This window comes from Schistocerca piceifrons, chromosome 1 (assembly GCF_021461385.2).
Source record: "Schistocerca piceifrons isolate TAMUIC-IGC-003096 chromosome 1, iqSchPice1.1, whole genome shotgun sequence".
Taxonomy (NCBI): Eukaryota; Metazoa; Arthropoda; class Insecta; order Orthoptera; family Acrididae; genus Schistocerca; species Schistocerca piceifrons.
Window position 1 is genome coordinate 1,169,058,210 of NC_060138.1, and position 144,179 is coordinate 1,169,202,388.

The window sequence follows — 144,179 nt, forward strand, 5'->3', positions numbered from 1 at the left end:
GAAACGTGCCAGAACTGCGAGCTCGCATCAACGATGCTTTCGAACTCGTTGATGGCGACATGCTGCGCCGAGTGTGGGAGGAACTTGACTATCGGCTTGATGTCTGCCGAATCACTAAAGGGGCACATATCGAACATTTGTGAATGCCTAAAAAAACTTTGAGTTTTTGTATGTGTGTGCAAAGTATTGTGAAAATATCTCAAATAATAAAGTTATTGTAGAGCTCTGAAATCGCTTCAATCATTTGTAATAACCCTGTATTATCGATACTACGTATAAAACGACTGTATCCTGTAAAAATGACGATAATTATTTCATTACTTCTGATATAATTTAATTTCTGTGCGAATTAAAACTATTGTCAGAGAACTACATTCATGGACAATTATAATCTTTTTTTGTTATCCGTGATAATTGTGGTTCAGTTGTTCTTCCTGTGCTAATCGATGAACTGTTCGGACGTGAGATGTGTGAGGTCTGTAAAGAGAAAGCCTGTAACTGCATAGTTAATTATTATTTGAAAAACAGAGTCGCTATTGTCTAGACGTGGATTTGTGTTTATTTCAATTGTAATCCAATCTAATTAATGTTTTAAGTGTTAAGTTTCGGCTTCGCAATTACGAGCGTAGCCATTACCGGTAGTAGCTTACAGCGGAGTTTACTAATAGCTGCTATAAAAAATATGTCGGTATTTATCATTGAAATGATTTTAAATACTAAAGAATGGAGATAAAAGGCTTAAAGAGTTTCATCTAAATATATTACCTTGATAACATAAATCGAGAATAACAATAGACAAATTGACTATCGTCTGTCTGCAGCCGTCTTAGCAAAAAAATAACTCCACGGCAGTTTTGAATCAAGAATTGTAGCAAACATTAATGTTGTTAGAAACAAATGAATGGAAATAAATGTGCATCGGTGGTCCCGAATCCACTTTAAAAGACAGAATTCAACTTAGATTGAATCTTTAAAAATAGTGTTCACAGCACGTTACTTAGTATCAATTTGTTATTTGCTGATCTATGAAGCCTAATTATTTCTGACGATTTATATGAAATATTGTAATAGGGACATACGTCAGTGTTGTGCGCTGGTAGTACTTTGTGACTAAATGTCCCTTTTGCTAGAGAAAAGTGCTTCCATGTTAAGTAACAGTTGTGTAAAATCTGATAAATGATATGCAATTTAGTGTCACTTACACGATTTCACAGACAACATTTCTACACAACGTCAAGTGGAGATTTCCTTAGCAGAGTGACAAATATTAGCCGGGATAATCATTTTTTTAGATCAAACGAATTGTTACGCTGACAATAGGTAACGGGTTTTATATTTTTTTGATCTACCCGAAATATATTTTACAAGTAATTAAAGTCACGAAATACTATAAACCGGTTCCACCACAGGTGCTACAGAAGAATACCACTCCGCAGAATCGTCGAGGAAAGAAACATATGGAAAACACTGACAAGAAGAAGGGACAGGAAGATCGGACAAGTGTTAAGACATCAGAGAGTTATTTCCGTGGCACTACAGGGAGTTGCAGAGAGTGAAAACTATAGAGGAAGACGGAGGTTGGAATATATACGACAAATAGTTTAGGATGCAGTTTGCGTGTATTACTCTGAGATGAAGAAATCGCCAAAAGGAGAGGGTGGCGGGCAGCATCCAACCAGTCAAAGGCCGAAGGCTAAAAAAAAAGAAGAGAAAAAAATTATACACGCTATGCAGAATATATGTCGCTAGCTTTGTATTGCTGAATAGACTACGATATTTCAAACTCTTGATCGTTAATCAGTCGTGTGAATAACAAAAAGTAATGTTTATATTCTACATTTCACGCCTCAATAGTTGGTTGGTTTGGGGAAGGAGACCAGACAACGTGGTCATCGGTCTCATCGGAATAGGGAAGGATGGGGAAGGAAGTCGGCCGTGCCCTTTCAGAGGAACCATCCCGGCATTTGCCTGGAGTGATTTAGGGAAATTACGGAAAACCTAAATCAGGATGGCCGGACGCGGGATTGAACCGTCGTCCTTCCGAATGCGAGTCCAGTGTCTAACCAGTGAGCCACCTCGCTCGGTGCCTCAATAGTCGTTTGACAGCTTTCAGATGGAAGTGTGATTATAGTTGCAGTGTTTCTCCCCGTCCTTGTGCTTCATTAAAGAGATACGCCACATTTCTGAAGTTATGGTTCACTGTTTTTGCATTGCCCGCGAGTGTCAACGAGCTTCGTTCGATTCCCCGCCTGGGACAATTTATATGTGCTAGGTACTTTCATTTTATATCTTGTGCTTCATTAGGTGCCAGGCTGCATGTAATGTTTTTACAAATGACTGTTTCTTTTTCATTGAAAACCCACATTTTTCGCTCTTCTGTCGGTGTTTTAGGAAATTACTTCGGAGACTAATCACGGAAAATATACATATCAGGTGAGATTCATGTCACGGAGGTTAGTGAAGAACAAGGAATTAATGCAATGGTTTCAGCCGAATTAATTTTTCCACTCTCTCTCTGAGAGTTCCTGGTAGACGCTAAACAATGTCTGTTGTAAGTGTTGCTTCCTGCTTGTCTGGACGGTTTCCGCGTATCCTCGGCTTGTGTTTACTGCCCCTAATGTATTTCTGTAGAGACTTTGTTCCGCCTTAACGACAGAGCTAGCAGCAGAAATTTACACCAGGATATTGTGGACTGATTTTCTGAGAGATACTTCGACACTAGAGTCTGGCTAACTTCAGTGACGTTACAACTCGCTTGAGCCGCGCAATTAAGGGCGAGATCGCTATCTTCTCTGTTTCGCTCTATCTGGGACAATATTTTCTGTTTAAACATGACCCAACTACTTGACTGTAAATTCTCCGCAAGTGCTAGCAGAGCTTCACAGAATATTGACTAAGTAATGTTCTAACTTTTCCCTTTGTAAATTTTGAACGCTGAAACATTACTTCATCCGTCGCAAAAAGCCTATAACAGTGTGAAATAATGCGGTACTACGAAGTCATCACTAAAATACACTAATGATTTATTTCGAAAAATTCATTACTTCATTCCGTATATGGATTATTCTATAGAAAACCTCTTCCATCATATTTGACGGAGAAGTTGGTTCAAATGGCTCTAAGCACTGTGGGACTTAACACCTGAGGTTATCAGTCCCCTACAATTACAACTACTTAAACCTAACCTAACCTAAGGGCATCACATAAAGCCATGCCCGAGGCAGGATTCGAACCTGCGACCGTAGCAGCAGCGCGGTTCCGGACTGAAGCGCCTAGAACTGCTCGGTCACAGCGGCCGGCAACGGAGGAGTACTCTGATATCTTTATTACTCGCAAAATGCGTAATAAACTACATTAACTGAACTCTATGTCTGTGCTCCGTGTGGCATGATGAAAATTACAGATAATGAACACTTTATTTATGTTTTTCAACGATTTTTGTTATTCTTTGAACGGTTTTTGGTTCTTAAGGCATTATGAAGTGACTACTGAATGTCATGACAGTAGCCAGCGATAACAAGGCATTTCATATCGGAGGAAATTAAAGACACGGTTACCTTCATTGTTGAAATTATCTAGTTCTGTCATACGCGTGAAAATTATAACTTGACAAAGGCGTAAGGGAAGTTTTGTTGTTCACTTAACACGAAGCTAGGATTTTTTCGTAAGGTTCATGGTATTACCTTTACTTATCTTTCGTGACTGTATGAAGAAGAACAGCCCATTGTAAATCATATGGATAGCTTTCCATTAGAACATTTCCAGCAAAGTTTGGAATGGTCTTTTTCAATCTCCAGCTTCTCTCATTTTCACAGAACTAATTGCCACAACTCTACCAACTTGATCGACTTAAAATTTTGGCCAGTTGCATTTACGCAACTTTGCGCATTATCCTGATTGTCTCTTTGTTATTAAAGAATGTCGTAGGTATTTACTGAAATAATAAGCAACCAGTTGCATAAAAGAAATTTTATTTTCTTGACCAGTTTCAAGCACCTAGTGCCCTTCTTCAGAAGGTTATAACTATCACATCACTTGCGAGTATCAAAAGTAAGATGCATGCAGTATTTTTCTGTGGTCCTAAAACAATACAAGAACAATGTGTAATACAATAATGAAACCATTAATACAAAAAGAGTTCGTAAATGCTTAAATTGGTTCATAGTGTGTCTAGGGCCACCTGTCGGGTAGACGGGTTGCCTAGTGCAAGTCTTTTTAGTTGATGCCACTTCGACGACTTGCGTGTCGACGAGGATGAAATGACGAAATAGACAACACGTCACCCACTCCCCGAGCGTAGAAGATGTCAGACGCAGTCGGGAACCGAATTCGGGCCCCTCACATGGTATTCTGCCGAGCTGACCGCTCAGTTATGGAGGCTGACGTCGTTGACAGTACCTGTCAAATGGCTCTGAGCACTATGGGACTTAACATCTGTGGTCATCAGTCCCCTAGAACTTAGAACTACTTAAACGTAACTAACCTAAGGACATCACACACATCCATGCCCGAGGCAGGTTTCGAACCTGCGACCGTAGCAGTCGCGCGGTTCCGGACTGAGCGCCTTAACCGCGAGACCACCGCGGCCGGCAGTACCTGTCCGAAAATGGTATAAGGGAGCCACACAACAAGAGCTGACTTGTTGTTTGGCATCCTTATATCATTTTTGTACAGGCTGTATGAACCACGGCTAAGCATTTACGAGCTATTTTTGTATTAATGGATTCATTATTGTGTTACATATTGTTCTTGAATTATTTTAGGACCACAACAATAAGCTGCATGCATCTTATTTTTGACACTCGCAAAAAAAAAAAAAAAAAAAAAAAAAATGGTTCAAATGGCTCTGAGCACTATGGGACTTAACATCTATGGTCATCAGTCCCCTAGAACTTAGAACTACTTAAACCTAACTAACCTAAGGACATCACACAACACCCAGCCATCACGAGGCAGAGAAAATCCCTGACCCCGCCGGGAATCGAACCCGGGAACCCGGGCGTGGGAAGCGAGAACGCTACCGTACGACCACGAGCTGCGGGCTGACACTCGCAAATAATGCGATGGTTATAACCTTTTGTAGAAGGACATTAGGTGCTTGAAACTATTCTAAAAAAAATAAAAGTTCTTTTTTGAATCTGGTTGCTGATTATTTCAATAAATACAAATACAGATACCGAAGATCCATAAAATACTATTCCTAGGTTTCATTGTTGTGCTCTGCGTATCCAAGACTAGTTTGATGCAGCTGTCCACTTTTTTCTATCCTGGACAAGCCTCTCCATCTCTGCAGAAGTATGGGATCTGCATTCACTTGAGCCTGCTTGCTGTCTAACCTTGGTCTCCCTCTACAATTTTAACCCCCTCCCCAGTCCCCTCCATTAGGAAACTGATTGTTTGTTTCCTTCCATATCCATTACAGTTCCGATAACAGTCATTTCTTTGTGGCGACTAGTTTCGGACCATCAAGCCCATTTTCAAACCGTGCCTTAGACGTAAGTGTAATCAAACAGTTCCCATCATAAATGCGTTGGAACGTCACCATCTGATGCTTCCTTGATGCCTCAGAAATTCTGCGAATTTACGGTATACCTATCTGACATTTGCGAAATTACATGTGACGTGACGGGTGCAGAATAGTAACATCAGTTTTTTGCCATTCGTAAGTGTTCACTCGGTTGAGTGACGGTAAGAAACACTCATTCTTCATGGCGCAATAATAAACAAATACAAACCTAAACTGCTAACTACTAAAACTGTAACACGAGAAAAGATAGCAAATAACGAAATATTACTAACTGTTGTAACGTGACTCATCAATGACCCATTCTCAATGACTTGTCCTCAGACTTGACGTTAGTCATTACTTTGAAATGAGCTGTATCGGAGGGCATATCTTCAAATGAAAATATGAGGTTTTACTGAGGTGATTATCTTGATCAGGCTTCGTTGTGTTCAGTGTGGCATGATAACGCTCGCAGGTTTCTAGTACGTAGAAAGTTAACTGATGAAACGACTGTGAAAATCGAATAGTTCTCGAAATACTAAACGAAGTAAAGTATTTGAAATTTCAAACTTTATATTCTGCAACATTTCTCATATTATGACAGGACAGAAACAGGAGATACATCTTCTTTCTGCAGCCTCACAAAACGGCTCGAATTTCATTTACAGCCACTTCCTGCCACCATGTCTCTACACAATGAACAACAGAAATGCTATACAAAGCCAAAATTTACATCTTTGTCAGAGACAATCGCTGGTACTTATTTAGCAGAATTAATAGAAATGAATTTACAAAAGCTTGTTATAACTTCAACATCATTTACAACCATGGACTACAAATATTTAGGCGTGAAGTAATTAATTTTTATGGGCACAGTTTTTTATAAAACATTTTCTTTAGGTGAACGAAGATTTAGATGTCAGCTGGTGAAGTAGGATTCCTACTGTATTGTTGACTGCCGCTCGGGATTAGCCGAGCGGTCTCAGGCGCTGCAGTCTTGGACTGTGCGGCTGGTCCCGACGGAGCTTCGAGTGGTCCCTCGGGCATGGGTGTGTGTGTTTGTCCTTAGATTAATTTAGGTTAAGTAATGTGTAAGCTTAGGGACTGATGACCTTAGAAGTTAAGTCCCATAAGATTTCACACACATTTGAACATTTTTGTATCGTTGACTTGGTTACGCTGAAGTGTGCCACTAGTGACATAAAGTATGGGAAGAATAGCCCGTCCGATTAGCCGTGTGGTCTAACGCACTACTTTCCGTGGGGGAACGCGTGCCGGTCCCCGGTGCGAATCTGCCAGGCGGATTAGTGTCGAGGTCCGGTGTGCCGGTCAGCCTGTGGATGGTTTTTAAGGCGGTTTTCCATCTGCCTCGGCAAATGCGGTCTGGTTCCCTTTATTCCGCTTCAGTTACACTATGTCGGCACTTGCTGCGTAAACACTATCTCCACGTTCGCGTACACCATAATTACTCTACCACGCAAACATTGGGGTTACCCTCGTCTGGTGTGAGACGTTCCCGGAGGGGTCCACTGGGGGCCGAACCATACAATAACCCTGGGTTCGGTGTGGGGCGGCGGTGGTGTGAGTGGACTGCCGTAGCCTATTGTGGGGTTGTGAACCGCTGAGGGCTGCGGCGGGGACGAAGCCTCTCCGTCTTTTCTAGGTCCCCAGTTCCATACAATACAATACAATACAATGGGAAGAATACGTGATAAAATTTATAGGTGATTTCGAGGTGTACAAGGAGCAATATTCAAGACATATGGCTGCCACCTCCGATAGCAACGACGGTTCTAAACCGAATGGGCATCCAGTAGAACTGAGTTTGGGTGACAGATGTGAGTACGCCATTCAATGTTGCTTGAACTCTGTGTGATACGCATCAGTCGTAGTACCTGGGAAGGGTGGCAGTCAATCTCTCGGAAAACCGTGAAGACATGTTTTCAGTTGGTGAGAGAGCCGAAGTACGTACTAGCCAACTCAACAGCCGAGCACCCACTGCGTCAAGGTAGCTCAGGTCGTCACAGGCAATACGCAGACTCGTGTTGTCCTGCTGAAAGATATCTCGAAGACCTCGATGGCAGTGCACAGCCGCCTGCCTCAACACAAGCTCTCCTTATTACAAGCTATGGGTAGTGGTGGTGATCGTGTTGTGTGCGCAGTAGTAACCAATACTGTCATTCCGTGTGCTTTGTCCACATGACGCTGACGTCTGCAATCTAGTAACGTTCATTCACCTCGGAGCTTTCACACGAGTATATGTCCAACGGCACTCATCTGAAAACGTGACGTGGTGCACCAGGTCTGTGAGCGGTGTTGTCGCTGGTCGGAACACTGCCTGCGTGCCGCGACGAGCGAAGCGATGGTCGTCGAGGTGGCAGGCAGTGGTGCTCCAGGCGTCGTCGCACTGTTAGTATGGAGGATATGTGTCTAGCTGACTTTCTCGGCGAATCTCGATGACTAAGTCTTCTCGGGTTCTCAGCCGTGTCAAGGCGTCTTTCTGCGGCAACTTTTCAACAAGTTTCCTTCTTGTCATCTTCAGGCAAAGTGAACAAAGATACGGGTAAAAGGCTGTACCCCAGAGCAGCGATTCCACCACGACTGGACGGACTTCCACAGATACACAAGAAAGGAGTTCCACAAAGTCCAATAGTGGACACAATAAATTCAGCAACATCTGGCGCAGCAGTTGAAGACTCTCGGGAGTCACTGCCCTCACTAAGTCAAAATTCGACAGAGTTTGTAAAGATAAGTCGAGGGACACGTCGGGAGAAAGATGACATCCGGATCAGCTTTGATGTCACGTCCCTCTTCACGTGAGGACACCTTGACATTACTAGGGGTTCACTTCGACGGAGACACAATGGAAATGTTACGCTATGCACTCACTACCACATGCTTCCAGTGTGGTGTATCTACCAACAGATAGACGGAGTGGCCATGGGTTCCCCCCTGGCGCCATGTATCGCAAACTATACATGGAGCACTTCGAAGAAACGGCTCTCGAAACGGTGCGCCTCAATCCGAAGGTGTTCCACCGCTACGTGGATGACACGATCACAATTTGGCCGCAAGGCGAAGTAAATCTACAAGAATTTCTCAACCACCTCAACGGCATACGTGACAATATTAGCTGCTAACAAACGAAAAATTCGGAGTAGGTATTAAAATCCATGGAGGAGAAATAAAAACTTTAAGGTTCGCCGATGACATTGTAATTCTGTCAGAGACAGCGAAGGACTTGGAAGAGCAGCTGAACGGCATGGACAGTGTCTTGAAAGGAGGATATAAGATGAACATCAACAAAAGCAAAACGAGGATAATGGAATGTAGTCGAATTAAGTCAGGTGATGCTGAGGGAATTAGATTAGGAAATGAGACACTTAAAGTAGTAAAGGAGTTTTGCTATTTGGGGAGCAAAATAACTGATGATGGTAGAAGTAGAGAGGATATAAAATGTAGACTGGCAATGGCAAGGGAAGTGTTTCTGAAGAAGAGAAATTTGTTAACATCGAGTATAGATTTAAGTGTCAGGAAGTCATTTCTGAAAGTATACGTATGGAGTGTAGCCATGTATGGAAGTGAAACAAGGACGATAATAAGTTTGGACAAGAAGAGAATAGAAGCTTTCGAAATGTGGTGCTACAGAAGATTGCTGAAGATTAGATGGGTAGATCACGTAACTAATGAGGAGGTACTGAATAGGATTGGGGAGAAGAGGAGTTTGTGGCACAACTTGACTAGAAGAAGGGATCGGTTGGAAGGACAAGTTCTGAGGCATCAAGGGATCACCAATTTAGTATTGGAGGGCAGCGTGGAGGGTAAAAATCGTAGAGGGAGACCAAGATACGAATACACTAAGCAGATTCAGAGGTATGTAGGCTGCAGTTCGTACTTGGAGATGAAGAAGCTTGCACAGGATAGAGTAGCGTGGAGAGCTGCATCAAACCAATCTCAGGACTAAAGACCACAACAACAACAACATGGAGATGGAAGAAACCGGATGTCTGCGTTGCCTCGACATCATGATAAAGAAGAAGACTGACGCGCGTTAGATCATTCTGTTTACAGAAAGAGGACACACACCAACCTGTACCTTAAAGCCAATAGGTAGCACCATCCAGTGCGAAGTAAATCCGTGCTCACCACCTCGGTGCGTAGAGCACAAGACACATGCAACAAGGAGAGCCTACCTTTCGAACCGCAGCACTTGAGGGGAAACCTTTCGCGAGGACGACCATTATGAGATGCATATAAGACGTGCTTTCAACTTTGCAAGAAGAAGAGGGAAGACGTGACTTCGCCTGAAGATGACAAGTAGAAAACTTGTTGAAACGCTGCCGCTCAACGACGCCTTGACTCAGCTGATAACTCGTGAAGACTTCATCAATCCCATTTTCTGACTCGGTACGTTAGGTGGCTGTAGTATCTTGTACGGCGGAGCCAACAATATGTCCATTTTCTCGGATGCTAATCCTACTGGGCCTATGAGGTCATGCACAGCGGTGAATATGGTCTTCTAAACCCATCGATTTCATACTGTTCCTTTTCTAGCTGGTGATGAATGGTGACTTGCCCTAAATGTAGAAAAATATAAGTTACTGCAGATAAGTAGCAACACAATCTTGCGGTGTTCAAATACAATATTAGTGGTTTTGCTGCTTGATATAGATACAGTGCAGAATATTACAGCCAATTCACTACTTGAGTCAGGAAAAGAGAATAGAAGCTTTTGAAATCAGGTGCAACCGAGGACTGTTCTGAAACTGCAAGTGTTAACCGTAAGGCGATATTCAGTCATCAGTACATTTTAAATTCACGCTTATATTCCACAAAGTACAATATGGTGGTGTACGGGAGACAATTCCACTCATCATGCAGGGGAAATTGAACAATTCAGTTCGTTGCTGAGATATATAGTTGTAAATGATCAGATTAGGAACTGATACGTCCTGCATATGTGACGTTCGTGTTGTTAATGGTTTTTATGTATCTTTTATTACTGTCATTAATAACATAGAAATAAAGCAGATGTGCTGTATAAAATAGTGGCGGACCATCTCACACTATTCGGATCACATAACTAATGAGGAGGTACTGAATTGAACTGGGGAGAAAAGAAATTTCTGGCACGACCTGACTAGAAGAATGGATCGGTTTGTGGGACACATTCTGAGACATCAAGGACTCAACAAATTTAGTTATAGAGGTCAGCGTGGACGGCAAAAATCGTAGAGGAAGATCAAGAGACGAATACGGAAAGTAGATTCAGAAGAATGTTGGTTGCAATATTTACTCGGAGATGAAGAGGCTTGCACAGGATAGAGTAGCGTAGAGATATGCATCAAACTTTTCTTGGGACTGACGACCTCAACAACAGTCACCTCGATTAAATATCTAGGAGTAACTTTGCAAAGCAATGCACTAGTAAAATGGAATGAGAACGTAAGGATGTTAACAGGGAAGGGGATGGTAACTTCTGTTTATTGAAAAAATTTTAGAAGCATGTGGCTAATCTATAAACGAGAAGGCGTATAGAAATCTAATCCGGGATCCCCATCAGATCGGATTAAAGAAAGGCATCGAAGCAATTCAGAGCGGGCTGCCAGATTTGCTACCGGGAAGTTCGCTCAACACGCAAGTATTACAGAGAGGTTTTGTGAACTCAAGTGGGAATCTCTGGAAAGAAGATGACTTACTTTTCTAGAAATACTAATGAGAAAATTCAGAGAACAGGCATCTGAAGCTGACTGCGAAACGGTTCTACCGCCACAAAGGTGCATTTCGCGTAAGGATCACTAAGATAAGATAAGAGAAATTAGGTCTTGCAAGGAGGCATACAGACAGTTGTTTTTCCTCTGTTTACGAATGGAACAAGGAAGGAAATGACTACTAGATAGACAGATTACAAGTATAGCCGTTGTGACACGTTTATTAGTGCTCCTTGCCGTGCCACCCTCTACTATGGTGCGCCATATTCTCAGACGTCATTCTATGGTTATTTTGAAAGGGTAATACTACGTGTGCGAATATGTAAGATAAGTTAGCGCCGAATTTCCTCTCGGAATCATGACTAGCGTAGCAACAAAAGGTATAAAACTACAAATAGATCTTATTTCAAATGATTAATGTTTTGAAAACGATATCTGTGAGTGGCTTTGTACAGCACAGATAGAACTTTCACATGTTTACCTTTACATGAATATGTGAATTTATTACTTTACCCAAGGTTTCGTAATTTCCTTACGCGCTATCACGTATACCTTACACCTTCGTTTAGACTTACGAAAACACGGCGGAGAAAGATCCAGTTTGCTTCACTCTGGTCGCGGTGTTGCCTCTCTGTGGTATACTATATCACTGCGAGTAGTGGTACAAGGTATTCTTCGCCATGCACAATACGGTGACTTAGAGAGTATGTCTGCAGATGCAGATGTAGATGTAGGCGTGAATATTCGCATGATAGTCCTGGGACCCCAGCCAATAGGAGCAGCAATATCGCAGAACGATAAACAGCGGTTTCAGTGTGCGACTGTCCAACTACTCTCCAATATCGATACGTGCTCGTAAACGTTTCTTCTTCTTACCATAGCATAACACGATCTTCTCAGAAAAAACAAACTCTGAAGTACAGGGTGGAGCCCGGTAAATTGCTTTTTTAAAATTCACGTTTTGGCGGCACTGTTGGTCGAAGAGAGGGAAGAGTGGGCGTGGTTTATAGTGACCGACGGGAGGTTTATATTCAATTGTTGTTCAGTTGCGATAATGAAGTGGACACGTGAAGAGCGCTCATTTCGTGCTGAAGCGTATTTCTCGAATTCCCACTGGATCATTGCAGTGGAGCGTGCTTTTCCGTTTGCGATTTGCAGTACCCCCACGCGGACATGTTCCTGGACGGAAATCCATTTTAAATTGCGTAAATGCACTTAGAACAACAGGGTATGTGTCATCTGAGGACCTGAGAGAAGAGTTAAAACACTACAAAATGTCGGACGAGATAGAGCAGCAGTACTGCAATCTCCGAAACGCTCGGCTCAGGAATATGCACTTGCTCTTGGCATTTTTCTCTCCAACGGATTCTTCTTAATGAACTGAATTTTCACCCGTATAAAATGTGCGTGGTCCAGCAATTGTCAGTACGGGATTATGTAACACGAAGAACATCTTGTCAACATATGCTTGCAACCATACCCCATGACGCAAATGTATTCTTTTCTGGTGAGGCACATTTTCACCTCAGTCGGTTATGCGGTAAAGGAGCGACCCCAGGCAAATTCACCAGACCCCCCTGCACTCAGACCGCGTCACCGTGTGGTCCGCCATATCACGAGTAGGCATCATTGGCCCTTACTTTTTCCAGGAAAATAGTCGTGCTGTAACTGTGAATTCGGATCGTTACTTAACTAGCCGGCTTGCGAGGCAATGCAATTGCAGGATACCTGGTTTCGACAAGACGGTGCCACTGGACACACAACGGTCATTACCATCAATTTTTTGTGGCAAACGTTTCCTGGAACGCTTAATTCTCGGATGGTGGACCTCAATTGGCCCGCACGATCACAGGACTTAGCCCATGTGATTTTTTTCTTTGGGGTTACCTGAAGTCAAAGGTATATTGCGAGCGTCCCAACAACTTGGAAGATCTACAGAATAGACTTGGCCACTGTTTCTATGTTTCGATACAGTGTATTGATACGTGGAACTGTTTCAGTGTTTCGGAACGGCTGTGGTTCACTGTTTCGAAACAGTGGTGTTTCATTCCGTTCCTGTCTCGGATAACCGGACCAGATTCGATCTCGAGCCAGCCACAGAAACTGTATCGTTGTTTCAAAATAAGGCTGTTTCAGTCCACCTGTGCTTGGAACGGACTAATTGTATCGAAACAGTGATGTTTCATTCCGCTCTGTGTCGGACGAGATTCGGGCTCGGCACAGGTACTGAAACACAACATACCACTTCATGAAACACTTTCAAGAACGTCGAAATTTTTTTGACAAGCAATAGCATGAACCTGAAGTTATCCGAAAATAAAGCTTCGTCTCTAGCTGACTGTCCAATTTCGAAATGGCGTAACACCTGCTTTATAAACACTAACCAAACAATAAAACAACGCATACTATTCACATTCAAAATAATAAATATGTGAAAATCATTCAGTTAAATTACCCTTTTTTTATAACACACGCTTCTCTGTTCATGTACAGTAATCATATTAATAACGCAAGTAAGCCTACAACATTTTGAATAAAAAAAGGCGTAGAATGACAGTTATTAGACATATACATAAATTTGATGTAGGTATAATTGCAAGCAATCTGTTTGACATATCACTGATAGTGTAATGGTGAACGGGAAGGGCTGGGAAGCATGATGAATTTATAGTAACGGTTCGAAACACCTTGAAAGACAAAATTTTTTCTGTTATATCTTGTTATTTATTCGAATTATTTGGCGTTATTTGTGAGTCTATAGTCACTGAGCCTATTATCCACAATGATTCCATTTGTGTGAATGGAAATTAGCATGATGGGTATATTGCTCCATTTGATTTATTTAAAGACAAATTGTTCAGTTGGTTAGCTGCAAATCCATACTACTCACTTCAGGAATTTTACGACTGTAAAATGTCATAGTGGTACCGACTTGGAGAGTGCAGCATAATTCTTTAACTGAATCAGTTTTGATGCAATGCTTTCATATTATTTCATTTTAAATATTGTATTTTATGTAAAACCTATGTCGCATATTGATCTTTAACCCATGTATATATGCTGTATAACTTGTATATATGTAACTTGACTTTGTCAATTGCTGTAATAGCTAAACGACAATAAAATTTCATTTCATTCATTCATTCATTCATTCATTCATTCATTCACCCATACAAACGGAATGTGGGAATCCCAGTAGCATATCCGTTGTTTCTGCAGTTTGCTCCCACCTCCAGTTCTGTTCGTGGTGGTTCATCTGTCTTCAGCTATGGCTGTCCTCAGCCAATTGAAAAGTATGAAAGTCACACGACACGAAAGCAACGCATTTGCTGCAGGAAATACGAAACTGCCAAGACTCCTAAGTGATAAGTTTCATACTTTCTGCGAAATGATTATCGCTCTCGCACCTCATTTTTGTTTATATGGACATACTTATACAGTAGACATTCAAGATGATAAAATGTGTAAGTTTATTAGATTGCAAAACACAAACTGTTTCACTGTTTCGAAACAGCGTATCGAAACATTACATTGTACTGTTTCATTTGTTTCGAAACAGTTACGTGTTTCAGTTTGCCCATCTCTACTACAGAACAATATTGAGGCTGAAATTGCAAGAATACCAGAAGACATGGTTGAAAGAGTGCATGAGAATTTCAGAAGACGACTGCAACAGTGTGTGGATTGTGAAGATAGACATTTTCCAATTTTACTGTTTAAACCATGTAATTAGAAACTTCCATTATTATCCAAAATGAGAAAAATAAAAATGTAAGTCTTCATTATTTTTTTTATTTCATCCTCAAATCAGCAGTTTACCGTGCTCCACCCTTTACGATCAACCGATCCCTTGCTTTAGTCAAGTTATACCGTTAATTTATTTTCTCCCCTGTTTGATATAGAGTCTCTTCTTAAGTCTCTTCTTACTTAACTGGTCTAACCAACAACATTTTTCTGCAGCAACATATTTCAAAAACCTATTCTCTTTTTGGCTTTACTCTTCACTTCAGACAAATGCTTTCAGAAAAAATTGCCAGTGATTTAAATTTACGAGTATATTATGTTAAAATATTTCTCTTTTTCCAGACTGCCTTGACATGTTATCGTTATTGTAAACTGCATGTCTGTTTTTCTAAGTTTTAATTTTTCTTGTAAAAGTCTTAAATTCTGCAAAAATAGTTTTTTCAGTGGATTTTCTATTGCTTTAGTGGTTTTGTGCTACCTTCATCTCTGCATACCGACTACAACCATAGTCCTCTGTAGTCCATAATTGTTTATGCACCCCATGGATGTTTATAACGAGCGTTGTGGCGAGAGTATTAAGGCACGACAGTCACGCTTTGGAGGACGACGTTTGAGATCCTCGTCTGGTCATCCTGATTTCAGTTTTTTTGTGGTTTCCCAAATCGGAGGCATATTCGAGATGGTACGTTTGAAACGGTTTGGCTGCGTTTCTTTCCTGTCAATGTTCCATCCGAACATCTCTAGCAACCACGCTGCTGACGAGCTCAGCGTTAATCTTCATTCCTGCGAGTTTCTCATTTTTTACTGCTTACATGTTAGAGCACTTTCAGTGTGCGCGGTATCACCGACATAGGCACATATTACGCACACTTTCTACTCATTCTCTTGCTCTTTATCCACAGATTTCTTCCATGCATTTTTGAGTATCTGCTGCATGCAATCCTCATTTGCTACAGCACTCTTATGTTTCATAACGCCCATACTTCACTTTAGTACAGTGTTGTCCTCGGAATGTGAGGTACAAAGAAACAGGTCTGTAAAAAAAATAACACTTTGATATATTTAGACCTAATTTTAAGAGAAGCAGATTTCTTTTCATGGATACTTTCGCTATGGACGATAATTTGCCTTTTGTGCTTGCCTTGCAAGGCCATTTTAGTAGTTAACAGAATCCTTCTTCACAGATTCTGATTATCAGTAAGTTCTTAGTAGCTATGAAACTCCCGATACCGAACACATATCTTTGTATTCGTTCATGACCACAACAGTTGCGTTCCTCTAACTGTCACACACGCTCTTTCAGGTGGCCAGTATCATTTGGAAACACCAAAAATATTTTTCGCTCTCAGTCGTTTCTGACTTGTCTGCTTTGTTTGACCCCTGGTGCAACTAAAAAGGGCAGTGGACCAATCAAACAAAGTAAAACTGTCAGTTGGCTATATTCTAATGCTATAACTTACTTCAAAGCATTTCTTGATTGATCTCCTTGTTTACTCTCAGTTGGTATTTAAGCATCAAGTCAGTCTCTACAGTTTATCAGTAAACTCCCTGGATTCCAAAGTGTTTCACACTGCTAAGAAATTTCTCCATAAAAACATCCTGATCTACATAATACGGGCTACAAGTACTTATCTTTCGGTTAAAAAAACAAGGTGACAGTTGAGAGTTAGCTACCTCCATGTTTTGTGAACCAAGGACATCTTACGATGAAAACAATCAAATCTCCATAAATGCAAACATTAGGTATTATACCATTGTAATCAGACGCCAACTATTCAACATAGCAGAATATATTGCTTTACTCAAAGTAAGAGAACTGAAGAGAAGCCGGCCGCGGTGGTCTCGCGGTTCTAGGCGCGTAGTCCGGAGCCGTGCGACTGCTACGGTCGCAGGTTCGAATCCTGCCTCGGGCATGGATGTGTGTGATGTCCTTAGGTTAGTTAGGTTTAAGTAGTTCTAAGTTCTAGGGGACTGATGACCACAGCTGTTAAGTCCCATAGTGCTCAGAGCCATTTGAACCATTTGAACTGAAGAGAATACAGAAAAAGAGAGACAAAGACTTCGGAAAATTCTGGGACCGAAAACAGATGAAAATGGCAAATCGAAACTGAAGAGGAACAAGGAATATAGGAAACTCCAAAAACAATTCAGAGAAAAGGTGCTATTTACTTTCGACATGTAAGAGGAATAGAAGAAAGCGGACTAAGTAAACTATTATTCCTACAGTTCAAGAATAAAAAGGACAAAAATAACGGAATCAGTAAAAGTTAACAGACCAAGAAGGAAAGAATGTTTCTGCTGAACATATCCAAAAGCGAGAATTAAAAAAAAAAAAAAAGCTGTGAACCTTGAGCAAAGAAAATTATTATAACAGAGACTTACATATGATTCGAGATATATACTTTCAGTATGACTGAACTATAGAAACGAGACCTAAAGGCCACGCCGGCCGGAGTAGCCGAGCGGTTCTAGGCGCTACAGTCTGGAACCGCGCGACCGCTACCGTCGCAGGTTCGAATCCTGCCTCTGGCATGGATGTGTGTGATGTCCTTAGGTTAGTTAGTTTTAAGTAGTTCTAAGTTCTAGGGGACTGATGACCTCAGAAGTTAAGTCCCATAGTGTTCAGAGCCTAAAGGCCAATCTGCAGAGCAAAACAGCACGTAGTTGACCTTATAGAGGAATACTTGCGGTGTGGTACAAGTATGTTCCAATATGTTACTAAGTGGCGAGGTTACTTCAGGAAGCCTGCAACTCTTACTCACAGCTACTCGAAGTGTCATCATTATCTGGCACCAACTTGACGATGTGCTTTAACAATTTTCTTCGACATTGTTTTAGAATGATGTCATCACTTGCTTGGCACCTGAGGTACTGTAGATGTAGTTCACCTTTACCAGTTTACCGTTTAGAGACATGGAGACCCTAAATCATAATGACGTTTCCGGGTTACAGAACAATTCTTAGTAGCCTAGAGAGATTGACCTTGTGGTTTAGAGGTAAAGCGCGTGTCTGGAAACCGAAAGGTCGTGCAATCGAATCTCGATCGGACCACGGAATTTTCACACTGCCGTAACCTACCTTTCACCTCTCAACGGTGCGAAGATTTTCCAGGAAAAACTCATGGTTCGGACGCCACGTCAAGCTGTAGGTCCCCTTTCCCTGGTACGCGAATCGCCGAAGTGACGTTCAGTTGAAAGAGGTGCATCAGGCCGTTGATCCACAGGAAACTAGCCTAGAATTTTCGCGCCAAAAACTACATTAAGCTGCACTGCAGGACATTTTGCTTGCGGGGAACTAAGTTGTGATCAGCTGATATTTACTTAATCAATCGTTCCCCAAAGTGTACGACAATGACAGGTGCTGTAACATCACTTCCTGCAAATGACAATGCTTTTACCACATTCCACATCATATAACACTGAATACACACAACGAACCCGAAGTAAGCGACAAAGTTTGTGCTTGTCCAGGGATATTTTCAGAGTACTTTGTAAGGTCGCTATAATTTCGCACCTTACAAGAACTCATCCACATACTTTGTCGTGATCTACAAACAGAATTAGGTATCATGTGATAGGTTGTACATCGTGTATATGAATATATAAAGAAGACTGACATTGTCTCGTGTAAATAATTGTTAACGCTTATTGCATGAAAGGTGACAGAGTGTCTTTATTATAAAATCGGCGTAATGAATGATTGTCTATACTAGTAGAGGTTGGAACGCCAGTGGAGATGAAACGGCAGTTAGAACTCAAGCTCTGGGTGGAAGGTCCGCACAGGTGTTGGTCCTGCTCAAACACAGGAAGTAGCTAGACAGACGTCGTGGCACCTGAGCTCTGGAGAAAGAGTGTCTTTATTATAAAATCGGCGTAATGAATGATTGCCTATACTAGTAGAGGTTGGAACGCCAGTGGAGATGAAACGGCAGTTAGAACTCAAGCTCTGGGTGGAAGGTCCGCACAGGTGTTGGTCCTGCTTAAACACAGGAAGTAGCTAGACAGACGTCGTGGCACCTGAGCTCTGGAGACAGAGTGTCTTTATTATAAAATCGGCGTAATGAATGATTGCCTATACTAGTAGAGGTTGGAACGCCAGTGGAGATGAAACGGCAGTTAGAACTCAAGCTCTGGGTGGAAGGTCCGCACAGGTGTTGGTCCTGCTCAAACAGAGGAAGTAGCTACTCCGTCCTTGTGGCTGCGAGTTCGCGTTTCTCGTCTGTAGAACACAGAAAGGAGAAGACAGTATTAGAGTATACTAGTCAGCGGACCGCCTTCTGTCGTCCTAGTGTTTGAAAGAGTTTATCTGTGGCTGCAGTTCTTCCATCATCGCAGACGAGTACGAGAACCATCACTTCGACGCATCGGACGCAGTACAGACGGTGATATCGCAAACTGCCTCGGCTTATTAGGGCTATAAAAGCTAAACAGCTGTGATCACGTTAGTTCATTTCCACTGAGGTTCCACATCACCGTAGATCATCTTTTAAAGTAGTGTCTTCTAGTGTTTGGTACGTAGATGATGTCAGTCATTTCGCGTTATTGATATTAGATCGCGCAGTCATAATAAGGGGCTGAGTTAGGCAATTGATTAGTAAATTTACTTAGGAAATGTAAACTTTGTAATATAAAGGGTTTTTTTTAATTTGCAATAAATATATAAGCAGGAACAATGTTTATCATTTAGTAGTATTAGTTGCCTTAATCATTCATTTATGTTTAGGTTGTAATTTGTATGTTAAAGTCCATTGAGAGATCCTAAGATCTGCTTCAGAGGGTAGTGAGAAAGGGCCAAATATTCATTTTAGCGTTTATTATTTTCCGTTGCGCACATTCATTTCACACCGCCTGGAGTGGCATCTTGGAACTATGGTGTTTGGCTCTATGTGGTCTCTGATATCTCTTTACAGATAATACACGAGGGGAGTTCAATAAGTAATACAACATGTTATTTTTTCTGAAAGAAGGGTTGGTTTTACTCAGGACTGCAATACACCACATTTTGGCTACAGAACCCCGTTTTTCAACACAATCTCCCTTCAATGGGACCGCCTTACGCCACCTTACTGAGAAGGCCTGTATCCCCGCATGGTACCACTCTACTGGTCGACATCGATGCAAATGTCGTGCTACATCAATAACGTCCCTGTCATCTACGTACTCCTTCCTGCGGAGTCCGTCCTTCATTGGACCAAACAGATGGAAGTCGGAAGGTGCGAGATCCGGGCTGAAGGGTGGATGAGAAAGAACAGTCCAATGGAGTTTTCTGAGCTCCTCTTGGGTGCGCAGATTTATGTGAAGTCTTGCATTGTCATGGAGAAGGAGAAGTTTGTTTACATTTTTGTGGCGACTAAAATACCGAAGTCGTTACTTCAGCTTACGGAGGTAGCACAATACACTTCAGAACTGATCGTTCCACTGTGAGGAAGCACATCAAATAGAATAACCCCTTCAGAGTCCCAGAAGACCACTGTGATGATTTCATTGGTTGAGGGTGAGTCTTTGAACTTTTTCTCTGGAGGAACAGTTGTGTGGCGCCAGTCTAGGGACTGCCGTTTTGTTTCCTGTTCGAAGTGATGAACCAATGTTTCGTCGCCTGTGATGACGTTCGACAAAAAATTGTCATGATCAGCGGCGTAACGCGCCAGCAATAACGCATAAACGGTCCTTTGTTGCTCTTTATGGTCTTTTCTGTAAGGCGACGAGGACCTGGCGGGCACACGTTCGAATTCATCAACTGGTGGGCGATTGTGTCAACACCTTCCACAGAGATTTCCAACTGTATCTGACTGTGATCCGTCGATCACTTCAAATGAAAGTGTCCACACGTTCCAACATTGTGAGTCGCAGCTGTGTGAGGCGGGCCGACGAGCGGTAGATCGGACAGGATTGTGTGACTTTGTTGTGATTATGACATACGTCTCGCCCAACGACTCACAGTGCTTTTGTTCACTGCTAGATCGCCGTAGACATTCTGCAAGCGCCTATGATTTGGTTTTCCACCAAAAGGAACTCAATGACAGCTCTCTGCTTGGAACGCACCTACGTTACAGGTGCCATTTTGAAGGCTATGTATAGGGTTACCATCTATTGGAACTTCCTTAGTCTATAGGGGCTGAAGCGGGAATACGATGGGCGTTTGAAAAGTCGGTGCAAAAATAAAAACTACTTACTTGTTTGGGGTAAACCTTTTTTATTTTTCGACAAAGTCTCCTTTTAGACTTATACACTTCGTCCAACGCTGTTCTAATTTGTTGATCCCTTGCGTATAATAAGAATTGTCCAAGTCTGCAAAATAGATATTAGTTGCTGCAATCACCTCCTCGTTTGAATTAAATCTTTGTCCCGCCGGCCATTTCTTAAAACTGGGGAACAAATAGTAGTCCGAGGGAGCCACGTCTGGAGAATAGGGGAGATGTGAAACGAGCTGGAATCCTATTTCCATTAATTTTGCGGCCACAACTGCTGAGGTGTGTGCTGGTGAATTGTCGTGACGGAAAAGGACGTTTTTGCGGTTCAATCGCCGGCATTTTTCTTGGAGCTCGGTTTTCAAACGATCCAATAACGATGAATAATATGCACCTGTAATAGTTTTACCCTTTTCCAGATAGTCGATGAGGATTATCCATTGCGAATCCGAAAGACAGTCGCCATAACCTTTCCGTCCGAAGGAATCGTCTTCGTCTTTTTTGGTGCAGATTCTCCCTTGGTAACCCATTGTTTATATTGTTCTTTCGTCTCAGGAGTATAGTAATATATCCATGTTTCATTCATAGTGACGAAACGACGCTTAAGTCCTGCGGATTCTTCCTGAACAGCTGCAAACCATCCTTGCAACACTTCACACGATTCCGTTTTTGGTCAAGCGTGAGCAATCGCGGAACCCATCTTTCGGACAGCTTTCTCATATATAAAAGGTTATGCAAAATATTATGTACCCGTTCGTTCATTCGAGACGCCCACAGCACTAGCAATCTCACGCACCTTAACTCTTCTGTCATCCATCACCATATCATGGATTTTATCAATGATTTCTTGAGTCGTAACCTCCAGAGGGCGTCCAGAACGTCCAGCATCACTTGTGCCCGTATGTCACTCCGAAAATTTTGAAACCACTTATAAACCGTGCTAATCGAAGGTGTAGAGTCACCGTCATGTTTATCAAGCTTCTCTTTAGTCTCCTGAGGCGTTTTGCCTTTCATAAAGTAATGTTTAATCACCACACGAAATTCTTTTTCGTCCATTTTTTGTGAATCACTCGACTTCCTTGATTCACACGAATGTCAAACAGAAAGAAATAGACCAATATGGCTGCAACATGGTGTGCGTTCTGTCCAAAGATGCTACTAACTAAATATGATGTCGATATGCGCCGGTGCCCTCTCTCGGACTTTGCACGGGTTTTTCAAACGCCCCTCGTATTCCACGATGTCCCACAAAAAATTCTGTATTTTATCAGCCGAAATTGGCCGAGAAAAAAATGTTTTGCATTACTTATTGAACGCCCCTCCCGATTGTGATGTTCTTGGTTTCCTATTCCAATTACCTTGTTTCTTAATCTCACTGTCTGTAAGGAGCAATCATCAAAAACGTATAACATAAAATAGAAAGCAGTGGCTTATGTATAGATGCAAATATACTGCGCGGTGATTGAAGTCACTGCGGGAATAACTCAACATAGTGTCGTGTCGCTCTTCCATTGCTCTCAATAAACCTTTCGACGAGGTGCTTATCGGACAACTCTTCATCAGTGAACCTACACATACCGTTATGTATCACTGTTGACGCACAGCTAACATTGCTAGAAAAACAAACTCGGGGCACGACCGAGCAGTACTGAATGCAAACTTGACGGGGAAGTGTTAAGTAGGCCTTACTGTAAATAACAGCAACTTGGGGTTTACCCTAACTGACCAAAGCAAGGTCGTTTCCAAATACAACACAGTGCGTGCCGTCTGCATTTGCAATGTTTTGCAGATATTTTCAGTTAATTACAGACACAGAGATTAGTGGGTGAAAGAAATTAAACGCAATGCAATTCCTCTGTAACAAACCGCCTAATTTCATACCAAAACTCTCAGAAAGTATCCATAAATAACCTCAGAAATTTTGTCGGTAGGACTCGGGTTCACTCTGCGTACTCTGTGGCTCTCCTTCATGTTAGAACAGAGAAAGAAAACAACTGAAACGGTATATTTCGAAAAATTCTCACTCTTTTTACGTAGTCTCAGGTAATCACAACGACACGCCACAAATTAAATGCAAATTACTGCAGCTACTCACATAATGACAAAGATTCAATGTTTTCAGCATCCGGCGCTGTAGCGCTCGAGCACAGCAGAAGAACAACTGTTTGTCGACGAAACTGCTGTCCTTAAGGTTCGTCTTTTTTCTCCTAGAGTCGTAGCAAAACTTGCTTTGTAGCAAAATGCAAGTGCCATTCCCCGTAATAAGCATCTACTGTGCTATTTTCCCCAGTCCTCAGTTGGAAAGAATACAGAATGAGCAAACGACAGTTGCGGCAAACAAGTGAATAAATTAGAAGCGGTTGTCATCTGCAGCCATCTTAGAAACGGGCATAGCGGGTGGCACCATCTTTATAATGACGTATTTTTAGTAATATTACAGATTGGCGCCTTTATGCAGGATGGCGATGTAAGTATAAAGGAAATGCTATGAAATTACAGAAACGTGGAACTGAAATGGACACAGCAGCTATTTACAATGAAAAAATACAGTGAAACATACATTGATAGAAGATGTTGAAACCTCAATACACAGCCGTGCACGTCTAAGCATATTCAGACACACCCAGCAAGATGTTAGGATATCAATAACGGCAACTTCACGGCTGTGTTGTCTTTCAGCTCCTGTCTTGTGTGTTGACTTGTTTCATAGATCTTGCTTTTCAAGTGTCCTCACAGGAAAAAATCACATGTCGTTAGATGCGGCGAACTTGGTCGTCATAAACTTTTGCTGACAGTTCGTTCCTCAGTGAAGCCATCATGGAGTCGTTCCCGGGATACATTAGTTGTGTGGGATGTTGCCCCATCTTGCTAAAAGGAGCAGTATTGTCTTTCATATTCAGTGAGTTGCGTACAAAATATATCAAAAATTTCCATTTATGCAACTGTGTTGATGGTAGTGTGAAAAAATATCGATCCAATGATGCGCGTTCCTGATACAAGGAACCAAACGATGATTTTTTTTTTTTTTTTTTTTTTTTTGTCATGGAGTGGTTGTTGACAAACAATGTTAAGGTTCTCCGTTGCCCAGAACCTCGTGTTCTCTGAATCCACTTGACCGGAAAGATGAAACAATGCTTCATCACTCATCGTATTACAAACCTTTGTTGATGTTACTCAGAAGCTACGTGCAGTACTCTACACGTTTGTGTCACCCTACTGTAATTGCTGCACAACCGACGCACGATATGGCTTCAGATTAACACTTTTCAATATCCACTGGCAGCTCCTCCTGGTTACATGCGCGTATTGGGCCAGTTTAGCATGTAGACTTCTTTGGGTTCTGAATAATTCTTAGGCGAATGTCTGCAATAACTTCTTTCGAATTGAAGGAATTCTTTATAGTTTTACATTTTGCACAGATCCAGAGGTGCGCCAGTTTTTATACGACTCTTTGTTGGTCTCTTTGCTGCGGTCCTCTGTCTGCATACTTGATATCGACAATTTCGCGAATTTCCTTAGTCGAATCTGTTTTCATGTATGCTTCCACAATTTCAATTCTTCTTCTATCGAGAAACGTCTAACTCCCCTGATGAAATAAACTGAAATGTTGACAGAAGATTGCTAATAATCGATAATTCCATAAAACTGTCCTTTGTTGTAAGTTGCTTACTCTATTTCAGAAGTCGAAATACTGTATTCACATTCAAAGGGGAACGGGTTACTTTTAACTGCGCCACCCTGTACTTTCAGTTTTTTGTTTAGTCCACCGCCTTGATAAATAGACCTACAACATGGTGTTTGTGGCTTGGTGACTCGTTAAATTCCTTACTACTACTACTACGTGATCAGGCCCAGTGGACCGCACGCATCTACAAGTTTCCTCCTCCCGTATTCTGTCCATTGCTGCTATCCGCCATCCGTTCACATCTATTGACACTTGGCTTAAATCTTCATGAAGTCCATCCCTCCAACGCTTCTTGGGTCTCCCTGGCGGTCTCTTTCCTGTAGGTGTGAAATCCAGGAGCTTCCGAGGCCATCTGTGATCCTCCATCCGGGCCACATGGCCGGCCCACTGCATTCGTTCGGCTTTGACAGTTCCTGCTATGTTGGGCTGCTGGTATAGTTCCTCAAGCTCTTGGTTGTATCTGATCCTCCATTCCCCTGTATCTGCATCCAGAACCGGACCGAAGATCTTCCGAAGCACTTTTCTCTCAAAAACAAGGAGCTTATGGAAGTCCTGTTTCCGGATACTCCATGTCTCACAGCCATATAGAACAACAGGCTGGATCAGGGTTTTGTACAGTCGAATCTTGAACTGTCTGGAGAGATATTTGGACCGAAGCAGTTGTGCTAGGCTGTGGTAAGATCGGTTTCCTGCTTGTATTCTGGCATTGATCTCTGCTTGACATGACGAGTTCTCAGTGAAAAGTGCCCCTAAGTATTTGAATTCTTGCACTCTCTTGTAGGAATGGTCCCCAACCTGCAGTGATTGTAGATAATCAGCAGTCTGACAATGACCACGCGTCATAACGAGGTACTCTGTCTTGGCTTCGTTTATGTTTAGCCCAAATTTGCTGGCAGCCTCCTTTAGTGCTTTGGTCATTTGCTCCAACTCCTCTTCCGAGCCGGCCGGAGTGGCCGAGCGGTTCTAGGCGTTCAGTCTGGAACCGCGCGACCGCTACGGTCGCAGGTTCGAATCCTGCCTCGGGCATGGATGTGTGTGATGTCCTTAGGTTAGTTAGGTTTAAGTAGTTCTAAGTTCTAGGTGACTGATGACCTCAGATGTTAAGTCCCATAGTGCTCAGAGTCATTTTTGAATCCTCTTCCAACCTAGAGAGTAAACAGATGTCGTCTGCATAGGCTAAGTATACCAGTCTGTTTCCTTCAATTTCAATCCCTTCGTTCTCTTGCTCATTGTAAATAATTTGAAGAATGTATTGATGATGGTAAAATTTTCTAGTCAATATCCCTACAACTTTCTAATTTATTGTATTTCGGCTCAATGAGAAACTTTTAATTACAAAAAACTGCACAATGACTAAAACACAGTGATGTTCAAATCAAGCTTTGAGTTGGTGACAATAATATCCTAAGTGCTATAGTACACTATAGTTCAAAAGGAACACTGATGTACGTCATTACAATTCCAGAAGAAAAACTGGCATTGATTACACCACGTCACGGCTGGCTTTAGCGCAAAAAGAGTGCAGTCCTGCAACCAAAAGTTTTTAGCACTTACCCAGTGACGTCTGTGAGACAGCAAAGTTAAATTTGAAAATAAAAACGAAAAAGTCTCTCACTGACAGCTCCTTTTTTCCATAGGACAATTTCTATTTTTGTTATGAGTAAAATGTGGTGGGCAGGACTTACCAACTTACTTCTGTATATTAAAAAATAAGTACGTAAACTTGTAAATGATCAGCATGTAGCCATATTTACAAGTGTATGTGTAATGTGAGTATAAAATGCCTCATTCCACATCATCAATCGTATGTATAAATGACCCATGCAACATGAAACTAACCTAACTAATGGACATTCAGGCACAGTAGGGGAGACGTAAGAAGATTAGCGTTAAGAAGTCCCTATTAGCAACAAGCAAACAACTTAGGTAAAAGCATTAAACGGCACTCCAACAATAACTGTAGCCAATGCCACTTAATATGTTATACGCACACATAACAAACAGGTTCCTTTTGCGCGCTGTTTAACCTAGAAGCATATTGCAATTTCTTTAGAACGCATAATCAGTGGTTATTCTTTTTATTTTGCACAAATTAGCGTTCCAACGATTTTTTTGCCACATGATGAAAACCTTATTAGAACTTCATTGTGGAGCCTTACCGCCCTTTCGCTTTGACAGTGCTCATTAACATGCTTTCAACAAGCTACGTCCTGTGTACAATGTCGAACAAAAACTTGCTAATGTTCGATTCACTATTGCACACGTTTACCGAGAGAATTATTACAGTTTTGTTTGTCTGCTTGAGGCCGCTGTTTTATTTCTACAATAAATCCATTTGCACTCGAAATTATCATCGGCCTTATGGTAAACTTGTGAATTAGTGGCTATACTATTAACAAAAGTGCTTTCAAGTCATACAATGCACACAGAAAAAAGTGTGTTATAAACAAGAGAACGAGACGTGTCAACCAGAACTGGCGGAAAATAGTGAAAAGTGCAACGTAAGTTCGTTCCTATTGACGTGCTACTCTCAACAGGCGATATATATTTTTTAAAAATTCGTGACACGCCTCTGTACAACTATTTATTTCATTACGACCGGTTTTGGTCATTATGCTCAGTGACCGAAACCGTCCCTAATTAAATACTCGTTTAGCTACGTCTCATGACTTGCCTTTTTTCCTTTCTTTTTTTTTAAAAAAAAAATAGGCATTAGTATATGTGAGGAAAATTAACTGTGTTTCGAGTACACCAAGCACTAGTAAGAAGTAGTTTCTTATACACCGCCAAAGAAGCTGCCTATTATATAAACTGCTTTGTGTTACTGTATTTATGTTCTTGTCTTTGAATTTAACTAAAGATATAACTTGCAGTAACGCAAAATATACTTTTGTGGCGTACAATTTTCTTCTGCCGAGGCCTTCAATTCAAGGCGATAACTGTTACGAATCTACGCCCTATTAAAGTAAATAAACAGCTATCAAATAGTACGTAATATCCGCTGAAGGAATGTGAACTGTGAAACGCTTGTGTAGCCTGCAAAATGCCTCTTTTTACTGTAAATAAATATATAATCTATATAAACTCAACCGAAATGGTCTGTTTTTGAAAACAGAGTTACGACTTGACATGGTGCCATATCGTTCATTCATCCTGTTACATCCCCCTACAACAGATGTTGCGTGATAACGTGGAGAGTCACATCTTCGAGAAACACACGGGAGTCAGCCTCATTAGCTACGATACCGTTAGCATGAGTCATAAGTATTCGACGAAATACGATGGGGAATACTGCTTGATGCTTGGGGACATCATTTCGAGCAATGGTAAAAGCTGCATTCTGCTTCAACTATAATTTGTGTACTAAACCTAAAAAGGTGTGTCAGAAGTTTCTGTCACGTAATTTATCGGATAACTTCTCTTGTGAAAGTAGTCAACATTTTTATTCCTTGCGGACGTTAACAGTCTATTCCACTCCAAAGGAGAATGTTTTAAAAGATATATGTTTTTTCTCTACAACGGTAAACTTGGTATTAACTCCCGTTTAGGATGTTACAAGATAATTAGATATGTACAGCTACGCAAATGTTCTACGCATGGCACTTGAAAGATGTGTAGCAGTCTAGATTTTGTAATAAACTGAAATATCATAACACATTATGGTGCCTGTGATCCATGCAACATGCAAACCGATAACATTTATGAATCAAAACTCCCGTCTAAGATTCAGGTTTCGTCCTTTCTGTAGATGAAACAGTCCGCCTGTTTTTTGTATTACCCGTAAATGCTACTGAGGCTGCGACTAAGTCATAATACACAAAACGCCTAGTCTACAATGGATGGTGCCTACTACTGTCCCTGTAGCTACTGAGAAGCAAATATCTGTGATCATTGGTTTTTGTAGTATTCGTTGTACTTTATACATGAATGTAATGATTCGCAATACGATGTCTTCTGACCCTTGAAGCTGACGTCCAATAGGATGCTGAACAGAAAACATACAGAAGTATCTGACACTGTTACTATACTGTATACAGAATATATACCACCGGAACAGCATCAAAAATGAAAATATTTTCTGTTTGCTGTGCTATAAAGTTTTGTTAAGCTGCAGAAACGAATCCATGGTGCACGGTCAGTAGCCGTTAAAAGTATTCTTTAATAAGCGACCGGTTTCGTTCGAAGACCATTTTCCAGCGCAGATTCGGTTAACAGAAAGACTTACATTGGTATACGACGTCATAAAAGGAGCTTCAAACTAACATCCCAAAGACGTTCGGGCTCACATGCGGTCCCTCTTCGTCGAAATGTCTTGGCTCAAACTCGTTTGGGGGTTGAACAGTACCTGCCGCATTACACTCCCTAAATTAGACATTTGTGACCCTTTGGTTAAATTGTCTGGCTGATGGCAAGTTTGCGAAATACAAAGTTAATATAACATATAATAACAGTAATAATAATTTCGGGAACTAAATTAACGACCCATAAATGATGTAGGCCACACAGTTGCGATTTGTTTAGAATAATTTTTATTCAGAAATCAAACTATTAATAGCGAAAGTGGTCGTATTTAGAGTTACTGTTACACTCGCGCGCATATCTATTTGATACAGTTCGATCATTCACAGTCTCACCGCGAATTACAAGTTCGATACTGCACTTCGTTAACTATGCGAAAAGTTAATGTTCCCACCAGGCGCGCGATACCACACAACCGAAATTTTCTGAGGCGTTTCACTACCTCGCTACCTACAGACCGACCGTCCACTTTCGCGTCTCCACCAATACTGTACCGTTTTGTGTCTCCAGCCGAACTGTCCGTTTTCGCCAGTGTTCGATTTGTGCTTTTACCAGTGGGGGGGGGGGGGGGGGGGGATGTCTTAGGGGGTTAGTATAATTATTTATGTTACTAGCCCGGACCGTGGCGTTAGCTATGGTTAAACAATTATTTATAAATAGATGTTAATGCCGAAACTCACTATTCACGAGTAAGTACTATCAGAAAAGCCATCCCTTGTTATATCTTTAAAAGTACATTATAGGTAAAGCTTATTTACAAAATCATCTACATACAGGTATACGAGGGGAATTCAAAAAGTAAAGGCACATTTGTGAAAAGCTGTACTTATTCTGATTATAGAAAACTGAAACATGCGTTATTTTTCTACGTAACCTCCCTGGACTTCAATGCAGTTTTCCCGACGTTTTACAAGTTTTTTTTTATTTTATCAGAAAATACGTTTATCGGTTGCATTTGTAACCAATTCTGCACCGCAGCAATGACGTCTTCATCGCTTTCAAATCTTCTTCCCTGTAGTGCATCCGTTAAGGGTCCAAACATGTGAAAATCGCTTGGAGCCAGGTCTGGACTGTATGGTGGATGTTCCAGCACCTCGAATCTCAACTCCTTTGTTGCATCAGCTGTCCGTTTGGCAGAATGTGGGCGAGCGTTATCTTGCTGCAGGATGACACCTCTTCACAGTTTTCCACGACGTTTGGATCTGATTGCAGGTTTTAGTTTCGTACGCAACACATCACATCCACCATACAATACAGACCTGGCTTTAAAGCCTCGTTTACGCTTGGGCGACTCTTGCAACATTGTGGCATGCTACGGAAATGTGGCGTGCGTCGTCTTGTCGTTTAGTTCTAAATGTTTTGAAATGCTTACCTACTATATAACACTTTTTCGAAATTAATAAGCAAACATATTAATAGTATTAATAGTAAGACTGTATTAAAAACTTTCAGTGTTCGGCTCCACAAAGTTAAATTATATGTAAAGTTTTACTCCAGTGCGTGGGAAATAAACATCCCAGGTTGGGATGCATAAACTAAAACCAGAGGAGCGGATGGTCTGATGCAGAGGAGGGGAAATCCCCCCTCCATCCCCCCCTGCAAATCGCACACTGGTTTTCGCGTCTCCATCCGAACTGTCCGCTTTGGTGTCTCGACCAGAACTGCCCTCTGCCCGTCTCCGACCGCGTTTCCCGCCCGTCGAACATCTTCGCTCATCTGACTGCCGCAAAAAATGGCTGAGCACTATGGGACTTAACTTATGAGGTCATCAGTCCCCTAGAACTTAGAACTACTTAAACCTAACTAACCTAAGGACATCACACACATCCATGCCCGAGGCAGGATTCGGACCTGCGACCGAAGCGGTCGCGCGGTTCCAAACTTAGCGCCTAGAACCGCTCGGCCACTCCAGCCGGCTGACGGCCGCAGTTCCCTTTCCTGCAGCCGTCCATCTGACTGGCTACAGTTTATTCTACATTACATTACATTTTAACACATTTAAATAATCAAAGCTTGACCGACCACTTTCACGTTCTAAATAAAGTAACAATAATATCCATTACATAATAAACGTTAAATTCTTTTACATAAAACCAATACAATTTCCTTCTTAGCTTTGAATGCCACGGCCAGTAGCCTTGCACCAATGTGCTTTCTGATAAATAAATAAAGAACAAGAGTAACTATTATGCAGCCGGCCGGAGTGGCCGTGCGGTTCTAGGCGCTGCAGTCTGGAACCGAGCAACCGCTACGGTCGCAGGTTCGAATCCTGCCTCGGACATGGATGTATGTGATGTCCTTAGGTTAGTTAGGTTTAATTAGTTTTAAGTTCTTCCACTGCATTCCACAGCCTTACACAGTCGTGTGCAAAGCTTAAGAACGAACGTAAGTTTCACATGGTGTGTCACTGGTCAGTAGCAGAGCTCGATGGAACTTGGACCTTGGCTTACGAGTACATCCCATCGAGCACGTGTGGGATGCATTGGGGAGACACACTGCAGCAAGTCCACATGCACGAACGACCACGCAGCAGCTGTCAACCTCGCTAGAGAAGAGTGAAATGTCCTGTCACAAGGACGCTTCGCAGATCTTGTGCAGAAGGGCAGCAGGTTGCAGAGAATGCACTGCCGTCTGTGCTGATCAAGCACAGAACCGTGTCCCACTATTTGTCCACGGGACCATCGCAAATCGCGGTGCCTACGGAGTCATTACTGTCATTGAACACAAGTGTCATTTCTGTCTGTCTCACTGCATATTTCTTCCAGTTATCTTCTGCGCTATACTGTAGCAGTTCTTTGTTTGTATGACCCAAGTTTCATCTAGCTATGTTTCTTCAGAGTGATACATCATACGAAACTGACTTTCCACCTTAAGTTTTGCACACCACAGTATATCGGCCAACTCCGTATACGTAAATCGACCCGCACTGTATCACTGACCATATAGAACTAGCGCTGCCAGAAACAAAATACCGTCCGCAGCTCGTGGTCGTGCGGTAGCGTTCTCGCTTCCCACGCCCGGGGGCATCACAGTGGAAGCAATCACCGTCCCAGACTGCAACCCATTTCCACGGCCCAAGCGACTGGCGACTCTCTGGATCCTCGCCATGACGGCACACGCCATCGTAGCACGGAGGCAGACCGACCAGCTGGCCTTCCTGATGGACCCCTGGGAGGAGAACAAGACGGTGCAACAGCACAGGCGATACCACGATAACTTGAAAAACTTCCTGCAGATTCCACTGCAGACAGCAATCGCCAGAGTCCTTCCCAGCCTGTGACCATCAGCACCGCCACCAGCCACCTCACCACACTCACCACAAGAATAACGTGTGCAGTGATAGTGAACAAGTGCAACAAAAAAGATAAAGTGCTTTCTCTTCTCGCACCAAATAGTCAAGTATAGTAGAATAAAGTGTTTCTTCTTAGTGAAATCAGTGACACAAAGTGCTCCTTAGTGGAATGTGCCAACTACTCATTATTATTATTAGATATTTTTGATTTTCTTTACTTTGTGCCTATAAAATTCTATTGATTACTCACACTATCCTTTCTGCTTTCTTATGTAATATGATAAAATTTTCTCTCTTCTTCAATTAGGTTTATTCTGTAGTATATGTAAAAAAAAAAGTTTCTTCCACTTCTGCTCCACCTATCATGGTGACGTTTCCTTCATACTGTCCCACTAAACAGTGTAACTAGAGGAAGAGATCAAACCAGAATACACAATGTGCCTGTGGCATCACAAGTGCATCACATACAGAAACATAAACTCAAAATCAATGCAACGATGCCAAATATAAACTGTTATGCCTGTCCTGCAATGTCTACCCTCCCTAAAAAAAAAAGACGACAAATGGCCATGTAAAAGGGTTTAAGGAACAAACAAAAAGAGCAAAACGAAAAAGGAAAATATAAAAACGAAAACATATAAAATGACAATAATATTAACCATTACTAGGAATATAATAGATTAATAGAATAAAATGTCTTTTTTTTAAATGTATCGTTGTTAATATATTTAAATAAATATATATGGTTACAAAAAAAAAAGGTTCCTGGGTTCGATTCCCGGCGGGGTCAGGGATTTTCTCTGCCTCGTGATAACTGGGTGTTGTGTGATGTCCTTAGGTTAGTTAGGTTTAAGTAGTTCTAAGTTCTAGGGGACTGATGACCATAGATGTTAAGTCCCATAGTGCTCAGAGCCATTTGAACCATTTTTTTAGAAACAAAAACTAAAAGTCCTGGGAAGAAAAGGGTAGATAGCTTTTGATGGTGTTGTCGATAGTTAGTACCATAGAGATAATAAAAGAAATAATTTAATCACAATCACGGCAAACACGCATTTCAGTGGAATACAGCGATGAGGGTAATTTAGACGGACAACGAGTTCAACGGGTTCCTCTTATCAAAACAATCAGCTAACAGCTCCTATCGACACCTTATATTTTATCTGCTGTGTTACGAATGACCCTGAAATTGAAAAGACCGATTACTATACATAGAAACATAATCCTCAGAATGAGTTTCAAAGCACTGGACGCGTCTGATTCTGGCATAAGCTTCTCCATTTTTCCATGCCTCCCCTTTTCTACGAAGTCTCTCATCCAGTTCCTTAGTCTTCCTCTTATTCTTTTACCTTGGTTCTTCAAATTATGCGTCTTCCTTGGTATGCCATCACGTCACTCTCTTTAGATTTCCGTACCTTTTAAGCCTTGCTGATTCCATCAGCTGCCGTAAGGGTGCTTCCTCTGTCGTCTCCCTCATTTCTCATTCTGTCCATCCTTGTTACTCTCCCTCTGTTTCTGTGAAATTTCATTTCACATGTCTGTATGCTGGCAGAATCACAGACGCGTAAAAAGTTTGTTCACAGCAGTGCACCCAAAAGCACTCTTTTTGAGAAAATCGAGGATTCCAGCGACTAAATATCCGCTGCCAACAATTTTAAGTGTTTTAGGTTTTGGATGACCTTAGAAAAATGGAGATCCGAGAATGAAGGAGAAAGAAAACAACAAATATACACGGAGGCCAAAAGCTTGTGTCCTAGATTTCGGGTGGCAAGACAGTTTTCTAATTTTTCTGTTTCAGAGATGTTATTAATGTCTTTTGACGTACTATAAAACAAATAGTCTAGAAGTATGGAAGATATTAACGGGGAATTCGAAACAAAATCAATAACATATAATGTAAGGGGTGGTCAAAAAGTTTCCGTTCGAACGCCACGCTACCCCCTTGTTACATGTCACTGCATATGTATACCCACGTCGGAGTCGCCCCGAATTGTATACACGCAGCAGCAACACATTCAGACGGAAATTTTTTCATCACCTCTTATGTATCAGAAAGAGAATACAAAAGACGCTAATAGCACAATATGTAATAGACTACAGGTTAAATATGGAGTTTTTCACTGGGTAATATTGACAATGGGTGAAACAGATTATAGGATAAACATACAGCTACACAACAGAAGGTCAAGGCTGACTCCATAACGTAATTTAAGAGTGGAGTTGTGGTACAAATTATAAATATATTAGTGTAGTATCTGTATTTTACAGTGTCTTTAAAATTCGATGCAATGTTCCTTCGGACACGCCTGCACACACAATCTAATCGACACTGCTGACAAGTTATAGCCGTATTAAATCATGAAATGTAATCGCAAATCGCGGACATGGTACCACCATAGCTGTACAATTTAGGGGAAATAAACGAAAATTTGTGTCGGACAAGAATCGAACCCCGATTTAATGCATGCATAGCCGAAGAAACATTGCATCAGCCATTACAGATACAGTCAAATGATGCAGAAACTGTGCTAATCTATTTAATGCCGAATCGAAGGCGATCTGGCGAGAAGAGTAAATATATCTTTCCCTGTGCGGGAATCACATAACTGTGCGAGCTGTATGGGTAGCACTGCGACATATAGAAAATTGGGTCTGTCCGTGAAGCGTGCTCGGATAGCCGAAGCGATTAAATTTCTTGACAAACTGTAAAACTGAACACTATTTAATTTCTGCTACAAGTTATGTAACTGACCAGTACTGGAGGAGTCGAGGAAAAAGTGGGAGGGGGGAAAGAGAGAAATCAACCAGTTTTTCGTGCAGCTGTTCCGTCAGAAAAGGTGCGAGAGAAAAACCCGCCCAATAGCTCAGTAGTAATCTGGGTGGTTCTTCCGCTGTCTTTGTTTCTATATTTTGGGTTACTCTCGCCGAATATGCAGGGCGCGTAAAGTGGTTCTGACAATCACATCACTTCTGTAATAATTTTACATTCTATTTAACAAAAATATTAGGAGATACGTATAACATTGTTTTGGATTAGTCGTGATCCGGAGTCCTTCCGTGTGGAACACGATTCAGTGTTTGTTATGATACACATGCACGACACGTAAGCAAATCACTTCTGCATCCTGTCTTAGGATACTGCTCAAGTGTTTGGAACTCGTAACGAATAGGATACTGAACTGTACAAAGCTGGGCAGCACGAATGGTCATAGGTCTTTCTCAGTGAGGGGGAATGTCAAAGAAAAGTTGAAAAACTTGATTTGGAAGATGCTCGAAGATAGACGCCCATATCCCACAGAGAACCGGTATTAAATGGAGAAACTAGGAACATACTACAACTCCACACAGCTACATCTACATACATAAGCAACGAATTGTGCGTTGTGTTGCTGCTAGTCCATCTTGTTCCACTCGAAAGCGGAGCGAGGGAAAAACAACTGTTATATGCCTCCGTACGAATCTTAATTTCTCTATCTTGTCTTCGAGGTCCTTACCCGGAAATGTAGATGTACGTTGGTGACAATAGACTCGTTCTGCAATCAGCTGCACATGTCGATTCTGTAAATTTTCTCAACAGTGCTTCACGAAAAGAACGTCGCTTTCCCTCCAGGGATTCCCATTTGGGCTCCCGAAGCATCTCCGCAATACTTGCGTGTTGATCGAACCTTCCATTAACAAATCAAATAGCACGCTTCTGAATTCCTTCGATGTATTTCTTTAATCCCACTTGCTGGGGATCCCAAACACTCGAGTGGTACTGATCTGTATGGAGTATTCTTTGTAAATAGATCTACCCTTTCCTCCAATTCTCACAACATACCGAAGTCGACCATTCGTCTTTCCTACTACAGTCCTTATAGGCTCGTTCGATTTCATGTCGGTTCGCAGCGTTACGCCTAGATTTTTAACGGAACTGACTGTGTGAAGAAGCGCACCACTAGTACGATATTCGAACATTACACGATTGTTTTTCATGCTCATCCGCATTAACATACATTTTTCTACATTTAGGGAAACCTGGCATTCCTAACAACCAAATAGAAATTCTGCCTTCTACAGTCACTCAACGACGATACTTTCCCGTATATTACAGCGTCATCAGCATCAATGCTTCTCACCCTATCCGTCAGATCATTTATGTGCACAGAGAACAAGAACAGTCCTATCACATTTCCCCAGGGCGCTGGTGACGATATCCTCACCTCTGATGAACATTCGCCGTCGAGGACAACGCAGTGGGTTTCATTACTTCAGAAGTGCTCGAGCGACATCACAAATCTGAGAACCTTTCAGGTGTGCTCAGAAATTCGTTAACAGTCTGCAGTGTCAAACGCACGTTCGCTCCCATGGGGATAGCGAAAACAGTCAACTGCTCCCGCCTCACACATGATTGGAACGGGAAGACACCCTAATAACTGGTTCAACTTGAAGTTCCCTCTACCATGCACTTTACAGTGATTTGCAGAGTATAGATGTAGATTTTTATACAAAATTATGACTTGTATCTGGCACTTAACAAGAAACATAGAAGTGACTCATCATCATCATTTAAGACTGATTATGCCTTTCAGCGTGCAGGTTGGAGCATAGCCCCCTTATAAAATTCCTCCATGATCCCCTATTCAGTGCTAATATTGGTGCCTCTTCTGATGTTAAACCTACTACTTCAAAATCATTCTTAACCGAATCTAGGTACCTTCTCCTTGGTCTGCCCCGACTCCTCCTACCCTCTACTGCTGAACGCATGAGTCTCTTGGGTAACCTTGCTTCTCCCATGCATGTAACATGACCCCACCATCTAAGTCTGTTCGCCCTGACTGCTACATCTATAGAATTCATTCCCAGTTTTTCTTTGATTTCCTCGTTGTGGACACCCTCCTGCCATTGTTCCCATCTACTAGTACCTGCAATCATCCTAGCTACTTTCATATCCGTAACCTCAACCTTGCTGATAAGGTAACCTGAATCCACCCAGCTTTCGTTCCCATACAACAAAGTTGGTCGAAAGATTGAACGGTGCACAGATAACTTAGTCTTGGTGCTGACTTCCCTCTTGCAGAAGAGAGTAGATCGTAGCTGAGCGCTCACTGCATTAGCTTTGCTACACCTCGCTTCCAGTTCTTTCACTATGTTGCCATCCTGTGAGAATATGCATCCTAAGTACTTGAAACCGTTCGCCTGTTCTAACTTTGTTCCTTCTATTTGGCACTCAATCCATTTATATTTCTTTCCCACTGACATTACTTTCGTTTTGGAGATGCTAATCTTCACACCATAGTCCTTACATTTCTGATCTAGCTCAAATATTACTTTGCAAACTTTCAATCGAATCTGCCATCACAACTAAGTCATCCGCATATGCAAGACTGCTTATTTTGTGTTCACATATCTTAATCTCACCCAGCCAGTCTATTGTTTTCAACATATGATCCATAAATAATATGAACAACAGTGGAGACAGGTTGCAGCCTTGTCTTACCCCTGAAACTACTTTTACCGTCAACTCTAACTGCTGCCTGACTATCCATGTAAAGACCTTTAATTGCTTGCAAAAGTTTGCCGCCTATTCCATAATCTCGTAGAACAGACAATAACTTCCTCCTAGGAACCCGGTCATATGCCTTTTCTAGATCTATAAAGCATAGATACAATTCCCTGTTCCACTCATAACACTTCTCCATTATTTGCCGTAAGCTAAAGATCTGGCCCTGACAACCTCTAAGAGGCCTAAACCCACACTGATTTTCATCCAATTGGTCCTCAACTAATACTCGCACTTTCCTTTCAACAATACCTGAGAAGATTTTACTCTGTATTACAAAAATTATGCCGATTAAAAATAGTTATACATAACTTAAATTAATTGGGAAATTATTCTGCAACTGAAATTACTTCGTCCGTTGTGAAACTTCCCCTTTGTATGTAAAGAATGACAGTGCTGGAAAAACTCTTACGCTATTTGATGTTCAAACAGCTGAGCAAAACTGAACGTACTCAGACAGTTCTCTCTTTACTTATTCTGATCGTCACTAAATTGGCACACAATATTTTTAGCGCAACGCAATCTGACTTTCAATAATCCCTATAAATGAGTGGCCCTGATTAACAATAACTTATACTTTTCTTGAATCACTTACCTCACAAAAATCTTCGCTACTCGAACTACTGCAATATAGCGAGCGCCAATGCTGCCAACTAAATAAAAGATTCTAACTACTGAAGGCACTAACTACTGATAGGCATAGTTAGCAAATGAAAGATTTTGATAGAGGACAAACAATGTATTTACCTTAATAGTATTCAAAAGTCATAAAATATATATAACAACCAGTCTTGCAACTTTCCTTTTTTCTGACGGACACACGTCCAGGTCGTCCGCTCATAGTAACCTCTCAAAACTCTGGCATCTCTCTCTCCACGTCCACCACTGCTGGCGGCTCACCTCCAACTGCCCAACGCTACGCGCTGTTCACATCCAGCTGCCCAACACTACACTAGCGAATATTCAAACAGTGAGTCCAACCAGTTACAGACTGCACACAGCGCAGTCAGCGATTTTCATACAGAGCACTACGTAGCGTTACCAACAAAAAAACCTAAACAGCCTACTTACAGTTGTACAGGCTTCCAAATAAAAATGTATTGCAAATGAGGCAACAGCAGTATTTGATACAAACGATGTGAAGCAGCATGCATTGTAGAGTCGTTACTGTTCTTTTTTTTTTTTTTTTTTTTTTTTAACTGGAGTACAAAATTATTTGTGCGTCTTATAATTGCATGTCAATAAAGACTGTGAGGCATACAACGGAAATTAAAGTTTCATTCAACTATGTGTCGCTTACATGACCTCGCTAGTGAAACCTAAAATCCATGGACGCGAGAAAATCCGAACGAGATCGTAGCATTTCAGTGTGACCTGAAGCTCAGTGTGAGCAGCTTTGCGGTTTCGCAATGGTTGAGTGGAGAACGGTAAATTCTGTAAAGTTTGCGGCGTTGGTCATTAGTTGCTATGCTTTCGAAACTCGGAGGAATTTACGAAGAATTTCGGAACACACCAGGGGCAGTCGGCTAACTCGTTCGACTGCAGTGTCTCGTCATGTTGGCGCCGGGATGGCGACGGTTACGAAAGGAGCGTAAACAGTTGTAGCCGTTAGGCACCGGAAGTTGGTGAATATGCATGTTTTCTCAAGGACGCGGGAATCATTTTTGACTGGTACAATTAACTTGAAGGCCCTTGTGTTGTTAACGGTTACATGTGCACCGGCGTTGCAGAACTGTTAAAATATTATCGCAGTCTGGCTAATAACTCCGAAATTTGTGGATCTGACACTTGTAACAGTCCTTCTCCATTATTTTATAAGGTTTGTGACTGGAAACAGGACTACCTTGCAGCTAGAACTCAATACGTCTTTCTTAACGGAGCAAAATCGTCAAATGTAAAAGCAATTTCGAGAATAGTCGAAGGAAGTGTTACAGTGCCACTACTGTTTACTAATGATTAACCCTCCGCTACTCGCGCGGTAATTCTTGATGTGGTAATTCACGCTGATGTCGGGTCTCATCCACAACATAAACGGTGTACTTGGCCACTTTGAACGATGTGTATGAATAATTTTAGAAATAAAATATGCTAAAAACATATTTTATTAAAACTGGTGCTGTTGAGTAGTCGATTACATATCTCTAGAGCAGCCTACTCAGCCCGCCCAGCTCCTGTCACCATCATGGAGTACAAGGTCTGAAGATGGTCTAATTACAATAGATCGAAACCGGTTACCAATGCCAATAAAACATTTATCCGATGAAGACTCTTTTTAGCAAATTTTGTTGATATACCTGATGTGCCGTTTTCCTAGAACAATGTTTCAGAAAAAAATTTAGAACTGTTTTATTTACATCTAAATCTAAAACATTTAACACACAATTACAATAAAATATACACCGAGTGATAAATATTTTTGGCAGTTTTTCAAACAGCCCCAGTATCCCTATATAGGAACCAACTTGTCATTCTCTGTGCGAACATTCCTATAAAGGATATTATCAAACATCCTATAAAGGATACTATCAAACACGAGACATCTCTAGTGCAATCGGTTTTTACTCACGCATAAGTAGTAGCCACAGCCTAGAGCAGAAGAGCTTCTGTGAAGTTTGGAAGGTAAGAGTGAGGTACTAGCAGAAATAAAGCTGTGAGAACAGGTCGTGAGTCGTGCTTGGGTAGCTCAGTTGGTAGAGCACTTGCCCGCGAAAGGCAAAGGTCACGAGTTGGAGTCTCGGTCCGGCACACAGTTTTAATCTGCCAGGAAGTTTCATGTCAGCGCACACTCCGCTGCAGAGTGGAACTATCATTCTGGAAACATCCTCCAGGCTGTGGCTAAGCCATGTCACCGCAGTATCCTTTCTTTCAGGAGTGCTAGTTCTGCAAGGTTCGCAGGAGAGCTTCTGTAAAGTTTGGAAGGTAGGAGACGAGATACTGGCAGAAGTAAAGCTGTGAGGACGGGGCGTAAGTCGTGCTTCGGTAGCTCAGATGGATAATATCATGATATTAGTGAATATTACAAAAACACATGCAAATAAATAAATAACAACGCCTTCCACTACTGTTGATTCCTGTGTCTCCCATTTCCCTAAGCACCACAGGCTCGGTGGTGGTGAGGAGGACACTGTGGCCAGGCCTCGGGTTTTCGACCCCTGCCCACTTTGCCCCCCGAGCCCCAACCAGTCCACTACATGAAAAAAAAGGTAAAAAAAAGATGGTAGAGCACTTGCCCGCGAAAGGCAAAGGTCCCGAGTTCGAGTCTCGGTCGGGCACACAGTTTTAATCTGCCAGGAAGTTTCATATCAGCGCACACTCCGCTGCAGAGTGAAAATCTCTTTCTGGGAATAAAAGCTCTGATCTGCATCCCTTTCCGTGCAAAACGTAGCACGAACTTCACTGATTAAATATTAGTGAAAGTTGCAACAACCGGTATTACATTTTCATCGAAGAATAACTGTAATATCTTTTCCTGCCTTTGATAAACGAGCTTTATTCTTGGGTTTACTTATCCTCCATTTAGCTATTCCGTCCTCTCCTAAAAGCAATACCTCGCCTTGAAGCACTTCTTCCTATGATACAAATTCATCACTGTTTGACACTTCTTGTTCTGTTCCCAAATTATGACAGCTTTCATGTAAACGATCCTCGTTCTCTGAGTCAGCAATATTACTGTCATCATCTTCATCATTCTGCCCATGCAACCATTCCAGCCATACGTCAAGATGTCTGCTAAACTCTGTCCCGGATTTTTTTTTACCTTTGACATTCATTCCACAAGCTACATGTGTGGAAAACATTTACTTTTCATAAGTAAAATGTGAACCCTTGACGTTGCCGTGCCCCAGTGATACAGATAGCCGTACCGTAGGTGCAACCACAACGGAGGGGTATCTGTTGAGAGGCCAGACAAACGTGTGGTTCCTGAAGAGGGGCAGCAGCCTTGTCAGTAGTTGCAGGAGCAACAGTCTGGATGATTGACTGATCTGGCCTTGTAACACTAACCAAAACGGCCTTGCTGCGCTAGGGTTGCGAACGGCTGAAAGCAAGGGAAAACTACAGCCGTAATTTCACCCCACGGTATGCAATTTTACTATTTGGTTAAACAATGATGGCGTCCTCTTGGGTAAAATATTCCGGAGGTAAAATAGTCCCCCATTCGGATTTCCGGGCGGGACTACTCAGGAGGACATCGTTATAAGGGGAAAGAAAACTGGTGTTGTACGTATCGGAGCGTGGAATGTCAGAGCCCTTAATCGGGCAGGTAGGTTAGAAAATTTAAAAAGGGAAATGGAAAGGTGAAAGGTAGATATAGTGGGAATTAGTGAAGTTCGGTGGCAGGAGGAACAAAACTTCAGGTCAGGTGAATACAGGCTTATAAATACAAAATCAAATAAGGGTAATGCAGGAGTAAGTTTAATAATGAATTAAAAAATAGGAGCACAGGTAAGCTAATACGAATAGCATAGTGAATGCATTATTGTAGCCAAGATGGACAGGGAGTCCACGCCTACCACAGTAGTACAAGTTTATATGCCAACTAGCTCTGCAAATGATGAAGAGATTGAAGAAATGTATCATGCGATTAAAGAAATTATTCAGATAGTTAACGGAGATGAAAATTTTATGTGATCTACCCATCTAATCTTCAGCATTCTTCTGTAGCACCACATTTCGAAAGCTTCTATTCTCTTCTTGTCTAAACTACTTATCGTCCATGTTTCACTTCCATAAATGGCTACACTCCATACAAATACTTTCAGAAACGACTTCCTGACATTCAAATATATACTCGATGTTAACAAATTTCTCTTCTTCACAAACGCTTTCCTTGCCATTGCCAGTCTACATTTTATATCCTCTCTACTTCGACCATCATCAGTTATTTTGCTCCCCAAATAGAAAAACTCCTTTACTACTTTAGGTGTCTCGTTTCCTAATTCAGTTCCCGCAGCATCACCCGACATAATTCGACTACATTCCATTATCCTCGTTTTGCTTTTGTTGATGTTCATCTTATACCCTCCTTTCAAGACACTGTCCATTCCGTTCAACTGCTCTTCCAAGTCCTTTGCTGTCTCTAAAATGGCTCTGAGCACTATGGGGCTCAACTGCTGTGGTCATGAGTCCCCTAGAACTTAGAACTTCTTAAACCTAACTAACATAAGGACATCACACACATCCATGCCCGAGGCAGGATTCGAACCGGCGACCGTAGCAGTTGCGCGGTTCCGGACTGAAGCGCCTAGAACCGCTCGGCCACGACGGCCGGCCCCACTGGGAAATGAAGAGCTTGCGCAGGATAGAGTAGCATGGAGAGCTGCATCGAACCAGTCTCTGAACTGAAGACCACAACAACAACAGGTATTCTTGATAAAAATCAAATCAACAGTAATTAGTTCAGAGACACTTAAAATTACGTACGTGAATGTCGAATTTAATCTAAGAAAGCCGTAAAGTACACTCAATTTCAGCAACAACAGAACACCTTGAACGACTAGAGATAGTACGCTCATATTTGCAGGACATGGACATTACTATGTTCTGAACAAATCATTAGCATTAGAACCATTTCTGCCCAAGTGTTCCAGGTGAACATCGATATCGCGGCGCAACAGCACCTACGCGTAAAATATGCCTGCGGCTCTCGTTGTCGCTATAAACCGGAGGTAATGGACCTCTGTGACTTGAACAGACGTACAGGACGCCTTACAGAAGTATGCATGAACCGTAGCGTCAGATCAGTGAGTCTGACAGAGGGCGCATTATTGGCACGAGAGAATTGTGGTGCATCCATCCGGGCAACTGCTACTCGTGTGGGACGAAATGTTTCAGCAGTGCAACGGATGTGCGCAGAATGGTTCACGGAAGGCCGTAGAACACGACGAGATAGGTCAGGTCGCACCACCCACACCATCCCCCGAGAAGGTCGACACCTCATCCGAATGGCTATGCAGGACAGATCTGCATCCTCCTCGGCTCTGGCGCAACATTGGAACAGTGTCACACACCGTACGCTATCAGGGGTGAAAGTCCGTTGCCATTTATTACGGCATGGGTTAGGAGCGCGTCGTCCAGTCCTCCTCCTACCATTGACGAATGTGCAGAAACACGGTAGACGGCAATGTTGTATGGAATGACGTCACTGCGGACAGGAGTGGTATCAGATAGTGCTTTAGTGCAAATCCAGGTTCTGTGTGATAATGATGGCTGCATTTTGGTTTGCCACAGACAGGGGGAGCGACGTCACAGTGACTGCATTCGCACAAGACACAGCGCCAACTCAAGGTCTTATGGTGTGGAGTGCTGTTGCGTACAACCAAAATTCACAGATGGTGCACGTCCAGGGCACTGTCACCAGTGTGACCTACGTAACGACATTCTGCGACCCGCAGCCATACCCTTTCTGCACATCATCTCAAATGCCATTTTTCAGCAAGACAATGCACTACCGCATGTTGACGTATGGACACGTGCTTTCTTGGTGTCACAGGACATCAGTCTTCTGCCCTGGCCCCCAGATCACCAGACTCGTCGCCAACCACCACAGATGACCTTTGGAACCAGGTGAAAGCAGCATGGATAGCTATAACACAGGACGCCGTTCGTGCCTTATCCGTGTCGATGACATCACTCACAAGTTTTCAGGGTCCATGGCGGACCGTGCTTCTACTAGGCGACAGGACACATGCTGAACCTCCGTGACTGAAATGCTAATCATTTCTAAAGAACATAACAATGTACCTGTCCTGTGAATATGAACGTCCTTCCTCTAGTCGTTCAAAGTGTTCGGGTTTTTCTGAATATGAGTGTAACATACACGGTTTTCTTTCAGGTTGTAGCAGTAGTGCTCGTGCGAGCTACAATAATGTTTCATAAACAATCCCCGTTACCTAATTGAAAGCCAATGATGGCACTAAGAGAGAGTTAACGGAAAAGTACTGAAAACGGCGCGAACTCAGTCAAGCCCATGCAGACAAAATAGAGGGGGAAAACAACGTGGATGGCGAATGTCATCTGCGTGGGCAACGGAGGGCTTGAGTTAGTCGACAACGTTAGTGAGTAAAGCCCTTTTTACACGATGAACGAAAGTGTTCAAGAAAGATTACAGTCTGCTGAGGCGCTCCAAACGTACTAGGCCCGAACTGTAAACTCGTACAAGATCTTGTCGCAGCGTGCTTAAATGAAAAAAGTAAACACAGCGTACGGCTACTAGCGTAATAGTGCAAAAGTCGTGATGTCACATTAGCGTGTCATTAATTATTCATGAAACTTACAAATATTTAAAAACTTCCGTGAAAATATTCACGAAAAGTGCACTATACTCATTTGCTCAGAAAGTTACTTGTAATAACGAAACGACCGTAAACAGAAACAAAACTCAGCATACGGTAAGTGCACCAGAAAGCAACATAGCAGACACAGTACTCAGCTGAGACGTGACAAAAGCAGACAGCTATTAGCTCGCGCATGCGCAGTGGGGCCATTAGTACCGAATTTAGAACTGGCCCTATTCCTTTATCCGTAGACTTATCGCGCGTCGGTAATAACACGATCACAATACAGTAGGCAGCCCGTTCACACGATAGACGGCCGCCATTCACGCAACTAGTTGTCAGTCGATTACAAGTTCGTTCATCGTCTAAAACGGCCAAAGTGAGGCTATAGCTGACAAACGTAAATAAATGCAACCTAGTACGCATAAACAGGCGAAGATCCGCTACCCTACTGTTCGATTATACTATGGGCGAGAAGCCACTAGAAACAGGAACTACCTTAAAATATTTAGAAGTAACTACCTGGAGCGACCTAAGGTGTGTGGTATTTCAGTTTTATTCTTACGCCTCCAGCATAGAAAATTTCTAGTTTTCAATACATAATTTAAAGATATTGCCTTTCACGATCTGTAGTGAACCAACGATGTGTTTCTCCACTTCGGAATTTCAGTCTTACTTCACTGAGTCAAAGACGACACCAAGGAGAACAGTTTGCGTTCATCAGCTTTTAAACTGCATGCTTTTGTGACGAGCTCCACCATATAGAATTAGCCGCGATTACTAGAGACGTATGCATTTGAATATTATTGCGGAAATACATTTCGAGTTGTAACGCGGGTGCATGCTTGGACCATTCTTAATTATGTGCTCTTACCAATAATAAAGCAAAAAGGTTAAAGAAATTCTCCTTCCGTTATTTATATATGTATATGTGAATTAGCCCATTTAGAAATTTATCTTCCCAGCGCAATTTGCTACATACCTATTATGTTCTTCTGTATCTCTCATCACATGTTAAGAGGCTCCAAATTGATATTAACTAGTTGTTAAGACGTGGGTCTCGTAGTATTATACACAGAAGCGCCAAGCAGAATACGGCGCTGCGGTCGACAACACCAATATAAGATCAGTGTCTGGCGCAGTTGTTAGACTGGATACTGCTGCTACAATGGCAGGTTATCAAGATATAAGTGACTCTGAACGTGGTGTTATAGTCGGCGCACGAGCGATGGGACACAGCACCTCCGAGGTAGTGACGAAGTGGGGATTTCCCGTACGACCATTTCACGAGTGTACCGAGAATATCAGGAATCCGGTAAAACATCAAATCTCCGACTTCGCCGCAAGCGGAAAAAGATCCTGCAAGAACGAGACCAACGATGACTGAAGAGAATTGTTCAACCTGACAGAAGTGCAACCCTTCCGCAAATTGCTGCAGATTTCAATGCTGGACCATCAGCAAGTGTCAGCGTGCGAACCATTCAACGAAACATCATCGATATGGGCTCTCCAAGTCGAAGGCCCACTCGTGTACCCTTGATGACTGCATGACACTAAGCTTTATACCTCGCCTACGCCCGTCAACACCGACATTGGACTGTTGATGACTGGAAACATGTTGCGTGGTCGGACGAATCTCGTTTCAAATTGTATCGAGCGGATGGACGTGTATAGGTATGGACACAACCTCATGAATCCATGGACGCTGCATATCAGCTGGTGAAGGCTTTGTAATGGTGTGGTGCGTGTGCGGCTGGAGTGATATGGGATCCCTGATACGTCTAGATATGACCCTGACAGGTGACACGTAGTTAAGCATCCTGTGTGATCACCTGCATCCATTCATGTCCACTATGCATTCCTAGGATTTGGGCAATTCCAGCAGGAGACTGCGGGACGCCACGCTTCTAGAATTGCTACAGAATGACTCTAAAACACTCTTCTGGGTTTGAACACTTCCGCAGGTCACCAAACCCCCCAGACATGAACATTATTGAGCATATCAGCGGTGCCTTGCAACGTGCTGTTCAGAAGAGATCTCCACCCCCTCGTATTCTTACGGATTTATAGACACTGCTGCAGGATTCATGGTGTCAGTTCCCTCCAGCACTGCTTCAGACATTAGACGAGTCCATGCGACGTCGTGTTGCGGCACTTCTGCGTGCTCGCGGCGGCCCTACACGATATTAGGCAAGTGTACAAGTTTCTGTGGCTTTTCCGTGTATTGTCCAAGCTAGACAACATTCTTTCATGATACAGACATTCCAGTTGCTGTCACAAGAAAGGGAAGACATATATAAAACAGACAGTAGGAAAAGCAGATGACTCTGATATTCAGTTGGAGAATCAATGTAATTCACCCACAAAACAAGTGACTTACAAAACACATGTTGTACCGATCCTTGAGTATTGTTCATGATCCGAAATAAAATCGCTGAATGCGGATATCTTGGCAATAGTTGTGTTGGACATCGATGTACCATCTATTAGATGCATGAAAATTTGTGCCAGACTGGTACTCAAACCCGGATTTCCCGCTTAATTGAGCGATTACTTTAACTACTTTTTTCCAGATGAATATTTTTCTTTATTTTCGTATGTACGGCTGTATATCTTTAATTTTTAAAAACAATGTAAATATGAATATAAAAAATATTAATGAGGCCAATTAATTCACTCAGCTCTCAAATGCAATTTTACCGCTTGAAGAAATGTGAGGAAAAGATTGGCACTAACATGATTTATCAATTTTACTTTCTCTTGCATGCTTTCACTTTCATTGCTTCCCAGTTTTTGTCCGTGTTTTCTTCGGTACCGCCCAGCGGAGATCTGTTGTGTCTACCACGTGCAATGGTTTCTTAAACTGAGATGACTTTATGTATTCCTCCGCAAGTAGTGTCAGCAAACAGATGTCATGCTGACCTTTCCAGTTGTTCGCCATACTCGTGCTCTGCAATGTCGATATTAAGTCTGTCTGTGTTATACTTGTCATTTCACGGAGTTCTTTGATGGAAAGTGTTCCTCGGAAATCTCTTAAAATTGCAGGAAGAACCATGACCAAAATGAACGGTAGCTCAATTTCCCAGGTCTGACAAAGGTTTCTTTGAACTCTAACCTTCAAGAGTTTGTAACTGAATAGCGTCAGGTTTACTACAACCTAGACGCTAATATGGTGTCAAGTTAGCATATAAGTTATTTAGTTTCCATCAGGTGATTCTTTCTCCTTAGAGAAGTACTTGTCAAGGTGTGATCCATGTTTATCTACTTCACAAATTATATAAAACAGAAACGGTTCAACATCAAAATGACTAGTTTTATGGTTAAGGTGCAACTTTGCCATTAAACACAAATTTTGGCTGTGAAAATGAAATGATCGTATGGCATTGTTGGCCGGGAGGCCCCATGCCGGGAAGTTCGGGCGCCGTATTGCAAGTCCTTTTTAGTTGACGCCACTACAGCGTCTTGCGACTTAATGATGATGAAATCATGATGAACACACAACACCCAGTCATAACGAGGCAGAGAAAACCACTGACCCCGCCGGGAATCGAACCCGGGACCCTGTGTGCGGGAAGCGAGAACGCTACAGCAAGACCACAAACTGCTGTACACTTCATGATCTTTCCCATCCACCTTCCAAATGGACAATGTTTCTTTCCTAATTTTTTTTCCGGTTGGTTAGCTTGATGTGCTTTCACTCATATAATAACGGCGAGCCGCATGTACTTAAACAGTAGTCACATATCCAGAGCTTAGGCTGCTTCCCATACTTATCAGGTCATGGACTAAAGTACCAAGTATCTATCTCGTATCGACCTATCTGAATTCAGTCAACGTAGTTTACGTTTCTTGTTGCTTCATGTTCTTACTCCAAAGCAGTGATTGCATGGTCCATTTCATCACACGTCTTTTGAATGTAGTTAATTTCATTGTGACACTTCTTTTGGCTGCTTGTGATTTTTCTATCACTCTGATCTGACAACAAGTTTGATGAATTCTTTTCATCATTCTTCCACTGCTGGTCTGACATGTGGAAGCGAGAGGTCATGACACTATCTCGCTGAAGGCATTCGACGAGCATCCAGTTGTACCCTTCGTAATAAACATAACACTTACGATGACAATCTTGGCCACCGTAGCGTGTCTGGACGATTTCTGCAGGATGCCTTGTATCAGAACTCCGTGCCAAGTAGTGATCGCCAGTGGCGAGGGGCTATTCTTCAACGGATTCGGCACCTTTGTTATCACTTCTGCGATATGTAAAATTGCTGTCTACAGGTTTTTCTTATTTCAACAATATTTCACTGTTTGAGGAATTCACTCCTACGTCACAGCGTCACGACAAACTCCTCGCACTTTCGTCACCGGTAACGCCCACTTCGGCTATCCGCGCAGCCCTCCCGGACTGACCCAAACTTCCATATGTCATACTGTCTACATTCTTACACCATAGTCCCCAACGTTCATGACAGTTTTACTCTGTATTTCCTCACCAGTGAGACCGAGACTATGAAGAATCGAATCCATGTTATTGTCGTCCTTGCGCCCGTCTCGGCATGTAATATAAAATAAAGGACTCTAGTATAGGGATACAGACAGTGTGACATGTAGAAGACTGGTTGAGTCTGGGAAGCGTGCACGGGTAGCCGAAGATGTTAAGGCAACCGCTCGTGATAAGCGGGAAACTCTGGTTCGAGTCCCGGTCTGGCACAAATTTTCATATGTCATTAATAAGTAGTACATTTATGCCTAACGCAGCTGATGCCAAGATATATGCTATTGGCGAATTAATTTTGGGCGGCTGTCATTCGCCATTCACGTCCTTTTACTCAGACATCCAAGTATATATTGTTCATCTTTCATGGAACCTTGCCAAGTAGGATTAATAGAGATCCAACGAAGAACGGTGCATTGCGTCAAGGGATCGTTACCGAGATGCTCAACGAACTCTAGTGGCAGACTCCACAAGAGAAGCGTTGTGCATCATGAATATGTTAAAACGTGTGTTCAAATGTGTGTGAATTCATAAGGGACCAAACTGCTGAGATCATCGGTCCTTGAACCTCCGGCGGGAGGGGCCGCGCAATCCGTGACATGGCGCCTCAAACCACGCGGCCACTCCGCCCGGCCGGATACTTCGACTGTTGAAATTTCGAGAGTGTACGTTCAAAATGGTTCAAATGGCTCTAAGCACTATGGGGCTTAACGTCTGAGGTCATCAGTCCCCTAGCCTTTTTTTTTTTTTGGTCATCAGTCTACTGACAGGTTTGATGCGGCCCGCCACGAATTCCTTTCCTGTGCTAACCTCTTCATCTCAGAGTAGCACTTGCAACCTACGTCCTCAATTATTTGCTTGACGTATTCCAATCTCTGTCTTCCTCTACAGTTTTTGCCCTCTACAGCTCCCTCTAGTACCATGGAAGTCATTCCCTCATGTCTTAGCAGATGTCCTATCATCCTGTCCCTTCTCCTTATCAGTGTTTTCCACATATTCCTTTCCTCTCCGATTCTGCGTAGAACCTCCTCATTCCTTACCTTATCAGTGCACCTAATTTTCAACATTCGTCTATAGCACCACATCTCAAATGCTTCGATTCTCTTCTGTTCCGGTTTTCCCACAGTCCATGTTTCACTACCATACAATGCTGTACTCCAGACGTACATCCTCAGAAATTTCTTCCTCAAATTAAGGACGGTATTTGATATTAGTAGACTTCTCTTGGCCAGAAATGCCTTTTTTGCCATAGCGAGTCTGCTTTTGATGTCCTCCTTGCTCCGTCCGTCATTGGTTATTTTACTGCCTAAGTAGCAGAATTCCTTAACTTCATTGACTTCGTGACCATCAATCCTGATGTTAAGTTTCTCGCTGTTCTCATTTCTACTACTTCTCATTACCTTCTTCTCCGATTTACTCTCAAACCATACTGTGTACTCATTAGACTGTTCATTCCGTTCAGCAGATCATAGCCTTAGAAGTACGTAAACTTAACTAACCTAAGGACATCATACATATCCATGCCCGAGGCAGGATTCGAACGTGCGACCGTAGCAGCCGCGTCGTTCCGGACAGAAGCGCCTAGAACCGCTCGTCCAATGCGGCCGGCACTGTACATACAATAAGAGTCGTGCAACTTATTACTTCCTCCAACATATCTCTCGCGAAACAATTCACGACGAGATAATCAGAAAAACTAAATGCCATACGCAGATCTTTCTACGCCCCATCCGTGAATGGCAGAGGGAAGGGAGGATAACATGGTGGTACCAGAAGTACCTTCCACCACCCTCCATAGGGTGGCCTCCGGTTTATAGACGTAGATGTCTGTCTCTATACTCGCACTCCTAGCGGTGCGAAGGGAGTCTTGCCCCAGTTTTTTTCCTACTTAGTACGTCATATGTGTTTAATTTAGATGAAATTTCCCCTTTTGTGCCACAGTTGTGCTTACGTGTCTCCCTCCCTTCACTCCTCTACTCCCATCTCTACCGCTAGGAGTACTAGGGTCCCCCTAATCTCATAATTTTTTTTCACATAATAAGTCATATGTGTTCCACGTTAGGTTTAAAATGCTCCAGGTATCCCAACGTTATCCCTTACTGTGACATCCCTAGAGATTAAATGTCAAGATTAACGACTCGAAAATTGTTGATAAAACACAGATATAGTTCATTTGAGGCTATTTTTACTTGTCAGCTTGAAAGTTGTACGTTAATATTTCTCTGGAAAGTTGGACATTGATTCTTCTGTGGTGTCCGTACACAGACTCTGAGTCTGAGATGTTATTATCGCGAGTGGTAGCGAGCGAACAGTTGGCAGTAGAAGAACGCAGCCTGCGGTGGAGAGAAGCCGGCGACAGATGAGGTCACAACCTGCCGTGATCGTGTTAGTAGCGACGGAGGTGCTGCTCAGCTGTGGCTGACGTGGCCAGCACGGTAGCTCAGCGTGTTCTACATCTACATCTACATCCATACTCCGCAAGCCACCTGACGGTGTGTGGCGGAGGGTACCTTCAGTACCTCTATCGGTTCTCCCTTCTATTCCAGTCTCGTATTGTTCGTGGAAAGAAGGATTGTCGGTATGCCTCTGTGTGGGCTCTAATCTCTCTGATTTTATCTTCATGGTCTCTTCGCGAGATATACGTAGGAGGGAGCAATATACTGCTTGACTCTTCGGTGAAGGTATGTTCTCGAAACTTCAACAAAAGCCCGTACCGAGCTACTGAGTGTTCGGTCAGAGGGCTGCGTGCTCTTTGTAATAAAAAAAACTGAGTCAAGGAATCTACGATCAACTTGAACGGATGTCTTATGACGTCCGCCCAGACCAAACGCCACGAACTATATCGAACAAAATGAAGAAAAAAAAAGAGGAGACTTCGGTAATTTGCCTTCTTGCTGTGTGTAGTTGTTGCTCGCTTGCGCACAGGAGGGCTTTTGTCAAATTTGTGTCTGCGTACAGTGAAAGTAATATTCCTATCTTTCTCGTGACCATTCCTTCCCGATAGGTAAGTGGTAGCCGGCACGGTAACTCAGCGTGTTTGGTCACAGGGCTAGCTGTCCTCTGTAATAAAAAAACTGAGTTAATGGATCAACAACGAACTGACATGGGTGTCCTTCGACGTCCGCCCCGAGCAGATACAACGAACAAAATGAGATTTAAAAAAAAAAAAAAAAAAAAAAAAAAGCAGTCAGCGCCGCGGCTTGTCACGCCATGGGGCCCGGGTTCGATTCCTGCCTGGGCCGGAGATTTTCTCACCTCAGGGACTGGGTGTTGGGTTGTCCCCATTATCATTTCATCACCATCAGTGCAAGGCAGTGGGAAACCCCCACTGGAATCACTTCCCTAGACGCTCATGCTGTGGACCTCTCTGACGAGGTTTTCCCCAAGACAAGACCTGCCGTAAGGCAGAACACAAAGTTTTTTCTCGTGGCCAGACGTGATTATTGATTAAAGACATTGTGGAATAAGTAAAGTTGTTGCTAATTACTCTGTCGAAGAAAAGGAAAGGTGTGAGTTAAGTTTCTCAGTGTTTAAATTGTTAATTTTCAGAATATAGTAAATTAAAAGTTTTTTTGGTTTCTTTCATTTTTTTACACCGCTTAACTTTGTTAACCAACCCTTCCAGGTCATTCAATTTCTATGTAAAAAAAAAAAGAATCGCAGCAGTTGTTATAAGTAGTTGTGACTGTGCATTACACTCTGCATATCTCGCAGTATTTCTTTTGAATTTTAGCATGATGCTGGATGCAGAATATATATGCAGTTGCAACGGCAAGACGAGGTAAGTTGTCTGTTGCGTGCACGAGCGTTATTGTATTAATTGTTAGATGTCACAAAACATTTTTAAAATCGCTGTTAGATACAAGATAATTTGATTTTTCATTATTGATAGGAATAGTAATAAATTTTTGGATTTTTTTCTCGATCAGAATACTAATCTGGTCAGAGGTGGAGCTTTTCAGATTTCCGTACATTATTCACCGGAATAATAATTGTTACAAATATTTGAACTAAACAATTTTCAACCTCCAGCCCAAACTAATGGTATTGGCGACATATTTTTCTAGATAGTAACTCTAGAACGCCTCGAGAAATTATAAAGGAACTGGCATACGTTATGACTTAGCACCGGGAGACTTCTCTCCACGAAATAATGGAAGCGTACCACGACTGGAACGCTACTCCAGTATTCCAGAAGTCCCGGTGCCGTTTTGTTTTATACAAAAGCCATTAGCCAAATCTAATTTAACGCTGTGTACGGATGAGGTAAGAAGCGTAAAGAACGCAGAAAAACAGCGTTTCCCGACAACTCGGATCAGCTTAGGATCAATCAAACAGTTCGTCAATAATAAAAATGGAAACATTGTCTTGAACCCCGCAGTACCAGGGAGATTCTGTGCTTGCTGCTCACTTAAAAATGGGGAGAGAAATTTGAAAGTTGTACAACCCGTATTTCAGACAGCCACGTACAAGTAACATCATTATGCTATGTACAATGGATGAGAAAAAAAGAAAGCACTTATGTCCAATGAGAAAATTAAGTCACCAAACCAAGAAATAAGTTACGAACACGTAATAATTCACGAAAATCGTTAATGACGGAAACAATTTCATTGTTATAAGAACCCATGCCTCCCCCCACGAACCATGGACCTTGCCGTTGGTGGGGAGGCTTGCGTGCCCCAGTGATACAGATAGCCGTACCGTAGGTGCAACCACAACGGAGGGGTATCTGTTGAGAGGCCAGACAAACGCGTGGTTCCTGAAGAGGGGCAGCAGCCTTTTCAGTAGTTGCAGGGGCAACAGTCTGGATGATTGACTGATCTGGCCATGTAACAATAACCAAAACCGCCTTGCTGTGCTGGTACTGCGAACGGCTGAAAGCAAGGGGAAACTGCAGCCGTAATTTTTCCCGAGGGCATGCAGCTTTACTGTAAGAAGAGAAATTTGTTAACATCGAGTATAGATTTAAGTGTCAGGAAGTCATTTCTGAAAGTATTTGTATGGAGTGTAGCCATGTATGGAAGTGAAACATGGACGATAAATAGTTTAGACAAGAAGAGAATAGAAGCTTTCGAAATGTGGTGCTACAGAAGAATGCTGAAGATTAGATGGGTAGATCACATAAAATTTTCATTTCCGTTAACTATCTGAATAATTTCTTTAATCGCATTATACATTTCTTCAATCTCTTCATCATTTGCAGAGCTAGTTGGCATATAAACTTGTACTACTGTGGTAGGCGTGGACTCCCTGTCCATCTTGGCTACAATAATGCATTCACTATGCAATTCGTATTAGCTTACCCGTGCTCCTATTTTTTAATTCATTATTAAACTTACTCCTGCATTACCCTTATTTGATTTTGTATTTATAAGCCTGTATTCACCTGACCTGAAGTTTTGTTCCTCCTGCCACCGAACTTCACTAATTCCCACTATATCTACCTTTCACCTTTCCATTTCCCTTTTTAAATTTTCTAACCTACCTGCCCGATTAAGCGCTCTGACATTCCACGCTCCGATACGTACAACGCCAGTTTTCTTTCCCCTTATAACGATGTCCTCCTGAGTAGTCCCGCCCGGAAATCCGAATGGGGGACTATTTTGCCTCCGGAATATTTTACCCAAGAGGACGCCATCATTGTTTAACCAAATAGTAAAATTGCGTACCATGGGGCGAAATTACGGCTGTAGTTTCCCCTTGCTTTCAGCCGTTCGCAACCCTAGCGCAGCAAGGCCGTTTTGGTTAGTGTTACAAGGCCAGATCAGTCAATCATCCAGACTGTTGCTCCTGCAACTACTGAAAAGGCTGCTGCCCCTCTTCAGGAACCACACGTTTGTCTGGTCTCTCAACAGATACCCCTCCGTTGTGGTTGCACCTACGGTACGGCTATCTGTATCACTGGGGCACGAAAGCCACCCCACCAACGGCAACGTCCAGGGTTCACGTTTTACTTATGAAAAGTAAATGTTCTCTACACATGTAGCTTGTGGAATGAATGTCAAGGGTAAAAAAAATCTGGGGCAGAGTTTAGCAGACATCTTGACATATGGCTGGAATGGTTGCATGGGCAGAATGATGAAGATGATGACAGTAATATTGCTTTCTCAGAGAACGAGGATCGTTTACATGAAAGCTGTCATACTTTAGGAACAGAACAAGAAGTGTCAAACAGTGATGAATTTGAATCATAGGAAGAAGTGCTTCAAGGCGAGGTATTGCTTTTAGGAGAGGACGGAATAGCTAAATGGAGGAAAAGTAAACCCAAGAATAATGCTCGTTTATCAAAGGCAGGGAAAGATATTACAGAGTTATTCTTCGATGAAAATGTAATACCAGTTGTTGCAACTTTCACTAATATTTAATCAGTGAAGTTCGTGCTACGTTTTGCACGGAAAGGGATGCAGATCAGAGCTTTTATTGCCAGAAAGAGATTTTCACTCTGCAGTGGAGTGTGCGCTGATATGAAACTTCCTCGCTGATTAAAACTGTGTCCCCGACCGAGACTCGAACTCGGGACCTTTGCCTTTCGCGGGCAAGTGCTCAACCATCTTTTTTTACCTTTTTTTTGTTTTTTGTTTTTTTTTCATGTAGTGGACTGGTGGGGGCTCGGGGGGCAAAGTGGGCAGGGGTCGAAAACCCGAGGCCTGGCCACAGTGTCCTCCTCACCACCACCGAGCCTGTGGTGCTTAGGGAAATGGGAGGTGTTGAATAGGATTGGGGAGAAGAGAAGTTTGTGGCACAACTTGACTAGAAGAAGGGATCGGTTGGTAGGACATATTCTGAGGCATCAAGGGATCACCAATTTAGTATTGGAGGGCAGCTTGGAGGGTAAAAATCGTAGAGGAAGACCAAGAGATGAGTACACCAAGCAGATTCAGAAGGATGTAGGTTGCAGTAGGTACTGGGAGATGAAGAAGCTTGCGCAGGATAGAGTAGCATGGAGAGCTGCATCAAACCAGTCTCAGGACTGAAGACCACAACAACAACAAGAACCCATGGAACTGTATTTGTAACAATCTTATCATATCATACATTAGTGATTTAGAAGATGTTATTTGCAATCCCTGACCTATCGCACATGATGCAATTATCTGCAAGAAGGTGTTATCTCATATGACTTTGTAGTGGAGCCTCGTCCTTGAAGTCTGATCTTGTCAGTTGTTAGTATTTAGCTCTCCATGTTGAGAAATTCTAATCTGTTTACGTCGCGAAGCGTAAAAACGCAGTTGCTGACTACGCAGTTTAAGAGCCACAACCGCTATCAGCCTGGTCATACAAATACTTCGTAATAACAATGTCTGTAAGTATGAAATGGAAATATTGATTCAGTCGGCGTCAGAGCAAATGGCTGTCTTCGATTGATTAGTGTGAATGACAAGAGAATTACCACGATAGGCACTTCGATATGCCAGAGTTGTAGATGTCATAAAACGGATGGAGGTTGTTCTTAGAGAAGACTACAAAAGTGGAAAAACACTTGCCTGACGTTTTCGTAGCAAGCAATATTCTGACCAACAGCTGTAATGGCAGATGTCGCCGAACATAGCGCGTATTACTTTGTAGTAAAGCCTCGTCCGTGAAGTGCACTGTATAATTACAAATACAAGCCATCTTTGCAGTAGTTTATGGTTTGTAGTGTACACCACAGCCGGTACTATCTGCAATTGCTCCATAGCAACATATTCCAAGTTAGGAACACAGGTTTGTTAAGTTCTCGTTGTGTTGGTATGATGGTACTGCTCATTACAAGGTATACGAGTGCTACAGCTCCTTACATATTTCTCACTTCATCAGAGGCAAAAGATTTATGATACTCGTCCTAGCAACCTTAGGGCCCTTTGGTTCGATACCAGTAATGAACGTAAAACGCTAAACGGAAAGTATGAAGTTAATGAGATGTGGGTTACAGACTTTACGCCAGACTTGAAATCACGGTCCAACGGGTGGGGGATTCCAGCTTCAATATGACCAAAGAAATTTCCACAATTTCAGTCAAAAGTCAAACAAGCTATGGTCTTTGCTTGTGCCCACGACAGATACAACATAGCGCACAGATTTCCACGTGGGCCACTTGCCATCACAGAGTCTCGTTATTTCGTGCAAAAACTGCACAGAAAAATAAACAAAGCACTATATGATTTGCTCGAGGCCGAAGCACTTCACGACAACGCCGCACATGTCGTATTCGAAGAAGGTGCGCGATTTCCGTTGGGAAGTGTTCGGTCATCCTTCCTAACTTAAGCGTAGACCACCAAATAAACGGCGATAAGTGGGACATGCACCCAGAAGAGCTGATGGTGGATGAGGCAAAGTAGCTGTTTGCTGCATTTCAAGAAACAGAAAAAAAGAAAAAGGCAGGTGATGACCTAATGGAAGGTGAGTAGATAGCTTTATAGCATATCCAATAGCGAAATGGCTGCAAATAGCTCAAGATCGTAACGTTCTGAGAACTCAGAGAAAGCCTTTACCCAACCGTGTATATCAAATGGCTTGTCATGATGAAATTACATTGTTATATACACCATCATAAAAAACAGTATTTCACACAGCAAAATATATTTTCGTATCTTGTGACTCGTTTATGACGACTTGCAGCGAAAGTTCTTTCAGTGCAAACGACATATTGTTTAAGTGACAAGTAAATCTTAAAGCAGACTATGAAATCTGCCTTGTGCCAACTCGATTAATTTTGCGCGTTCACTATTGTGAACGATACTCTTATTGATCCCGGGAGAGAACATTTTATTTTTCGGCCTTTAACAGCAAGCAGGTGGCTTTAAAACAGAAGACGGAGACATTCGTCAGCAACTCTAACAGGAACTGTCACATGATTGCACTTCCTCCTGAGACTTCTTCCTCTATAGTAGAGCCATTGGCCATAAAGGAGGTTTATTATTAGAATACAGACATTTAAGCTCACACTGATAAGCACGGACTCCCAAAGTGTTGTAGAGAATCTACAAAATTCAAAATCTGGCAAACGTAGACTTATTTGTAATGTATTGGAAACCATCATAGAAGCAAGAAAGAAAGAAACAGACATCCAATTTTTCTTGAAAATGGGACATTATGGAATTTTACATAACGAAATGCACTGGAGTCCAATATTAAAGCAACAGACGGAAATTTTGCAGGGTTGCGTTTATTTTGCCACAAAACAATATAAACAGGTGACAGTAAAGTAGAGAAAATGCAAGAACACAGAACGTAAACAATTGCAATATGCATAAAGGCAGACAAAAATGCTTTTCGTTTCTTTCCAACTTAATGGATTTGCAGACACATTCCGACAACTCGTTGATGTGCTCAATATGGGGTGTAACCACCTCTGGCAGCAATACAGGCCTGACAACGACGGGGCATGCTGTGAATGATGTCATCAATTTCATGTTGAGGCAATGACGCTCATTCTTCCTACAGAGCTGCTAGCAAGTCTTGAAGAGTGGTTTGTAGATGCTGACGTAATGCAGCCCGTCTCCCTACAGAATCCCAGACATGCTCTATGGGATTCAAATTGTGAGAGCGAGGAGGCCCCTCTTGTGTGCAGTATCATCCGTTTTCAAGAAAACATCAACCACCCACGTTCTGTGAGATCTGGGCTCACAGCACATCTCAACAACCGCACATGAGGCCCCAAGATCTCGTCACGATACTGACGGTAGGTAAACGTTTCCGAGTCACCAGTACAACTGCAAGAAGGAGGGTTCTAGTCGCCAATATAATCCCTGCCAACACTATTAGGGATCTTCCTCGATATCCGTCTTTTTCCACGATGTTTTGGTCCCGAAATCGTGTTCCACATTCCCTCCAGATGCGAATCCGTCGTGAATCACTCTCCAGACGAAATCGGAACTCGTTTGAGAAAAGAGCATTGGCCCACTTTTCAACCGTCCAGGTGCTATGCTGAGAGTCCACTCTGTGCGCTCCCCTCTGTGAAGACGTGTCAGTGGTACACACGCAGCAGGTCTCCGACAATAAATGCCATTCTGCCGAAGCCTTCTCTGCATAGTTTACCTCTATACAACACGTCCAGCGGATGCTGCGAGGTCAGATACCAGTTGCCGTGCAGTACTAAGGCAGTACCGTCGTGCCCTTACAGCCAAATAACGATCCTCTCTTTCTGATGTGAGCGGTGGTCGTCTCTGTCCTGGTCTTCGGGATACAGTTTCGGTCTGTATGAACTGTCGCCTCATCCGAGAAACAACAGAAGAATTCACATTAAGCCATCGGGCCACATCTGTTTGCGACTGCCGTGCTTCTATTCTTCCTGTGGCCCTCCACCGCATAGAGTTTGGTAGGCGTCTTCTCTGGTGATACTGCGCCATCTGTGACCGTGTACACAGCGATTGTGGATGTGGGACTACCCGGGAAACTTACCCCTTTTGAGAGGTGCATGATTATATTGTGAATTAGATACAAGACTGGGAAGTAGTGGTTCGTTGCTTTAATTTTGGATACCAGTGTAGTCGACCACTTAGCAGAGAGGAGGAAACTATCGACCAGCATCAATCAATCATACTGATTTAAACCCACGATCAAGAAAGTCGCTTACCATGAATGCGACCCTGAATGCCAACTGTCTCAGCAGCATATGGGAGACGCCCAGCCTGCCATACAACCGGACTTCTCTCCTCGATCCTGTCTCGGCTGTGTGCAAACGACATGTCACGTCCATTATTCGTTTGAGGCTGGAACACAAATGTTACCCCCTACATTTACACCGAATAAAAATTCTCGTCTCTGGATGCCGGGATCAGGATCAGCCTGACGTGGCCGCTCCGAGTCACTTAATGCTGGCGTGTGCGGAGGACAGGGAAGCACAAGAAGTTGTTGTTGTGGTGGTCTTCTGTCCTGAGAATGGTTTGATGCAGCTGTCCATGACACTCTATCCTGTGCAAGCTTCTTCATCTCCCAGTACCTACTGCAACCTACATCCTTCTGAATCTGCTTAGTGTATTCATCTCTTGGTCTCCCTCTACAATTTTTACCCTCCACGCTGCCCTCCAATACTAAATTGGTGATCCCTTGATGCCTCAGAACATGTCCTACCAACCGATCCCTTCTTCTGGTCAAGTTGTGCCACAAACCCCTCTTCTCCCCAATCCTATTCAATACTTCCTCATTAGTTTTGTGATCTACCCATCTAATCTTCAGCATTCTTCTGTAGCACCACATTTCGAAAGCTTCTATTCTCTTCTTGTCCAAACTATTTATCGTCCATGTTTCACTTCCATACATGGCTAAACTCCATACAAATACTTTCAGAAATGACTTCCTGACACTTAAGTCTATACTCGATGTTAACAAATTTCTCTTCTTCAGAAACGCTTTCCTTGCCATTGCCAGTCTACATTTTATATCCTCTCTACTTCGACCATCATCAGTTATTTTGCTCCCCAAATAGCAAAACTCCTTTACTACTTTAAGTGTCTCATTTCCTAATCTAATTCCCTTAGCATCACCCGACTTAATTCGACTACATTCCATTATCCTCGTTTTGCTTTTGTTGATGTTCATCTTATACCCTCCTTTCAAGACACTGTCCATTCCATTCAACTGCTCTTCCAAGTCCTTTGCTGTCTCTGACAGAATTACAATGTCATCGGCGAACCGCAAAGTTTTTACTTCTTCTCCATGGATTTTAATCCCTACTCCGAATTTTTCTTTTGTTTCCTTTACTGCTTGCGCAATATACAGATTCAATATCATCGGGGAGAGGCTACAACCCTGTCTTACTCCCTTCCCAACCACTGCTTCCCTTTCATGTCCCTCGACTCTATAACTGCCATCTGGTTTCTGTACAAATTGTAAATAGCCTTTCGCTCCCTGTATTATAACCCTGCCACCTTTAGAATTTGAAAGAGAGTATTCCAGTCAACATTGTCAAAAGCACAAGAAGTATTGTACAGGAAATTGGTTGTAACGGGTTTTCCCCTACCTACTAGTGTTACTTCCTTAGTCTAGAGATCTGATGTAAATGAGCACAATTTGACAGCTGGATACTTAAAATGGTTCAAAAGGCTCTGAGCACTATGGGACTCAACTGCTGAGGTCATTAGTCCCCTAGACCTTAGAACTAGTTAAACCTAACTAACCTAAGGACATCACAAACATCCATGCCCGAGGCAGGATTCGAACCTGCGACCGTAGCGGTCTTGCGGTTCCAGACTGCAGCGCCTTTAACCGCACGGCCACTTCGGCCGGCAAAGGATACTTAAAAGAAGCTGCTATAATACAGACATAAATTTAGTAAAGAATTAACATTTGTATTATACGACTAAAATTGTTGTTCCCCTTTGTAAATTAAGAACTTGTGTGTATACAATGGTTCGCAAAATTTAGGGACGGAAGTAACTTTCCCTTGATGCGTCACATCGAGTAACATAGTTCTATGAAACTTGGACCATACGTAGAAAGAACTGGTGCAGACATTACTGGACAGTATAGTACAGAAGATAACTGAAATAAATACGGCCGGCCGAAGTGGCCGAGCGGTTCTAGGCCCTTCAGTCTGGAACCGCGCGACCGCTACGGTCGCAGGTTCGAATCCTGCCCCGGGCATGGATGTTTGTGATGTCCTTAGGTTAGTTAGGTTTAAGTAGTTCTAAGTCCTAGGGGACTGATGACCTCAGATGTTAAGTCCCATAGTGCTCAGAGCCATTTGAACCAAATAAATACGCCTTGAGACAACTACAAATGAATTTAACTACCTTGAAGTCATGCGATTTATGATGGTGCCCTGAACATTACAAAAGGCGGGACATAGTTCTTAATAGCGTGTGTAATCACCATGGACGGCGATGGATGCTCCCGTACGGCCACTGACAACGAATGGTGGGGCGTTCCATTACTCTACCAGCACAGTTGAAAGCTGCTGATCGGTCGCTGGTGATTGCGGACCTTGTTCAGTATGGTTCTCCAACGAATGCTCGACGATGTTGCTGAGTGCATTAAGTTTTCCACCTTTTGCCATATGACGTTAAGTCCAGCATTGTCGAATGTGATCGTTTTAGTGATTCAGATGTTATGGTGTGGAGAGGCATAATGTTGCATAGGTATATTCTACATCTACGTACGTGATTACTCTGATATTCACAATAAAGTGCCTGGCAGAGGGTTCAATGAACCACCTTCCAGCTGTCTCTCTGCCGTTCCACTCTCGAACGGCGCGCGGGAAAAACGAGCACTTACATTTTCCTGTGCGAGCCCAGGTTTCTCTTATTTTATCATGATGTCCATTTATCCCTATGTAGGTGGGTGGCAACAGAATGTTTTCGCAATCGGAGGAGAAAACTGGTGATTGAAATTTCATGAGAAGATCCCGTCGCAACGAAAAACGCCTTTGCCACTTCAATTCACGTATCATGTCTGTGACAATATCTCCCCTATCTCGCGATAATACAAAACGAGCTGTCCTTAGTTGAACGTTTTCGATGTCATCCGTCAGTCCCACCTGATACGGATACCAGACCGCACAGTAGTATTCCAGAATAGGGCGGACAAGTGTGGTGTAAGCGGTCTCTTTAGTAGACCTGTTGCACGTTTTAAGTGTTCAACCAATGAATCGCAGTCTTTGGTTTGCTCTACCGACAACACTGTCTATGTGATCATTCCAATTTATGTTATTTGTAATTGTAATCCCTAAGTGTTTAGTTGAATTTACAGCCTTCAGATTTGTGTGACTTACCGCGTAATCGAAATTTACGGATTTCTTTTAGTACCCGTGTGAATAACTTCACACTTTTCTATATTCAGGGTCAATTGCCACTTTTTGCACCATACAGATATCTTATCTAAATCATTTTGCAAGTCGTTTTGATCATCTGATGACTTTACAAGGCGGTAAATGTCAACGGCTACTCAGATTGTCTCCTTGTCGTTAATATAGATCAGGAACAATAGAGGGCCTATAACACTTCCTTAGGGAACGCCGGATATTACTTCTGTTTTACTCGATGACTTTTCGTCTATTACTACGAAGTGTAACCTTTCTGACAGGAAATCACGAATCCAGTCGCACAACTGAGGCGATACTCTGTAGGCATGCAGTTTGGTTAGCAGACGCCTGTGAGGAACAGTGTCGGAAACTTTCTGGAAATCTAAAAATATGGAATCAATTTTACAGGCTCTGTCGATAGCACTCATAACTCCATGAGTATAAATAGCTAGTTGCGTTTCGCAAGAACAATATTTTCTAATCCGTGCTATATGTCAATAAATCGTTGTCCTCGAGGTAATTCATATTGTTCGAACACAGCATATGTTCAAACCCCCACAGCAAAACGACGTTAGTGATATAGGTCAGTAATTCAGCGGATTACTCCTACTTCCCTTTTAGCGTATTGGTGTGAGTTGAGCAATTTTCCAGTCTTTATGTACGGATCTTTCTGTGAGTGAGCGGTTGTATATAATTGCCAAATATGGAGCTATCGTATCAGCATACTTGAAAGGAACCTGACTGGTATACAATCTGGAACGAAGGCCTTGCCTTTATTAAGTGATTTAAGCTGCTTTACTACACCGAGGATATCTACTTCTACGTTTCTCATCTTGGCAGTTGTTCTTGATTGGAATTCAGGAATATTTACTTCGTCTTCTTTGGCGAAGGAGTTTCGGAAAACCGTGTTTAATAACTCTGCTTTTGTGGCGCTGTCATCAGTGATTTCACCGTAGTTATCGCACAGTGAATTTATTGATTGCGTCTTGTCACTAGTGTGCTTTATGTATGACCAGAATCACTTTGGGTTTTTTGCCAGGTTTCGAGACAGAGTTTCGCTGTGGAAATTATTGTAAGCATCTTGCATTGAAGAACGCGCTGTCTTTCGAGCTTCTGCAAAACTTTTCCAATCTTGGGAATTATGCATTCTTTTACATTTGGCATGTTTTTTTTCGTTGGCCTTCAAATCTTTGAATGCGCTACATTTACCACTCAACTTTGTGTGACGCCGTACTTGTCCCCCATGTGCTACTCTTCAAGGATTCATTCAGCCCTGAGTTTGTTGGAAGACAATACGCGACCGCTTCGAACTGGACCTAGGGGATATTCGGCAAATGGTTTGGCCTGTCCGCGCGCACCCCCCCCCCCCCCCCACCCGGCCTTCCCCCCGACATAAATCCATCGAGCATGAGTGGGATGCGACGTATTGCAGCTCGTCCACCCACATCAACGACCATCCAGCGTTTATCCACCTTGCCAACACTGCTGCCAGCGTAGCAGCACATTGCAGAACATGTTGAGCCGTCCATGATGGTCCCACAAACTATTAAGAACCATGTCCCGCCTTTTGCAACTTTCAGCGGATCATCACGAATCGCGTTGTCTTCAGCGTAATTATTGTCTTCGTCTAAAAGTATCATTTCTATTCTTAACATTAAGTATTTCTTTCGGTTACTTTCTGAACTAATTTGTAACAATTTTTTCTATGCCTGGCCCAAGTTTTATCGAGCTGTGATACTTGGCAGTCACACTTCATCCTAGACTTACTTCCATCCTTAAGGTTTGCACAACATTGAATACGTGGACTCACGCTATCTTGAATAAGGCACTCCATACGAAACCGTTCTTAAGAATAGACGTGCTCGTAATGTGATCGATCTCCTTAGTACACAACTGGCCATTAAAATTGCTGCACCATGAAGATGACGTGCTACAGAAGTGAAATTTAACCGACAGGAAGAAGATGCTGTGATATGCAAATGATTAGCTTTTCAGAGCATTCACACAAGGTTGGCACCGGTGGCGACACCTACAACGTGCTGACATGAGGAAAGTTTCCAACCGATTTCTCATACACAAACAGCAGTTGACCGGCGTTGCCTGGTGAAACGTTGTTGTGATGCCTGGTGTAAGGAGGGGAAATGAGTTCCATCACGTTTCCGACTTTGATAAAGGTCGAATTGTAGCCTATCGCGATTGCCGTTTATCGTATCGCAACATTGCTGCTCACGTTGGTCGAGATCCAATGACTGTTAGCAGAATATGGAATCGGTAGGTTCAGGAGTGTAACACGGAACGCCGTGCTGTATCCCAACGGCTTCGTATCGCTGGTAGTCGAGATGACATGCACCTTATCCGCATGGCTGTAACGGATCGTGCAGTCACGACTCGATCCCTGAGTCAACAGATGGGGACGTTTGCAAGACAACAACCATCTGCACGAACAGTTCGACGACGTTTGCAGCAGCATGGACTATCAGCTCGGAGACCATGGCTGCGGTTACCCTTGACGCTGCATCATGGACAGGAGCGCCTGAGATGGTGTACTCAACGACGAATCTGAGTGAACGAATGGCAAAACGGCATTCTTTCGGATGAATCCAGGTTCTGTTTACAGCATCATGATGGTCGCATCCGTGTTTGGCGACATCGCGGTGAACGCACATTGGAAGCGTGTATTCGTCATCCCCATACTGGCGTATCACCCGGCGTGATGGTATGGGGTGCCATTGGTTACACGTCTTGGTCACCACTTGTTCGCATTGACGGTACTTTGAACAGTGGACGTTACATTTCAGATGTGTTACAACCCGTGGCTCTACCCTTCATTCGATCCCTACAAAACCCTATATTTCAGCAGGATAATGCACGACCTCCTGTTGCAGGTCCTGTACGGACTTTTCTGGATACAGAAAATGTTCGACTGCTGCCCTGGCCCGCACATCCTCCAGATCTCTCACCAATTTAAAACGTCTGGTCTATGGTGGCCGAGCAACTGGCTCTTCACAATACGCCAGTCACTACTCTTGATGAAATGTGGTATCGTGTGGAAGCTGCATGGGCAGCTGTACCTGTACACTCCATCCAAGCTCTGTTTGACTCAATGTCCAGGCGTATCAAGGCTGTTATTACGGCCAGAGGTGGTTGTTCTGGGTGCTGATTTCTCAGGATCTATGCACCCAAAATGCGTGAAAACGTAATCACATGTCAGTCCTAGTATAATATATTTGTCCAATGAATACCCCCGTTTATCATCTGCACTTCTTCTTGGTGTAGCAATTTTAATGGCTAGTAGTGTATACTGTACTACCCACAGAACGTAGCTTACTCTGTCATTTCACTTTAAATCAAAGTTTTATGTTAACTCTGTACAGTTACTGACTGTGTGGTCGATGTTGCCTACAGCCAAAATAAATTTTTTTTTTTTTTTACAAAATCGGCTTTTAGTTTGATTTCGGGATTTTGACCACTGCCCTGCACATTCCACCTAATACTAGGGTTGACAGTAGTGTTCAAGGCAGGACTTGAGTCGACTAATCCGGCCGTTGTGGCCGAGCGGTTCTAGGCGCATCAATCCGGAACTGCGTTGCTGCTACGGTCGCATGTCCGACTCCTGCCTCGGTCATGGATGTGTGTGATGTTCTTAGGTTAGTTAGGTTTAATTAGTTCTAAGTCTGGGGGATGATGGCCGTAGATGTTATGCCCGATAGTGCTTAGAGCCATTTGCTGCATTTGACTCGACTAAACTGTGATTTTGACCACTACAAACAAATGAAAAATTTTTATAATTGAGAACATTTGTCGTTCTTCTAAGTGACCGATTGCGTTCAGACACAGCGTGTGAAATTAGCATGTTGGTTTTACCCTGGACAAACAGTCTAAAAGCTGTAAACATAAGCCTCCGAGAATCACTCACGGAAGGAGTAATTTATTATCGGAATTGCTAAATGCGTGGCTGACGTATACTGATCGTCCAGTCGACCATTAGCAGAAAACAGGTGCGTCTAGGTCGTAAGAGCGCTATCGTACGAAGGCCGGGAATCCGCAGTTGTATTTCCGGCTCGGCAGACATTTTTAAAGCCCGCTCTACAAACCGGACTTGTCGGCCTTTCGAATTGCTCAAGGAGGCTGGAGTGACATCAGTTCCTGGACGATCTTCGTGCTTTTACATTTTCCACGCGTTCCATAAATCATGTTCTTGGGACATTTGGCCTAACGAAAAAGCAAGATAAAGATTCCATGGCGAGTATCTCAAGCTGTTCAATCGAAGACCACCTCGTAACACTTTCTGCATCTGCTTACAGACCTAAGTAACATGTGGTATATTTCGCAAGTTACTGCATAGTGCGTGACGGATGGTTCTTCTTACCATTATTTGCTATTTCCAATTGCGTATAGAATGATGGAAAAATGACTGTTATATGACTCTTGCAAGAGTATAATATCTTTGGCGCTTGTACTCTTGGACTTAGTAAGCGCTAGCTGGTGAGTCTTACCTTCTAGGGTTTTTTTTCATTCGAAGTGAGGCACTATGGACTAAGAGTTAACAATCAATATAAGTTTGCTACATTGCCGAAAACTGACATTTTCAGATTGTGGCAGTGTACCATGTACAAGTTGATTCTTGCTAAGAAGAAAACAGAAACCAGCCACTGTTAATAAAGCTATTTATTCACACAAATAATGCTGTCACCGGTTTCGAACTACAAAGTTCATCTTCAGATTACTGCTCAGTTTTAGATGCACATTTTTTCATGTGAAAATCACGTTTAGATGCACATTTATTGATGTTAACATCAAGAAATGTGCGTCTCGCATTTATTGATGTTAACATCAAGAAATGTGCGTCAAAGCGTGACAATCCGTCTGAAGATCGAAACCTGCAATGGCGCTATTTGTGTGAATGAATAGCGTTATTAACAGGGACTGATTGCTGTTTTCTTCTTTGCAAGAATCAAAACGCTGTAATATAATTTTTCACCTTGAGCTCTTGTTCGTCTACCACCTTTAATGTCCTGCCAGTATCTCTTCAACGCGTCACTCAGTGCCGTCCTCCGGTCTTCTCACAAGTGCCCCCTTCGTCTTTTTTTTTCCAGCTGAAAACCTTCGTAGATTTTCTCAATTTGTTTAAATTCATACCTATCCATGATACTGCCGTCTGGTATTATCCTCTCTTCAAGATTTATCACCTTTTGGAACTGTCCCAATCGTTTTGCCTTTGGCCTTATGAAACTTAAGATTTTCTGAGACGAACATCGGACATTCTACTCGTAAAGATGTGCCCATAGGACACCAACCTTAGCTGATGTTCCCGATTCTATACTTCTGTGGAATTCTTCCTTTCATCTCTTACATATGTGCCCTTCTGTCTATCTGTTGCCTAAAATCTTCCTTAATATCTTGCCTTCTCTTTTCTCTAAAATATCGACTGGTCCCCGTCTGTTCCTAGTCAAAGTCTCTGAAGCATAAAATCACTCCGGTCTGACAAACGTACCGTAGTGTCATAACTTGCCTCCAGTTCTCAGTAACTTCTTATTACAGAAGTTTCTCGTCAGGTGATGTACGTCCAGTTTTCAGATCTTCAGATCGATTGCTTCCTGTTCTAAGTCGTTCTGTTGGGATAGCCTCACCTAGATATCTACATTTTTTCACTTCATTAACCTTAGCGTGATTTAAAATCATCAGTTCTGGTCCGTCTCTAACATTTGTTATGTACTTTGTCTTCTCGAAGCAAATCTGTATTCCTACTTTCTCAGCTACCTCTGTCAGTTGATCAATATTTATGATTACTGAGTTAATATTGTTGGTTAAACGGCTAGGTAATTCGCAATGCTTAACAACCGACGTACACCTGTTTCAGCTTCGGCCCTGGCCTGAACCACTCTTCATTCCCTTTTCTTGTAGATAATTCCTGGGATTTTTAAAAAGCTTTAGTGAAAAATTTTTGTTATTATTGTAAGTAGGCTGTTTAGGTTTTTATGTTGGTAACGCCATGTAGCGCTCTATATGAAAATCACTGAAATGTGCTGTGTGAAGTCTGTGGCTGGTTTGCATTGTTGGAATATTTGCTATTGTAGTGTCGGGCAGTTGGATGTAAACAGCGCGTAGCGTTGCGCAGTTGCAGGTGAGCCTCCAGCAGTGGTGGATGTGGGGAGAGATGGCGGAGTTTTGAGAGCGTATGATATGGTCGTGTGTCCATCAGAAAGAGTAAATTTGTAATACTGTATATCATGAACTGATATATATGATGACTTTTGAATATTATTAAGGTAAATACATTGTTTGTTCTCTATCAAAACCTTACACTTGCTAACTATGCCTATCAGTATTTAGTGCCTTCAGTAGTTAGAATCTTTTATTTAGCTGGCAGTATTGGCGCTCGCTGTATTGCAGCAGTTCGAGTAACGAAGATTTTTATGAGGTAAGTGATTCATGAAAGATATAGGTTATTGTTAGTCAGGGCCATTCTTTTGTAGGGATTTTGAAAGTCAGATTGCATTGCGGTAAAAATGTTGTGTGTCAGTTTAGTGTTGATCAGAATAAGTAAAGAGAGAAATGTCTGAGTACGTTCAGTTCTGAACAGCTGTTTGAAAATCAAATGACGTAAGAAGTTTATCAGCTCTGTAATTGATAAATTTTTCTAAGGGGACGTTTAATTATTATTTATATATATAGTGAGGACGACAATTAATAGTGAACACTGACACTATGAGTATATACGATAACAACAGCAAAAACGTTATAGTAAGCTTAACTCCTCATACAAGCCGTTTGCGAGACAATTCCGAATTTTATCGATGGCCTACCTTACCTTTCGCAATGCCGGGGAATGTGGTGCCTGGATAATGGGTAAGAGTCACATTTTGTTCTGATGTAAGACATCTAACGTGCCAATATGCCCCAGATACGTCAGACATAGCCTGTACGTTTGCGTCCTAGGTCATCAGACCTCGGTTCTTTGGCTTTTTCTGTCTCGGGTTCGCCTCAGAAGTGACGTATGCATCACTCCCATTGATATAGTTGAAGAACTGAAGTTCCGAATTATACAGCCTTTTGTCACACTCCATTGTTCAGCCACTTTCTCGAAGTCCTTGTCAGTAGCAGGAATCCCACTCTGGGAATAACCTGCCGCATTCTATGAGAGAACTGCATAACATCTCCAGCTTCAGAAGACAGTTAATGACATACCTACCATTGCCCCGGTACGCACGCGCCACCCTTGTACATCTTTTCTAGCAAGATCTTTCTCATTTCCCAGCATTCTTAGTGGTGCAGTCTCCTTAAATTTGTTTTCCCCAGAACTCGCTATATCTATTTTGTTCACTTACGAATTCTTTCTATATCTGGCACTGTCATTTTTGTTGTCATTGTGAAGATTTTTTCATTATTATCATTACCATTATTATTATTATTATTATTATTCGTGGCAGCAGTATTAAAAATAGTGCCAGAGCTAGCTTTATTAGTTCATAGTCAGTATTACTTCCTCACACTGTCACAATAGACACTCAAAACATTTTAATACAGTCACGTTAAAATTGTTATTTCTTAGGTAACTATGGTGTAAAAACGGAAATGTATGCGTGAAACCTTGGTGCGATGTAAGAGAGAGGGCCTGATGACCCTAATCAGATCCGATTGAATAAATAAGCAAAATACATCTACACACATTCTCCGCAAACCAAAGCGAAGAGAACGTTTTACCATACCTTTTGAAACGTCCCCTTAGAAAAATTAATGAATTACTGTGCTGCTAAACCTCTTACATTATTTGATTTTCAAACAGCTGAGCAGAACTGAACGTACTCAGACATTTCGCTCTTTACCTATTCTGATCAACACTAAACTGACACAATATTTTTAGCGCAACGCAATCTGACTTTCAATAATCCCTACAAAAGAATGGCCCTGACTAACATTAACCTATACCTTTCACAAATCACTTACCTCACAAAAATCTTCATTACTCGAACTACTGCAGTACAGCGAGCGCCACTACTGCCAGCTAAATAAAAGATTCAAACTACTGATGGCACGAACTACTGATAGGCATACTTAGCAAATGAAAGATTTTTATAGAGAACAAACAATGTATTTACCTTAATACTGTTCAAAAGTCATAATATATTTAGCAGTTCATGACATCCAGTCTTACAAATTTACTGTCTCTGATGGACACACGTTCAGATCATCCACTCTCAAAACTCCGCCATTTCTCTCCCCACATCCACCACTGCTTGCGGCTCACCTCCAACTGCGCAACACTACGCGCTGTTAACAGGCAGCTGCCCAACGCTACAATAGCAAATTCCAACTATGCAAACCAGCCACAGACTGCACACAGCGCAGCCAGTGATTTTCATACAGAGCGCTACGTGGCGTTACCAACATAAAAACCTAAACAGCCTACTTACACTTTTACCACTACTAGCATTTCCTGTTTTGTTCCACTCGCAAATAGAGCGAGCGAAAAGCGAGTTTGTCCTTCCGTACCAGCCCTAATTTCTCGTATCTTCGTCATCATTGCTCTAAATATACGTGACAGTAGAATCGTTCTGCAGTCAGCTTGAAGTGCCGGTTTTCTAAATTTTCTGAACAGTCTTTCGCGAAAAGTACGTCGCCTTCCCTCCGGAGTTTTCCCTTCGATTCCACGAAGTGTGTCCGTAATACTCGTGCTTTGATTGGACGTGCCGGTAGCAAACATATCATTCCGCCTCCTAACTGCTTCTATGTTTTCTTTTAATCTGACCTGGTGGTGATCCCCAACGCTCGAACAGTACTCAATACTGGGTTGCACTGTGTTCTATACGCAGTCCCCTTTATAGATGAACCACACTGTCCTAAAATTCTCCCAATAAACCGAAATTGACCACTCGCCTTCCCTACTACCGTCCGTACATGCTCGTTACATTTCATACCGCTTTGCAACGCTGCGCCTAGACATTTAATCGGCGTGAATATGTGAAACAGCTCATCTCTAATACTGTATTAGAAAATTAAGGATTGCTTTCCGCATTAACTTACGTTTTCCTACATTTGGGGCTAGCTGCCATTCATCACACCAATGAGCAATTCTGTCTAAGTCAGTGTATATCCTTCTACAGTCACTGAACGATGATACTCACATAAAATCGTCATCAACAAACAACCGCAGAAAGCTGCTGACCCTGTCCGTCAGATCGTTTAGGTATATACAGTATAAGAGCGCTCCTGTCACACTTCCCTGGGGCACTCCTGACGAAGCCTTTGTCTTCCATGAACACTCGTCGTCGATGATAACGAATAGTGTTCTGTTACTTAACAAATCTACGAGCCACGCACATTTCTGAGAATGTATTCCGTAATCTCGTACCTTCGTTAACAGTTCCCAGGGGGGCACCATGTCAAATGCTTGCCGGAAATCTAGGAATATGGAGTCTGCCTGTTGTCCTTCACCCATGGTTCGCAAGATACCAAGTGACAAAAGGGCAAGCTGAGTTTCGCGCGAGCGATGATTTCTATATCCCTGGAAATCTGTGTACAGAAACTTTTCCATCTCAGGGTCATCTATTTGAACAGAGAATATGTTCGAGAAATCCCATGATGTAATGAGTGCTGTCGACAAGGGATCTCAGATAATTCCACATTCCTAGCTTTCCAGAAAGCTTTTGACACCGTTCCTCACAAGTGACTGTTACTCAAATTCCATGCATATGGAGTATCGTCTCAGTTATGTGACTGGATTCGTGATTTCCTCTCGGAGAGGTCACAGTTCGTAGTGATAGACGGTAAATCATCGAGTAGAACAGAAGTCATATCTGGCGTTCCGCAAGGTAGTGTCATAGGCCCTCTGCTGTTCCTGATTTACATAAATGATCTAGGTGATAATCTGAGCAGCCCCCTTGTTTGCAGATGACGCTGTAATTTACCGTCTAGTAAAATGATCAGACGATCACTTCCAGTTAGAAAATGATCTAGAGAGAATTTCTGTATGGTGCGAAAAGTGGTAATTGCCACTACACAAAGAAAGGTGAGAGGTCGTCCACATGGGCACTAAAAGAAATCCGATAAATTTTGGGTATACGATAAATCGCACAAATCTAAGGGCTGTCAATTCAACCTAGGAATTACAATTACGAGCAACTTAAATTGGAAAGACGACATAGATAATATTGTGGGGAAGGGGAAACAAAGACTGCGGTTTGTTGGCAGAACACTTAGAAGATGTGACAAACCCACTCAAGAGACAGCCTACATTACACAAACTGCCACAGCGTCTACAAAAATGCATCGACAGAAATGGTGATTACGTCGAAAAATAGCTAAATGTTCAAGCTGTAAACTGATGTAAGCCATTGTAGAAATAAACAGGTCTACGTACTTATAAAAAAATAGGAGACCTTACTCTTGGGATTACCCTCGGAAAAGTCGATACCACTGGTGCGAAGCACCCTCCGCTATAAAGTGTACATCTGACTAAAGAGAATGAAATTACAACGTACCTTATCACGATCCCATGATGATAAACTCAGTACATAGCAGCATGATGCAGTACAGACGCGTAATCTCAGAACCGAGTTAATGCGAGAAAGTCACGATATTCGCTTGTCCACACGCTGTCTCTGTTGTCGGCTGCTTCTCAAATTGTTTTGCCAAAGAGCGTCTCACAAGAAGAAAAAACCATATCTTTCATTTTTTCAGTTCTGCGATAAGATGAAAACACGAGTACCAGAACGTGTGGTGTGCTGTGTTACTGAAAATATCATGTTGAAACCCAGTTATGTTGAGTTGCGTCTCCTAGATTTTCTGCGAGAAACATTTTGCGAGCAACGCATGTCATACTAGAAAGCGCGTGACGCAAGAGTTTCAGTGAAAGTCGAGGGGGCGCCAGTAACGAAAGCTGCGTATGTCTGAACTCATCCGACTCGAGGTACAAGTGCGGAAAGGAAAACAAAGGTCAAACACACTTCTTAAACTTGAAGTGATCTTGGAGTTAAGGTCTCTATCTATGTTAGAAAAACACATTTCGTCGGTTTGGACTGCCTGTAACGAAAGATTAGAAACAAATCAATAATTATGTACCGTCTTCAGTAAAAATATTTTGTTGTTCTGTTACAGAAAGAATATAAAATATTGTAATCGCAAATGTTATCTCATTATTGCTCTGTGCTTAATAGTAAGCTATTTTCTGAGAGGAAAGTGGCAACGATTGATCTTTTTCGCTAAGTCTTTTTCTGTATCACTATCTACAGGTGTAAGTAACACCTCTTTAGTCTAATCTTCGATATTTTTTTCATGTATTTATTTTAAATTGTTACACGAGCATAGTTTTTTCGAGGTTTAGTATTAATGTTTTTTCTGGTTTGTTCCCTTCAAATGTATTCAATGTTTAACTCAACGTTTTTTATTACACTAACAAAGGTGACATTTATTCTGTGTTCGTCGCGACGTTATAGACTGTCAAGACGTGACGAACTAGAAGCTGACGTCCACCATTTTAGTTACCACAAAGATTAACTTCTAGTGGAAGCGATTTGATAAAAAATACCAGTTTGCGTTAGTTTCGAGGGTACTAATGATTTTGATTTCAGTCTCAAGTGTAAAGGAATCACATTCCATTCGTAAACGTACTCGTTCGAAAGTTATTTTCTTTTATATCACGAATTTTGGTTGCGCTGTTTACTTTTACTGTAATGGTTCTATTTCTGCCAATTGACTTTAGATTTCGTATCAGTAAAACTAGAAAAGCTATCTGGGTAAACTGTTGCGGGAACGCGACAGTAATTAAGGACAAGAAGCAATCGTAAACGTTAGTCTGCTAATGTTTTGAGTCATCCAATATGGCGACGCCGATTCGAATCGACGAACAGCGTAAGTTTGTAGCGCCATAGTGTTCGTGCCCCAGTCTTTATTTGAAAAGTCTTTTCCAGTATTGTTCACGAATATTGTGCCCTCTCTGACCATGATAGTCACTTAAAAGTCTGATGATAGGACTTGTAAACCGAAAACCGGTTAACAAAATAAATTAATACTCTAGGACATACACAATATTGTGCTTTTCATTTATAATAAACAGAATAAATTAACAGTTTGCCAAAAGCCGGGTCTGCTGTGAACACGACCTCTTGCTTATCAAGTGCTCCACGGGTATGCACATTACACTGCTGCTGAATCTATCCAACCCCGATCATACGAAATGATAGATTACCCCCATGAAGCTAATAGGTTACTTGGAAAACGAATGCCACCCACATTGGAAAATGTTATTTGGTAAGTTCCTGAACTCGTCAGGATCCTCACGTGTTGCTTATGTCGGGAAAACCGGGCATTTCAGATGAATAATTTACTTTAATGGTTGCTGTATGACAGAGTTTGATCTGGTAAAATAGTATGTGTTCAAACAGTCTGTAAAAATTATTCATGACACATAAACGTCGAGGACATAAAACAATTTGAGGATAAATTCACGTAATTGAAATAGAACAATGATAACAAAATGAATGGTTGTAAAGATAGTCACCAGCATGAATCTGGACAGTTACGATTCATATGGTGCCCAGACACGAATTATGCTGTAACCGTGATTGCAGACTTCAAAATTACAGAAAAAAGATATGAATAAAGGAAGAATCAGAAAGAAACATCAGCTGGCGAGTGAGCTCCAGTTAGTTAACTCGACAGCGAAGCAAACATGAGTGACTACGAGAAAAATCCCCTTTGAAGCAAGAATTAGACTGCAGAAAAACTTGCGTAGCAGTGTGTGAAGCGTGTAGTTCGAGTTAGGAAGACTAAAAAATAGAAAACAGGAATGAACTCCGCTTGCCTCAGTACATCGCGATTTCCGAAGTCGGCAGTGTGCATTGCAAATGGGATTCACTATGACTGCCATTAAAGTGGTTGCCTTACAAGTGGGGTGCGTTGATCTGCGGCCGCTGTTTAGCTGTCGCTGGGCTGCGCCCATGTGATGTGAATGCGAATCAAGGATCTCATCATCCTCTTGATTAGTCCCCGCGGGTGCGCGCAAGTTCAAAGAGAAACTTCGAAGACTTGGCGCAGGGCCGAAGTCAAGAAAACCACGTACGAGCGCAGAGTCCAGAGTAGCTTCACAAGTAGAAGTTCGAATCAGAATACCCATACGAGTCCAAATACAACTAAGAATGCCTCTCAGTTTTTGGTAGCCTTCCTTCAGATCTCAGAAAGTCACCCCGCACAACTTTTTCCTAGTCATCCCAGAAAGGGCGTAAGTGCTCTTCCAATCATGGGTGTGGAAGTCCGTTCCCTATCTCCCAACATAAAGTTAAAATGTATCCGCCAAAGGAATACGTGCACGTATACGGAAACTGGAGGCTAATGGCGCCCCGTTCGCACATCCAGACCTGTTTGACGAAAATTATGGAAATTTTACTGGGCTTCGCACACCACTCTACGAGAAGTGAAATTTGCAAACACCCGAATGGCTATATATTACGCTCGAGGAAACATATGTGGAGACCACACACAGCAGTATAACGGTAAATGGACAGCTGAGGGGATCCACCCGAAGTTTACTAACATGGCAGAGTTCTCAGCCATCACTCTGCTATTGAGGACACCATTTTTCCGTTCCGCCAATCACTGCTCGCGGAAGTTTACCCACGTGGATAGTTGCTGCAAAGGGTCCTCCGACTGTCCATGTGGCCCACTAGCATAAGACCCAACACACTGAACGCTGGGCAGCTCTTCCAGAACGTACGACAGTTCCTTCTGTTTTCGCCCCAGCGAAGAGGTAGGCTCGAGACGACCAGATGCATTTAATGGAAAAACATACTACAAAAATGAAGCGCTTGAGAGGAGGGTTACCTACACTGTTTGTAACCTCCCCCTCACTTATCGACCTTAATGACAGTGAGAAAAATTAAACCGCATATACCTAATGGAAATCTGGGAAAAGCAATCGTCACCGAAATTAATCTGTCGGTAAAGAGGGAGGAAAGGGTTACATGTAAATGAAAGGAAAATGCAAATGAAACTGGTGGAAATTAATTTTGAAAATGGGTAAAGTTAATAAAGAAAGTAAATGTGCGGTCGTTGCGTTAACAATAACTGGCGTTAATTAGATATTTGAGATCTGGGGAAAATCACGGTCGCCAGTCCTATGGACAACTACTACAATAACTGAAAAAGAAGGGTTATTGCACATATAATTAACACTAAAAGCGTGGCAACTGAAGGTTGACACGTGTTGTGTGAAAACTGAATGTTTGTCAGAAGTAATAAATTTCGGTACACTCTGACTTAATTTAGCAAAATAATTGATAAAACCGGAAAATTGAAAGTCAATTTAGTGACTGAAATTAATAGTGAACTTTGTTTCTGAAGCACTACGAAATTCAATAAAATAAGGTTAGTCTTGGACTACCTCAACAATCATTTCAAAAGCTACTTGAATCTACGCAATTTAGAAATAAGAGATTTAACTTTGAACTTGAATTAAATGATTCTGAACAATTAACAATAGTAAAATTTAGTACGCACCAAGCTGAGCTGCAGTCACAGGTAAGCTAAAATACGGTAGCAAAACTCGCACTCTTAATTTGTGCTTGTGTAATCTAAATATTGTAGCTAGCTATGAATACTTTAACTGAACTTTGAAATTAAAAAAGTGAAATGGAATGATATTACTTTAATGCTGGCGTTTGAATTTCAACGACACTCGGGTTCATTCCGGAAAAGGAAGGGACCGTGCTTGGTAATCCAATTGGGACAATGAGCAACAAAGGTTCGTGCTACGTTGCTGTAATTTTGTGAGGCAAATTGAACAGTTTGAAAAGCTGAGGTCTGCCATACAGTTCTAAAACTTTACGTGCTTCCAGTCTTTCTTGTTGGTTGATTGAAGGTTTGAAGTCGTCGATCTAGGAGGTGGCGACAGTCAGTCATTGTCGGCCGTCGCTGTTGCAGAAGCTGGATGTTGGCGCGCCTTCTTCTCGACACGGTCATCAGGCGAAACGGGCTCTTGATGTGCGCCAGCTAATGCTTCCCGTCCGCGACACCGTGTCAGAAACTATCATGGCAAGTCGAGCGCAATTACATGCTGCCAAACCCCGAAAGCGCGGCAACTCGCGGGAGCGTCACACGACACACCTGCTCCACCGCCCTACTCCAGCCAGACCCCCTCTGCCCGCGCTCCATGCGGCAGAGTTAACACTACCGAAGATCCTAAACACTTTGGTTCTCCATACGACCTATCGATGTAATCGTTCGATAGCATAGTTTTCCCTAGGCCAGACCCAGCGTAAAAATACAAATAATATTTACAAAACAAACCAATTATACATCGACATAAATGCATAAATATAAGGAAAAAAATTTATAGTACAATAGATGGAAATAGGAGAATATGCATTTCCGGCGTTACACGTTACACGCTACCGCCCAGCCACTCATGTAAACAACATGCAGTGCAGGTGGGAAGTTGACAAATAAAACTGAATCGGAAAGAAAGACGCAGGAGAGTCCGAATGCAAATTCAGTATGCAAATAGGTTAAAATGTGAGGAGAAATGCCTGAAATAGGCCGCCGCCTTACTCCTGATAATGGTACAGAAAATTAAAATATTATATGATCAAGACGTCAGAAAGAATGTACTACAGATTATCAATGAAGTTTTCAAATTATGAGGGGTCTTTTTTTTGGGGGGGGGGGGGCAGTTGAAGGAAGTGATTGAGTGGGCAGCGAAAAAAATAAAGACAGGAAATTTTACAGTCTGAGTTCATTGCTAATTTTAACTACGAACTTTTTACTACCTTTAACTACGAACTATTGTAGGCCAGCAATTTTTGTTAATCAGTACGACGAAAAACTAGCCAAAGTTGCAAATTTCACTTCTTTTTTTTTAATTCACTCGACGGCTAGTCTCGGGGCGGGACCCATTTTCAAATCATCTTAACATAGTGTAATGGTACTTGAATTGCGTAACCATTACGGCACCTCACCTCAACCTCTCGATACCAGCAATATTCTACTGTGTTTCTGTAAAGTAGTTAACATATTTCTGTGACAACATTCAGATTTGATTTCATTAATGTAGCGGTACTTTGATACATCGATATGTTTATATTGCAATGATATTATTCTTATGTGTATTCTTTCTTTTGTCACTATGATCTTTGACATACTTGTAACTCTTAATTTTGGGCGCGTAAGCGGTTATTAGAGAGTCAAATGTTGGTCGTCATGTTGAAAAGACGTAAATTGTAGTAAGTTTGTGAAATGTGAACTTTAACAGTGAGGAAGATATTTTCAAGTATGTTTTATATTGTGAAGTGATGTTGCAACAAAAGTAATAAAAAAAGAAGTGCAACTTAAATTCGGAGTGCTGATACTTTTTACATCACCATTGTCTTAACTTGCAAAATTTTAGTCTTCAAGAATGGTTTATGAAACACATCTATAAAGCTTTTGAATATCGCAGAATAACACCTAGGCCTCTTTGCATCCGAGCTTGGCATCATCACCACCTAGATTTTCGACGATTGAGCCATGAGTTCACAACGAGACCAGCGCGGGGGAAACACTAAAAGATGATTGCCTAGTTTATCCATTATTTCATGAAATGACTTTATTAGCTGTGCTCTAAGGATACCTGCCACATAGTATAACTTTGTTGTTGCCCGAAAATGCAATATTTAGCAGCGTGAGCAACACTACAATCATAATTAATTTTTGACCTTTGCTGTGGTAGGGTTGTTAGAATAGTCAGAAAAGGAATTTCCAAACATGCAATCATGCAAAAATGTGCAAACGAACAATTACAGATAAGTGCAGTGAAATTTGCAAATTTGGTTGGTTATTCGTTGTACTGAAATGAAATGATCCTATGGCATTTATTGGCCGGGATATCCCGTTCGGGGTTCGGCCACCGTATTGCAAGTCTTCTACCTCTTCGGCGACTTGAGTGTCAATGATGATGAAGGACACACAACACCCAGTCCCCTGCCGGGAATCGAATCCGGGTCCCGTTGCTTGCTAAGCAGTAACGCTACCGCTGCGATACGGAGGCGGACATTCGTTGTGCTCATTTTAACCAATTACAGTGAAACACAGACTTTTAACGCAAATACCATTCATAAATTCAGGCCTACTCAACGAGTAATGGGGAGATACTTGTTGGGAATTCCATTGAGAGAGAGGAAATGAAAAACAGAGCAGGGAGCCGATTGGATTGAAAGCCGTGGCATTGACTCTAATGACAGTGAAATCGTAAGTAGGAGATACAGCAAGACGAATAAATGATAAACGGACCAAGGAGCTTCTTTGTTGGACTCCAAAATATAAGAAAAGACTTAGACGACAACGTAATGCAACGTGAAGAGATGACGTTAGAAAATGTGCAAGAGCAACGTGGCTTCGTATTGCAGAAAACGTCAATGCAGGAAAAAGGTAGAGGATGCATCATGCAATATAGGATGTTTATTTATGAAAGAAAATATTATGATCATCTGCTTGATAGTGAGTTAGTCCATCTTTTGAACGCAACACAGCGTGACAAGGATACAACTAGTACCTGATAGGTTTCCGGAAGGATGTGCTACTAAATGTCAACTCACAGATTGCCCAATTCCCGAAAATTACGAGCCAGGTACCTCTAGATGCGACTCTGACAGGTGACACGTACGTAAGCTTCCTGTCTGATCACCTGCATCCATTCATGTCCATTGTGCATTCACACGGACTTGGCCAATTCCAGCAGGAGAATGCCACAACCCATACGTCCTGAACTGCTACAGAGTGAGTTCAGGAACACTATACAGAGTGGCTCCATGAACACTTTTCTGAGTTTAAACAATTCTGCTGGCCACCAAACTCCCCAGACACGAACATTATTGAGCATATCTGGGATGTCTTGCAATGTGCTGTTCAGAAGAGATCTCCATCCCCTCGTACTCTTACTGATTTATGGACAGCCCTACGGGATTCATGGTGTCATTTCCCTCCAGCACTACTTCAGACATTAGTTGAGTCCATGTCATGTAGTGTGGCGGCACTTCTGCGTGCTCGCGGGGGGCTCTAAACGTTATTTGGCAGGTGTACCAGTTTCTTTGATTCTTCAGTATATGACGTCAAGCTGTTGAAAGAGGTTGACGGTGTTAAATTCCTGGGATTACATCTTGGTCATAAATTCAACTGGGTACTTGCTTGTAGTATTGGAGCCTTCAACTCCCTCTACAGTTTGTATCCCCTACACTTCTCTGCATTTTCAAACTGATTATTCCATGGTGCCTTAGGACGTTCCCTATCAACCGACCCCTTCTTTTAGCTGACCTCTGCAATAATTTTCTTTCCTCTTCCATGTGATTAAGTACGTCCTCGTCAGTTGTCCGGCTTAACACCAACCTGCGGTATTCTTCTGCAAGGCCACATTTCAGAAGCATCTGTTATCTTTTTGTCTGAACTGTTTTGAATATGTAGATACTTTTACACTTGCTGTCTGAAGTCTACCATATAATGAAATTGCTACATGTAAAGCGCGGAGTGAATTCTAAGTTCGAATGTAGTAAATTTGCTTCGGGCAGAAAAGCTTATGATCACAATTGAGCGTGGATTTAGAGAGCAGAACTCGTACGACACAGAGCTTGCCCTTTTCTTGTACGATATCTTGCGAGCCACCTGTGAAGGGCAACGAGAGATTCCATGTTCCGAGATTTCCGGAAAGCGTTTGAAACAATGCACCACTGCAGATCGTTTATCGAAGTCCAAGCTACGGAATAGGTTCCCAGAAACGTTGAGTGGCTCGAAGAACCCAGTACTTTGTCCTGGACGACCATTGTTCGTTACAGACAAGGCTACCGTCAGGAGTGCCCCGGGGAAGTTAGTTAGTTAGTTATGCGCTCCATGGATCATTTTGCACGATAGATCGTAACGATGTTGAACGAATAATTTTACATTCACATGGTAAATTCATTTGCACATAAGTTTACAGGCTGAACATTTCTAAGGATTAAAAAAACCAAAAAAAAAAGGTTTGCAGACGTGAGTTAATAATTCGTGCCCACCACCTTTTCCACATTACAGAAATAGAAATTCCTCTATGGAGTAGAAGGAGTTGTCAAGGACAAATTTTCTCGGTTTGTTATCAAATTTTACTTCTCTTTCTGTCAAACTCTTTTGTTGCAGCATTGTGCACCCTTTATTTTGTGCTAAGGACGCCCTTGATGTGGAGTAACGAATGCCCTTTTTCCTTCTGCTACAGTGATTGAGTACCTCGTTGTTCCTTTTGATCTGTACTAGATTACTTACAACAAAGTTCATGAGAGAATAAATATGCTGTGAAGCAGTAGTCAGAGTGTCCAACAATTTAAAATATGTCTATAAAATGAGGGTTAACACCACATATTATTCTCATAGTACGTTTCTGCGCAATGAAGACTTTCTTGCTTAAAGATGAGTTACCCTAGAACATTATTCCATATGATAATACTGAACGAAAATGTGCAGAATATGTCAACTTACTGATTGCCCAAGATTTGCAATGGTTCTAAGCACAAATGCGGCTTAAATAAATTGTTTTAGGAGTTCCTTAATGTGTATTTTTTGAATTTGAACCTAATAATTGTGAAGTTTCCACCCTATTTATTATTTCCTTACCTTGTGTTATACTCACCATTGGTGTAGTACCTCTAGATGAGCAGAACAGAAAATGTTGTGTATTTTGAAAATTGAGGGTGAGTTTATTGTCATAAAACCAGTTAGTAACACTTTTAAGAACATCGTTTAGCACTTCTTCTACGAGGGGCGTTTGAAAAGTCCGTGCAATAATAAAAACTACTTACGTGTTCGGGGTAAAACTTTTTTTATTTTTCGACAAAGTCTCCTTTTATACTTATACACTTCGTCCATCGTTGTTCTAATTTGTTGATCCCTTTTGAATAATAGGAATTGTCCAAGTCTCCAAAATAAAAATGAGTTGCTGCAATCACCTTCTCGTTTGAATAAAATCTTTGTCCTGCCGTTTCTTCAAATTGGGGAACAAATAGTAGTCCGAGGGAGCCAAGTCTGGAGAACAGGGGGGATGTGAAACGAGTTGGAATCCTATTTCCATTAATTTTGCGACCACAACTGCTGAGGTGTGTGCTGGTGCATTGTCGCGATGGAAAAGGACATTTTTCCGGTCCAATCGCCGTCGTTTTTCTTGCAGCTCAGTTTTCAAACGGTACAGTAACGATGAATAATATGCACCTGTAATAGTTTTACCGTTTTCCAGATAGTCGATGAGGATTATCCCTTGCGAATCCCAAAAGACAATTGCCATAACGTTTCGGGCCGAAGGACTGGTCTTCGCCTTTTTTGGTGCAAATTCTCCCTTGGTAACCCATAGTTTAGATTGTTGTTTGGTCTGAGGAGTATAGTAATGTATCCATATTTCATCCACAGTCACGAAACGACGCTTAAAATCCTGCGGATTCTTCCTCAACAGCTGTAAACTATCCTTGCAACACTTCACACGATCCGTTTTTGGTCAAGCGTGAGTAATCGCTTGCGGATAGCTTTCTCATGTCCAAATGTTTATGCAAAATATTATGTACCTGTTCATTCGAGATACCCACAGCACTAGCAATCTCACACACCTAACTCTTATGTCAGCCATCACCATATCATGGATTTTATCAATGATTTCTGGAGTCGTAACCTCCACAGGGCGTCCACAACGTTCAACATCGCTTGTGCCCATATGGCCACTCCGAAAAATTTTAAACCACTTATAAACTGTTCTAATCGAAGGAGCAGAGTCACCGTAATATTTATCAAGCTTCTCTTTAGTCTCCTGAGGCGTTTTGCCTTTCATAAAGTAATGTTTAATCACCACTCGAAATTCTTTTTCGTCCATTATTTGACAACCACTCGACCTCCTTGATTCACCCGAATGCCAAATGCAAATAGACCAATACGGCAGAAACATGGTGTGCGTTCTTTCCAAAGATGCTGCTAACTAAATGTGACCTCGATACGCGCCGGTGGTGCCATCTTTCGGACTTTGCATGGACTTTTGAAACGCCCCTCGTATCCTTGGATTGATTGCGATAGTAGTGTCAATCACGGGTGACAATGCGGCCGCAATGTCTGCTATGTTACGATAATGCTGCACCAAGACGTTAACGACGTATTTATTTCATTTACTGCTTCCTTCAGGAATTGGATAATGGCGGCTTCGGTTAAGAAAAGTGATTGTTAGTGGAGCATAAACTATACGCTTAATTACTAAATTTATTGCTCACTAGCTTAGGGCCCTCTGCTCCCCTCGCGTAAACTTCATGGCCTGCACAGATTTTTTATTTATTTGATAGGATTTTTACGTTGTTCACAAATTTCAACACATTCTAAGCTTTACGCTAATTAAGGCCATAGAAGCACGTTTTTTTTCTGCATGTGCTTCTGCGTATAGAAAGCAACTTTCATCCCCTAACAGTTATGTCTTTATATCTAACCGAGAAGTGAAATACCACTTTTCTTAAACTTTGCCTTAATTTTTTGCAATGTAACGAAATATTTTCTTAAAAACTTTTATCCAATATTGCACTTCCTTAGGGATAGAATTTCCGGAAACAGTGAAACACTTTTTCTTTTATTTCTGACCGAGAAATCAAATACCAGTTATAGATGTAGCCTTTTAGTAGTTCTTCATTGATTATTTATTTTCAAAACAAGCTATCACCCTTTATTTTACTCCCGTAGTTGTTGAATTTCCAAAAATGCTGAAACACGTATTTTTTTATTTTCTGACTGAGAAACCAAATACCAAATTTCGTGGTTCAAGCTTCAAAATTCCCTTAATAGCGTCATTCTTTCAAAATTCCTTTCATCCCCTATTTCACGTCCATTAGGAGTGAAATTTCGGACAATCACTTCTTAAACGATGCCTACGACACAAGATTCACACCCTCTCCAATCTTCAAGTTTCTGTCCTTGGTAGATGGGCTGGGCGATGATGGGTTAGTCAGTCAGGACATTGCCTTTTATACAGCGTGGTCCATTGATAGAGACCGGGCCAAATATCTCACGAAATAAGCATAAAACAAAAAATACAAAGAACGAAACTCGTCTAGCTTGAAAGGGGAAACCAGATGGCGCTATGGTTGGCCCGCTAGATGGCGCTGCCCTAGGTCAAACGGATATCAACTGCGTTTTTTTAAAATAGGAAACCCCCATTTTTATTACATATTCGTGTAGTACGTAAAGAAATATGAATGTTTTAGTTGGACCACTTTTTTCGCTTTGTGATACATGGCGCTGTAATAGTCACAAACGTAAGTACGTGGTATCACGTAACATTCCGCCAGTGCGGGCGGTATCTGGACCGTTTACCAACTGCGGAAAAGGTCGATATCGTGTTGATGTATGGTAGGCCAGTGAAAGTGTCAGAAAAAAAGCCTGTACCTTGCAAAAGGTGGGGTAGAAGATTTTATTTTTTTAAGTCGTTCATATTGTTGAAAAGGTTAGAAAACCAAGTTTTGCCAACAAAATTTCTCTTGGGAAAACTTTCTGCAGTCAAACAACTTCGAAAATTTAGGACTTTTTTTCAGTTTTTTCAAAATATCTCAGCTTCATTTGCTCCTATCGCTTTGACGTCTACTTTCTTTTTTTCTACTCCCAGTATCTAAGGCGTTACAGCACGTCAAAAAATACCAATTTTTCAAATTTCGAGCAAAGAATAGCTGGTGACGATTTCCACGATGTAAAGTTCTGTAGAAAAGATAAAGTTGTGACTCTCCTTTCTGCGTTCAATTCTGTAAAAGCTGGGAGCACTATAACTACTCCTGTTGATCCTTTAACTCTTTTCCAAAGGATTTGTTTAATGAAACAAAGTGAAGAAGAGTTAAAAGCCTTTCTGAAATATGAACTTGCTCCTTACCCAATGTCCCTATTCTCAGAAAAAGGCATGCGAAAAGGAACAAAATCTTCATTCTACAATGCCTTCGTTCCAGTGGAAGATGTGAAGTCAGGTGGACCGAGTAAACTTTTTGTCATTGATGGAGGGTACCTTATCCATAAAGTGACTTGGACTCGAAATGTTTGCTTCAAGTCAATAGCCCAAAGCTATGTTTCTTACCTGCAACGTCATTTTGGATCTCAATTTGCTATTGTATTTGATGGGCATCCATGTGAGGGAAACAAATGTAGCACAAAGAGTGCTGAGAGGATTCGTAGGTCCGAAAAACATTCTTCGGTTGACGTTGTGGTTGAATCAGAGATGGTGAACCAAGTCCCTCAGGACAAGTTCTTGTACAACGAACGAAACAAGATGCGTTTGACCACACTTCTTAAAATGGAATTTCTGGAGTGTAGCATTGAAGTGCACCAGGCACAAGAAAATGCTGACGTTATAATTGCAACATCTACCATTTCAAGAACCAAAGATTTTGGAACTGTTGTCGTTGTAGGAGAAGATGTTGACCTGCTTGTGCTCACGGCCGGTTTGGGGCAAGGCATTGAAAACTTATTTTTCTTAAAGCCAGGAAGAGGAAATGCAGAAGACAAGTGGTTTTCCACTGCATGTTACAAGTTTGACAGTGAATATATTCCGTTCACTCACGCCTTTAGCGGATGTGATACAACATCTGCTTTTTTTGGTCAAGGAAAAATTAAGTGCCGCAATATTGTTGCGAAAAATGAACACCTAACCTCAGCGCTTTGCACGTTCAATAAACCACATGCTACCCGTGAAGAAATAATAACTGCAGGAGAACAGGTTACTATCGCATTGTATAGCGGAGGTGTCAGCAGTTCCCACACACTAGACCATTTTCGGTACCAGCTATTCGCCTAGTCTGACACAAAAAGCAAACTGAATCTTGCACGGTTGCCACCTACACAAGATGCTGCACAACATCATTCGTTGCGGACTTACCAACAACTCCAAATTTGAAACTTCCTGGCAGATTAAAGCTGTGTGCCGGACCGAGACTCGAACTCGGGACCTTTGCCTTTCGCGGGCAAGTGCTCTACCGACTGAGCTACCCGAGCACGACTCACGCCCCGTCCTCAAAGCTTTACATCTGCCAGTACCTCGTCTCCTACCTTCCAAACTTTACAGAAGCTCTCCTGCGAAACTAGCACTCCTGAAAGAATGGATATTGCGGAGACATGGCTTAGCCACAGCCTGGGGGAAAGGCAAAGGTCCCGAGTTCGAGTCTCGGTGCGGCACACAGTTTTAATCTGCCAGGAAGTTTCATACCAGCGCACACTCCGCTGCAGACTGAAAATCTCATTCTGGAAACTTCCCCCCGGCTGTGGCTAAGCCATGTCTCCGCAATATCCTTTCTTTCAGGAGTGCTAGCTCTGCAAGTTTCGCAGGAGAACTTCTGTAAAGTTTGGAAGGTAGGAGACTAGGTACTGGGGAAGTAAAGCTGTGAGGACGGGGCGTAAGTCGTGCTTGGGTATCTCAGTCGGTAGAGCACTTGCCCGCGAAAGGTAAAGGTCCCGAATTGGAGTCTCGGTCCGGCACACAGTTTTAATCTGCCAGGAAGTTTCATTGTAGGAGTTGACTGAGACAGAACTTTTGTTCGGTTTAGAGAATGAGAGCTTGCTCCAAATGTAGAGAAACGTAAGTTAATGCAGATGAGTAGGAAAGACAACCCTGCGATGTTCGAATGCAACATTATTAGTGTGCTGCTGAACACAGTCGCTGGGATTAAATGCCAAGGCGTAACACTGCAAAGCGTTTTGAAATGCAACGACCACGTAAGGACGGTAGTAGGGAGGGTCGACTTCTGTATCTCGGGAGAATTTTAGGAAAGTGTAGCTCATCTTCAATGCGGGCAGAATATAGAGCACTAGTGCGACTAATTCTTGAGTACTGCTCGTGTGTTTGGGATATCCACTAGAACTAAACAAAGACGGAAGCGTTTTGCCACATTTGTTAGTGGTAGGTTTGATCAACATGGGAGTGTAACGGAGGTGCTTCTTGAACTCAAATGGGAATACTTGCAAACACTATTGAGAAAATTTAGGGGACCGAAATTTGCGGCTGACTGCCGAAAGATTCTACTGCCTCCAAAGCACATTTCGCGTAAGGACCACGATGATAAGAGAAATGAGGCCTCTTACGGAGGCATACACACACATCAAAAAAAGTTTTCCACCACCTCGGTTCCGATAGTTCCGGAACCTGTACAGAAAATTGAAATAGAGAACAAAATAAACATCATTTCTGCCCTTTTTATTGCTCTTGAAAAACACGCATCGCATATTGTATCAGCATACAGTGAGACCTTCAGAGGTGGTAGTACAGATAGCTGTACACACCGGTACCTCTAATATCCAGTAGCACGTCCTCTTGCATTGATGCATGCCTGTATCGTCGTGGCATACTATCCACAAGTTCACCAAGGCACTGTTAGTCCAGATTATTCCACACCTCAACGGTGATTCGGCGTAGATCCCTTAGAGTGGACCGAGCGAGGTGGCGCAGTGGTTAGACACTGGACTCGCATTCGGGAGGATGACAGTTCAATCCTGCGTCCGGCCATCCTGATTTAGGTTTTCCGTGAATTCCCTAAATCGCTCCAGGCCAATGCTGGGATGGTTCCTTTCAAAGGGCACGGCCGACTTCCTTCCCCATCCTTCCCTAATCCGATGAGACCGATGACCTCGCTGTCTGGTCTCCTTCCCCAAACAACCCCAACTCTTAGAGTGGTTGGTGGGTCACGTCGTTCATAAACAGCCCTTTTCAATCTTTCCCAGGCATTTTCGATAGGGTTCATGTCTGGAGAACATGCTGGCCACTCTAGTCGAGCGCTGTCGTTATCCTGAAGGAAGTGATTCACATGATGTGCACGATGGGGGCGTGAATTGTCGTCCATGAAGACGAAAGCCTCGCCAATATGCTGCCGATATGGTTGCGCTATTGGTCGGAGGATGGCACTCACGTATCTTACAGCCGTTACGGCGCCTTCCGTGGCCACCAGCGGCGTACGTCGACCCCACATAATGCCACCGCAAAACAGCAGGGAACCTCCACCTTGCTGCACTCGCTGGACAGTATGTCTATTGCGTTCAGCCTGACCGGGTTGCCTCCAAACACGTCTCCAACGAATGTCTGGTTGAAAGCATATGCTAACTCATCGGTGAAGAGGACCTGATTCCAATTCTCAGCGGTCCATTCGGCATGTTGTTGGGTCTATCTTTACCGCGCTGCATAGTGCCGTGGTTGCAAAGATGGACCTCGCCATGGACGTCGGTAGTGAAGTTGCGCATCATGCAGTCTACTGCGCACAGTTTGAGTCATAACACGATGTCCTGTGGCTGCACGAAAAGCATTATTCAAGATGGTGGCGTTGTTGACAGGGTTCCTCCGAGCCACAATCCTCCGTAGGTAGCGGTCATCCACTGCAGTAATAGCCCTTGGGCGGCCTGATCGAGGCATGTCATCGACAGTTCCTGTCTCTTTGTACCTCCTCGATTTCCGAACAACATCGCTTTGGTCCACTCCGAGACTACTGGACACTTCCCTTGTTGAGAGCCCTTCCCGGCACAAAGTAACAATGCGGACGCGATGGAACCGCGGTATTGACTGTCAAGGCATGGTTGAACTGCAGACAACATGAGCAGTGAACCTCCTTCCTGGTGGAATGACTGGAACTGATCAGCTGTCGGACCCCCTCCATCTAATAGGCGCCGCTCAAGCATGGTTGTTTACATCTTGGGGGGGGGGGGGGGGGTTTAGTGACATCTGTGAACAGTCAAAGGGGCTGTGTCTGTGATGCAATACAGTCAATGTCTATCTTCAGGAGTTCTGGGAGCCGGGCTGATGCAAAACTTTTTTTGATGTGTGTAGATAGTCGCGTTCACACAGCTCTAGGAAGGAAATGAGTAGCAGTGACATGACGTACCCTCCGCGATGCACCGTATGCTGGCTTGCGGAGAGTGTATATAGATGTAGAACAGTGGCCAGGACGGTGTGCTGGAAGGCAGAAAGGACCTGCATGCAGCACGGCGCCGCCGCAGGCGTGTCGCAAGAAGGCCGCGAGAGGAAGCGGAGGGAAAGTCCGTGGGAGTAGCAGGCGGGAGGCGGCGCTGCTTTCGTCGCTGGCGGTCACTTTCTCCCGCGACCCGCGCCCAGCAGACGCGGCCATATGGGGGCCCCTCCCGCGCCGCCATCCCGCCGCTCAGAGCTGTCCGCGGCCACTCTGCTGCGTAACGCAGTCTGAAAAAAACCGGGCGGGTGAGCACACGATAGACAGAAGATAAATGTAGAGGTCTAAATCTCCGTCTACATAAACTAGTGTGCAAAACTTAAGGACGAAAGTAACTTTCGTCAGATGTATTAGGACTGTTGATTTCTTTAAAAATATCGGGAATCAGATATATCGATATTTAAAAATATATTATTGTTGGCCATCCATATACTGAAAAAGGTACCGATATAGCGACGAAAAAAGTACCGACGTACCCGCCTACAAAATTATCGGTTGCACATTGTAATTATACTGCCGGTTTTAAAGCTGTATATTTAAGTATTCTTTTATTATCAGACATTTTGTACATCAAGAAGCTAGCAGCCCGCTTATCCCCCATAGGGCAAGAACTGAAAGGAAAACGATGCACGTTCACGGTTAGCGATAACCACTTTGCTAATAAATAAATCGCACCATTTAGATTGCCATCGATAAAATGGGGGCCAGTTATCCTTCCTCCCGTAATTCCGCACCATACATTAACCCGCCAAGGTAGCTGATGTTCCACTTGTCGCAGCCATCGTGGACTTTCCGTTGCCCAATAGTGCATATTATGCAGGTTTACGTTACCGCTGTTGGTGAATGACGCTTCGTCACTAAATAGAACGTGTGCAAAAAATCTGTCATCGTCCCGTAATTTCTCTTGTGCCCAGTGGCAGAACTGTAAACGATGTTCAAAGTCGTCGCCATGCAATTCCTGGTGCATATAAATATGGCACGGGTGCAATCGATATTGATGTAGCATTCTCAACACTGACGTTTTTTAGATTCCTGATTCTCACGCAATTTGTCTGCTACTGACGTGCGGATTAGCCGCGACAGCAGCTAAAACACCTACATGGGCATCATCATTTGTTGCAGGTCGTGGTTGACGTTTCACACGTGGCTGAACACTTCCTGTTTCCTTAAATAACATAACTATCTGGCGAACGGCCCGGACTCTTGGATGATGTCGTCCAGGATACCGAGCAGCATACATAGCACACGACCGTTGAGCAAATGGCTCTGAGCACTATGCGACTTATCTTTTGAGGTCATCAGTCGCCTAGAACTTAGAACTAATTAAACCTAACTAACCTAAGGACATCACACACACCCATGCCCGAGGCAGGATTCGATTCTGCGACCGTAACGGTCGCTCGGCTACAGACTGTAGCGCCTAGAACCGCACGGCCACTCCGGCCGGCCCTGTTGAGCATTTTGATCACAATAGCCGTACATCAACACGATATCGACCTTATCCGCAATTGGTAGACGGTCCATTTTATCACGGGTAATGTATCACGAAGCAAATACCGTCCGCACTGGAGGAATGTTACGTGATACCACGTACTTATACGTTTGTGACTATTACAGCGCCATCTATCACAAAACGAAAAAGTGGTCCAACTAAGACATTCATACTTCTTTACGTACTACACGAATATGTAATAAAAATGGGGTTCCTATTTTAAAAAACGCAGTTGATATCCGTTTGACCTATGGCGGCGCCATCTAGCGAGCCAACCATAGCGCCATCTGGCTTCCCTCTTCAAGCTAGACGAGTTTTGTTCTTTCTAGTCTTTTGTTTGATGCTTATTTCCTTAGATATTTGGCCCGGTCACTATCAATGGACCATGGGCCACCCTGTATGAATTCCTTACTTAAATTTGTTATAAATATCTATTTTTAAAACCAACAGCTCAGACACAGAATGATCATCACAATCATTTAAGGTCACTTACTTTGCTCCAGAAAGATGTCCATTATTCAGAAACCCATATTTTTCGGTAACTTGCCAGAAGCCTTAAAAAGCTCAACTACTAACAAAATTCAGTTTAAGATGACTCCAAGGAAGTTATTTGTGGCCTTTTACTCCATTGATGAGCTTCTCACAAGAACCGACTGATGTGCTTATAGGTGTTATTAATGACATCCAAGCCGCGCGGAGTGGCCGCGCGGTTTGAGGCGTCATGTTACGGACTGCGCGGCCCCTACCGCCGGAGGTTCAAGTCTTTCCTCGGGCATGGATGTGTGTGTTGTTCTTAGTATAATTTAGTTTAAGATAGTTTAAGTAGTGTGTAAGTCTAGGGACCAATGACCTAAGCAGTATGGTCCCTTAGGAATTCACACACATTTGAACATTTGAATAACATCCAACATTGTTAGTGTAATGTTGTTGCTTTAATTTGTTCTGATTGCGGTGCTGATATTCAAGATAATAAAAGCGGGCTAAAAGCTGTGAGCTATCTGGGGAAGTTATCCTTGCATTACTGAGTAACTGTTTCACCAGGTATCCAGTCATGCTTACCAAATTCCCAACCAGACTAACATTAATTATAATCTTTTAGTACTCATCTTACGATAACCGGTGATATGTATATAAAAAAACAATTTAAATAAAAACAAATAAATCAGTTTATATTTGGACATTTATTTTAACATTGATCATTGTTCAGCATATCAAACTTGATTCATAACTAAACTGGTGCCTTATTTAGGATTGTGAAAATGTGAGTTTGTAATCTTACGGAACACATCAAACAGGGAGCCAAGATTGGGAGACTACATACAACACTGCATTCATAAAATAACACACGAAGAACGTTGAAACATATGCATGAGGAAATTAACCACAACCAACTGATTCAATTTTCACCCAAAGAAGTTACGTTCGTAGCACAATCCTGTCCGTCATGTAATTACCACACTGGTATACTAAATTCATACTAACTCTCTGTGAAATCTTCCCGAAAAGAATAGCGGAGGGCTACTTTGATACTTACACCACATGCTTCACGTGGTCAACTTGATTTACACAAAGAGTATAACTCCACAATAATTTTGATAATTGAAATAAATTACATCGAAACGCAATTTACAAAAGAAAAACCTCGAACTGGTTACTATCGTCTTACTATTAACCTGATGGGTCAAACAATTGTATAAGCACGTGGTACTGGTCTCACAAAGTACACCCCACGTGGGTTGAACATAAAGAAAAGTTGCTATATTGAAAAATATTGTCAAGACGAAATGTTATAATCTCCCGCACATTCGCATTTAAGATTGATGATCTTAGTTAGAGTTACTGATCAACACGTGGTTCCACTTTACTCACAAATTAGTGACAAAGCAACTTCCGGAAGATATTCTGAACTTCAAATTCGAATTACACTGCGTTGCAATTTAAGATAACGTTAGATATTTTAGAGCTAAACCTGAAATAAAGGTGATTAAATTTTCAGTTAGGCTGAACTTAAGAAATCCATTGTCCTACAGACTTAGTAGACACGCGCTTAGCCAGAGATCTTACCACTTCAGACGCTCGCCGCAGACAGACTGCTGTGAGTCCCTCCTGAGGGGTGCCTCACAGATACAAACGGAAGTGGCCAGAGAGGCAGCTTCCTATACCAACATGACAAGGGACGGACAGGACCATACTAAGAATAGAAACCTCTCTGCTTTTAGAAAGCGTAGCTACCTGTTCCGACGTTGGTCCTACTGTTCTCTAGCAGACAGGCTTGTCTGCTACCATCAAGCATGCAACTACAAATACATTTGCTCATTCATCCTCTCACACAGAAGGGAAGGGGGATGACAGTATCTTATCATATACAGTATATAAAAGAAAGCGGATGTAGGTTCCGTATGAGACTGTGTGACATGAATTATATATAAACTGTGTTTTAAAGTGTAGTAGTGTGACAGATCGTTCTTGTTTATGTGTAAAAGTAACACGTTTCACTGCTCAGTCTCCTCCCAGATAGTCAGAAACACCACAGTAAATTTAGAAGAGGAATTTATGCCGTAAATGACAATATATTTAAGAAATTAACATGAAAGGAATCCAACAGAGACCTTTCATTTGTACTACGCAAGATTTGACTTCTGCACATCGTCAAACCAACATTGTTAGTACTACGCAAGATCTGACTTCTGTACATCGTCAATGCAATAATACAATCAATGTAAATAAGTGTTGAAAGCCAATTTTATCTCTGATTGTACGTGGCTACAGTAGCCTTAGAATTATCACATGCGCTTTGGTATATTTTACCTTTAAATGTTTTGTTGTGTTCTTTTAAGTGTTTTAGTGGTAATACTAGGGGCCTTGAATAACTAATGCAACATATTTGTTTTCTGAAAGCAGGTTGGTTTTATTCAGGAATCCAATACACCATATTATTTCCAACTCTTTTGGCTACAAAACCATGTTCTTCATCACAATCTCTGTTCAATGCGGAGGCCTTACGCCACCTTACTGGGGGTGGGGGGGCTGTATGCTCGCTACTGTGACGTCGGACCCAACATTTTGCTGCATCAATAAACTCCCCATGATTCACGTACTGCTATCCGCGGAGTACATAATTCGTTGGGATGGGAATCGAAAGGTACGACATCCGCCCTGTAGGGTGGATGAGGTAGAAAAGTCCAGTCAATTTTTCTGAACTGCTGTCGAGTGCGCAGACTTGTCTGAAGTCTTACGTTGTCATAGAGAAGGAGTTTGTTTGCATTTTTTATGGCGAAGAACAAGCTGAAGTCGTTTCTTCAATTTCCTGAGAATATCAGAATACACTTCAGAGTTGACTGTTACACCATGACGGAGGACATCAAACAGAAAACCCATTCATCGTCCCAGAAGACCGTCACCATGACTCTACCGGCGGACTTCATGGCTTTGAACATTTTCTGCGGCGAGAGCTGGTGAGATGCCACTTCATGGATTGTCGTTTTGTTTCTGGTTCGAAGTGATGACTCCAAGTTTCATCGTCTGTGCCAGCGTTTGAAAAAAAACTGTCACAGTCAGCCTCGTAACGCACAAGAATTTCCACACAGATGAGATTGATGCTCTTTATGGTCTTCTGTTGTGCGGCGAGGAACTCAGTCGACACACAACTTTGAGTACCCCCAACCTCATGGGTGTGTCAGCACTACCAATAGAGATGTCCAGTTGAGCAGCAAGGCGCTGGATTGTGATCCACAGATCACCTCGAATGAAAGTGGCCACACGTTCCAACATTTCAGGCATCACAGCTGTGTGCGCTGGCAGGCACGCAGGAGTTCGGATAGGTTTACGCAGTCTTGTTGCACTGATGAAAGACACCTCGCTCAACGACTCGCCGTACTTATGTTGACCGCCAGGTCTCCGTATAAATCCTCCAAACGGTTATGAATATCTGCGATGCTATGGTTTTCCACCAAAAGAAACTCAATGACAGCTCTCTGCTTTTGAACGCAGCTCCGTTACAGACGCCAGTCTGAAGGCTACGTATAGTATCACCCATCCTCTCCCACCCCCGTCCACTGCTGCGCCTGCATTCCCACAGCCCACCTGCTCTCCATCTCTCCACTCTCCATACCCTCGCCCAAGGTGGCTTCCACCAACTCCCCCTCCCTGATGATGCCGTCATCCCCTCCATTTACCCCTCCTACCAACTTTGATCCTGCTCTACCACACCCTGTGTTTTTTCCTGAGGCCACACTCTCTCCCTTCTCTCCCTCCTCCCTTCCTACCTCCCTCCTCCCCCTGGGCTTCCCCTACCTACCTACCTTCTTTCCTCCCCCTCCCATCTCCTCTGCCACTGGCATCTACACCCTCCCCTCTCCCTCCTCCCCTACCTTTTCCCCTTTTTGGCAGGTCCCCGGACTCGTACACCTATAGTGAACTTTTGCGCGCCGGAGATCATCACCTAGTGTTTATGTGTGCCGTCGTGTTCGTGTTCCAGTGTTCCAGTGTTCCAGTGTTTCATCGTTCGTGCTCGTTTTGTGTGTCGTCTCTGTCATCTCTGTGCATGTCCACATTTCTGAACGTTTTTATTTTGGACACTGCGCCCGTGAACGGCTCCGTGTGTTTTAATTTTGTTTGTATGTCTACATTTGTATATCCACCATGTCTGTTTTTCGATTGTCTCCTTTTGTATCATTAGCGGCGTAGTATGCCGCTGCTGGCCTAACTGTATCAGGTGTGAAAATGACAATAAAGAAAAAAAAAGCTACGTATAGCGCCGCCACCTATCGGAACTTCATAAAACCATAGTGACTCAAGTGAGAATATTTGACGATGTCCCACAAAAAATTCCTCATTTTTCTCAGCAGAAATTGGCAGAGAGAGAAAGTGTTGCTATACTTATTGAACGCCGCTCGTTTATTTATTTATTTACTAATTTTTTTGTCTATGGGATCCACTTTCCTTGGGATCAGTGGAAAGTTTAGCAGCATCTTTATTTTTCTTTGTGAATTTTTAATTCGTGTTTTTGTTTTATCCCATGTTTTACAACCTGGAAGACGTCTTTACTATGGATCTATGGAACAAACACTACATCTAATCTAATTTGATCAAAAATTTACTCTGTCTGATTTGTCTTACCTTAAAATGTTGTTTCTTGGCAAACCTCTAACATATACGCTGTGTAACCAGAAGGTAAAGCAGACAGAAGACGCGAGCGGATGAGACCGTAACTTCGTACATGCACACGCCTTCGTCGGATGTGCAAATGATTAAGTGCAATGCACATTGACCGATAGAACGGCCACCAGAGTGCATTAGCGTTGTTCATGTTTAGTGTTGTTACCAAGCATGATACGTCATACGAGGGTGGTTTGGGTAGTTCTCGGAATCACCACGAGAGGTCAGCGCTAGCTGTTGTCTGTAAACACGTGCTACGTCACTGCTCTTGGAAGAGAGCTGTGGTGGAGACGTGGCTCTGTTCTCTGTTGTTGTTCCCGCGTAGTGATTTACGAAGACGGAAAAAATCTAGATTCGAGCAGTGATTAAGTACTTCATAAAGAAAGGTATGAAAGCAAAGGACATTCATGCTGAATTCCAGAATACACTGAGGGGCTCTGCTCCTTCATATTTAACTGTTGCCAAGTGGACAAATGAATTTAAATTTGGTCGGGAGAGCTTAGATGATGATCTGCGCAGTGGTCGGCCAAGATGTGTCGCTACTCCAGAAATGACTGCAAAAGTGCACAAAATGGTCATGGAGGATCGCCGATTGAAAGTGCGTGAATTGCTCACGCTTGCCAGATGTCATCTGAAAGGGTATATCACATCTTGACTGAAGAATTAGAAATGAAAAAATTATCTGTCAGATGGCTGCCGCGACTCTTGATGCTGTACCAAAAACGCATGAGAATGGACGTATTGGAACAATGCTTGGCCCTTTTTAGGAGAAACGGACAGGATTTTTTGCGCACGTTTGTGACCACAGATGAAACGTGGGTGCACTACTACACCTCAGAGACAAAACAACAGTCAAAGCAGTGGAAACATGCTGATTCTCCGCCACCAAAGAAAGCAAGGACAATTGCTTCGGCGGGAAAGGTCATGGCATCAGGGTTCTGGGATGCGAAGGGGATTCTGTTTGTAGATTATCTGCCCAGTGGGCAAACAATTACTGGAGCATACTATGCTAACCTCGTGGACAAATTGCAACAAAAGATACGCGAAAAAGGCCAGGTTTAGCAAGGAAGAAAGTCATCTTCCATCAAGCCAATGCGCGCCCGCACACATGTGCCGTCGCCACTGCAAAATTACACGAACTAAAGGATGAAGTGTTGCCATGCCCGCTTTATTCACCTGATATGGCTCCGTCAGACTTCCATCTCTTCCCAAAACTGAAAATTTTTCTTGGTGGACGAGGATTCACCTCAAACGAAGAATCGATATGTGGAGTTGACAACTGATTTGCAGGCCTGGGGAAACTCATTTTCGAGATGCGATCAAGACACTGGAACATCATTGGACCAAGTGCATTAATTTACAAAGAGACAACACTGAAAAATAAAAAAAAGTTTCAGTGATGTAAGTACTTTTTTCTATTCCATTCATCATCATCTCATCCCCATCGACGCGCAAGTCGCCGAAGTGGCGTCAACTCAAAAGACTCGCACCAGGCGACCGTTCTACCCGATGGGAGGCCCTAGCAACAAGACATTTCATTTCTATTCCATTACGAGAACTTCTCAAACCACCATCGTACAAGGAGTGTGAACAGCATCTGATGCTATCAGTGTGAAGGACACGGAGATGCCCCGTACTCGTGTGAGACAGCATTATCAGCATTGATGCTCACTGCAGGTGTCCATTTGGCTGGCTGATCGATTCGTATAATATACAGATTTGTGGGGCATTCTGATATGCCAGTGGCCCGATTTTGTACTGGATAGGAACTGAAGGCCGGCAAACTCGTCGTCGTCGTAACACTATCAGCCCCTGCTATCCGAGAACAAGTAATGGACTCCCTGCAGCGTTGCTCGGAGACCATCAGCAGCCGGACAAGGGGATTACCGGTCCAAACTGCGGTTAACACCACTACAAGAAAGGCTGAGTTTGGAGTGGTGCCAACCTCCCTCAGTAGAGGTTACAACTGTTTTATATCAAGCTTCCAGACCGAATCACTGCATGCAGCCAGGCCAAGGTGGGGATTGGAGAGGAGGAGGATGCGAATACAATTTCATACTGATAAGTCTTTCTTCTTTCTTGTGAACCTCTTACATTTTCTATATTCTGAAATATTGTGTGGAGTCATGATGAGGAACAGCTCGGTGACTTCTCAAGACACCCGAACAGCCTTCATTTACCGTGGAGCTAGAAAAGGACCAACATCTAGCCTATCTAGATGTGCTGGTGAGGAGGGATGGTGAGAACCTGAGACACAGCATGTATCGAAACCCGACACACACGTACCGATACCTGGACAAACTGTCAAATCATCACTGGAGCAAGAAAAGGGGCGTGATTAATACGCTCGTAACGCGAGCAAGACGAGCATGTGAGCCGCCAACACCTCAGACGCGAAGCGCAACGCCTGGAAAGCGTTCTGAGGACCAATGGGTACTCCACTTGTTACATAAGAAGTATAACAGAATGGAACACTCAACGAAGTGACACAGCGGAAAAGGAATGTTGGGTGCGGCCTTTCTGCCATATATTTCCAGAGTGACGAACAGAATCGGCCGTATATTGCGCAAACACGGCGTAAAGACTATTTCTAAACCGACAAAGAAGATCAAAGGATGCCTCAGTTGGGCAAGGGAGAAAGCCGACTCGCTTGCAGTGTCGGGTACGTACCGCATACCATGTGCGTAAGGGAAAGACTATGCTGGAATAAACCTGGACGATCAATCAACACCAGGAGCACCGAACATAAGCGACGTTGCAGGTTGGAGCAGATGACGTAATCGGCCGTGGCGAAGCACGCGCTGTGATGATGATGGTGTTTGGTTCGCGAGGCGCTCAACTGCGCAGTCATCACCGCCCGTACCAATTTCACAGTCCAATCAAGCCACTGTCACCAGTGATGATGATGATTTGATGAGGACAGCACAAACACCCAGTACCCTAGCAGAGAAAATCCCAACCCGGCCGGGAATCGAACCCGGGACCCGTGATCCAGAAGTAGCAACTATAGCCACTAGACCACGAGTTGCGGACAAGAGCACACGCTGTGTGAGGACGACAACATAGTAAAATTCGCCGAGACGAAAGTTCCGGCTGTAGAGAAGAGCTGTCACAGCCGCTTGTTCAGGGAAGCTACAAAAATACATGAACATGACAATAGCTTCGACAAGAAAGAAGAAAGCCTCAAGGTGAACGGACACTGGATTCCCGTGCTGTAGAGACCGACCGTTGCAGTTAGCAAGGGGATAACCGCAGCGGTAATGAGCATGGAAAAGCCCTTGGAACGTGGTGTGTCGAGTGCATATAATCTGCGGACGCGCGCTCGACTCCACGGTGAAGTTTCTATAGTGCCACCCACTCGTGCTGGGGAAACGTCAGAAAAATCATCAAACAACGTGGGCCGAAGAACCCGAAACAGAAGCCAATAGGCAGTTTCTCAACAAGTGGCTACGACAGCGTTAAAAGTGTTGCAACATCAGTTCTCAGTTTCAGGGCGTCCATAGTTTTTGGTAAACGTAATCATTTCCGAATAGCGTATTTTGAGCTTTTTGTTTCTCCTATATTTGCTGACCACACTCCCCTCGTCTTTTGAAACAACGGCTAGTTTGCCTTTGACTGTTATTCATTGTGTAAAATATCTTCACCAGTCCGAGATCAATGTCTGTTAATTAAATGGCATTGCGTTACCGACACGAACTGTTCCCCTGGTGTTTAATTATAGAGTCTACGTGCTTTTGAAACACCTTCTCAGTTTCCTGATTATCAATATAAAATTAATATAATATTATCACTATTTCAAACTTAATTTTAAAAATTATGGCCGTGGTTTACATTCCCCATTCTCAATCTGACAAGAGGACATATGAACAGCGCTCTTTAAATTTAGTCAGCACCACCGGAAATGTCAGCTCGGTTCTTTCCTTAAAGACCTGCTACTCTAACAAACTGTAATGGTGATACTATTTGTCGAATTATAATTACCGGACCTGCATTCGACCCTCGGTTCTGCATGCATTTTAACTTGATACATGCTATCGTCATTAAAACTCTTTGAGTAGTTGATCATTATGTAGAGGGGTGTTCCATGCAAAGCGTTAGAGAATCCATTTGTAGCCGTTACAAGGCTGTTAATAAGTCCAAATGACACTGGTACCTTTTATCCTTTGGCAGGTATCGCAACGGTTTTGCAGAGTGCGGGCGTACTCAACAGACGAATGAAATAAAGTGCACAGTTTAATGCGCACTGTACTGTAGGCTGTTCTGCACGCGGGAAGAGTAAAAATACACTCCTGGAAATTGAAATAAGAACACCGTGAATTCATTGTCCCAGGAAAGGGAAACTTTATTGACACATTCCAGGGGTCAGATACATCACATGATCACACTGACAGAACCACAGGCACATAGACACAGGCAACAGAGCATGCACAATGTCGGCACTAGTACAGTGTATATCCACCTTTCGCAGCAATGCAGGCTGCTATTCTCCCATGGAGACGATCGTAGAGATGCTGGATGTAGTCCTGTGGAACGGCTTGCCATGCCATTTCCACCTGGCGCCTCAGTTGGACCAGCGTTCGTGCTGGACGTGCAGACCGCGTGAGACGACGCTTCATCCAGTCCCAAACATGCTCAATGGGGGACAGATCCGGAGATCTTGCTGGCCAGGGTAGTTGACTTACACCTTCTAGAGCACGTTGGGTGGCACGGGATACATGCGGACGTGCATTGTCCTGTTGGAACAGCAAGTTCCCTTGCCGGTCTAGGAATGGTAGAACGATGGGTTCGATGACGGTTTGGATGTACTGTGCACTATTCAGTGTCCCCTCGACGATCACCAGTGGTGTACGGCCAGTGTAGGAGATCGCTCCCCACACCATGATGCCGGGTGTTGGCCCTGTGTGCCTCGGTCGTATGCAGTCCTGATTGTGGCGCTCACCTGCACGGCGCCAAACACGCATACGACCATCACTGGCACCAAGGCAGAAGCGACTCTCATCGCTGAAGACGACACGTCTCCATTCGTCCCTCCATTCACGCCTGTCGCGACACCACTGGAGGCGGGCTGCACGATGTTGGGGCGTGAGCGGAAGACGGCCTAACGGTGTGCGGGACCGTAGCCCAGCTTCATGGAGACGGTTGCGAATGGTCCTCGCCGATACCCCAGGAGCAACAGTGTCCCTAATTTGCTGGGAAGTGGCGGTGCGGTCCCCTACGGCACTGCGTAGGATGCTACGGTCTTGGCGTGCATCCGTGCGTCGCTGCGGTCCGGTCCCAGGTCGACGGGCACGTGCACCTTCCGCCGACCACTGGCGACAACATCGATGTACTGTGGAGACCTCACGCCCCACGTGTTGAGCAATTCGGCGGTACGTCCACCCGGCCTCCCGCATGCCCACTATACGCCCTCGCTCAAAGTCCGTCAACTGCACATACGGTTCACGTCCACGCTGTCGCGGCATGCTAACAGTGTTAAAGACTGCGATGGAGCTCCGTATGCCACGGCAAACTGGCTGACACTGACGGCGGCGGTGCACAAATGCTGCGCAGCTAGCGCCATTCGACGGCCAACACCGCGGTTCCTGGTGTGTCCGCTGTGCCGTGCGTGTGATCATTGCTTGTACAGCCCTCTCGCAGTGTCCGGAGCAAGTATGGTGGGTCTGACACACCGGTGTCAATGTGTTCTTTTTTCCATTTCCAGGAGTGTAGTATGCGCATGATTCTGAAACTGGACTGTGTTGGCATTGATTCATGGCCGAGTGTGGAGCCACGACTAGGCAGGAGGGAACGAAACTCATTTGTGAAAATTGCATCGTCTTGGGCGAGTCGTGCGGACTACATCGCTCATCATCATAATGCCGTCAGCATCATCGTTTCAGGTACGTATAAAACTACTGCCTGACACGCCAACATGTAAATCCATCTTGTTATTTCGATCTATGTGCTTTCTTTCAGGTCGCTTATAATATCTTTGGCAGCCTGTCACATTTTAACCTGCTTACAAGTTCTTTACGGTAGTAGATATGTCTCTTTCTTGGTTTCAGCATTTCTTTTACCTTGCCGTATACACTCACGGATGTGCATTTAGGTTCTGTGTGATAAGTTTCATTACGTTAGATCTACATTATACTGTCAGCAAAAACAAATTTCGCAATATAGCCATAAGACAGTGGCCAAGTTTGTCGCTAATTATTTTTTACAAGTATACAAAAGACACCCTAACTTAATTGACAAATATTTTAGCTAAGTACTAGTTTATTTTAAACAAGACACTACATGTTGCACACGACCAGGTTGTAAGAGTTAACTACGAAAGTAATTTGCGGCAAGTGTTATTCCCACTTTGGAACACATCAGCAAAATTTCTAACTCAAATTCAACAGAAATGGCTTTTACATACATGCATAATTACATTAATACTTGTTCCATAGATCTTGAATACGACATTTCGTAATGATGTGCAACGTGTCACTTTAACATAAGTTTTGTTTACACAAAATAATAATTTTTTTGTTACAGTTACTACTTCATATCTAAAAATTCATCTAATGAGTAGAAGTTGCCATTTAGTAATTCTTTTAATTTGTTTTTAAATGTTGCTTAGCTATTTGTCAGACTTTTAATGCTATTTGGCAAATGACCAAAGGTTTCTGTGGCAGCATAATTCATCCTTTTCTGTGTCAATGTCAGATTTAATCCAGAATAGTGAAGATCATTCTTTCTTCTAGTGTTGTTGCCATGAACTTTGGTGTTATTTTTGAATTGGGATGGCTTATTAATAACAAAATTGCATAAGTCAATATACGTACTGCAAAGGTACCATGAATCACTAAAATTTGAAATAACTCTAGTAGAGTAAGTAGCTGAACCTAACTGTTTCAGCATATCATCAATGTGTTTCTTCTAGTTCATTTTCTCATAATTGGACACACTCTGAAATTTTGAATATTCTGCCTCAGCAAAAGACTTCTGTTCATAGTCTACATTTATCAATGGTGTTAGGTCATTTACTGTACAGAACTGTATATACCTTGTTTTCTTAAAATTTTGTGAGTGTCCATTTGCAGAGAACCATTCAATAATTTTCTGAAAGCCATTATTTACAATTTCCTCAGCTGATTCTTGTTTGTTGGGTTTGATTACTATGCTTGTATCATTAGCAAAAAGAACTAGTGTTGCATCTTCATGAATACAGAGTGGCAATAAGGGACCCAAGAATGAACCCTGTGGGGCACCATTCTTGACACCTCCCCAGTTAGAGGACTCTGCTGATTTTTGCAGACTCTCTGTACTGTTAATTACTACCTTCTGCATTCTTCCAGTTAATTATGAATTAAAATGTTTGTGCACTGGCCCACTCATACCACAGTACTTAAGCTTATCTAGGAATATTTCATGATTCACACAATCAAAAACTTTTGAGAGATCACAAAACATCCCAATGGGTCATGTTCGGTTATTCAATGCATTTAATATTCGATCAGTGAAAGCATATATACCGCATTTTCTGTTGAAAAGCCTTTCCGAAAACCAAACTCATGTTTTGTTAGTACCTCATTTTCACAAATATGTGATGCTACTCTTGAATACTTTACTTTTCCAAGAATTTGGGATAAAGCTGTCAGACATGAGACTGGGCAGCATTTGTTAGCATCATACCTATCCCCTTTTTTATGCAATGGTTAAACAATAGCGTTTCTCAGTTTATCTGGAACAATGCCCTTTTTCAGTGTGCAACTACTTATGTAGCTGAGAATCCTACCCATCTGTTGTGAACAAGCTTTTAGCGCTCTGTTGGAAATGCTTTTATTTTTGAGTGAATTTATTATTTTCCTAATTTCAGTAGGAGAGGTGGGTTGAATTTCAGTTTTATCAAATTTCGTAGGTATTGCCTCATCCATACAATGCCTTGCATTTTCTAATGAATAGCTGGATCCTGTTTCCTCTACAACACTTAAAAATGATTATTAAAAATGTTTTCTACTTCTGACTTCTTGTTAACAAACTTCTCATTGAGCCTGATAGAAATACATTCTTCCTGTTCTCTCAGCCACCCTGTTCCCCTTCTAACAATATTCCGAATTGTTTTAATTTTATTATCACATGTGTTAATTTGACGTAATGCACATGCTAGTCGACTTTTTAACAACTTTTCTTAACACAGTGCAGTAGATTTTACGGTTTCTAGATCATTACTCCTCCTAGCTATAAGATACATGTTTGGTTGACTTGAGTCCCATAGATTAAAATTAGTGTAGACGATATAACTATGGAGAAGGATATGGTAATTATTTCATTTATGTGGTCTGTAAAACCTGTTAATAATTATCTGCATGTAACTAATAAGTGCAACAGTGATTTGGAATAGAACTGTCATAGTCTACAGTTATTTTCTGTAATGGCACGTTTTGCCTTAGCAGCTAGTTGGTAACTCTCAGATGTGATTGCAAGCAACTAAATGTAAAATTTGTTTTGAAAAACGATTCCAGCTTGAGTGAACACAGCTTACTTATTTTTCACCCTTACATATTTCAGTGATTATTCAACATCAGTGGGTTCACTTTATATGTCTATCTTAGCAGCACATACTGTTATTTATGTCTGTCATCTAAAGCACATTTCATGCAGTTTATCATCTGCAACTTTTGTGGCTCCTATGTTGTCAATAATCTATGGCACTGTCCTCGCAAACACACATTGTACCACTGTTTACGTAACATTCAACTGTTACGCCATCTTGTTTCATTTAACATAATCTCTGTTACTAAATGATCGTCATTAAATTGTAATGCGCAAATAAGACTGTATTGCAGATTCCCTACGAACTGGACATTTGTTGGGAAACGCACATGAACGGAGCTGTTATTTGGTTGAGCAAGATGCAGAAAACGTATCCACACAAGAACACGACGACAGAAACGAACGAGCACGCCGATTTCTCGGCTTATGAGCCACCATAAAGTGTATCGTAAAAGTCTGTTGCCTTGTTTCGATGTTCGCGGGATACACGCTCCTGTGACGGAGTAATCGACAAAGTGGCCACATCTAACAGGCAAAAATTTGGGCATCATGAAATTGACACCAACAGCGAAACATAGCTTTAACTTTTACATAATCCGTTAACTGTAGACGAGGCTCTATTCTATGTTAAACACGTATGCACACATGGTTACCGCTTCTAACGAACGTCTTCTTTAAGCAAACTGAATATTATACGATTGTTAATAATTAACTGTTAGTAAATGTCACACGTGTCTTCTGTGCCCTTTTGCTTTATATCTTGTTAAACTTTAACAAGAAACGAGAAGCAATGATTAGAAATCTCCATAAATTATAAACAATCGTTATTGAAAGATCAATACATTTTACTTAACTTCTATTTGGTGTCCATTGTTTCTTGCTGTGTTAGATCTCCCTGTTTCAGTCAAAAATGGATTACATTCCTGTTAACATAATTTGTTACTAAATTTTTCCGGTTTTTTTATGTATCATATTTATTAGGATGGTGCATAAGTTTGTAGCGTTGTCCCATAAATTTAAGAAACACAACATGAGAGAAGACAAGTTACTCTCTCATCTGTTTTCCACATATGGAAAATTATTAAACATTTCATTACAACCTGACGCACCATGAGCGAGACTCTAGAAAGTTAATGGCCTGAGCAGATGTTGATGGAGCCTGGTAGGGCGCTAAAAGCATGAGGTATTTTTATGGTTCTTAGCTTGTAGAAACGGCATGTTGGGAGTTGAAAGGAATTGGCGGCGGGCCCATTCCTTAGTAAATCTTGCCAGACAGGCCCAAAGCCGTACAGTGCAGACAGGGTAGCCCCTCGTTGAGACAGGTTTTCAGGAGAATAATGCCACAATACCTGTCACCAACAGAAGCCTGTGCTGGGCAAATGGACTGAAGGAATACGTCTACACAGTGCAGTCATGAGGTCAATCATACGGCTTCCACCACAACACTCTCTACATAATACTACTATGACTGCTTCAAAAACTTGTCAAACACCCAATCGCCTACTTCCCTCCGAGAGGAAATCCAAAGACATCGAATAAAAAAAGAATGTAAACACAACTTTAACAAAGTTACTATGAATTCGTTTGGTTATTCTGAACAGTTTCAATAATCAATAACAGTAATAAGAAGAACATAATAATAAAAATAATAAGGCTTATAATGAGACATAATAATTGCAAAAGTAATTATAGCATCGAAAATTTCCAAATAACTTGATTACATAATAAAAATTACTGTTTTTGGAACATATCCAAACTAATGTCGTTTAAAATGATATGAAATCCAAATACATACTTGTCACTTAGATACCTGTACGTACTTTGTTTAGTGTCATTTAATTTATGAACTACACTGATGTGGCAAAAGTCATGAGATACCTGCTAATATCATTCCAACTTGCTTTTGCGTGTGTCAGTGCAGCAGCTCAATGTGGCATGGACTAACAAGTCGTTGGAAGTCTCCTGCAGAGATACTGAGCCATGCTGCATCTGTAGCCATCCACAATTGTGAAAGTATTGCCGGTGCACGATTTTGCGCATAAACTGCCCCCTTGATTATGGCCCATAAATGTTAGATGGGATTCATGTCGGGTGAACTGGGTGGTCAGACCATTCTCTCGAACTGTCCAGAATGTTCTTGAAACCAATCCGGGTGGCCAGCAATTTGCTCTTCAAACCAATTGCGAACATACAGGGTGTTTCAAAAATGACCGGTATATTTGAAACGGCAATAAAAACTAAACGAGCAGCGATAGAAATACACCGGTTGTTGCAATATGCTTGGGACAACAGTACATTTTCAGGCAAACAAACTTTCGAAATTACAGTAGTTACAATTTTCAACAACAGATGGCGCTGCGGTCTGGGAAACTCTATAGTACGATATTTTCCACATATCCACCATGCGTAGCAATAATATGGCGCAGTCTCTGAATGAAATTACCCGAAACCTTTGACAACGTGTCTGGCGGAATGGCTTCACATGCAGATGAGATGTACTGCTTCAGCTGTTCAATTGTTTCTGGATTCTGGCGGTACACCTGGTCTTTCAATCAAGTGTCCCCACAGAAAGAAGTCACAGGGGTTCATGTCTGGCGAATAGGGAGGCCAATCCACGCTGCCTCCTGTATGTTTCGGATAGCCCAAAGCAATCACACGATCATCGAAATATTCATTCAGGAAATTAAAGACGTCGGCCGTGCGATGTGGCCGGGCACCATCTTGCATAAGCCACGAGGTGTTCGCAGTGTCGTCTAAGGCAGTTTGTACCGCCACAAATTCACGAAGAATGTCCAGATAGCGTGATGCAGTAATCGTTTCGGATCTGAAAAATGGGCCAATGATTCCTTTGGAAGAAATGGCGGCCCAGACCAGTACTTTTTGAGGATGCAGGGACGATGGGACTGCAACATGGGGCTTTTTGGTTCCCCATATGCGCCAGTTCTGTTTATTGACGAAGCCGTCCAGGTAAAAATAAGCTTCGTCAGTAAACTAAATGCTGCCCACATGCATATCGCTGTCATCAATCCTGTGCACTATACCGTTAGCGAATGTCTCTCGTGCAGCAATGGTAGCGGCGCTGAGGGGTTGCCGCGTTTGAATTTTGTATGGATAGAGGTGTAAACTCTGGCGCATGAGACGATACGTGGACATTGGCGTCATTTGGACCGCAACTGCAACACGGCGAACGGAAACCCGAGGCCGCTGTTGGATCACCTGCTGCACTAGCTGCGCGTTGCCCTCTGTGGTTGCCGTACGCGGTCGGCCTACCTTTCCAGCACGTTCATCCGTCACGTTTCCAGTCCGTTGAAATTTTTCAAACAGATCCTTTATTGTATCGCTTTTTGGTCCTTTGGTTACATTAAACCTCCATTGAAAACTTCGTCTTGTTGCAACAACACTGTGTTCTAGGCGGTGGAATTCCAACACCAGAAAAATCCTCTGTTCTAAGGAATAAACCATGTTGTCTACAGCACACTTGCATGTTGTGAACAGCACACGCTTACAGCAGAAAGACGACGTACAGAATGGCGCACCCACAGACTGCGTTGTCTTCTATATCTTTCACATCACTTGCAGCGCCATTTGTTGTTGAAAATTGTAACTACCGTAATTTCGAAAGTTTGTCCGCCTGAAAATGTACTGTTGTCCCAAGCATATTGCAACAAACTGTGTATTTCTATCGCTGCTCGTTTAGTTTTTATTGCCGTTTCAAATATACCGGTCATTTTTGAAACACCCTGTATGTGACCTAAAGACGTGGTTCATTGTCTTGGACCAGAGGACCCAATCCATACCATGTAAACACAACTCACACCATTATGAAGCAACCACCACTGTACTCAGTGCCTTGCTGACAACTTGGGTCCACAGCTTCGTAGAGTCTGCACCACACTCGAGCCCTACCAGCAGCTCTCACCAACTGAAATTGGGACTCATCTGGCCAGGCCAGTCGTCTGCGGTCCAACCTATATGGTGTCAAGCCCAGGAGAGAAGCTGCAGACAGTGTCCTCGCGTTGGGCGTCTTCTGCCATAGCTGATTAACGCCCAGTTTCGCTGCACGGACCTAACGGATACGTTCGTAGTACGTTATATTATCCCTTCCTTTCTGTGGTTATTAATTATTATTATTATTATTATTAAGTGAAACACAAGAAAGGGATTATATATATATATATATATATATATATATATATATATATATATATATATATTGATTTGTAGGCGGCCAAAGATAAATATTAAATTATGTTTCAAATGAGCGCCAGGCTCCCTACAAATTATTTCAAATGCTTTCGGCGAAATGTAATGCAGGCTAAGTTCACTGTCCGAGAATAAATCGTATCTTTGAAAGAATGCATTTTTGACGAAATAAAATTAGTGAAGTTTTGCACTTTAGTTAATTGAATAACTAGAAATGATTCTTTCTGCTCCGGCTATGGTGATATGTTACACAAAAAAATAAATTTAAATACGCCGCGTAATGGCGACCAATTGTTGCCCGCCAAAGATCACCGCTGCTCGCTTCGCAGGGACTGAAAAAATGCTAAATAACTTCTTGCAATTATTAATTCAGGAAGACCTGTTTGCATGGGTTCTTTAAGTAACACAATGCACTCACTTTTTGTAAACATATTTCCGCCAAGCACTGAATACTCACTTGAATTATTCGCTACGTACGAGAACAAATAGAACAAAAGATACCGCTTTATAATAGCAAGCGTACCTTACATACAGCAGAAGAAATGATCTGACTCGAAGTGATTTTAAATATCTTTTTTCTCTTATAAATAACGACAAAGATAATAATGTTAGTTTCGAGAACGTTATGCACTACGATCTCATCTAATATACATAATGTCTTTTCATTACATTGCAATCGATATAGTCTTTCTTTGAAACTAATTTAATACATTTTCATAATTAATTTGTCGTTTATGTCCATATAATACTATTCAGAGTCCTTTTATTATTTACTTAAAATAGATCGGCTTGAATATTTCAAAAGAGACACTATAACGTCCCGAATTGGTTTTTTCGGTTATTTCACGCAGTGTTGCTATTCTGTTAGCACTGACAACTCTACACAAACACCGCTGCTCTCGGTCATTAAGTGAAGGCCGTTGGCCACTGCCTTACCTGTGGTGAGCGGCAGTGCCTGAAATTTAGTATACTCGGCACACTTTTGAAACTATGATTCTCGGAATAATGAATTCTCTAACGATTTCCGAAATGGAATGTCCCACACATCTATCTATAACTTCCATATGCGTTTAAAGTGAGGTAATTCCCGTCATGCGACGATAAACACGTCGGAAATCTTTTCACGTGAGTCACCTGAGTTCAAATGACAGCTCCGCCAGTGCACAGACCTTTTATACCTTGTGTGTAACTATCGTGTATAGGGTATTCAAAAAAAGTGTCGAATAATTTGAGAGGTGGTAGTACCCATCGAAACAAGTATTAAGTCCAATAAACAAGGGTCCGGTAATGTACATTTTCTGAGATAAGTCCAATAACTATGGGTCCAGAAACGCTTACTTTCTGTTCAACATGGCATCCATTCATGACAATGCACCCCTCTGCAAACCGGCATAAGGAATGACGCACCCTTTGAAGTATACCCATCTGTTGTTGTACCTGCTGGCTGGCATTGAAGGCGCGACACTATAGTGTCAGTACATCATTGATTGGCATGGCATAGACCAGATCCTTCAAATGTCCCCATAACCAAAACCCAAGGGGATTGAGGTCTGGAGAACGAGCAGGCCAAGATGTGGGGACCACCCGACTAATCCAGTAGTCCTGCAACATCTGCGTCAGATGTTCGCACACATTATGACGAAAGTGTGCTGGAGCACCATAAAGCATGAACCACATTTGTATTCGTTGCTGCCATGGCACAGCTCCAGCAAGGCAGACAATACATTAATGAGAAGGTCCAGATAATGTGCCCCAATTAAGCTTTGTGGCAGCACGTATGGCCTTGTTAATCTATCGTCAAGTACACCTGCCCATACATTGATGGAGAATCGGTGTTGATATCGTCTTTCCTGAACTGCTCGATCATTTACATCTACCCATACATGCTGGTTACGGAAATCCCAAATTCAAAACACAATCTCTTGTGTACTCTGCCTCATCGGTAAATAAAATCTTGGATGTGAAAAGTGGATCTGCAGCACGCTTCTGCAATAGTCATCGACAGAACCGCAGTCTGCCACAATGATCCTGTGACCTCGGGGCCTGAATGCGCTGTTGATGGAGAGTGAGACACACTTTCCGCTGTCGCTAATCGTCGCAAGATGGATGTCATGAATTGATATATATATATATATATATATATATATATATATATATATATATATATATATATATATATATATATGATGACTTTTGAACACTATTAAGGTAAATAAATCGTTTGTTCTCTTCAAAATCTTTCATTTCCTAACTATGCCTATCCGTAGTTAGTGCCTTCAGTAGTTAAAATCTTTTATTTAGTTGGCAGTATTGGCGCTTGCTGTATTGTAGTAGTTCGAGTAACGAAGATTTTTGTGAGGTGAGTGATTTGTGAAAGGTATAGGTTATTGTTAGTCAGGGCCATTCTTTTGTAGGGATTATTGAAAGTCAGACTGCGTTGCGCTAAAAAATATTGTGTGTCAGTTTAGTGTTGATCAGAATAAGTAAAGAGAAAACTGAGTACATTGAGTTTTGCTCAGCTGTTTGAAAATCAAATAACGTAGAAGTTTACCAGCACAGTCATTCATAATTTTTCTAAGGGGACGTGTCAAGATTCCGCCGGCTGATTCTACGTGATTTTTTACAACTGCCCATCGCAGGGCCCGACGGTCTTGTTTGCAGTACACTTGCTCTGCTTGGTTTCGGTTTACCTGTGGTTGTTCCTTCGAGTTCCCACTTCACTACCGTTTCACCAACAGTCGACTTGGGCACCTTTACAAGGGCTAAAATGTCCTTGATGGACCTGTTAGGAAACATCTAACGACTGACTAATCTACAATCGAAGTCACTAAGCTTTTCAGACCAGCCCAGTCTGCTGTTACGACTTATTTTCTGGCCAGCTATTTTTATACTGGCGGATGCGCCTCTAGTGACATCTAGCGGTCAATTCCGCATTGCATAGGGACGTTCGAGTACTTTCGATAACATAGTGTACGTAGTTCCATCATGATAGAGCTCCAGCTCACTTCAGACCGGGCGCGGTCTATCAGTGGTTGGCACTGGACTCATTTTGCCGGTAGTTGCTCATTGGTGAGACAGAACAGAGGGCATCGATCGTTGGTCGAACACAACACGGCACGAGTACTGAGAACACTACAACATTAGAACTAATAAGAAATGTTTGTTTACGTTTCAAAAAATGGTTCAAATGGCTCTGAGCACCATGGGACTTAACCTCTGAGGTCATCAGTCCCCTAGAACTTAGAACTACTTAAACCTAACTAACCTAAGGACATCACACACATCCATGCCCGAGGCAGGATTGGAACCTGCGACCGTAGAAGTGGCGCGGTTCCAGACTGAAGCGCCTATAACCGCCCCGCCACACCGGCCGGCTGTTTACGTTTCATCTGTATCAATCGTCTGACCACGTCAGTGCTTTATGCGCCCATATAGGTTGGGTGCGGTCAAACTAGTTACGTGACTCCTCGTACTATTTCTTCATCGGCCTCTGAGAGCGTATGTACGGCAGCGCTTTGCATCAGAGATTAACTACCTGTCACTGCATTACAATTAAAACAAGCCTCACTTGTCCTACGCCCTAGCTGCGTCCATCCGTGGAACGAAAACACAGCACACATCTTCCCTGTTGTAGTTGTCTACCTCTAGAACGAGCTGCCCTCCTCTCTGTGCTCAGTTAAATGCCCTACTTCTTCTGAAGAAGAAACTGAAGAATTTCTTTCTGTCGCGCTCATGTTCCCTCAAAAACTAATTTCAGGGTATCCCAAAAGGTACTTTACAACTTCAGTATCATATAACTCGACTTCTAATTAATTTAAAGAGAAAATGTAACGTTTGTCTGCTGCGCCAACTGAAAAAGTTTTTTTTATGTAAGACACTGAATAAATTTGTTGGCTTTCCACACACATAATACGTTGATTCATCTGAAAATGCAACGTGCCTCTAAAATTATTGTTCATCCCTATTTACACGTGCAATGGTGTCCTGAGTGAATACAGTACTTTTTTGCCTTTTCATCTGGTTTGATTTCCTGCAACAGTTACAGTCTGTACGGAAGCAGAGGAAGATGCTTTCAGAGTACCCAGTGCACTGTCGTATAAAGGATACGCAGTTCTCTTGATGCCACATGAACAGGCAACTGCGGTGGCCGCTGGAAAACCTGTCGAACTCTCTCCGTTATCTTCGGCATTTCTCCTTGGCGTGTCTACACGTGCTTCAGATCCACACTTCCTGTTTCAATGCAGTTCTTGTGCCATTTTCTTATGCATCTATCTGAAATTTCTCTGAACTTTGGTGTCTGAGGGCGTTCCAATAACCCAAGCTACACATAGTGACTTTCTCTGTGCAGATCTAATTCTTCGACTAATTTATGGAGCTTCTACCATACTGCAACAAAAATGGAAAATATTTCTTTTTCAGTTATGTTGCTCTTGTCACTTGGAAGGGCAAAAACATTTATCCATTATTTTACATAAAAAAACTTCTTGAGTTCATGCATCAGGCAAACTTTACTTTTTTATTGCAAGCACTGAAATATTCGTTTTGTAAATTAAAATCGCCTTTCCTTGCTGCAATGTTTTTTATTCCTTCCAGACGCGTTTCGCCTTTTACTTCACAGCATCTTCAGAGGAATCTAGAATGGTACAATTTTGTTTTGATATGCGATATTTGCAGATTATAAAACAGTTTACGTCTCGTGTTTTACGTAAATAAGTGATTACTTACAATTCTTCGCGTTTTTGGTTGGCATCTGCGTTTTCTCTCATCTGGTCGCACTGTAACTTCACTTACGAAACATAAGCACGTATTTACATTACGAACTTTTTTCTTCACAATTTTCATAGTGTTTGCCATTATTGCTGTGGAGCACTATTAGTCTTCTGTCACTAGTAGTAGATGTTTTACCGAAAATTGTGATTTAAAGTCGTAACTACTGTGTGTCCACTTTACTTTTCATGCTGTGTGGTTTGTTTACGCATATGTTGCCATTCTAACGGAGTATACCCTGAAAACTATTCATTTTTGCTCTGTTTATTGCTGTATGTGTGTGTGACACGTGTAAGTTTTTTGTGTGTGTAAGGGGGGGGGGAAGTGGAAGTGAGAGTTGTGGTTTTTCGGGGCGAGTTGTAGAAAGCTGAATATGAATGTAACAGTTGTCAGAGAATGGTTGAAGATTTTTGTGTTCAGCTGATTTGAGTTTTATTTGAAATGTTTTATGGAGGGGTTCATGGACAAGTGAGTAGAAAGGGGTTGGGTGGTATTATTATTATTATTGTGTTACTCTGTTACGTTATTTGTTAGTGTACAAAATGAGTTGTTTATCTTGAGTACTTGATCATTCAACAGGGTTTTCTTTTCTGCTTTGGTTTTCTGTATGTGGTATTTTTATTGCAGGGTTAGGAGATGTTTTTCGTTGCTGATTCCAACTATTTTCATGTTTCTTTCTCTAGAAATTGGTTTGTGACTTTGGTCTCTTAGGTGCTCTGCGAATACGAAGTGGTTTGTCCCACACTTCAAGGCTCTCATGTGTTCTTGGTATCTGACATCAAAAGTTCTGCCTCTTTTTCCTATGTAATCCGCCATCACAAGTGTTACACTGTAACGAACACAGGTATTAATAACCAGTTGCAGGCACCATGAGCTTACCTGAGAAGGATCTTACAGGGTAACATCGCTATAAGCAATAATGAGAAGTTCAAGTGTTTGTACAAGTTTCCTTTTCAGGTCAAGACGGAAGAGCCTTTTATGTTTTTGTAGGGCATGGGGAGCTCTAGGACACATTAATGCATTAATAAAAAACATAGCGGAAATCATAAACGTATAAACAACATATAAGATCTTAGTACATTAGTAAAGCTAATACCGCAACAATATTAACTCGCGCCTATCATGACGACACAGTGAAACACACTCTGGTTTGATAAGAAGTTTGCAGTAGCCCGTCTTTCATGTACACTGCTGCAAGCCCTCATAGTTTAAATCTACCTTCTTGTAACTCGTGCAGCAGCAGCAATCAAGATCGAATGTAAACTGTATTCCTTTTTTCTCTGTTCTGCACTATACCAATTACCAGATTTTTTATGCTTATCGTAATAGATGTAATGAAAACTGTGTATTCTGCCTGGTTAGATGTAAGAGAGAGTTTGACACCTCTAAGCTTGCCACTTAAACACGGTAAATCAGTAAATAAATAAATAACTAAATAGATACCTCCAACTGGCACTATCAGACTTAAACAATTTTTCCCGACACACTTACAAACATCGTGGCCTCTTCGATTTGCGGTGTCTGTTGGAAATTGTCATTTCGAGATTACGGCATCGTTAAAGCTGACAATTTACGCTACGTACCTAGTCTCGTGTCAGCGAAACTATCAGCTGGCCTTCACCCAACCTCGGCCCTTATAGATTAACCGGTGATTTCGCCTCGTGTCTTACTACCTTTCTCATTGTTAGCACTGTAGTCCCACCACATTTCACGGAGACACGTATCTCTTGGAAAAATTTACCTCCTTCCTTTCAAAACGTTTGTATTAACTGGCCCGTAGTCTGCGACGCTAGCGTAAATATCACGAGGTTCCGCGTTTACGGTGCCGACTATCAGCGACTGTCGCTGAGACCTACCTCGTTTATTCCGAAGGCTGTTCCTTATCCGCCCAAGCACAGTAGGACGCCGTATCTCGCAGGACGAGCGTGTTCCATTAATCAGTATACTCGAAGTCCTTGCCGACAAACAGGCGAGAGTATAATCGCTAATTGTTTGTAATTTTCCACCTCAAAAACTCTAACTTTGAAAGAAGATTGTGGTGCGCAGTTTCGTAACACAAAGAGAACCCTGTCAGCCCCTTGTTTCTTTAGTTTTATTTAGCAGAACTGTCCCACATATAATTCAGCAACTCTGATGAAGCAGGGGCTCTGGTCGTAATGGGTTAGCGATGGTACCGTGACTGTTTTGAATACGGTAACTTATTTGTTTTGTTCTGCTACCAGTCTAATTATTTATTTAACGTTTAATTTAGGAGGTGTGGTGTCTCAGGCCGCGCAAGAATTTTCGAGCTCGCTCGCCAAGGTAATTTCTGGCGGAGTGATCCTATTCTTCACCTACCCTCCTTAAACCACCAACTCTGTATTGTTTTTAGCCACAAAGGAAATACAGGCACTCGCTGCGAGTGGGCGTTGATTAAATCAATAGGGAAAGTCGAAAATTTGTTGCGGACCGGGATTCGAACCTGGGTCTTCCGCTTATTAGGCAGATGCGCTGCTGCACGGACTACCCTAGCGCGCCCCCCATATATATATATATATATATATATATATATATATGCTATCTGTTCTTTCCGAAATGTCCGAGAGGACAGACACCCCACACACACACACACACACACACACACACACAATGTTTTATTGTCGGTTGCCTTATCGCCTTTTTTGTTTATTTCTGCCACGTGTTGCTGATACGTGTTGGGGTCTCCTAGATCGCGCCTCGCGAACTACGTACCTGTTCTCTTAGTATAGCACAAAATGTGTTCGCAGGAATATGTCAATTTTAACGATCGTAAGTTTAATAAAGTTAGAAGCTGGTGAATAGACGAACACGTCAGTGACAGAGATAAAAAACAGACGAAAGAGACGATGCATTTGCAATAGCAAGCGATCACAATTCTGATGACGAACAAGACTATAATTCAGAGGCAGAACTTCAGGACAATAGTGATAGACACCCTCCTGTTTTTCCAATAACAAATTTATTGAACTGTTAGTTAACATCAAATATGTTCTCAGTGGTGGTAAAGGAAAATGTAGAACCCAGCTATGAATGTCAGTTCTTCAGACTTCCTTTTTTTCCTATCGAATAATATTTCTATGTTCGAGTTTAAACCCTGGACTTTAATTTTATGTCAAAATTTACCAACTGCAGAGATTTTCCATAAAGTAAAATTCAGTTTTCTAACAGTTTGTTTATGTGTAATATTTAAAAAACACCACGAAAGTACTTGATTGTGTGTCACACAAATTAAAATACTGCAGGATTAATGTAGTGCAAAAATATCAACGTGAAGTATTTGACCACACAGAAATAATTGTTGTTGTTGTTGTTGTTGTTGTTGTCTTCAGTCCTGAGACTGGTTTGATGCAGCTCTCCATGCTACTCTATCCTGTGCAAGCTTCTTCATCTCCCAGTACTTACTGCAACCTACATCCTTCTGAATCTGCTTAGTGTATTCATCTCTTGGTCTCCCTCTACGATTTTTACCCACCACGCTGCCTTCCAGTGCTAAATTTGTGATCCCTTGATGCCTCAGAACATGTCCAACCAACCGGTCCCTTCTTCCTGTCAAGTTGTGCCACAGACTCCTCTTCTCCCCAATTCTATTCAATACCTCCTCATTGGTTACATGATCTACCCATCTAATCTTCAGCATTCTTCTGTAGCACCACATTTCAAAAGCTTCTACTCTCTTCTTGTCCAAACTATTTATCGTCCATGTTTCACTTCCATACATGGCTACACTCCATACAAATACTTTCAGAAACGACTTCCTGACACTTAAATCTATACTCGATGTTAACAAATTTCCCTTCTTCACAAACGCTTTTCTTGCCATTGCCAGTCTACATTTTATATCCTCTCTGCTTCGACCATCATCAGTTATTTTGCTCCCCAAATAGCAAAACTCCTTTACTACTTTATGTCTCATTTCCTAATCTAATTTCCTCAGCATCACCCGACTTAATTCGACTACATTCCATTATCCTCGTTTTGCTTTTGTTGATGTTCATCTTACATCCTCCTTTCAAGACACTGTCCATTGCGTTCAACTGCTCTTCCAAGTCCTTTGCTGTCTCTGACAGAATTACAATGTCATCGGCGAACCTTAAAGTTTTTATTTCTCCTCCATGGATTTTAATATCTACTCCGAATTTTTCTTTTGTTTCCTTTACTGCTTGCTCAATATACAGATTGAATAACATCGGGGACAGGTTACAACCCTGTCTCACTCCCTTCCCAACTGCGGCTTCCCTTTCATGCCCCTCAACTCTTATAACTGCCATCTGGTTTCTGTACAAATTGTAAATAGCCTTTCGATCCCTGTATTTAACCCTGCCATCTTTAGAATTTGAAAGAGAGTATTCCACTCAACATTGTCGAAAGCTTTCTCTAAGTCTACAAATGCTAGAAACGGAAGTTTGCCTTTCCTTAATCTATTTTCTAAGATAAGTTGTAGGGTCAGTATTGCCTCACGTGTTCCAACATTACTGCGGAATCCAAACTGATCTTCCCCGAGGTCGGCTTCTACCAGTTTTTCCATTCGTCTGTAAAGAATTCGCGTTAGTATGTTGCAGCAGCGACTTATTAAACTGATAGTTCGGTAATTTTCACATCTGTCAACACCTACTTCCTTTGGGATTGGTATTATTATATTCTTCTTGAAGTCTGAGGGTATTTCACCTCTCTCATACATCTTGCTCACCAGATGGTAGAGTTTTGTCAGGACTGGCTCTCCCAAGGCCGTCAGTAGTTCCAATGGAATGTTGTCTACTCCGGGGGCCTTGTTTCGACTCAGGTCTTTCAGTGCTCTGTCAAACTCTTCACGCAGTATCGTGTCTTCCATTTCATCTTCATCTACATCCTCTTCAATTTCCATAATATTGTCCTCAAGTACATCGCCCTTGTATAGATCCTCTATATACTCCTTCCACCTTTCTGCTTTCCCTTCTTTGCTTAGAACTGGATTTCCATCTGAGCTCTAGATATTCATACAAGTGGCTCTCTTTTCTCCAAAGGTCTCTTTAATTTTCCGGTAGGTAATATCTATCTTACCCCTAGTGAGATAACCTTCTACATCCTTACATTTGTCCTCTAGCCATCCCTGCTTAGCCATTTTGCACTTCCTGTCGATCTCATTTTTGAGACGTTTGTATTCCTTTTTGCCTGCTTCATTTACTGCATTTTTATATTTTCTCCTTTCATCAATTAAATTCAATATTTCTTCTGTTACCCAAGGACTTCTACTGGCCCTCATCTTTTTACCTACTTGATCCTCTGCTGCCTTCACTACTTCATCCCTCAGAGCTAACCATTCTTCCTCTACTGTATTTCTTTCCCCCATTCCTGTCAATTGTTCCCTTATACTCTTCCTGAAACTCTGCACAACCTCTGGTTTAGTCAGTTTATCCAGGTCCCATCTCCTTAAATTCCCACCTTTTTGCAGTTTCTTCAGTTTTAATCTACAGTTCATTACCAATAGATTGTGGTTAGAGTCCACACCTGCCCCTGGAAACGTCTTACAATTTAAAACCTGGTTCCTAAATCTCTGTCTTACCATTATATAATCTATCTGATACCTTCTAGTATCTCCAGGATTCTTCCACGTATACAACATTCTTTTCTGATTCTTGAACCAAGTGTTAGTTATGATTAAGTTATGCTCTGTGCAAAATTCTACCAGACGGCTTCCTCTTTCATTTCTGTCCCCCAATCCATATTCACCCACTATGTTTCCTTCTCTCCCTTTTCCTACTCTCGAATTCCAGTCACTCATGACTATTAAATTTTCGTCTCCCTTCACTTCCTGAATAATTTCTTTTATCTCATCATACATTTCATCAATTTCTTCATCGTCTGCAGAGCCAGTTGGCATATAAACCTGTATTACTGTAGCAGTGAAACGTCCCCTTAGAAAAATTATACATGACTGTGCTTAAACTGACACACAATATTTTTTAGCGCAACGTAATCTGGCTTTCAATAATCCCTACAAGAGAATGGCCCTAACTAAATTAACCTATATGTTTCACAAATCACTTACCTCACAAAAATCTTCGTTACTCAAACTACTGCAATACAGCGAGCGCCATTACTGCCAGCTAAATAAAAGATTCAAACTACTGAAGGCACTAACTACTGATAAGCATAGTTAGCAAATGAAAGATTTTGATAGAGAACAAACAATGTATTTACCTTAATAGTGTTCAAAAGTCATTTTTATATATATATATATATATATATATATATATATATATATATATATATATATATATATATATATATATCAGTCCATGATATCCAATATTACAAATTTACTGTCTCTGATGGACACACGTCCAGATCGTCCGCTCTCAAGATTCCGCCGTCTCTCTCCCCACATCCACCACATCCACAACTGCTGGCGGCTCACCTCCAACTGCGCAACGCTACGCGCTGTTCACATCCAGCTGCCCAACACTAGAATAGCCAACAACAATGCAAACCAGCCACAGACTGCACGCATCACAGCCAGTGATTTTCATACAGAGCGCTACGTGGTATTACCAATAAAAAACCTATACAGCCTACTTACAGTAGGCGTGGGCTTCGTGTCTATCTTGGCCACAATAATGCGTTCACTATGCTGTTGGTTGTAGCTTACCTGCAATCCTATTTTTTTATTCGTTATTAAACCTACTCCTGCATTACCCCTATTTGATTTTGTATTTATAACCCTGTATTCACCTGACCAAAAGTCTTGTTCATCCTGTCACCGAACTTCACTAATTCCCACTATATCTAACTTTAACCTACCCATTTCCCTTTTTAAATTTTCTAACGTATCTGCCCGATTAAGGGATCTGACATTCCACGCTCCGATCCGTAGAACGCCAGTTTTCTTCCTCCTGATAACGACGTCCTCTTGAGTAGTCCCCGCCCGGAGATCCGAATGGGGGACTATTTTACCACCGGAACATTTTACCCAAGAGGACGCCATCATCATTTAACCATACAGTAAAGCTGCATGCCCTCAGGAAATATTACGGCTGCAGTTTCCCCTTGCTTTCAGCCGTTCGCAGTACCAGCGCAGCAAGGCCGTTTTGGTTAGTGTTACAAGGCCAGATCAGTCAATCACCCAGACTGTTGCCCCTGCAACTACTGAATAGGCTGCTGCCCCTCTTCAGGAACCACACGTTTGTCTGGCCTCTCAACAGATACCCCTCCGTTGTGGTTGCACCTACGGTACGGCCGTCTGTATCGCTGAAGCACGCAAGCCTCCCAACCAACGGCAAGGTCCATGGTTCATGGGGGTAGGCTGAAATAATTATGGAAATAAATATTGTATAACTTGAATGAAAAATTTCAAATGATTTATTTCTTAAATCTCAGTCTCAGATACTACACCTTGTAGTACAAGTTACAGAAACGTCGCCTCGTGAGTTAAGGGTTAATATACTGCCACACATTTCATGCATGTTTTGCTCATTATCAGGCGTTTTATAGTATCCAAATGGAAGTATAAGTTGGTGAATGATGTAAAGTTAGCTATTTAATAACTTAAAAAATATGTCTAACGCAATCTTTTGCAGTCGCCCCTTACAAGAAAATGGGGTGAGAGTGGGCAGCGTCGGGAGTTGGAGGCGGGTTGGTGAAAACGTGACGTTCCCTGTTGATGTTGATGTTAGGCTGTAAGTTGTTGAGTGTGGAATTGCCTGTGTTAGGTACATGTCGACATTTTAGCATCATTTAGTATACGGCACTATACTTGAATCATAATAACATTTATAGACATGTATTTGTTTACAGAAGAGCTACGGTAAATGCACAAAATAATTCGGTACTGAATTGCACAGTTGTTGCTGCCGCGACTGTACCGTTCTGAGAATAACGGCGAACCGACAACATTGCCCCTTTCCGCGTCTGCGTATCATTTCGTTGATCCGATGAAATTGCAGAAATCGTAAGTTAATTACTGCAACATACTAACATGCCGACAAAGACACTTCCTCGATCAACGAGATGTAACCTAACATCACAACAACCGCAAAAGTGGACTTCACTTTCTCATCGTCTTCCTCTCTCAAATCATGTCACTAAACTTTCTCACAAGAAGTAATTGCCTCCACATTACGTTGGACTTAGTTTGTAAATTATCAAGCGCTTAATTTTGCATTAGTCGGTAACTTTTGTTTTCGTATGCATCCGACAAGAAACACCTTTTGAAGATTGAAACATGTCCGAAACGCATAGCAGAGTATCAAGTGAATAAACATGTAATATGACTGGTAGAAGTACAAAGCAAATAACTTAAAGCAATGGCATTCCTCGCAAATGTACAGCCTATTCAGCTATTACTGTAAATCGTCAATCATATGATAGCGCAAGTTCATTACACTGCCAGACAAAAATGATCAGAGCTGCAGTTCCCTTGAACTGACAGAACGACCACCGGTGTTGTTCGTGTCTAGTTACGAAGCCTATTAAGGTATATAAGGGGCGTGAACAAAGTCGGAAATAGAGTGATCAGAATGAGGGACATGAAGATGGCACATACGGATCATTACTAGTACCTGAAAGAACTTGAAAGGGTGCTCCTTATAGATCCCCATTTGGTCGACTGGTCGAATCGTGCAATATCTAGATTTGAGTGACATTCACATGTGACAATAGCCCTATCCAGGTTTGAGGGACATTCAGATCTGACAATAGCCCGATGGACTACGTGAGAACGTTAGGGGAGGCTTGCTGCCGGCCTATGTGGCCGAGCGGTTCAAGGCGCTTCAGTCTGGAACCGGGCGACCGCTACGGTCGCAGGTTTGAATCCTGCCTCGGGCATGGATGTGTGTGATGTAATTAGGTTAGTTAGGTTCAAGTAGTTCTAAGTTCTAGGGGACTGATGACCTCAGATGTTAAGCCCCATAGCGCTCAGAGCCATTTGAAACATGTTTTTGGGAGGCTTACTGATCATCAGGGGTCCCACGTCTTATCACCATAAGTAATGGACTGCTGCAACGTTCTGTGTTATCCCTCGTCGTTGTTCGAGGACCAACAGCAGTCGGACTAGAGAATTACTGTCCCAAGCCTAAGCTGCCGATAACAGCACAACACTAACATCGTTTGGAGTGGTGCCAGCTCGTCCCAGGAGAGGTTACAACGGCTTTGTGTCAACATTCCTAACTGAATCAGTGCAGGCATCCACGTCAGAGGTGGTGCAACTTCGTAGTGATTGTCTCTTCTTTCTTGTTGTCGCTGTTACATTTTCTGTTTCCCGAAATATTGCAACATTAGTTATCAGTTCCAGGGAATCCATCGTTTTGAGTAGACATAGTCTTGTGCGAATAACATTTATTTATTTATTTGTTTCTCTTACAGTTGTAGACTACGTTCCACTTGCGTGTTTAAACAACGGCAAGGTTGGCTTTGGCTACTCTTGACTGAATAAAATATCGTCACCAGTTCAGGAGAAATGTCTGGTAATTTACATACATTACGTGATCAAAAGTATCCAGATACCAGACTGAAAATGACTTACAAGTTCGTGGCGCCCTCCATCGGTAATGCTGTAATTCAGTAAGGTGTTGGCCCACCCTTAGCCTTGATGACAGTTTCCACTCTCGCAGGCATACGTTCAATCAGGTGCTGGAAGGTTTCTTGGGAAATGGCAGCCCATTCTTCACGGAGTGCTGCACTGAGGAGAGGTATGGATGTCGATCGGTGAGCCCTGACACAAACTCGGCGTCCCAAAACATCTCAAAGGTGTTCTATAGGATTCAGGACAGGACTCTGTGCAGGCCAGTCCATTAAAGGGCTGTTATTGGCGTGTAACCACTCCGCCACAGGCCGTGCATTATGAACAGGTGCTTGATCGTGTTGAAAGATGCAGTCGCCATCCCCGAATTGCTCTTCAACAGTGGGAAGCAAGAAAGTGCTTAAAGCATCAATGTAGGCCTATGGTGTGATAGTGCTACGCAAAACAACAAGAGGTGCAAGCCCCCTCCATGAAAAACACAACCACACCATAACACCACCGCCTCCGAATTTTACTCTTGGCACTACACATGCTGGCAGATGACGTTCACCAGGCATTCGCCATACCCACACCCTGCCTTCGGATTTCCACATTGTGTACCGTGATGCACCACTCCACTCAACGTTTTTCCACTGTTCAATCGTCCAATGTTTACGCTCCTTACACCAAGCGAGGCGTCGTTTGGCATTTACCTGCGTGAGTCGCTCGACCATGAAATCCAAGTTTTCTCACCTCCCGCCTAACTGTCATAGTACCTGCAGTCGATCCTGATGCAGTTTGGAATTCCTGTGTGATGGTCTGGATAGGTGTCTGCCTAATACAAATTACGACCCTCTTCAGTTGTCTGCTGTCTCTCTGACAGTCAACAGATGAGGTCGGCCAGTACGCTTTTGTGCTGTACGTGTCTCTTCATGTTTCCACTACACTACCACATCGGAAACACTGGACCTAGGGATGTTTAGGAGTGTGGAAATCTCGCGTACAGACGTATGACACAAGTGTGATCCAATCACCTGCCTATATTCGAAGACCCTGAGTTCCGCGGAGCGCCCCATTCTGCTCTCTCACGATGCCCAATGACTACTGAGGTCGCCGATATGGAGTACTTGGCAATAGGTGACAGCACAATGTACCTAATATGAAAAACGTATCGTTTTGGGGATGTCCGAATACTTTTGATCACATAGTGTATGTTACAAGAAGTACACAATGAAACACAGTATTCGGCACCTATTCTGAAGTCAACATACTTCTGAAATACCTTCTCAGTTTCCTGATTAAGGAATAGAAAAACAAAGCAATACTATTATTATTTTAAACTTATTTAAAAAAATCCGATTTTGTCCATTATAAATGTTATTTCGAAAGCCTGAGACTTTGAAAACAATGGGTTTGTTTATAAATAATTTTTCTGCTGACAGTCACGATTTTCTTCTATTCATATTTTTAAATGGAATAGTACAAGAAGAAAACACTCTTGAAAATGGGAATCATTCCCATTTAAATGGCATTGTTCAAAGAAAAAGACACGTGAAAATGGGAGTCATTTTCCCAAACGGGTCGTGTACAATAAGAGTAAAAGCAAATCGTGACGGGTAGCAGGAAAGTTATTTATAAACAAACTCATTAATTTTAAAAATCATGTTCGTGGTTTTATATTCCACATGCTCTACTGTTCGAGACGACACATGAAGGCCACTCCGCTGACTGTGCCACCAGAAATAACAACTCGACCCTTTACATAATGGTCAGCCACTCTAGGAACTGTAATGTTTATTGTATTTGTCAGGTAGTAATTACCGGACTGACACTCGATCCTGGGTTCAGCGCGCAGTTTTAATTGATACATATCATTATCTTTACAACTGAGTGGCTGTTGATCATTACGTATCGAAGTATCCTCTGCACAGGGTTAGAGAATCTGGTCTCAGCCATTACAACGCTGTTAATCAGAACAAATGGTACAGATAACTTTTATCCTTTGGCAGGCAACATAAAAGAAGTTTGCAGAGTGCAGGCGTACTCAAGAGCCGGGTCAAATGAAGTACAAAATTCAATGCGCACTGTTTTGCAGGCGATTCTACAAGCGGGAAGGGTAAAAATAGACCAGGGATGATTTCGAAACGGCACTATGCTGGCACGATTCATGTTCAAATGATGAGACCCTTGTAGACAGAAGAGAAAGAAACACATTTGTGAAAATTGCATCCTCTCGGACGAAGCGAGCGGACCCTACCGCTCATCGTCATAATCCCATCGACATTATGGTTTCAGCTAAGTCTAAGTCTACTGCCTGTCACGTCAACATGTAAAACTGTTCTCAAATATTTCCATCTTGTTCTTTCGATCAATGTGCTTTCTTCCTTGTCTCTTATATCTTCGGCGGTCTGTCACAACTTCATCCTGATTACAAGGTCCTTTCAGTTACGTCGTAGATTGGGTATTTTTCCATTTGTTGCAGATATGTCCAACTCCTTTTTTTAAATTTCATCGTTTATTTTATCTTATCTCACCACTGACGGGAGGCTAGCGGTAGACAGTACCGTTGCTGCGCAGGCTGTCGTTAACCGCTCAACACAAAAACTGCGTTTTGAATGATACTGTGACAGGGAGGCAGACCTACGTTTCCAGCATTTGTAGACTTAGAGAAAGCTTTTGACAATGTTGACTGGAACACTCTCTTACAAATTCTAGAGGTGTCAGGGGTAAAATACAGGGAGCGAAAGGCTATTTACAATTTGTACAGAAACCAGATGGCAGTTATAAGAGTCGAGGGGCACGAAAGGGAAGCAGTGGTTGGGAATGGAGTGAGACAGGGTTCAGGGTTGTAGCCTCTCCCCCATGTTATTCAATCTGTATATTGAGCAAGCAGTAAGGGAAACAAAAGAAAAATTCGGAGTAGGAATTAAAATCCATGGAGAAGAAATAAAAACTTTGAGGTTCGCCGATTACATTGTAATTCTGTCAGAGACAGCAAAGGACTTGGGAGAGCAGTTCAACAGAATGGACAGTGTCTTGAAAGGAAGATATAAGATGAACATCAACAAAAGCAAAACTAGGGTAATGGAATGTAGTCGAATCAAGTCGGGTGATGTTGAGGAAATTAGATTAGGAAATGAGACACTTAAACTAGTAAAGGAGTTTTGCTATTTGGGGAGCAAAATAACTGATGATGGTCGAAGCAGAGAGGATATAAAACGTAGACTGGCAATGGCAAGGAAAGCGTTTCTGAAGAAGAGAAATTTGTCAACATCGATTATAGATTTAAGTTCAGGAAGTCGTTTCTGAAAGTATTTGTATGGAGTGTAGCCATGTATGGAAGTGAAACATGGACGATAAATAGTTTGGACAAGAAGAGAACAGAAGCTTTCGAAATGTGGTGCTACAGAAGAATGCTGAAGATTAGATGGGTAGATCACATAACTAATGAGGAGGTATTGAATAGAATTGGGGAGAAGATGAATTTGTGGCACAACTTGACAAGAAGAATGGGCCGGTTGGTTGGACATGTTCTGAGGCATCAGGGGATCACAAATTTAGCATTGGAGGGCAACGTGGAGGGTAAAAATCGTAGAGGGAGACCAAGAGATGAATACACTAAGCAGATTCAGAAGGATGTAGGTTGCAGTAAGTACTGGGAGATGAAGAAGCTTATAGGAGAGAGTAGCATGGAGAGCTGCACCAAACCAGTCTCAGGACTAAAGACCACAACAACAACAACGTGACTGGGAAGCGAAGACTGCTGGTGAATGGCGATGCATTGTGTTCAATGATGAATAATAGCGTTTCCACGCTACCTCGAATGACGATATTCGGCGAGTATGGCGACGACCTGAGGAGAGGTCCATTTTTCCAGCGTTTTGGAGAGGCCCAGAGGTGTTACACTGTCGTCCTAATCTGGGGAGCTACCTGGTATGACTTCAAGTCACGGCTGGTAGAGAGTGAAGGAACAGAAGTCACGGATATCCTACGTTCTCGTGTGTTAACTCTCATACGACAGTATCGTGGTGCAATTTTTCAACAGGACAATACTCGTCCACACATGGCACATGTCTCTATGAACTGTCTGCGTGGTTTAGAGGTACTCCTGTGACCAGTGACATCCCCAGATCGGTTCCTGACAGCACATGTGTGGGACCAGCTAGGACGCCTGTCCCAGTGCCAGAATCAAGAACATGAAGGACCAGCTACATCAGTTCTGGGCCAGCTTGCCTCAGGATGGGATACAACTGCTTCGCGACACCATTCCCAACCGAATCAGTGTGTATTTCCAGGCCAGACGGAGTGCAACGTCGTACTGATAACTGGGCTCATACTGCCAAATTCCTCGTAAATTTGAAAGACTCTAAGCCAATATCTCTGGCGTCGGTCTGTTGTTGTATCTTACAATATATTTCACGCTCTCGTATCTCTTCTGTAGGAATCGACAAGGGTCTCGTAAAAAACGATCTTGTGAAAACCAGTTCGCTCGTATCGTCCGCGAGATCCAGAAATCAGCAAATACAGTGTGTAAAATTTTAGATGGCAGACCTGTCCCTAGTCCTGAATCGGTAGAAGTCGGTAAACGTCGGGAGGCTTCGACTGCTGCCAACATTACGTAGCTGACTGTGTTGTACAAGGTAGCTATTGTCGTCTGCTTCTTTATTGTTTTGTGCTGTACTGTTCTGCATGTTTTTATTGTGCAGTTGTGCTAAACATGATCAAAATGAGTGAAGAGGCAGTTGCTGGCCCATCTCGGGAGTCGCCAACAATCCCTACCAGTGGGGCTACGGTTAGAAGGAAACCAGTATTACGTAGCGATGCTCGCTAAATTATATTGCGTGTGATTGAAGTCTGCGAAAGGGAAAGGGAGCAGAAAAAATTGCTTCACCCCATTTACAAATCTTCAGTGAGAGCTGCTACATACACAGGACAAAGCAAGCGTAGCATTGGAAGATTCAAACAGTTTTCCAAGAATCATCCTGGCGTATCACCACAAACGCCTGGCAAGAAAAGGTGGGTTACCATTTCAGATATTGCGTTCGCGATCACTTTGGAGGAGCCCCCTATTTCGTCCGGATTACCTTATATTTCATGAAAATGACGATTTCAGTTTGGTTTACGAACAACATTGAAAGCGAGTTTTACTTCCAAGTCTTGTCTGCTTTCGTGTAAGCATGACGCGCAATTTGTAGTGCCAACACTGCAACTGGTAGGCGTGCCTTGTCCCCCCCCCCCCCCCACCCAACGGCTTCTCTCCCCACGCCAGCCAATGCTTGCTTCCTCCTCTCCCCGCACTCCCGTCACAACTCATCCGTCTTACAGTTAACACACTATACTGGCGTCCAGTTTTATGCCGTGCTTCTTGACTTTTTAGAAGGCGTTCGATTCAGTTCCGCTTAATAAACAAAATAAGAGCGAGTGGAGTATCAGACCAGATGTTTTTAGCAAACGTAACGCAACTTCACAGATATGTTCGATCGATTTTAGATCTGGTGAGTTGTGGAGCCAGCACATCAATTGGAAATCGCCACTGTGTTCCTAGAACAACTCCGTTACACTCCTGGCCTTGCTGAAAAGTGCCACTGTCGTCGGTAAACATGATCGTCATGAAAGGGTGTATGTGATATGCAATCACTGTACGGTTCTCCTTGGCCGTCACGGTGCCATGCACGAGCTCCATTGGACCATCGGATGCCCACGTGAATGTTCGCCAGAGCATAATGGAGCTACCGCCAACTTGGCTCCGTCCCACAGTAGAGGTGTCAAGGAGCTGTAGCAGTGAAAGTCGACGAATTCGCGTCCTCTCATCGGCATGATGAGGAAGGTTTCAGCATTCATCAGACCATGCAGCGCTCTGCCACTGCGACAACGTCCAGACTGATGGTCTTGTGCCCATTTCAGTAGTGGTCGCCGATGTCGTGGTGTTTACACGGGCAGATGCAGGACTTGTCGGCTGCGGAGGCCCATCGTTAAGAGTGTTCGGTGCACTTGTAAGTAGGCTGTTTAGGGTTTTGTCATGGTGACTCCACGTAGCGCTCTGTATTAAAATCGTTGACTGCGCTGTGTGCAGTCTGTGGCTGGTTGGACTCATTGTTGGAAGTTTTTCGCTAGTGTAGTGTTGAGCAGTTGGATGTGAAGAGCCCGTAGCGTTGGGCAGTTGGAGGTGAGCCGCCAGGAGTTGGATGTGAGGAGAGAGATGGCAGAGTTTTGAGATATTAATATGAGCGGACGATCTCGACGTGTGTCCGTCAGAAAAAGGAAGTCTGTTAAACTGGATGTCACGAATTTATAGATATATTATGACTTTTGAACACTATTAAGGTAAATACATTGTTTGTTCTCTATCAAAATCTTTCATTTGCTAACTATGCCTATCAGTAGTTAGTGCCTCCAGTAGTTAGAATCTTTTATTTAGCTGGCAGTATTGGCGCTCGCTGTATTGTAGTAGTTTGAGTAACGAAGATTTTTGTGAGGTAAGTGATTCACGAAGGGCATAGGTTATTGTTAGTCAGGGCCATTCAGGTTATTGAAAGTCAGATTCCGTTGCGGTAAAATATTGTGTGTCAGTTTAGAAATGATCAGAATAAGTAAAGAGAAAACTGTCTGAATACGTTCAGTTTCGCTCTGGAGTTTGAAAATCAAGCAACGTAGAAGTTTCACCAGCTCAGTTATTCTTTTCATTCAAAGAGGAAGTTTCACACTGTGTGTTGAGACACACTTCACGGTGTGTCTGTCTGGCTAGTAGTCATTCCTCGCCTCGATGGTCATTATATTCTTGCTGATCAGTGTAAATGACATTAACACATAACGTAGAAAGTCCTAAGAGGCTTTTCGCAAATACTTCTGTTGTATACAGAGAGTCGAAACGCGTACTAGGTATATCTCGCGAAAAGACCATGAAGGTAAAATTGGATTCTAGCTCACACGGAGGCTTACCAACAATCGTTCTTCCCGTGAACAATTCGCGACTGGAACAGAAAAGGTTGGTAAGTGACAGTAGTACACACAATACCCTCCGTCACACACCGTAAAGTGACTTGTGGAGTATAGTTGTAGATATAGAGGAACTTTATAGATATATGGAGGGTTTAACCGAATTATATCTCTGGGGAAATAGAACATGCTCCTACAGCGAAAAAATTTAACAGTCATTATCCTCACATACACATATTCCGTTCGCAGCAGTGTGACATACTCCAAGTGCGCCTTTGTTGCGGACAAAAAGTCAAGAGAGTAAGTAACTGCGTCATTTTCCAGAGTTGTCGTGTAACAGGAGTGATGGCACGTCTGCGGTTTCCAGATACACAGCGCATCAAGTTCTGTGTGCCCACCTGCGCGTTTCCTATCTCACGAGTCACGTCAGCAACCAACAAAGAAGGGCGAGAACTCACGTACTTGCCGGGTGCGTACGGCTACTGAGACATCTTGTCACACAATCACCGCACCTGGCACCACCTGCACATGTTTTGCACGTGTCTGCTATAGCACATACAATGCGAAGATAGCAGCGTGGTGGCTGGAGGGGTAAGCACTAGAGATGGGTCGTTCGCGAACTAACGGGTCCAAAGGAACGGTTCGCCAAGGTGAACGGAACGAGCGAGGAACGAATTCTATGGAACGGACTTTCATAGTTCACTTCGGTAGCGGCTTTCTACTTATAGTTAACTGGAACGGGAAACGGTCGGTCTCGTTCGCGAACGGCACGTCGGCCGGTCTCGTTCCAGCCTCGGTCTCGTTCCCGTCTGTATCGGTCTCGGTCTCGCTCGGCCGGACTCATTCTTCTTCGCGTGGCCACTCGTCGCAGTTCCACTGCCGACTGCTCCTAGTTAGTACAACATCGAGTTGTTGTTCGTTTCGTTCACTTCGCTTGCCCGTTCTAGATCTGTTTCAAACCTTTTTTGAACTCTGAACTTCTGGTTCTTTTCGTATTCTATTCAGCGCCCACGACCGGTAATTAAAATGTATTTTATAATTACGTAAACTACATAAAAAAATTTTTGACTGGAATACTCTCTTTCAAATTCTGACGGTGGCAGGGGTAAAATACAGGGAGCGAAAGGCTATTTACAATTTGTACAGAAACCAGATGGCAGTTATAAGAGTCGAGAGGCATGAAAGGGAAGCAGTGGTTTGGAAGGGAGTGAGACAGGGTTGTAGTCTCTCCCCGATGTTATTCAATCTGTATATTGAGCAAGCAGTGAAGGAAACAAAAGAAAAATTCGGAGTAGGTGTTAAAATCCATGGAGAAGAAATAAAATCTTTGAGGTTCGCCGATGACATTGTAATTCTGTCAGAGACAGCAAAGGACTTGGAAGAGCAGTTGAACGGAATGGACAGTGTCTTCAAAGCAGGGTATAAGATGAACATCAACAAAAGCAAAACGAGGATAATGGAATGTAGTCGAATTAAGTCGGGTGATGCTGCGGGAATTAGATTAGGAAAAGAGACACTTAAAGTAGTAAAGGAGTTTTGCTATTTGGGGAGCAAAATAACTGATGAAGGTCGAAGTAGAGAAGATATAAAATGTAGACTGGCAATGGCAAGGAAATCGTTTCTGAAGAAGAGAAATTTGCTAACATCGATTATAGATTTAAGTGTCAGGAAGTCATTTCTGAAAGTATTTGTATGGAGTGTAGCCATATATGGAAGTGAAACATGGACGATAAATAGTTTAGACAAGAAGAGAATAGAAGCTTTCGAAATGTGGTGCTACAGAAGAATGCTGAAGATTAGATGGGTAGATCACATAACTAATGAGGAAGTATTGAATAGGATTGGGGAGAAGAGAAGTTTGTGGCACAACTTGACCAGAAGAAGGGATCGGATGGTAGGACATGTTCTGAGGCATCAAGGGATCACCAATTTAGTATTGGAGGGCAGCGTGGAGGGTAAAAATCATAGAGGGAGACCAAGAGATGAATACACTAAACAGATTCAGATGGATGTAGGTTGCAGTAGATACTGGGAGGTGAAGAAGCTTGCACAGGATAGTGTAGCATGGAGAGCTGCATCAAACCAGTCTCAGGACTGAAGACCACAACAACAACAACACATAAAAATTAAGCGGTATGTAATACATACATCTTTTCAGGTAACAAAGCGGCGTTTGTTATTACACATGCAAAGGACGTCGGCACGGCACACACGAGTGGCCATTTTCCGTCTTTTTTTGATCCAAGGTAAAAGCATGTTCATTGTTATGGAAGGCAGGTCAACTGATCGAATGAAGCCCGAGCTTCGTAATCGTGTATATGGTGTCACATTTAGTAAAGAGAATGTGATAACTCCTACAATATTATTTCAGTGGTACAGGGTGGCGCACGAAAAATCGGCCCCGAGTACTAGACTGCTCATTGTCGCTTACCAATCTTCATCTGTCGTCTATCAGCACGTGAGCTCTGTCTGGGCTTGATTTGGCTGAGGTTGTTCCTTCGCGTTTCCATTTCACAATCACATCACTAACAGGCGACTCGGGCAGCCTTAGAACGGTTGAAAAGACTCTGACGCCTTTATTACTCGTCTGACGTATAATGACTAGCCCACATTCGAAGTCATTGAACTCTCCTGAAGCACTTGTTCTGCTGTTCCTGCTTCTCCACGGCAACACACTATTCTCCGCCTCCTTTTACCCGGCGTGGCCGTCTCTGGCGACATTTAGTGGTCAATTCGGCATTACTAAAGAATATCCGGATATAGCTGTGCAGATAGCGTACGTCGAGTTGCAATTACGTTTCCTTGCATCTAGCATCGATCCTTTGTAGGGCTTTCTACGTATCATTACATTGTTCTGGTCTTCCAACTTTACTATACAGAGTGACTCACGAAGATATATAAATGTTTTAATATGCTGTTCTACAAGTAAAACTAGAGAAAAAAGAACATATAAACATAGGTCTGCAAATGTTTGGTTACGGAGTTACGGCTAATAAAAGATTTTGCCTCAAATTTAGCAACTTCGCTAATATGAAGCCACCGCAAACCTGTACGAGGTTAAAGTAAAGCACGATTTCCAGTTCTTTGTTGTTATTGATCTGATGAATCTAATAAAACATGTCCCAGACGTGTATCTGCAGTAGTTTTCCAGAACATCCAGAGAAGCAAAGAAGTAATTTCGTAAAATTTTTAATTTATTAACTGCTTCTCAAAAATGAGATCGACAGGAAGTGCAAAATGACTAAGCAGGGATGGCTAGAGGACAAATGTAAGGATGTAGAGGCTTGTCTCACTAGGGGTAAGATAGATACTGCCTACAGGAAAATTATAGAGACCTTTGGAGAGAAGAGAACCACTTGTATGAATATCAAGAGCTCAGATGGCAACCCAGTTCTAAGCAAAGAAGGGAAGGCAGAAAGGTGGAAGGAGTATATAGAGGGTTTATACAAGGGCGATGTACTTGAGGACAATATTATGGAAATGGAAGAGGATGTAGATGAAGATGAAATGGGAGATAAGATACTGCGTGAAGAGTTTGACAGAGCACTGAAAGACCTGAGTCGAAACAAGGCCCCGGGAGTAGACAAAAATTCCATTACAACTACTGGTGGCCTTGGGAGAGCCAGTCGTGACAAAACTCTACCATCTGGTGAGCAAGATGTATGAGACAGGCAAAATACCCACAGACTTCAAGAAGAATATAATAATTCCAATCCCAAAGAAAGCAAGTGTTGACAGATGTGAAAATTACCGAACTATCAGTTTAATAAGCCACAGCTGCAAACTACTAACGCGAATTCTTTACAGACGAATGGAAAAACTGGTAAAAGCGGACCTCGAGGAAGATCAGTTTGGATTCCGTAGAAATGTTGGAACACGTGAGGCAATACTAACCTTACGACTTATCTTAGAAGAAAGATTAAGAAAAGGCAAACCTACGTTTCTAGCATTTGTAGACTTAGAGAAAGCTTTTGACAACGTTAACTGGAATACTCTCTTTCAAATTCTGAAGGTGGCAGCGGTAAAATACAAGGAGCGAAAGGCTATTTACAATTTGTACAGAAACCAGATGGCAGTTATAAGAGTCGAGGGCCATGAAAGGGAAGCAGTGGTTGGGAAGGGAGTGAGGCAGGGTTGTAGCCTCTCCCCGATGTTATTCAATCTGTATATTGAGCAAGCAGTAAAGGAAACAAAAGAAAAATTCGGAGTAGATATTAAAATTCATGGAGAAGAAGTAAAAACTTTGAGGTTCGCCGATGACATTGTAATTCTGTCAGAGACAGCAAATGACTTGGAAGAGCAGTTGAACGGAATGGACAGTGTCTTCAAAGGAGGATATAAGATGAACATCAACAAAAGCAAAACGAGGATAATGGAATGTAGTCAAATTAAATCGGGTGATGCTGAGGGGATTAGATCAGGAAATGAGACACTTAAAGTAGTAAAGGAGTTTTGCTATTTAGGGAGTAAAATAACTGATGATGGTCGAAGTAGAAAGGATATAAAATGTAGACTGGCAATGGCAAGGAAATCGTTTCTGAAGAAGAGAAATTTGTTAACATCGAGTATAGATTTAAGTGTCAGGAAGTCGTTTCTGAAAGTATTTGTATGGAGTGTAGCCATGTATGGAAGTGAAACATGGACGATAACCAGTTTGGACAAGAAGAGAATAGAAGCTTTCGAAATGTGGTGCTACAGAAGAATGCTGAAGATAAGGTGGGTAGATCACGTAACTAATGAGGAAGTATTGAGTAGGATTGGGGAGAAGTGAAGTTTGTGGCACAACTTGACTAGAAGAAGGGATCTGTTGGTAGGACATGTTTTGAGGCATCAAGGGATCACAAATTCAGCATTGGAGGGCAGCGTGGAGGGTAAAAATCGTAGAGGGAGACCAAGAGATCAATACACTAAGCAGATTCAGAAGGATGTAGGTTGCAGTAGGTACTGGGAGATGAAGAAGCTTGCGCAGGATAGAGTAGCATGGAGAGTTGCATCAAACCAACAACAACAACAACAACTGCTTGGCGCAATTTGTTTTTTCAATTCCACACAATTCCACAAAGTATTCAACAGAAGTTGTAGAGAATTTAATTTTGGCAAAATGATGGTAATAACGTTAACTGAAACTGTTGAATCTGTCAGATGACCTTCTTTTATTAATACCACAGCACACGTGAATTCGTGTTAAACCGAAAAAAAACAAAGCTCAGTGTTAAGGAAGTTGCACAGTGCACATACAGCTTCACAATATATTCACTCGCCGGCCGGAGTGGCCGATCGGTTCTAGGCGTTTCAGTCTGGAACCGCGCGACCGCTACGGTCGCAGGTCCGAATCCTGCCTCGGGCATGGATGTGTGTGATGTCCTTAGGTTAGCTAGGTTTAAGTAGTTCTATGTTCTAGGGGACTGATGAGCTCAGAAGTTAGTCCCATAGTGCTCAGAGCCGTTTGAATATATTCACAATAAATGGTCAAAAATGTCTCCACCGAGTTGAATGCATTTAGCTGCACGTGCACGAACAGATTTTGTCACTCGTTCAGTGTCACAGGGCTGTTCTTAATATCGTCTATTGCATTCATAATGAGAGTAAGTAATGCCTCACGTGTATTGACTTTGTCCTTTACTTTAACATCGTACAGTTTTGCGATGGCTTCATATTAACGAAGTTGCTAAATTTCAGGCAAAATCTTTTATTAGCCATAACTCTGTAACTAAACATTTGCGGACCTATGTTTATATAAACATTTTTCTTTAGTTTTACTTGTAGAATAGCATAGTAAAACATTTGCATATCATCGTGAATCATCCTGAATAGAACAGGACCACCTGCGATCAATCTCAAGGGGATTCCGAAGATATTTACCAGATCAGCCACACACATATATCATTCACAGCTACGACCCCACAACATTCCGTTGGGATACTCCGTAAGTTGCATTTACAACTAACAATTCCACCCCATCAAGAACGACGTTTTCAGTCCTGTAGGATAGGAAGCCCCGAATCCAGTCACAAAGTTGGTCGTTATTCCGTTAGCTCGTACTTTGTTCACTAAACAATAGTGCGGGAATATATCGTGCCCCCTCCATACATGTTTTCTTGTAGTGCCCATTTTCGCAGCAGCTGTATATAAATTGCAGTTGTTTCAAAGAAAATGTCTTTTTTGCATGGTGCACATCGAAATTTTTATTTTTATTTGTGCACCCAGACGCGTTTCGCCTTTTTTATAAGGCATCTTCAGTGAGTGTCCTGAAATATTACATGATTTGTCCTTTTTACACATTGGTTATTGTTTCACATCTAGATTATAGATTTAGAAACAGTTCCTTGACGTTTTTTACTAAATGGAAAGGTACTTACAGGAACCTTCTAATTCACTGCATCTAAGTAAACTGCTTTTTCTCATCTGGCAACCAGGTGGACATCTTACAGTTCACTTTCAGTTCACTGTTTACGTTACACATCACTGTAACTGCCATCTTTTTAATACAGAGATTCATTTGTTTTTCTAAGTGTTACCAACATTCTCAGTTTTCTGCATTCAGCTGTTTAGTGACTGTGTCGAAAAACACGTCATCGACCTGCGCTTCTTTGTCTGCGACACTTTGTATCTCACAGACGAACAAGCCGAGCTAAGTTTCGAAAGATCTCCGTTTCCGGCTTCAATGGCACCTATAGAGGAGGGTTTTTTTTTGTTTTTTTTTTTTTTTCAACTTAGGGATAATTCTTCATCTCGTTGAAGAGAACGCCGGTAAGAGTATTCAAGGCGTTCGATATGAGAAGCGTACCACAACAGTGTCTGGAGTGGCCGTTTGAGACGGCCGCTGTGACCGAGCGGATCTAGACGCTTCAGTCCGGAACCGCGCTGCTGCTACAGTCGCGGTTCGAATCCTACCACGGACATGGATGTTTGTGCTATCCTTAGGTTAGTTAGGTTTAAGTAATTCAAAGGCCGGCCGAAGTGGCCGTGCGGTTAAAGGCGCTGCAGTCTGGAACCGCAAGACCGCTACGGTCGCAGGTTCGAATCCTGCCTCGGGCATGGATGTTTGTGATGTCCTTAGGTTAGTTAGGTTTAACTAGTTCTAAGTTCTAGGGGACTAATGACCTCAGCAGTTGAGTCCCATGGTGCTCAGAGCCCAAGTAATTCAAAGTCTAGGGGACTGATGACCTCAGATGTTTAAGTCCCATAGTGCTTAGAGCCATTTGAACGATTTTGGCCGTTTGAGCCGGCCGGTGTGGCCGTGCGGTTCTAGGCGCTTCAGTCTGGAACCGCGTGACCGCTACGGTCGCAGGTTCGAATCCTGCCTCGGGCATAGATGTGTGTGATGTCCTTAGGTTAGTTAGGTTTAAGTAGTTCTAAGTTCTAGGGGACTGATGACCTCAGATGTTAAGTCCCATAGTGCTCAGAGCCATTTTTTTGGCCGTTTGAGCAATAAACGTACTCTTACCATTAGCAAATGTTTCGCGCCATAGGCTAAATTTTACAAGATCCGTATTTGCGACATCCATGTTGATTCCTAAAGAGGAGATTTTTACTTTCCGAGGCAGTGTCGACTTCGAAGTGGAGATATTTCATCGCGTTGATGAGAACTCGGGGACGAGTATTCCAAGCGTTTGATATAAGATGAATGCTATCACAACACTGGAATGTTCCGTGAGCAATAATCCCACCATTACCGTTACCAGACGTTTGGCTCCATAGTGCAGACAGAATTTAGAACGCGTATCAAATTCTGTTCTTGGGTCCTACACCGTTGTGTACGTGTTGTCATTGTGTGAGAAAGTATTACCGTTAGTCGTTTCATTGAGCTGCACACCCTTCCTCTCCGCCGGACGGGTCAGAAATATCTAATTCTCCTGCAAATGGTGCTTAATGGAAGATGTGTCACTGGACAATGGTGAAGAAATTTATTTACAACACACTGGCGCGGAAGCATATTTTTCAGCTCGCGTCCGACACCGTCTGCACGCAGTGTTACGGGCAAAGGGGGGTAGGCTAAGAAGGACTTTTTGCTAGACCGAAAAGTTTCCCGATATTACATTCTTTAGTCTGCTTCTTTTCGGAGGTTACGCGGAGCGTATTGCTCACAGGTAACTATGTAATCTTATGACAAGGAAACATAGATTCAAACGTGCAAACCATTCAAAAAATGAGCGTTACTCAACTTGAAATCGTGAAACGCTTGTTGGGAATTTCTGGGGAGACGGACAGACAATGAAATAGATAAAGGAACGTACTAGAGCAGATGACGTAATTAAGTAAATGAAAGTAGGCGGAACGTGGAGCAAGGCTAATGGACGGTAAATGGACCAAGCAAGTTCTTTGCTCAAATTCAATAGATGCTTCATCTGACTGTCGGAACAAACACTGTATGCCACAAAAAACTTCTCAGATTAGATTAAAAAATGTCACATACGTTCTTCCCTCCATCAACTAAGATATACTCTTCTAAACGGTATAATCGTTTTGTATAACATTTAGTTAAATTATATGCTAGTATAGTTAGTTATTCCGTCTTTTGTTTAGTAGGCCAAGCTGTAGTCCCTTTTCAACTTCCTGGGCGTGTTAAGACACTGGAGAAAAATGTTTCTCGACATCACTTAAAAACAAACGTACACACAACTCGCACAGCGATACCAAAACATGGCAGTATTTTAGAGCACGTGACAGTCGTGTGACAGCAAAATAATATGTGCTAATTAAGTGAGAAAAGGAGAAAAAATGGAAGGCTATACTGGGAGGAGAACTTGTTAAACTGGCGCTTAGTGCAGCCAACCACAATGTCATTGAGTATATCGTACTGGCGTCAGTCATTACAAGCACGCTGGTAGTGATAAAGATATTTTACCATTCTTATCTAAGAAGGAAGAGTTCTAGAAACATTACGGGCGATGCATAAATCAAACGGTAATACGTCTATTTTTATCAGGGGGATTCTCCAGGAGGCAAAATATTGAAAAGACTTGTAGGCCTACGTACCATTAACAGGGCAAAACACGAGAGGATAATCCTGTGATGAAAAAGAAAAGGCTCTATTACCTTATTTTCGAAAACCCTTTTTATTTCCGGATGGCAAAAATCATTTCTATACCAGTTTATGAATAGAATTCAGTGATGGCCATTCTCTCAAAAAAATGTGAGCCGCAAAACGACTTCTGCCAAACGAATGAAGAGTTCATTTACCCTTTCCTCTCCTTGGCAATCACCCACACTGCTCACTGAAGTAGAAAACGAGGACAAAGTGGAAATTTCCCAGCTTTACAATTAAGACAATAAACTTTCTTCGACGTAGTTCTCTCATTGACCAGTACACAATGTGTAAGGTTTTTCCATTTCCATCCCTGAACTTCTGAAAGGCCCACTACCATCAACGGCTGTTACTTTGAACAACGTCTGTGACTAGGATGGATGTCACAGCAACTCATGCTTCAGCTCATTACGTTTTCCCATTTTCAAAGCACCTTTGTCAGTACGTCGATTGCTCTGATGAAAATTATTCTTCTCTTCTTTTTTCAGTTTGGTTCCTCTCAAGCATTTCTTTCATCAAATTTTCCCAGAAGGTTTTATTTATTTATTTATTTATTGTTCCGTGGGACCAAATTAAGGAGAAGTCTCCATGGTCATGGAACGAGTCTATACATGAAATTATAACACGATATTAGAAACAGATAAAATGAAATATAAAAAAACATATTCAGGTGACAAGTCGTAAGTTTAAATTAAAAAAATCAACAATGTAACACTGGAATTTGCTTAATTTTTTAGCTCTTCCAGGAGCTCCTCGACAGAATAGAACGAGTGAGCCATGAGGAAACTCTTCAGTTTAGACTTAAAAGCGTTTGGGCTACTGCTAAGGTTTTTGAGTTCTTGTGGCAGCTTATTGAAAATGGATGCAACAGATTACTGCGCTCCTTTCTGCACAAGAGTCAAGAAAGTGCATTCCACATGCAGATTGGATTTCTGCCTAGTATTAACTGAGTGAAAGCTGCTAACTCTTGGGAATAGGCTAATATTGCTAACAACAAACTACATTAAAGAAAATATATACTGTGAGGGCAATGTCAGAATTCTCAGACTATTGAATAGGGGTCGACAAGAGGTTCTCGAACTTACACCACATATAGCTCGAACAGCCCGTTTTTGAGCCAAAAATACCCTTTTTGAGTCAGAAGAATTACCCCACAAAATAGTACCATACGACATAAGCGTATGAAAATATGCGAAGTACACTACTTTTCGTGTTGAAGTGTCACTTATTTCAGATACTGTTCTAATGGTAAATAAAGCAGCATTTAGTTTCTGAACAAGATCCTGGACATGGGCTTTCCACAACAGCTTACTATCTATCCGAACGCCTAGGAACTTGAACTGTTCCGTCTCGCTTATAATATGCCCATTCTGTCTGATCAAAATATCGGTTCTTGTTGAATTGTGAGTTAGAAACTGTAAAAACTGAGTCTTACTGTGATTTAGCATCAAATTATTCTCCACAAGCCACGAACTTATTTCATGAACTACATTATTTGATACTGTTTCAATATTACACACAAGATCCTTCACTACCAAGCTGGTGTCATCAGCAAACAGAAATATTTTTGAATCACCTGTAATACTAGAAGGCATATCATTTATATAAATAAGAAACAGCAGTGGCCCCAGCACCGACCCTTGGGGAACGCCCCACTTAACAGTGCCCCATTGGGACTGAACATCACTACCACTCTCAATATTGCGGAGAATTACCTTCTGCTTTATGTTCTTAAAGTAAGAGGCGAACCAATTGTAAGCTACTCCCCTTACTCCATAATGGTCCAACTTCTGCAGCAATATTTTGTGGTCAACACAGTCAAAAGCCTTCGTTAAATCAAAGAAAACACCTAGTGTTCGCAACCTTTTATTTAATCCGTTCAAAACCTCACAGAGAAAAGAGAATATAGCATTTTCAGTTGTTAAACCATTTCTAAAACCAAACTGAACATTTGACAGCAAATTATGTGAATTTAAGTGCTCCAGTAACCTTGCAGATACAACCTTCTCGATAACCTTAGCAAACACCGATGGCTTAGAAATAGGTCTATAATTGTCAATATTATCTCTGCCCCCCTTTTTATAAATTGGCTTCACTACAGAGTACTTTAATCGGTCAGGAAACCGACCACTCCTAAAGGAAAAGTTACAGATATGGCTCAGTACTGGGCTAACATACATAGAACAATACTTTAGTATTCTGCTAGATACCCCATCATATCCATGAGAGTTCTTGGTCTTTAGTGATTTAATTATTAACTCAATCTCCCTCTTGTCAGTATCATGGAGGAGCATTTCAGGTAACAGTCTCGGAACGCTTTTTTCTAAGAGCGCTATATGATTCCCTGTTGGGACTAGGTTTCTATTTAGTTCACTTGCTATATTCAGAAAGTGATTATTAAATACTGTACATATATGCGACTTATCAGTAACACGGACATTCCCACTACGCACTGATTCTATATCCTCGACCTGTCTCTGCAGACCAGCCACTTCCTTTACGACTGACCATATGGTTTTAATTTTATCCTGAGACTTAGCTATTCTATCTGCATACCACATACTTTTTGCCTTCCTAATAACTTTTTTAAGCACCTTACAATACTGTTTGTAATGGGCTGCTGCATTTAGATTCTGACTGTTTCTAACGTTTTGATATAATTGCCACTTTGTTCTACAAGATATTCTTATCCCTCTAGTCAGCCACCCAGGCTGCCTGTTTGTGCTAGTACCCTGTTTTGAACGTTCTAACGGAAAGCAACTTTCAAAGAGCACGAGAAAAGTCTTGAGAAAAGCATTATATTTATCGTCTACTGTATCAGTGCTATAAACATCTTGCCACTCTTGTTCCTTGATAAGGTTTACAAAGGTTTGTGCCGGCCGCGGTGGTCTAGCGGCTCTGGCGCTGCAGTCCGGAACCGTGGGACTGCTTCGGTCGCAGGTTCGAATCCTGCCTCGGGCATGGGTGTGTGTGATGTCCTTAGGTTAGTTAGGTTTAAGTAGTTCTAAGTTCTAGGGGACTTATGACCTAAGATGTTGAGTCCCATAGTGCTCAGAGCCATTTGAATACAAAGGTTTGCATGATATTTGCTTGTTATTGTGTTACTCCCTTGTATCAAAGAAAATACTGGTTGCAAGTAGCCGTGGCCATTAGGGCTAATTACAGTTTCCGTGAATGTTGTGAATAATTGTTGTTGTATTGCTACCAACCATATTATTTATTTATTTTAAGGTAATACATTATGACACAGTTCAAGCAAGTTTACTCATCATCAGACGTTCATAATCTTATTTGTTACCGAGCGAGGTGGCGCAGTGGTTAGACACTGGACTCGCATTCGGGAGGACGACGGTTCAATCCCGCGTCCGGCCATCCTGATTTAGCTTTTCCGTGATTTCCCTAAATCACTCCAGGCAAATGCCGGGATGGTTCCTCTGAAAGGGCACGGCCGAATTCCTTCCCCATCCTTCCCTAATCCGATGAGACCGAAGACCACGCTGTCTGGTCTCCTTCCCCAAAAACAACCAACCAGCAACCAACAATCTTATTTGTTAACCACTTTTCTCGCCTGTGTTGCCGGCATGCCAACAATGCTTGGACAGATAGAGTCTGCTGGTGGGAACATGTGGGTAATATCCCACACACAACCACACTCAGTCTCATTGTGTTAGAACCTGTCGCGTCGACTCAAGTCTAGAACGGCAGTACAAAAAATAACGACGAATATGCTGAGAAGTACTTTGAAAGTAAACGACAAAAAGCACATGTGTTGATCAAAAGCGGTATGATAGTTGAATTTGTGAGCTGTAGCAGCGAAGAAATAAACTGAGTAATTAATAGCGTTATGTCATGAGAAAGCATAGAAACTATTGTAACGAGATTATAGTCCTCATGAGCATAAGTTGTTAGGATATGGAACGCTGTTCTGGAGAAATGCAAGTTTTACAAAGAATCATTTAAAATTACAATACGAGCAGTAATGATAATGAAATAGTTATCAATAGATAATAGTACAGGAACTTTCTTAATGAGTTAAATGTCATCGGTAATTTCCAGCATTAAATAGCGCAGGTCAAAAAACATGTTGTTGCTGTTATGGTCTTCATTCCAAAGACTAGTTTGATGCAACTCTCTATGATACTCTACCCTATGCAAGCCTCTTCATCTCTGAGTATCTATTGCAACCCATATCCTTCTGAATCTG

At 42.4% G+C, this 144,179-nt stretch overlaps 1 pseudogene; it reads right to left on the bottom strand.

The window, feature by feature from the left end:
• Positions 1-48,433: 48,433 nt before the first annotated feature.
• On the bottom strand, positions 48,434-90,566 carry LOC124778887 (annotated as a pseudogene).
• Between the last annotated feature and the right edge of the window lie 53,613 nt (positions 90,567-144,179).